This window comes from Neovison vison, chromosome 2 (assembly GCF_020171115.1).
Source record: "Neovison vison isolate M4711 chromosome 2, ASM_NN_V1, whole genome shotgun sequence".
Taxonomy (NCBI): Eukaryota; Metazoa; Chordata; class Mammalia; order Carnivora; family Mustelidae; genus Neogale; species Neogale vison.
Genome location: NC_058092.1, coordinates 21,184,196 through 21,306,091, shown reverse-complemented (window position 1 = coordinate 21,306,091; position 121,896 = coordinate 21,184,196). Strand labels below are relative to the sequence as shown.

Below are 121,896 nucleotides of genomic sequence, written 5' to 3'. Positions count from 1 at the left end.
TTAGAAAGGAAACTCTAGTGGCAATATTGGAGGATAGATTGGAAAGATCAGAGGTTATAAAGTCCCATTATATTACGGTACCTTCGAACTTTGATGGTAAACAAGGCAAGAGGAGATCTAGGAATCGAGAGACATTTCTGAGGTAGCGAGTGCACAGAATTTATTGTCTCACCGAACCTGCAGAGAGAGGAACTTGCAGATAATACCAAAGTTTTAGGCTTATGAGAGTGAACATAGTTGGTCCTCTAACTCCAATGATTGAGAAAGTAGGCTGTGGAGGTAGACAGTAAGGTCACATTGGTGGTGCAGAAAAGTTACCTTGGAAACATCTGGGTGTATAGATGTCCAAAGGGCAACTGGATATAGGGTTGGATTCCAGCAAGGAATCTAAGTCGCAGAGAGATATAGAAATTGTAAGAATAAGAGTGGTAGCTGATGTCACCTTGGGAGGGCAGGGAGAGTGACAAGAGGACATATACATATTGGTCAGGGAAGAAGTCACCAGGGCAGAGAAAGCATGATCAGAGAACTGGGCGACAGGGGGGTCTGAAAAGCCAAGGAAGAAGTTTTGCGGACTAGGACATGGCCCAAAGCATCAAATGCTGCAGAACAGTCAAATACATTAGGAGCTGGAAACAGGTTTGGGAAGTGGCAGTTAACTGAGAAGTCACTGGTGACCTCAGGCAAAGCCATTTCATTTTGGATTTAGTTTAGATTTTGATGAGGTGAGTGACTCTGGCTTTAGAAATGGAAAGTGGTGTGGAGAGACCAGAGGTCCTAAGCCAATGTCAAGTAGCATATTCAGTTTCCATCCGCATCACTTCGTCCTTTGCCACGGGTCACTCATTTAGCTCAACTGCTTGGACTGTGCAGGAATTTAAATTAACATTAGAATAGATTATGTCAAGGGAGGGTAGGAAAAGCTGGAGGTAGGTAATAGGTTTACGAGAAAAAGATCAAGGAAAGATTTTTTCCTGGGGGTGGTGGTTAGGAAGGAGATAAATACTGAATGAATGAATGAACGAATGAATGGTGTGTCTCTTCAGTACCAGATAGAGAAAAAAAATTAATGATGTTTGTCTCTGTCAGATGACCTCTAGGCTTTTTTGGGGCAAGAAATTAATGCTACTCACACGAGACAGACTGACAAAGTGGCCCATGTTGCTGGTGGTTCCTGCTTTATGCTTTATGTCTCCTAGAGCTGGAACTGAATAGAGCCTTGAAGCAGGGGTTTGGGCGGTTTTGGTTTCAGGGCTTGGCTTCTCTTTGTTGTGCATTCTTACCTTTCATAGGTATACTTCCTATCCCATCCCCTCCCATTCAGTATCTGCTGTACTTACCTCTTCTCGGTCGCCAACTATAGTCCTCCCTGGCCTGGGCACACTAATCTAAATCCCTAAGGACCCTACTAAATTCATTCATCGTTTCAGCAAACTCTGAGCAAGGTGCACCTTCTGTGGACAATGCTTAACCTCAAAAGAACAATGGCAATGTGAGATCTCTTTGGAGCTTCGGCCCCTGTGGGGTCTTTGGAGGGCTAGGAGAAGGAAAATCTGGGAACAGATAGAACTCAATGACATGAGTAGTTCTGACTCATGGTTTCTCCTCTCTTGGTAAAGGGTGGTGTACTCATCAAAGCCATTCTCTGAAGTGACAAGAGGAAAGTGAGTCATTCGGTGGGGCCACCTCGATTGACACTGGGCTGCTGGCCCGAGGACTACATGAGGAAGGAACTGTCTGTCCTACTGCGCCATCAGCCTAAAGACTACTTCTGTATGGTTCACACAGGGTAAATCCTTGTAGGACAACTGAATATACACAAAGAGTGATTACAGGCCTTGACCTTCAGGAGGGGACTACCTCCCAGGTTCTTCCCTGGTAACAGTAGTGTACTTCCCCTTACTTCCCAGGTTAGGGGTGGGATCGACAGGATAATGGACCTCGTGCCATAGCTGGTATATACTACAGGGGTGGGTGGTGGTCACAGTTGGCTTTCCTTTCTCTGCAGCCCATTCTTTTTCTACTCGTGTACACAGACAGAAACTTCACTGATCTCACCTCTGGCAGCACTTAATATTCTTTTTTTAGGATTTTATTTATTTATTTGACAGAGACAGCAAGAGAGGGAACACAAGCAGGGGGAGTGGGAGAGGGAGAAGCAGGTTTCTCGCTGAGCAGAGAGCCCGATGTGGGGCTCAATCCCAGGACCCTGGAATCATGACCTGAGCCAAAGGCAGACGCTTAACAACTGAGCCACCCAGGCGTCCCTACACTTAATATTCTTAGTATTATTTTTCCCCCTCATTTACTTCTCATTTAGGGTGACTAGTAGTATTTTAAGTATCATTTATAAGTTAGCTTAAATCTTTTGGAATAAGGTAAATTAAAAAAATAAGCACCTCATACTAGAATAATAGTTTGGCTTTTTTTTAATTCTAAAATACTTTATAATTAATATTGATAAGAAGACTGATATACAACGCAATTATTTACTTTACAAGGAGATTCTGTACATCAGGGAAACATCTTGAAGTACAATACATCATTTATTTCTTCTTTACATTATGATTGTGAATTGTTACTTACACAAAAAGGGAACACAAAATCCATTATATATATATATATATATGTATATGTATATGTATATATATAAAAACACCTGAAAAGACTTGATCCCCAAAGCATCTTGTTTCAAAAGGACATGATGAGATGAAAGACGAACTAGAGTGCTTGGAGGCACAGAGAGCAGACAAGTAGCTCAGGTAATCAAACCCTGTTTCAAACTTGGCACATGAAGGCAAAGCCAGGCAGCGGAGGAAGGGTTTGAAAATGTCACTTCAAGTCACAGATGCTGGCATCAGCCAAACAGTCTCCAAACCGACCCAACAGAACAAGTCATATGTGCGGCCACCTTACATACAGACCTCTGACAACTGTGTAGAACTGTCACTTGTCCCGCAGTCGCACCGAATGTAATGAGCTTCAAGGGGCTGTGGCCCCACCAGTTTCATAGCTGCAAAGCATGTGACAGTAACTGAGAAATCCGCAGACTTCTCTATTCCCCATACAGAGAGAAAACACTCCCTTTCATGGTCACCGCACCTCCTTCGTTTTGACCTGATATTCTGATTTTTTCAGCAAATATCACAGGGACATAAAAGCAGAAAACAAGGAATGTCTACTTAACAGCTGCGACAGAACAGGGACCACAGAAGAAATCTATGAAACAGCCACTGTTTTATGAACATTAAAATAAGGGGAAAAAAGCCACATTCATCAGTTAAAAAAGGAACTATTTTTTTTCCCCACTTAGTATGGACAGGTATTAGACAGTATTAGAAGGAAAGGATGAGGCTGTATGGTTTTCAAAATAAAAACTCAAAGAAAGCCAATGAATTTTGTTTTAGAAAATCATATTACTACATTTTACAAATACAAGGGGTGGGGACTGAGTCCAGGCCGGGGCACTGAGGATACTGGCGACTGCTTGGCAGAGGACGGGTACATGAGGGGGAAGCTGCCAGAGAGGGTAAAGTCAGCAGGAGGGAAGGGGGAGCGTGCAGCAGGAGGGCCAACAGCACTGAGGAGAAGGGAGGAGTGGGTCATGATGGCGCCCCTCCTACTTTTTCCTCCAAAGACACCTTCTGGTCCAGCACCCATGTCCCTAGATCTTACACTGACCTTAGGGGGCGGGAGGGGAGGTCCAAGGAGGACAGCTGCTCCCACAGAGTTGCCACAATTCTGTTTTACAGAGGAGAATACCCCTATTGTTCAGAATGATTTAGAATCTCATTTGGTATGACAAAAGTACAACAGCTTATAACATTTAAGCCATGAGTTTGTTTCCTGCCAAGTTGGCATGAACAATAAAGGCCTTTTTTGGTGTTGGTTTTGTCTGTAGAAAACATACATGCTTTCTCATTTTCCTAACTTGGAATCTAGTTGCAGCTCAGATTGCTTCATAGATAGGAAAAACACAAGTTTCTAGCACGTCTTCAAGATTTTTTTTTTCTCTTAAGCTTTAAAAATAAAAATGAGGATGACTTGTGCTGAAAAGGAAGACCATGTCAGATCCTGAGCTTCTCTGAGGCCTGATTGCCGGAAGAGGCCTGTATTGCTGTGTTACGAGAGGTATAGTACGGTGTTTTCAACAGACGTGCCAGTGTGGTGTGGAGGCATGCCCTGGAGGTGGGGGCCCTTTTGCCAGAAGGCTGGGGGCCTCCAGAAGGTTCTTCCCACCACCAGCTGGATCTGACAGCTGGAATTTGGTGCCTGCACAAGGGGCACTCCCAACCAGGACGGAGCAGGTAAGGCGAACGGTGCAAACTGTGCCCCCGCACAGGCAGTCATCTTGGGGTGAGGGTGCTGGTGGCCCGGAGCGTGGGTGGCTGGTGAGGAGGACCCCACAAGTATGCTGCAGTATCACAGGGTTCAACGGCACTGGAAAGATGCTCAGTTTTGCCCAGAGCAGGACACGACCACCCATTCCAGTGAAATGCTACGTTCACAGAAGTGCTGTTCGCCCGGAGCCACATCCCAGAGGACTCAACCCTGGCTGTGCGGGGAAGTGCAGAAATTCCTTCCACATCACTCTGAAGACTGAAGCAGCCAAGCAGCCCTGCGTTGGGAGGTTTAGTTGTTCTCTCAGACTTCAGCGTCACGGACGATGGTAGCTAAAACAAGATGAGCAGAAAGAGCCGAGTTACCAGATACTGTAGACTCCTTTGCTGCAATTACACTCTCGTTTGTCAAAATTGCCTCTCTGCTACTCTAATTCTACCTGACTTTTCTTCAGTCATCTCCATGGCCAGTGTGGGGCTTGAACTCATGACCTTGAGATAAGATGCTCTACTGACAGAGCCAGCCAGGCGCCCTGTTTTCCTTCTTCTTTAATTGCTTTTCCTCAGAATGCTTTCCTGGTTCATTTTCCTGTCCATCCTTTACATACAAATAATTTTCCCCTTTAAAAGCCACTATCTTGGGTGCCTGGGTGGCTCAGTGGGTTAAGCCTCTGCCTTCGGCTCAGGTCATGATCTCAGGGTCCTCGGATCGAGTCCTGCATCGGGCTCTCTGCTCTGAAGGGAGCCTGCTTCTCCTTTCTCTCTCTCTCCCTGCCTGCCTCTCTCCTTACTTGTGATCTCTCTCTGTGAAATAAATAAATTCTTTAAAAAAACAAACAAACACTATCTTTTCTCATAATCTTTTTTTTTTTTAAAGATTTTACTTATTTATTTGACAGAGAGAGATCACAAGTAGGCAGAGAGGCAGGCAGAGAGAGGAGGAAGCAGGCTCCCTGAGATCATGACCTGAGCCGAAGGCAGCGGCTTAACCCACTGAGCCACCCAGGCGCCCCTCTTTTCTCATAATCTTGAGGCTTTGCTTTCTCCCTGGACTTGCAGCCTGAACACCCAACCTTCCTCTATGAATCTCCGCCTCAATGTGTCACAGGGTCATGGGGCTCAACATACAGTGTGATTTTCCAATTTGCTTATGGGGCATCTTCCCCTTTTAAAATAAAAGCTATGGGGCACCTGGGTGGCTCAGGGGGTTAAGCCTCTGCCTTTGGCTCAGGTCATGATCCCAGGGTCCTGGGACTGAGCCCCACATCAGGCTCCCTACTTAGCAGGGAGCCTGCTTCCCCCCTCTCTCTGCCTGCCTCTCTGCCTACTTGCGATCTCTGTCTGTCAAATAAATAAATCAAATCTTAAAAAAAAAAAGAATAAAATAAAATAAAAGCTGTGGCTCAGTGGGTTAAAGCCTCTGCCTTCGGCTCGGGTCATGATCTCAGGGTCCTGGGATTGAGCCCCGCACCGGGCTCTCGGCTCGGCAGGGAGCCTGCTTACCCCCTACCTCTCTACCCGCCCCTCTGCCTACTTGTGATCTCTGTCAAATAAGGAAATTAAAAAAAAAAAAAAAAAAAAAGGCTTATCAAGGACGGGAACTTCCAAGCACCCAGAACTGCTATCTACCAGGCAGTAAGTACTCAATAAGTATTTGCTAAATAAATGTCCCAAAGTGTTCACCTCAACTCATCAGACTTCACAAACCTCAAAAATCACAAGTTCGAAATCTTTTTTTTTTTTAAGATTTTTTATTTATTTATTTGACAGACAGAGATCACAAGTAGGCAGAGAGGCAGGCAGAGAGAGAGAGAGGAGGAAGCAGGCTCCCCACTGAGCAGAGAGCCTGATGTGGGACTCGATCCCAGGACCCCGAGATCATGACCTGAGCCGAAGGCAGCGGCTTAACCCACTGAGCCACCCAGGCGCCCAAAAGTTCGAAATCTTAAGTCACTTGACTACTTCCTTTAATTCATTCTTGGAATCAAGAGATAGCCCGATCTTGAGTCTATGCTTGAAATACGTTTTATTTTATTTTTAAAGATTTTATTTATTTAATTGACAGACAGAGATCACAAGTAGGAAGAAAGACAGAGAGAAGGGGAAGCAGGCTCCCCTCTGAGCAGAGAGCCTGATGCAGGGCTCAATCCCAGGACCCTGAGATCATGACCTGAGCCGAAGGCAGAGGCTTTAACCCACTGAGCCACCTAGGTGCCCCAAAATATGTTTCTTTTTTTCTTTTTTTAAAGATTTTATTCATTTAATTGACAGAGAGAGAGAGAGATCACAAGAAGTCAGAGAGGCAGGCAGAGGGGGAGGGGGAAGCAGACTCCCTGTTGAGCAGAGAGCCTGATGTGGGGCTCCATCCCAGGACCCTGAGATCATGACCTGAGCCGAAGGCAGAGACTTAACCCACTAAGCCACCCAGGCACCCCCAAAATACGTTTCTTTAAAAGATTTTATGTATTTACCTGAGAGAGAGCACGTACGAGCAGGGGGAGATGCAGAGGAAGAGGGAGAAGCAGACTGCCTGCTGAGCGTGGAGCCTGGACTCGGGGCTCCATCCCAGGACCCTGAGAGCACAACCTGAGCCAAGCCAGACACTTAACCAGCTGAGCTACCCAGACTCGAAACGTTGTTCAAACCTCTCTCGCGCGTTGTCACGATCACGTCCCTGGTTTGAGCTACCAGTGTGCTCACTGTGACTATTTTAGTGACTTCCTAACTGGTTTCCTTGCGGCTAGCTTCTCCAGCCTTCCACGGCATCTGCCAGAGCTCCAGCAGACTCCTAGCCTAATCCTAGCCTGACAGGCAAAGCTCTTCAGCGTCTGACCATAACCCATCGCGCGGATCTTCTCCTCCCCACGCTGCTCCCATAGGTCCCTGCTCCAGCTACATGTTCTGTCACCCGGAGACAAGGCACACTTTCTCGTCTCTTCCAGCCTTGTTGATGCTGGTCCTTCTGCTTACAGTGCTGTTTGGTAATGCTGGTTCTTTCCTTCCTTCCTTCTTGTCCAAATAAATTCCTTCACATGCTTTAAGACTCAGTCTAAGTATACCTTCTCTATGACCCTTTTCCTTGAATGCTGCTCACTATAGTACTTTATTACTATTAGAATAACAATGAGAACGGCTAACACTGACACAGCTAGGAAATGGTTGAGCTGGGACAGGAAACCTGGCAGATTCAAGATTTGGAACAACTGAGGCATTTATCATCCTAATTGCACTATACTGAGTAGCTTCCAGATTAGAGTACAGTCTCCTTGCTGACAAGTATGGCTTGATATTTGAGTTCATGTTACAATGCCCTGAGTAGTGTTATTGCTGTTCAAAAAATCTGCCTTCTATACTCCCATCAGAGTTCAGTACAAAAAAATTCTGTAATTATGGGGCACCCAGGTGGCTCAGTGGGTTAAGCCTCTGCCTTCAGCTCGGGTCATGATCCCAGAGTCCTGGGATCGAGCCCTGCATTGGGCTCTCTGCTCAGCGGGGAGCCTGCTTCCCCCTCTCTCTCTGCCTGCCTCTCTTCCTGCTGGTGATCTCTCTCTGTCAAATAAATGAATAAAATCTTAAAAAAAAAATTCTGTAGTTAAAAAAAACAGGTCACCTGAGTGGCTCAGTCAGTTGAGCGTCCACCTCTTGGTTTCAGCTAAGGTCATGGTCTGAGGGTCATGGGATTGAGGCCCATATCTGGTTCTGTGCTTGGTGTAGAGTCTGCTTGAGATTCTCTCTCTCCCCCCTCTGCCCCTTCCCCTGCTCATGCATGTTCTCCAAAATGAATAAATAAATCTTTAAAAGAAAAAAATAAAAGCAACATTTGCCTGTATTGTGATGGAAAAATGTTTAACAACATTTTATCTTCCAACTTAGCTTATTTGCTTTTTATAGCAAACTATAATCATCATTGTATCATTGTATCTTCCCTCATTAGCCTCTCTCTTTTTTTTTTTTTTTAAAGATTATTTATTTATTTATTTGACAGACAGAGATCACAAGTAGGCAGAGAGGCAGGCAGAGAGAGAGAGGAGGAAGCAGGCTCCCTGCTGAGCAGAGAGCCCGATGCGGGACTCGATCCCAGGACCCTGAGATCATGACCTGAGCCGAAGGCAGCGGCTTAACCCACTGAGCCACCCAGGCGCCCCTCTCTTTTTTTTTTTAAAGTTTATTTTTAGTAATTTCTACACCCAATGTGGGTCTTGAACTCATGACCCCAAGATCAAGAGGTACATGTTCTTCCAACTGAGCCAGCCAGGTGCCTCTGGCTTTTTATAAATGTTCTGAGAGTCACCTACATACTTTCACAGATTCTGTTTGTAGCCAACTAATTCTTTAGGTTTTGGGTGGCTCCTTAATTACAACCGTAGTTCTGCATCAAAATACTTCTTGGTTTGTTTCATGAAGACAGCTAACTAAAACGAAATTTATACACTGACTTGGTAAGATCATTAGTGACAGAAATAACTGAAATCAAAGAGACTGAGGTCTCGTCTAACCGAACAACAATTTCCTCACACATACCCCGGGGCAGTGAGGTGCAGGAGGAGAGCATCCAGGGGCTTCCAGTCAGTCATTCTTTTCTCCAGTTCTGGTTCTGGAACTTAATGAACCCTTCTGGGCCTGTTTCATATCTTTCTTTCTTTTTTTTTTTTTTTTAAGGTAAGCTCTACACCCAGTGTGGGGCTTGAACTCACAAACCCCCACATCAAGAGTCTCATGCTCCACCAACTGAGCCAGCGAGGTGCCCTGGCCTGTTTCTTCATCAACAAAATGGGGATATTAACAAAACCTCCAGGTCTATTGCAAGGATGAAATGCTACACATAAAATATTACACTTAGTCAGGCATTTCCTACAGGCTCTTGGTTTGGTCCTCGTCGCTTTCTCTTATGCAGTCTTGCAGTCAGCATGCTGTGTCCTCCTTTTTATTTATTTATTTATTTTTAAAGATTATTTATTTGACAGAGAGAGATCACAGTAGGCAGAGAGGCAGGCAGAGAGAGAGAGAGAGGGAAGCAGGCTCCCTGCTGAGCAGAGAGCCCGATGCGGGACTCGATCCCAGGACCCCGAGATCATGACCTGAGCCGAAGGCAGCGGCTCAACCCACTGAGCCACCCAGGCGCCCTGCTGTGTACTTCTTTTAATGATGTCCCTAGAGTCCTTCCCATTGGAAACCCCCTTATGTTGGTGTCGCGGGGGAGCTCGACTTAGCTCACAGTATTTGCATCTTCTGGGTCTTACCGTGTAAAATGTTTGCTCTCTTCATGAACCTCCATCTCTGAGCTTTTAAATTCATTTAATTCTTTTCGTATGGCAGCCTGTGGAGTAGAAACAAAGATGTTTCAGCATCTTTCGTCTGCCCTAGTACAGCCGTGTCATCTGCCATCTATTCTCTATCGTGCTTAACTTCGTGAGCCACGGCAGCCCGCAGTGGGCAAGCCAGAGCGAGGAGAGAAGCCAGGTCCGCACATCGAGCCTGATACACATCGCCCTCCCTGACACCATTCAGCTCCCAATGAACTGAGTATCTCCACTCAGATCAAAACACTCACAGAGCTTAAAAGAGATATTGTAGCTTTTATAGTTTCCACAGCACATAAAAATGTCTTTCCTGTGATAAAAGTGAAATCCATAATTACTAAAATAAACCACACAAACTCCCTCCAACCAAACCTAACCACTTTAAAATGTGTCTTAATTTCCTTCCAGATCTCTGGATTCTGTGACAGAGCAAAGACTTTCTTTTCTTTCGGATGTGGCGGCAGTAGAGTCATTAGTATAAGGTTTTGGTTCCTACGTCTGTACCTTGATTAGAAATTTAACATTATAGCAGAAGTAAACATTTTACGGTTTTCCCCTTCTAGTTAGTGTCTTACATTCTTCAAACAGAGAGTGAGAAAGACAAACGAACAGCCACCTACCTTGTCAGCAGGGGTCAGTTTGGTCCAGGGTTTGTCGGCTCGCCGGTCATAATCCTGAGCGTCTGTCACCTCCACGTATTCATTAAACCTCAGGATCTTCCTGGCAAGTAGTTCAGCCACAGTCGGCCTTTGACTGAGCTGAAAGAAATGGAGCCTCTTAATTCACTATGCCAGGAATCAGGCGTCAAACAGGCATTCCAACCGCCTCTGATCCAGAGCTCCAGCATTGGCGGCACAAAGAATTACCTGGGGGCCTTTAGACACCAGATTCCTCGGTCCACTCCCAGAGATTCTGGGTATTGGCAAGTTTTGTTTTGTTTTAAAAGTTCCTGAATGCCCAGCTAAACTGAGAACCACAGCTATAAACCAGCATAACCAGTATAACCGGTGCCTCTCAAACTTTAATATGCATACAGATTGTTTGGGGACCTGGTTAAAATGCAGATTCTGATTTGGCAGGTCTGAGGTGGGACCTGACATTCTGCATCTCTTGCAAGCTGCCAGGTGATGCCAACGCTGCTGGTCCGTGGACCACGTATTGGGTAGTGAAAGGATTAGGGCTATAAATTCATATATAATACATTTGAAAGTGAGGACATTTTTTATTTTTATTTTTATTTACTTATTTTTTTAAAGATTTTATTTATTTATTTGACAGAGAGAGATCACAAGTAGGCAGAGAGGCAGGCAGAGCGAGAGAGGAGGAAGCAGGCTTCCTGCTGAGCAGAGAGCCCGATGCGGGACTCGATCCCAGGACCCTGAGATCATGACCTGAGCCGAAGGCAGCGGTCTAACCCACTGAGCCACCCAGGCACCCCTATTTTTATTTTTTTAAAGATTTTATTGGAGAGAGAGAGTGAGCAAGAGAGCACAAACAAGGGGGAGTGGGGGAAGCTGCCTCCCCACTGAGCAGGGAGTCCGACCTAGGGCTCAACCTTAGGACCCTGAGGTCATGTCCCGAGATGAAGGCAGATGCTTAACTGACTGAGCCACCCAGGGGCCCTGAAAGTAAGTACATTTAAGATGAAAGCAGTAGGGGTGCCTGGGTGGCTCAGTGGGTTAAAGCCTTCGGCTCAGGTCATGATCCCAGGGTCCTGGGATCAAGCCCCACATCAGGCTCTCTGCTCAGCCGGGAGCCTGCTTCCTCTTCTCTCTCTCACTGCCTGCCTCTCTGCCTACTTGTGATCTCTGTCAAATAAATAAATAAAATCTTAAAAAAAAAGAGAAAGCAGTATCTAGTGGTTCACATAAAGGGTAAATTTCCTTTTAATATGAATAATGCCCAGATTCAGTAATGAATTATGATTTAAGGTTGCACAATCAGGTCACCTGAAGGCATCAAGTCCAGCTGTGCCATCTAGCTATCCTTAATTTATCAACAACGATGCTTCTGTTCCTGGGGAAGGGAAAAAGTGGGAGAAAAAAGGAAGAAAATGTCTAGATCCTTTGTTTTTCTGGGCATTTAAAAATTTTTTTTTGTTTATTTACTTTTTTAAAAGCTTTTATTTATTTGAGGAGAGAGTGAGCAAGAGAGAGCACAAGCAGGGTAAAGGGCAGAGGGAGAAGAAGATTCCCTGCTGAGCAGGAAGCCTGATGCGGGCTCTATCCCAGGATCCTGGAATCAGGACCTGAGCAAAAGGCGGCCGCTTAACCAACTGAGCTGCCCAGGTGCCCCTTTTCTGGGCATTCTTGTAAGTTTTAAGAAATATCTAGAGAATTCAGGCCAAACTAGAATCAATCAGGGCAATTATAAACTATGATGGTGGGAAGGAAAGGAAAAAGGGATTAATCCCTAAGCTTAAAAGCTAACATAGGTCTGGTACAGGAAACTTTCTACCCTATTTGATCTGGGACCAACAACAAAATCCCAGTTGGTGTTTTCATACTTTTCAGGTATCACTAAGGGTCAGTTCAATTCCTTCTGAGTAGAAAACCACCAGTTTTCCAGGCAAAACTGAATGCTACACACTCCCCCTGGTACCGTCTCTAAACTTCAACAGGTTTTAGAGTCCACATAAAATCCCAGGTTTACCAAATAAAAGGTCAGAATTTTTGCAAACATTAATGGGGCCCCTTCTTGTGCTAGGTGTTCTTTAAATAGTAAAAATGAAAAAAAAAAAAAAAAAACCAAAACAAGCTCTTGAGAATGCAGTGTTATTTTCGGATCTGCATCATGGATTCTATTTTCACAGCGATCTATGGCAATTCAAGTCAAATTTATTTATTTTTATTTTTTTTTTTAGGTTTTACTTATTCATTTGAGAGAGAGGGGGAACAAATGAAAGAGGGGGGAAGTGGGAGTGGGAGAAGGAGAAGCAGGCTCCCCACTGAGCAGGGAGCCTGACGTTGGGCTTGATCCCAGAACCCTGGGATCATGACCTGAGCCGAAGGCAGATGCTTAACTGACTGAGCCAACCAGGCGCCCCCAATTCATTTCTTTCTAACCAAACAGGTCATCCAAATACAAGGTATGGGATCAGTAGATAGCCTGAAACCGAACACTTGGGCTACATACCTTTCTAGTGAGCCGACGTTTAATTTCTCGTTTCTCGGCCTGCCGATCAGCTTCATTTTTAGCTACAGTCAACAGCCCAAAACAAAAAATATTACTTCAAAACAGCAATTTGCCTATCAAAGTTTTCAGTAATTACAGGGCAGTTATTTCTTATAGACTCCAAGTCAGAATAAAATACTAACTTTGGGGATGGCTACTCAAGACAATTTTCTCAACTGTAGAGTCGAATACTTAAAAGCAAATGTCAGCAGCACTACGGTACCAAATCCAGCCAGTTGCCTGTGTTTTTACCACCTGTGAGCTAAGAATGGTCTTTACGTTTTTCAGTGATCATATAGGAAATGGCCTGGTATGTACCTAGATTTCGTGTGATAGGTCTATAAAGGTTCCTAAGTTTAAAATTCACTTAGTGCCTAAACTGTATGTATCCACACAGTGATGAGAGACAGGGGATGTGCTGGTCAGACCGAGCATGCCCCCAAGTGATGCTATGAAGCCTAATCCTCTTAGCGTGGAGGCTTTAAGGGCAAATTTCACCCGAGAGTCTGGAAAATGGAATCAAATGTGTATTAGATCAGAATGCTATTTTAGGAAGTTAGTTATGAACACAGAAAGAAAATGAAATACATGGTCTTGTTTTGTGACTTCAGATGTATGAAAGTCTTCAGAGATGAAAAAGGCAACTGGGCCTTGCTTTGGGCCCCAGGCCTCAAAGTGCACGAGGAATAGGAAGGTCCCCTCCAAATGCAAAGCCACTACCTTCCCCGAAGGCAGAGAAAAGTTGGGCAGCATCTACCGTGTGCTGTGAAATCCTCCTATATGGCCAAGGCAGTCTCAGGATACATCAGAACAGAATTTTCTGGCACTTCCCAGTACACTAAGCAATAACACGGTATCTTATAAAAGAAGCTTGGGGGCACTCTGTTCCTTCAGGGGAAAAGATATGAGTGGTCCTTGCTGGGCTGGAACACCTTCTCCTTGACCCTTGTAGAAAATGCTTCTCTTCTCCAGCATGTATACTAAAGTCAGAAATATAAAGTCTGAGAAATTCTACCCAATTTTCTTCCTAGAGCTGGACTCACGTTGTAGTATGTTTCGCTGTTCCAGTTCTTCTGGTGTCGGTCTTTGACTCAGCCGTCTAAAAAGGAGATAAATAAGGATACTGTCCATTAAACGTCCCAAGCCTGCTTATAAAGATTTGTTTTGGTCTCAGTTTATATTAGCCTCTACATTAGCAAGAAAGCCAAGAGTTTTTTTTTTTTTTTTTAAAGATTTTATTTATTTATTTGACAGAGAGAGATCACAAGTAGGCAGAGAGGCAGGCAGAGAGAGAGAGAGGAGGAAGCAGGCTCCCCGCGGAGCAGAGAGCCTGATGCGGGACTTGATCCCAGGACCCTGAGATCATGACCTGAGCCGAAGGCAGCGGCTTAACCCACTGAGCCACCCAGGCTCCCAAAAGCAAGAGGTTTTTAAACTGTGTTGGTATTTCTTTAGTTTTTCTGATTGTTTATGAAACAATTCTCATGTTGGAAGTGTTAGTACAAATACCACAACATAAAACAGAATTGTGCATGCAAACAGGAGGCCAAAATTCCAGTTCTAGCTCTGATATTAATAAGCCCTGTCACCACAAAAAGTCTCAGTTAGATCCCGAGTGTAGTCATCTGTAAAATGAAGATTTGGACTGGACGGCTGCCTCCCAAACAGATTTGCTGAAAGAGCACAGAGTTTCAAGGCATACTATAGAAATTCTGATTCAGAAAACCAGGCACGAGGACTGAGATTTTGATGTATGTATTTTTTCAGTCCTTCCCCTCCGACTCTTGTGTCTTCCTTTTGATTTTTAAACCAGTGAGTTAGCAACCACTGGAATTTAAGCCTGTCCCTTTTGAAATGATATTCTATGATTCTATGATTTTAATTCTGGTTCTCTCTGTAAAATACTGATGAAGTTTCTCCTCTAATCCACAGTTTTGAGAGGCTAATCACCAACAATAACTTGTCGTCTCTGGAATCAGTTATTCACTTGTTACGTTTGATTTCTACTTCTCAGTGTTTGAACTGCATGCTAGCAACCCTTTAGATGGCTGCCTAGAGAACTCCCAGCCCCAATTTCTATATAATTTACAACATTCTTTATGTATTTTTTAAAAAAAGATTTTATTTATTTATTTGTGGGAGAGAGAGAGAGAAAGAGAGAGAGCACACACAAGCAGGCAGAGAGGCAGCAGAGGCAGAGAGAAAAGCAGGCTCCCAGCAGAGCAAGGAGCCGGATTCAGGATTTGATCCCAGGACTTTGGGATCATGACCTGAGCCGAAGGCAGCGGCTTGACTGACTGAGCCAGCCAGACGCCCCTTTTCTTTATGTATTTCAAAGTTTTTCTTGGTCACTCTGAATAAGACCTTCCTTTTTAAATGTTCATCCAAAAAAAAAAAAAAAAAGAAACAAACAAAAACCCCCAACAAACAAACCCAAAAACAACAACAACAAAAAACCCCCACACTCCAGTAATGTCTAAGTGACATACAATAAACCGCATGACTTGCTGTTTTTATATGTGTATATACTTGTGAAACCATCACCACAATTACAATGAACATACCCGTCAACCTTGTACTGGTGTCCTAGGGCTGCTGTAACAAATTACCACAAATTTTAAAACCACAAAAATTTATTCTCTCACAGTTCTGGAGGCCAGAAGTCCAAAATCAAGGTGTGGGCAAGGTTGGTTCCTCCTGAGCCTCTGAAGGGGATCTGTACTATGCCCCTCCACTAGCTTCTGGTGGGGCTGTCAGCAGTCTTTGGCATTCTCTGGTGCACAGACGCCTCACTCCAACCTCTGTTTCTATAGTCACCTAGCATTGTCCTTGCATGTGTGTTTAAATCTGTGTCCAAATTTCCATCTTCCTTTTATATTTAAAATAGCCTCTATGCCCAACATGGGCTTGAACTCATGACCCTGAGATCAAGAGTCAAATTCTCCACCAACTGAGTCACCCAGGTGCCCCCTGTCCATTTGCAACCCCCCCCTTTTTTTAAGATTTTATTTATTTATTTGACAGTCAGAGATCACAAATAGGCAGAGAGATAGAGAGAGAGAGAGGAGGAAACAGGCTCCACAGCGAGCAGAGCCCGATGTGGGGCTCGATCCCAGGACCCTGAGATCATGACCTGAGCTGAAGGCAGAGGCCTTAACCCACTGAGCCACACAGGCACCCCTAACTCTCATATTTAAACCTAGGATTTATTCTGAGTTAATTTTTTCCATGGGATGCGAGGCATGAACTGAAGTAATTTTTGTGCCAGCGCCAGTTGTTAAAAGAACCATGAAATTATCTTTGTACCTTTATCAAAAATGAGCTGTACATATATGGGTGGGTTTATTTCTGGACTCTCTTTTCTGTTCTGTTTATCTGTTTATCTTTATGTCAACACCATACCGATTAGGTTACTTTAGCTTTCTAATATGTCTTTAATTAGACTATGTTAGTCCTCCAAACCCTGCTCTTTTCCTTAGCTGCTTTGGTTATTATAGTGTACTTTGTACTTCTGTAAGAATTTTAAAATCAGTTTGCCAATTAAAAAAAAGCTTTCTGGGGATGCCTGGGTGGCTCAGTTGGTTGGGCAGCTGCCTTCGGCTCAGGTCATGATCCCAGCGTCCTGGGATCGAGTCCCACATTGGGCTCCTTGCTCGGCGGGGAGCCTGCTTCTCCCTCTGCCTCTGCCTGCCATTCTGTCTGCCTGTGCTTGCTCTTGCTCCCTCTCTCTCTGACAAATAAATAAAATCTTTCAAAAAAAAAATTAAAAAAGCTTTCTGGAGGGGCAAGTGCACCCAAATGTTTATAGCAGCAATGTCCACAGTAGCCAAACTATGGAAAGAACCTAGATGTCCATCAAAAGATGAATGGATAAAGAAGATGTGGTGTATATATACAATGGAATACTATGCAGCCATCAAAAAGAAAATGAAATCTTGCCATTTGCAAAGATGTGGATAGAACTAGAGGGTATTACGCTGAGCAAAATAAGTCAATCAGAGAAAGACAATTATCATATGATCTCTCTGATATGAGGAATTTGAGAGGCAGGGCTGGGGGTTTTGGGGGTTATAGAAGAAAAAAACTAAACAAGATGGGATTGAGAGGGAGACAAACCATTAAGAGATTCTTAAACTCACAAAACAAACTGAGGGTTGCTGGGGGCAATGTGGGTAGGGATAGGGTGGTTGGGTTATGGACATTGGGGAGGGTATGGGCTATGGTGAGTGCTGTGAATTGTGTAAGCCTGATGATTCACAGACCTGTACCCCTGGGGCAAATAATACATTATATGTTAATAAAAATAATTTTTAAAGAAAGCCTTCTGGGGGAGTAGTTTGGAATCGCATGCACTGGTATATATATATTTTAAATTTATTTATTTATTTTTTTAATTTATTAATTTGACAGACAGAGATCCCAGCCTGAGCTGAAGGCAGAGAGGCAGGCAGAGAGAGAGAGGGGAGGAAGCAAGCTCCTTGCTGAGCAGAGAGCCCAACTCGGGGCTCGATCCCAGGACTCTGGGATCATGACTTGAACCGAAGGCAGAGGCTTTAACCCACTGAGCCACCCAGGTGCCCCACATGTATTGATTGGTATCTTAATAACACTTGAGACTTCTGACCCATGAGTATGGTATTTCTCTTCCTTTATTTAGCTCTTCTTTACTTTCTTCAGCAGTATTTTATACTTCGTAGTGTACAGGTCTTACATAATCTTTTGTCAGATTTATCTGTAAATATGTAAAGATTTTTAATGCTATTGTTAACGGCTATTATAAATGTTAATCTGTTGTATTTTTAGGTTCCAGTTTCAGGTTGTTCATTGCTAGTGTCCAACAAACACTTCTAAGACTAGGACTCATGAAACAACACTCAAGATGAGCAAATAGCTCTGCAGTGAAAGAAAAATCTACTATCAAAGATTCCCATTTTTTTTTTAAAGATTTTAATTTATTTATTTGACAGAGAGAGATCACAAGTAGGCAGAGAGGCAGGCAGAGGGAGAAGAGGGAGGAAGCAGGTTCCCTGCCGAGCAGAGAGCCTGATGTGGGGCTCGATCCCAGGACCCTGAGATCATGACCCGAGCCAAAGGCAGAGGCTTTAATCCACTGAGCTACCCAGGCGCCCCAATTCCCATTTTTAAAAAAAGATTTTATTTATTTATTTATTTGACACAGAGAGAGAGAGAGAGAGAGAGCGAGAGAAAGCGCACAAGCAGGCAGAGTGGCAGGGAGAGGGAGAAGCAGGCCCTTCAAGGAGCAGGAAGTCTGACCCAGGGCTCGAGGACCCTGGGATCATGACCTGAGCTGAAGGCAGATGCTTAACTGACTGAGCCACCCAGGCATCCCCAGATTCTTAACTAATTCCTATTCTTGATGTTCTCTGGCTGACACTCAGAGGGCTACAGTTCTTCATTAAGACTGCTATCCTAGCCAACAGTAAAGCCAGGTGTCTTAGGCATAAAAGGAGAAAATACTTCAATGAATGGACATCCTAAGTTAGTTATTTTGTAAAGAATATGCCAAGAGTTCCATTTCCTTTTCCTCACTCTACCAAAAGAAACATGTGAGTTGTTCAAACACCTATTATACACCCAGACTCTAGGTATATGACATGTGTAGGAAGCTGGCCTGCATTCAGCTTCTTTATGCTTTTGGTTCCAGCTGACTTGAAAAATATACTATCACTTTGAAAGCAGGCAGTTACACAGAAATGTGAAATGGATACAACAAAAATATGGGTGTGATCTTTAATTGGGTTGGCAGCTCGCGGTTGAGCAACTGGATAAATGACAGAGGAGTCTTGCCATCCTGGGAAGCACCTGAATTCTCTACAAACTTAAAAAAAAATTTTTTTTTTTTGAAAAGTAGACGCTATGCCTAATATGGGGCCTGAACTCATGACTCCCAGATCAAGAGTCACATGCTCCACTGACCAAGCTAGCCTCTTTAGAAACTTTTTAAAAGCCATATTTATGGGCCCTTTTGGTGACTCAGTCAGTTAAGCATCTGCCTTCAGCTCAGGTCATGATCTTGGGGTCCTGGGATCAAGCCCTCAGTCAGGCTCTGTGCTCAGTGAGGAGTCCAGTTATCCCTCTCCCTCTGCCCCTCCTTCCCACTCATGCTCTCTCTCAAATAAATAAATGAGTAAAATCTTTAAAAAAATAAAATAAAATAAAAGCTGTATTTGTGTCTAACTTGTGTGTAAAGATGTGAAATATGTCTTTCTCATGGTTTAAAGCTCCAAGAACCATTTGGTTCCTTAATTTCCAAATTCCAAATTGGATACCCAACTGCGTACAATGTGTATTTTAAAAAATTATGTGGTTTCTAAAATTAGAAAAGGAAAAAGATAAAAGTGAATGTTCTACCACAAAGTAAGTCTCTGACACACCTTCTGGCAAAAATCACATCAAATCAGTCTCCTCGAATCCAAGGCTTACCGGATCAGCGTGTTCCCAATCTGGTGCCTTATTTCATTCCACTCCTCTTTGCTTTTCCGAGGCCAGGAATTCACGTTCAACTCTGGTTCACTGGGTTTGTGGTTCAACTTCATTGCCAGTGTGTCCTTCCTTTTCACTTTGTTGGCCAGAGCACCTTTGTATAAGGGAAAGAAGAAAAAGTGCACGCTAAGGCTCAAAGTCACCCAAAACTAGGCAAGAGTCTGAAGAAAGAGTATAGCATCTCCTAGCTAACACAGAGGTGGGGGGAAAGCTGAAGACGTCTGAAAATCTGATTAGTCAGATGGACTCAGCTGGGCCAAAGATACTTCCTCCTTTCTAACTCCTCTACATTTCTTCTAAGTAAGAGTTCCTAGAGGAGAGAGAATCTAAACATGGGAGAGCCCTCTGAATGACAACATAAAGGCATACGCACTAACACATTTCATAAGATTCTAATTTTTTTTTTTTAATAGGCTCTATGCCCCGTGTGGGGCTTGAATTCATGACCCTGAGATCAAGAGTCACATGCTTTATCGACTGAGCCAGCCAGGAGCCCCAAGATTCCTTTTTTTTTAAAAAAGATTTTGTTTATTTATTTGACAGAGATCACAAGTAGGCAAAGAGAGGCAGACAGAGAGGGGGGGAAAGCAGGCTCCTGCTGAGCAAAGAGCCCAATGGGGGGCTCCATCCCAGGATATCCCAGGACCCTGAGGTCATGACCTGAGCTGAAAGCAGAGGCTTCACCCACTGAGCCACCCAGGTGCCCCAAGATTCCTTTTCTTAAAGCTGCCTTCCTGCTTGTAGGAATCAGGATTCCATTACTTGCGGATCTGTGTACATACATATGGTTTTTCTTCTTTTCCCCACAGACACAGTAAGTTCACAAGAGCAAAGGACAACATCACTATGTCTTTTTAACACAGCCCAAACACCAACTTCCTTCTACTCCAAATTCTTTAATACCATCAAGGTAAATAATTCTGCGATCACAAACAGATAAAAACTTGCATGACTCTGGGTGCCTGGGTGGCTCAGCTGGTTGAGCTTCTAACTCGATTTTATTTATTTATTTGACAGACAGAGATCACAAGTAGGCAGAGAGGCAGGCTGAAAGAGAGAGAGGAAGAAGCAGGCTCCCTGCCAAGCAGAGAGCCCGATGTGGGACTCGATCCCAGGACCCTGGGATCATGACCCGAGCCGAAGGCAGAGGCTTAACCCACTGAGCCACCCAGGCGCCCCTGAGCTTCTAACTCTTGATTTCAGTTCAGGTCATGATCTCAGGGTTGCAGGACTGAGCCCTGCATCAGGCTCTGCGCTCTCTCTCCCTTTCCCTGCATGCTCTAAAATAAATCAATCTTCAAAACAAACCAAAGTCTGCATGACTCCGTCTACATAGCTCTCTCGGACAGTGGGAAAAACAGGGACAAGGCTCTATCACCATAGCTTCTGGTATCACTTAGCCAGGTGACTCGGTAGGAGAGGGTGACTATTCCCAGTCATCTGACACCAGCAAGTAGCTCTACCGATAAAATAATTTTCTCCTTTGCTTTTCCCTTTCTTACTATGATGGCTCTCATCTTCATCCTCTTCGTCTCTGTACTGAATGGGACCTTCTGAATCCGAGTCACTCTCCTTCTCTTCCTCCTCCTCCTGCAGACACCGTGGTAGTTTAGGAACAAGAGAGGTAGATGCCACATCTTCAACGCATACAGATGGGTGGTTTTGTTCCTCTTCTTCTTCATCGTCTGGACTAACAAATTAACATAATTATATTTTCCTTTCAGAAACATAACGGGTAAAAAAAAAAAAAAAGAAATATAACGGGTAACTGATTTGCAAGGCATGGTACTGAATAACTATGGAAAATTCCACAAGGGAAATAATTTATTCCTTCCCTTAACTTCAAGAATCTTGCTAAGAAACTTTTTTTTAGCAGTTATTAATCTAAAAGGCTCTAGGCTCAAATCCTAGCTTTATGACTTACTCACTAGCTTACTAGCTTATAAGTTATTTAACTTTTCTATAAATGTGAATGATACCTACCTGCTAGGCTTGTTGTGAGAATAAAACAGATAAATTCTAGAACATACTAGCGTTTGGCACACAGGCCCCTAATGATCTACATGTGAGAAGCAAGTCTGTTTTGGGTGATTAAATGAGAAGATCACACAGCATCTAACACTGTGCCTGGCTCATGGAGGATACGTAATAAAGATATTTAACCCACTTATTTCCCTTAGTTTAACAATGGAGTAGGACAAAATGATAATCGAATCCAAGGAAGCAAAGAGATATAAAGATGAAAACTAACTTTGCCCCCTTTCTACTCTGGAGGCATAAAGCTGTGACTTAGTCCATGTGCGCTCCTAAACTGTCTCCTTCCAGGATGTAAAAAAATCATGCTGGCAAGTACAAAGATTATGGCAAAGGAACTAAGCAGTATGTGGGAACAAGTCTATGACAATTCTCCAATTTGCAAATCCCTGGCAAATCTCCAACTCGCCAGAAAGTGTTAACCTTCAGTCTAATTTGTTAGAATTTTGAAAAGACAAGGTGTTTGGGACAGATGAGGGAGAGAACAAGCTGGTCAGTTCTACTTTGTGAGGCCGGACACTGAACTATCTTTCAGGGCTCCCTTCTCTTCCTCCAGACTGCTCTCTGTTCCTCTCTACTGCATTTAGGCACTGGGCACCAAGCCTTCAGATTTGTCTGATTTCCTCTTCACAAGCCTATGAGATAGGTTATTATTCCTTGTTTATGGATCTGACAACTCAAGTGCAGAAAGGTTAAGTAACAAACACTACTGCAAGCTAGGAAGGAAGAGGAAGAGCTGGGATTTAAACCCAGAGCTTTCCCCAAGGTTAATGCTCTTAAGCACCATGTTACATGGCCTCCCTTGTATCATATACAAAAAATAGAGTGGTTTAATTTTCAAGTACAAAGGTTTATGGCCACTATGGAAACAGTGTTACAGAAATCAGCAGGGCAAATAAAGTCCAAATTCTAGAACATGTCTTTATTTGCTAAGCATTCTAACTTTAATCACAATTTCTTTTTATAAAAAATTTTTCCAAGAAAGGCTACCTAGAATAAAGAAGAGGAAACAAAAGACAAACTTTAGAGGCACTCACACTTTCAGCATCTCAATAGTGATGGGAAGTGACCTGGTCCGACCCAGGGTACTGCTGTCCTCAGAAAAGTTGTCACCGTACTCAAAGAGCAAGGAGTGAGCTCTATGAGAGCCCTCCAAGGGAGGAGTCATGGGAAGCGGGCTGGTCAGGGCCTGCTGGATTCGGATATGCAGTGGGAGTGGAGGCAGCCTATAGGGTACATGGGGCTCCCCAAAGCTGTGGTCCAACATCCTCTTGGGTGCCTCCTTTTTCTGATCTTCCTGCTGGGATACCTCCTGAGGCAGGTTTAAGGAAGATGGAAACTCATTTTCTGGCACAACTTGGAAAGTCTTAGCAAGCAATGGAGGGGATCGTGGGGGTTCGGGAGGTATATGAGTTGGCAGTGGGGGCGATGGAGAGGGAGGTGGGATCATCAACAGTGGTTCAGATCCCACAGAGCATGTGTTCCTTTCTCTCTGATCACTCAGTGCTCTTGTGGCGGCAGACTCCGAGGCGGGTACCAAGGTTGATGGAATGCCTCTCTTAGGTGGTAATGGTGGGGATGGTTTTGATAACAGTGTACCGCTGTTTATTGCTTGGGACAGTTCAGCTGGAAAAGAGAGAACAACACCTTAGTTTAAGATGGCTTCACAGTGCTTTGAAGGGCCAGCCCAGAGCCTAGATTAGAACTGAGCTTACTCTCAGCTTTCAGGTGAATTATACCACTTCGTGGCTTTGTCACAACCTAGGTATCTCCCACTAAATAAAACAAAATTTATATTTAAATATCTAGAAGGCCTAATATATATACAGACATACAGACTACCTTAATACTTCTTTACTCTAATATATATGACTTTTTATGACTTGGTGAGATTAAAAATGTAAGTTGTTTTGTCTAACAGAATTCCATTAAAAAATTTGACCACACTCGCCTGGGAGTCTCAGTGGCTTAAAGCCTCTGCCTTCAGCTCAGGTCATGATCCCAGGGTCCCGGGATCCAGCCCCACATCCAGCCCCACATCGGGCTCTCTGCTCAGCAGGGAGCCTGCTTCCTCCTCTTTCTCTCTGCCTGCCTCTCTGCCTACTTGTGATCTCTGTGTGTCAAATAAATAAAATCTTAAAAAAAAATTTTTTTTTGACCACACAGGTAGCAGTAAAAAAACCCCAAATACTACCAGGCATTGTTACCATAACTTGATAAATAATGACATCTAGATATCCCAGTTCTGCATTATAAAATTATCAACAACGATGTCCTAAATTTTTACAGCAAATGAGGAAATCAAAGTGCTCTGCTATCCTTTTTTTTTTTTTTTTTTAAAGATTTTATTTATTTATTTGACAGACAGAGATCACAAGTAGGCAGAGAGGCAGGCAGAGAGAGCGAGAGAGAGGAGGAAGCAGGCTCCCTGCTGAGCAGAGAGCCCGATGCGGGGCTCGATCCCAGGACCCTGAGATTATGACCTGAGCCGAAGGCAGCGGCTTAACCCACTGAGCCACCCAGGCACCCCGCTCTGCTATCCTTGACTTTGGATTCTCCTTGTAAAGGAGGTTATCTTTTTTTTTTTTTTTTTACATTTTTATTGTGTTACGTTAGTCATCATACATCATTAGTTTTTGATTGTTATTATTTTAAAATTAATATATAATGTATTATTTGCTGTGTACAGGGGCACAGGCCTGTGAATCATCAGTCTTACACAATTCATAGCACTCACCATAGCATATACCCTCTCCAATGTCCACAACCAATCACCCTCTCCCTCCCTCTCCCCCCAGTGACCCTCAGTTTGTTTCCGGAGATTAAGAGTCTCTTATGGTTTGTCTCCCTCCCCGGTCCCATCTTGTTTCATTTTTTCCCTCCCTTCCCCCCATGAACCCCTGACCTTCCTCTCACATTCCTCATATCAGAGAGATCATATGAGAATTGTCTTTTAGAGGAGGTTATCTTTACCAATTTACAGAAGGCAAAACTGAGGCCACAGAAGTCAGATGACCTGCCCAAGATCATATTACATACAGGGGCTGGGCTAGTCCCAGGTCTCATTATTAGACTCCTTCCACTAGATCGCACTGTCTTTGTGATTTTTATGAGTGTCCATACTTCTTATCCTATATACCCAAGCCCTCAGGACCACTCCCCACTACTCTATGGGCTCCTTGATGACAGAGCAACCTGTCTCTATCAGCATATCCAGAGAAGTGGGCACAGTGCTGGGCACATGGCAGATCCCCAACACATGCTTACGAGAGGCCCCCACCCTGCTTCATGACAATATGTATCTCTATGTGATCCTCCCAACCCCAAAATGACTCAGCTTTTGATTCAGCAAAGTCCCTTTGGAGGGCTCCAAATGGACTTTAAGAAGTAGATCATCACATCACCCGTGGGCTAATCTTGCAAAATAATTAAATAGTAAGTCTCTTGATCACCAACCTCTAACCCTCTACTCAAATCCCAAATTTTGGTCACACCACTTGTTTTCAAATGGCTCCCACTGTCTTACCTAGAGAGCAACACCTCAAGGTCCCCTGAAATAAAAATTTACTTGCCCTAAGTCCCATTCCACTGGTAGAATTCAAAGTAAAAAACTAGCTAATGTGATGATGTTCTAATGTCACTAATCATAAGTAAATTTTTTAAGTTTATTTTTATTTTCAGCATAACAATATTCATTATTTTTGCACCACACCCAGTGCTCCATGCAATCCGTGCCCTCTCTAATACCCACCACCTGGTTCCCCCAACCTCCCACCCACCGCCCCTTCAAATCCCTCAGATTATTTTTCAGAGTCCATAGTCTCTCATGGTTCACTTCCCCTTCCAATTTCCCCTAACTCCCTACTCCTCTCTAATTCCCCATGTCCTCCATGTTATTTGTTATGCTCCACAAGTGAAACCATATGATAATTGACTCTCTCAGCTTGACTTATTTCACTCAGCATAATCTCTTCCAGTTCTGTCCATGTGGCTATAAAAGTTGGGTATTCATCCTTCATAAGTAAATTTTTTTTCAGTTTTACCTACATCTACATTTTACTAGGCATAGTTACTTATTCATAGGCCAAATTATGAAAATAATTTAAATATGTAAGATAATAATAATTTATTAACTGTGAATAAATTAACTTTATATTACTTTAATCATTTAGTTTTTTATATTTAATAAATGCCCAAATTCACTTTTAAAAAACTATAATTCCAGTATAATTAACACAAAGTATTATATATCTTAGGTAAATTTTTAAAAGACTTTCTAGAAAAACATTGCATACACATATAAAAAAAGATTTAAAAAATATTAATTTTAGCCTCAATGAGATTTTTTGGGTAGACTGGATTTTTGCTGCTTCTCTAAAAACAGCCGTTAGATACTCCATTTACAACAAATCCTATACCTGACAAGACCAAATTTGAGTATTATATTGTTTGAATTGATAAGTTACATTATCTTTGATAATATAAGGAAAACATATACTTCAAGATATTAAAGAAATGAACTCTGTTACCATCTTCCCTCACAATGGCACTTGGCTGAGTTCTGTGGGCAAGACGCTGGAATGTTCATTGGAAGGGTTACAAATTCCCTTCACTTGTTCAGCCATTTATGGTGGTCCTTCCTTTGTCCTAATACTCCTAATCAGTCCTTAGTCCTAACACTGTTATGCCCATTATCAGACACTGCAATGTCTACAGCAGTGGTTTCTAAATGTTCGGATCTCATGGACAAGTACAATTAAAATGAAATTCTCAACCAACCTCAGGCTGTCAATTTTTAGTATTTCCAAGCAAGTCTTGACATCAAGTAAACCATTTGTGAAGATAATCCTTTCATGAAATAAATGGATTTTTATCAACAAAGAATTAGCAAAGTCATAATTTCAGAATAAAGAATAGTCCTTAAAATCAATTCTAGTTAACCTTAATAAAAACTCTGTGAATGGTCCTATTTTTCTCCTTCTGCTGAGGACCACTCAAGACTGATGTTGTTGGGTGATGGACACTCGGGAGGGTATGTGCTATGGTGAGGGCTGTGAACTGTGTAACACTGACGATTCACAGACCTGTACCCCTGAAGCAAATAATGCACTATATGCTAATAATAATAAAAAAAAGACTGATGTTGATTCCTTAGTCACAAGGACTATTGCCCTGGGCTATTCACCTTAGGCCAATAGTGGCCTCTGTGGTTCAGCCCAGAGAACACAGTACACATATTAGTATTTTTTATATTGCCTTGTCCTGAAAAGGGTAGACTGTTACTGGCTTAGAACAATGGTTCTCAATGTGTGGTCCCCATGTATGCAGCAACAGTATCATCTGGGAAATTTTTAGAAATGCAAATTCTCAGGCCCCCTGCCCCCACAAGACTTAACTGATTCAGAAACTGTCAGGGCAGAGCCCAGCAATCTGTGTTTCAACAAGCCCTCCAGGTGATCGTGATGAGAACCTGTCTAGACATCAGTTTGAGAATACAGGGGTACAGGACAGAGGTCTGGGCTCAAGAGCTGAAAAGCCTAGGTTTGATTTCTCTCTCTCATTAACTGCAACCTTGAGTGAGTCACAACTTCTTCATGTTATAATTGCCCTAACTATATAATAGATAAAATCGCTTTCCTACTTCACAAGGAGGTTCTGAAATTAAGTATATGAAAGCTGCTTGAGTTCCTCAGAGATAAGTCAACACAGCACTGTCCATCCGGTAATAGTAATAACCTCCATCCTTTTTAAAATCAAACTACTGCAGGGCACCTGGATTGCTCAGTGGGTTAAGCCTCTGCCTTTGGCTCAGGTCATGATCTCAGGGTCCTGGGATAGAGCTCCATATTGGGCTCTCTGCTCCTCAGGGAGCCTGTTTCCCCCTTTCTTTCTGCCTGCCTCTCTGCCTGCCTCTCTGCCTATGTGTGATCTCTCTGTGTCAAATGAATAAATAAAATCTTAAAAAAAAAAAAACCCCACAAAACTACTCCAATCTGTCATCCTCACATATATCCTAAGCCTGTTTTTCAGGGTTCTCGTCATCCTACACAAGGTGGGGGTATTAGCTGTTTAATGAGTGTACTTAATTCCTCCCTTTAATCATGAACAAGAACTTCAAGCCATACTAAGCCTAGTATCATTTTTCCTGAAAAACTACCTTCTTTCCTCTCCTTCCTTTCTTGAAAATTCCTCTAAGAAGGTATACATGTATGTAAAGAAAAGCTGACCTAAACAGGACTTCAGGTAAATATAAAAAAATTTACTAAGATGATAAAAATGTACTGTTTATCGTCCTAGTTTTCTTTCTTCTACCACTTATTAAGAGTAGCATTCTTAACTCTCTCAAGATAAAACACGACTGTATCAGGCGTGTATCAGGACACTCTGAATAATGTATTTCACAGTTCACATGAAGGTACTGTGCCAGATGCTGAATCAAAAGTTACACTGGCATCTACCCCATCACCTTTTTATCTGTTGGGCTCATGCTGAAGGCAGGCACTGGTGGTTTAAATAACCCCTTTTCTCCATGCAGGTCAGACCTGCTGTGGTCTTTACATGTCCAGTCCCTCAACTAGACGTAGTATTTCAGAAACACTGTTTTAGAAAAATAGGTATTAATCCCTCCCTCCCAGCAAACTAGAACTTAAATTTATTGGTATCTGGTCCTCATCCATTTTCTTTCTTTCTTTCTTTTTTTTTTTTTTTTAAAAGATTTTATTTATTTATTTGACAGACAGAGTTCACAAGTAGGCAGAGAAGCAGGCAGAGAGAGAGGAGGAAGCAGGCTCCCCGCTGAGCAGAGAGCCCGATGCGGGGCTCGATCCCAGAACCCTGGGATCATGACCTGAGGTGAAGGCAGAGGCTTTAACCCACTGAGCCACCCAGGAGCCCCTCCTCATCCATTTTCATTCAAAGCTATCTGCGTCATTTTTTTTTTTTTTAAAGATTTTATTTATTTATTTGACAGAGGGAGATCACAAGCAGGCAGAGAATCAGGCAGAGAGAGAGAGAGAGGAGGAAGCAGGCTCCCCGCTGAGCAGAGAGCCCAATGCGGGACTCGATCCCAGGACCCTGAGATCATGACCTGAGCCGAAGGCAGCGGCTTAACCCACTGAGCCACCCAGGCGCCCTATCTGCATCATTTTTAAGACTTTTCTCTTTACTGAGTGCATTCAGAGGGACAAGACGTGGAGAACTGTCACAGGCCAAATCAATACTGTAGTAATTATCCAATAAAACCACCAGCCCAAATCAAACCAAACCAAACCAAACCCAAAGCAAGGGAAACCTAAAGACTTACTTACCGATGACAGGGTTGCTATTTCTGTGAGCTGGTTTAGGGGGCGGGAGAGGGGGCTGCTTGGCAGGGACCGTGTGCGTGAAGCTTGGGGCAGTGGTGGCATTAGTGCCTGTGGGAGCAGCAGGCAGAGTCCTGGGTGCTGGGGCTGGGGCGACGGAGGAACTAGCAGTTTTTGCTGGGTTTGAGGCAGAAGGCGCTGTGGTGGGGGCTGCGGTGGGGGTGGAGGTGACAGGCCTGGCCCCGCTGCCAGAGGAAGTGGCATCCTTTGCTTGCCCTTCATTTGCTTCATGAGACGAGGACAGGGGTCTTTTCGGGGGAAGTAAAGGCTGTCTGTGTGTGTTCTCAGGAACGGATTCTGCTTCGGAATTAGGCTGGCTTCCCGTTGAGCCTGCGTAATGACAGATGTGATATAAAAGTGAGGAAAGAGTCACAAGACAGACTGATAAAGCGAACACATCTACGGGCTCATGGTCGACTTTATCCATTATTTAATTTGCAGATAAGTTTACAGGCCAAGTTTCCCAACCTCAACATACTTAAGGTAAACAATACTTTCTCAAGCCCAATCCCAGAGTAAGAGAGGCCTGTGTGGTGGTGATTTTGCACACCAGAGCCAGGCAACTGGAGGAGGCACGGAATCCCCCAGGTGGATGAGTGTGCAGCTTGAAAAAGTCCTACAGGTGTCTGATGCTTAACGTCCTCTTCTGTCCTTGAGAATCACAACTTACGTCTTTTGCGAATATAAGAATGAGCAGGGGGAATATTCCACTTCAAGCTTCAACTAGTTGAGGAATTGCTAGAGAAGAACAGAATTCCCATTTGGATTTTATTTCTCCCCTGGCTCTAGCAAAACTGTGAGTTAAATGAGAATGGCATGATCCGTGGCTCTTACACTCACAAACCCAGGGTTTCTCACCTAGTCGCTTCTTTCGGTCCTCTTCTGGAACAGGCTTCCTAAGACTCGCTATTCTTCCAGACTCATCTTCTTGGTCTGGACTAGAAGATCTGGTACTTCCTATGGGAGTGGTATGGCCATTTTTTAACATGGCATGGCTCAATTTCCCCGGATCCTCACCACCTGTAAGGTCAAATGGAGAGAGCAAATGATGTGGTCAGACAGGGAGGAGAGCTGGAGATTTCTAACTTTCTTACCCCTTTCTCCCTTCTCCTGTTTGAGCTGCGGATTCAGATCTAGATTATTCAGATCTTACAGTAGTAATAGAAATAAGTAATTCCTTTCACCAATAAACAATGGATTGCCTATTATGTGCCAGCTGTCTTGCTACATGAATAAGACGGACTTAATACCCTAAGTAACGAACACTAACTATTTAGAGCTGTAACAAATGGAGTGTTGGGATAGGTATGAAGAAGAAATAATTCTCTTGAGCTGAAAATGAGGTTGGGAAAGCTTCACAAAGATTGGTAGCTAAACTGGGTCTTCAAGGAGTAGGAGCCAATCGTACTGCTGACAAGATGAGGAAAGACAGGAAGAAGGAGCAGCATGGACAAAGGGATGAAATCATCTGGCATGTCTGGGAGCCGGCATCTCGTTTGTCTGGCAGGAAAACAGATACACATAAGAAACAGTTATGGACAGGACTGGAAAGGCCAGCCAGAGCCCGGCTATGAAGAACACTGAATGCCATGTACAAGAGCCTGGGCCAAATCCTGTAGGCAATGGGAAGCCAAAGAATCAAAGGAGGAGAGAGATCTGATCTGATCTGTCTTTTCCAAGGTGAAGTGTGAGAGCTGAGAGGGTGGTGGGTCAGGCAAGGACTGAAACAGGAAAGCTACTGCTGAGCTACTGCTGGAATAAGGGAGAGACGCAGTGGAGGGTGCTGGGCACTAGGAATGTGGAGCAAGGGGCAGAACTGGTGGACCGATCAGAGCTCAACGTGACAGAAAGACACATGCCCACAAACTAAACTGCAGGAATGATCCCTAGGTTGGAGGCTTTGGGAGGACCACTCATCACTACGGACCACGCAGGTAATAAGATTCCTGCACAGAACAGTTAGACAAATGTTCCCAGTTACTGCAGAGCTTCCCTGGACTCCTTTGGAGGAGAGAAATGTGAAAACTGAGGTTAGAGATGTAAACTCCGTCTCACCTCCTAGTGTCACAGGGACTGGAAGCGGCTGCTCTCTAGATGGTTTTTGTGCTGGCTTTCCACACTGCGACCCTCTGAGTAGTATCATCTTAGTGACTCTTGAGTTAGTTCCTCAAGTTGTTAGAGATCAGTCTCCCTCGCCCCAACCTACCACCTCCTACTAGATTAGACTGGATCATTCTCCACGCAGTGACAATGAGGGGTAGAGCATGGGCTGAAAGCAGGAAAGAGTCTATGGCAAATGAGCACTAAACGAAAATACATTTCTCAAGCTAAAGTATTCTGATAACTACTTCAAAACAGGGAGGGTAGCAAGATGGCAACTACAGAAATGTAGTAAGTTATTGCTTTATGTCAAGATAGCTCAGGCTTATTAACAAAAATAGGACCTTCTAGAATATAAACCAAGGAATCATTTCAAAGCCAAAAATGACTACTTACTTTTGAAAAACCATACAGTGAAAGGTCAAGAAACATTATTAACTGGTTTCTACTGCACTAGGTAAATATATGTGAAAGAGATCAGTTATAGGGGTGCATGGATGGCTCAGTTGGTTAATCGTCAGACTCTCGATTTCAGCTAAGCCATGATCTCATGGTTGTGAGACTGAGCCCCTCGTGGGGCTCACACTCAGCCTGGAGTTTTTTTGTCCCTCTCTCTCCCCCTCTGCTTCTTCCCCTGCTCTCCTGCTTGCACACGCCCTCTCCCTCTCTAAAATAAATAAATAAAATCTTAAAAAGATAAAGCGATCAGTTATCTTGGATTGTCTGCTTTCATGTAAAATTTCTTTTTAAAAATTTTTATTTATTTACTTTTAAAAGATTGCATTTATTTATTTATTTATTTATTTGTGAGAGAGAGAGAGAATGCACGCGCATGAGAGGGGAAAGGCCAAAGGGAGCAGCAGACTCCCCATTGATTGGGGAGCCCGATGCGGGACTTGATCCTGGAGCTCTGGGACCATGACCTGAGCTGAAGGGAGGTGCTTAACTGACTGAGCCACCCAGGCACCCCTCTTCTAAAAAATTTTTTTAAAAATCTGTTTTTAAATTCACGTATAATAGGGACGCTTGGGTGGCTCAGTTGGTTGAGCAGCTGCCTTCGGCTCAGGTCATGATCCCAGCGTCCTGGGATCGAGTCCCACATCGGGCTCCTTGCTCGGCGGGGAGCCTGCTTCTCCCTCTGCCTCTGCCTGCCACTCTGTCTGCCTGTGCTTGCTCTCTCCCCTCCCCCCGATAAATAAATAAAATCTTTAAAATAAATAAATAAATTCACGTATAATAAAATACAGTGTTAGTTTCATGTGTACAATATAATGATTCAACAATTCTGTACATTATGCAGTGCTCATCATGGTAAGTGTGCTCTTAATCCCTTCACCTATTTCACTGACCCCTGCCCGCACTTCCCAAGCAGCCACCACCAGTTTGTTCTCCGTTTCAGTCTGTTTTTTGTGTGTGCCTTTTTTCTTTGTTCACTTGTTCTATTTCTTAAATTCCACATATAACTGAAATCATATGGTATGTCTTTCTCTAACTTATTTCACTTAGCATTATGTTCTCTAGATTCATCCCTCTTGTTGCAAATGGTAAGATTTCATTCTTTTTTAATGGCTGAGTAATATTCTGTGTGTGTGTGTGTGTGTGTGTGTGTGTCTGTCTGTCTGTCTGTCTTTATCCGTTCATCTGGATTACTTCTATATCTTGGCTATTGTAAATAACGCTGCAATAAACATGGGGGTACATATTACTTTCTGAAATAGTGTCTTCATTTTCATTAGGTAAATACCCAGTAGAGGAATTACTGAATTATTTGGTAATTCTTCTCTCTCTCTCTTTTTTTAAAGATTTTATTTATTTATTTAACAGAGAGAGAGAGATCACAAGTAGGCAGAGAGGCAAGCGGAAGGGGAAACAAGCTCCCCACTGAGCAGAGACCCCGATGTGGGGCTCAATTCCAGGACCCTGGGATCATGACCTGAGCTGAAGGCAGAGGCTTAACCCATTGAGCCACCCAGGTGCCCTCATTTGGTAATTCTATTTTTAATTTTCTGAGGAATGTACATATTGTTTTCCACAGTGTTGCACAGCCTACATTCCCACCAACAGTGTATGAAGGTTCTTTTTCCTCCACATCCTCACCAACACCTGTTATTTCTTGTGTTTTTTATTTTAGCCATTTTGACAGGTGTGGGGTGATACCTCATTGTGGTTTTTTTTTTTTTAAAGATTTTATTTATTTGACAGAGAGAGATCACAAGTAGACGGAGAGGCAGGCAGAGAGAGAGGAGGTAGCAGGCTCCCTGCTGAGCAGAGAGCCCGATGTGGGACTCGATCCCAGGACCCTGAGATCATGACCTGAGCCGAAGGCAGCGGTTTAACCCACTGAGCCACCCAGGCGCGCCCTCATTGTGGTTTTGATTTGCATTTCCCTGATGACAAGTGATGCTGAGCATCTTTTCACATATCTGTTGGCCATCTGTATGTCTTCTTTGGAAAAATGTCTATTCATGTCTCCTGCCCCCACCCCCCCCTTAAGAGATTTTATTTATTTATTTGAGAGAAACAGAGAAAGAGGAGAGAGAGAATGAGGAGGGTAGGGGGGAGGGATGAGCAAACTCACAGCAATCCCAGGACCCTGAGATCATGACCTGAGTTGAAATCAGATGCTTAAATGACTAAGCCTCCCAGGTGCCCCCTTCTGCCCATTTCTTTAAATAGGTTATTTGTTTTTTTGGTTTGAGTTGTATAAGTTCTTTATATATTTTGGATACCAACTCCTTATCAAGTATATCACTTACAAATATCTTTTCTCACTTGGTAAGTTATCTGTTTTATTGGTGTCCTTTGCTGTGCAAAAGTTCTTTATTTTGATGTAGTCCCAATGGTTTAGTTTAACCTTTGTTTCCCTTGCCAAAGAACTTACTGCCTATGTTCCTTCTAGGAATTTTATGGTTACAGATCTCACATTTAGGTCTTTAATCTATTTTGAGTTTATTTTTGTATCTGCCATAAGGAAGTGTCTCAGTTTCATTATTGTGAATGGAGCTGTCCAGTTTTCCTAGCACCATTTGTTGAAGAAACCATTTTCCCCCCATTGTATATCCTTCCCTCCTTTGACATAGGTTAATTGACTATATAATCGTTGGTTTACTTCTGGGCTCTCTGTTCTGTTCCATTGATCTATATGTCTATTTTTTTAAAAGATTTTATTTATTTATTTGATGGAGATCACAAGTAGTCAGAGAGGCTGGCAGAGAGAGAGGAGGAAGCAGGCCCCCTGTTGTGCAGAAAGCTCGACGCGGGGCTGGATTCCAGGACCCTGAGGTCTTGACCTGAGCAGAAGGCAGAGGCTTTAACCCACTGGGCCATCCAGTTGCCCTGATCTATATATGTCTACTAAAATTTCTTATATTTAATGCAAAGGTTTTCTACAATGCTAACAGAGTGGAGTATAAGCAGTACCCGGGTTTAATATCTATGAATGTCATTGTTCTATCTCAGAAAACATATTAAGTATTTTATAATAAAGTCAAGTTAGTAAAAGGCGAAAGACCTGGTTGGTAGAGTAGTATCTTGCCCAATGGCTACAACTCATTTATCAAATGGGGCTTTGAGCTTATAGGCTAAAAACAACTTGGATCAAAAGCCAATAGGGAAAAAAAAAAAGAGCCAATAGGAAGCATAAGGCAAAAGAAACTGAATGAAGGTGAAAAACAACAAGTAAGTAATGTATGGGGTTTGTGGGTGAGCAAGGAAAGTAAGAGGCAGGAGAGGGCAAGGGGTAAGAAATGGCTATTATCCAAAAAAAAAGGAAAGAAAAAAAGCAAGGGTCAAATGTGCTGCGACACACAGGTGTTACAAGTATAGTTAACCACCTAAAATACCTAGAAGATTTTGTGTCCAAATATAAAATTGAAGGTCTCATTAAAAAACTGGTTATCGGGGCGCCTGGGTGGCTCAGTGGGTTAAAGCCTCTGCCTTTAGCTCAGGTCATGATCCCAGGGTCCTGGGATCGAGCCCCGCATCTGGCTCTCTGCTCGGCAGGGAGCCTGCTTCCACCTCTCTCTCTGTCTGCCTCTCCGCCTACTTGTGATCTCTGCCTCTCAAATAAAAAAAAACAAAAAACAAAAAACAAAAAAACAAAACTGGTTATCCATGCTCATAGCTAAGCATGCAGAAAATTCAGAAAAATGGAAAAAAAAAAAGCCTCCTGTATTCTGATCCTGACAACAAATTCTAATTAGTATTTCAGTAATTTTCCTTCATGTTTGTTTCCTCTGTTTAATTTTTATATAGCTGAGGGGTGCCTGGGTGGCTCAGCCTGTTAAGCATCTGACTCTTGATTTCAGGGCAGGTCATGATCTCAGGGCTGTGAGATTGAGGCCCTGATAGGCTACATAGTGGGCCTAGGGCCTGCTTAAGATTCTCTCCCTCTTCCTTTATCCTCCAGCCCCTTAAAATTTTTAGGTAGTTGAAATTTAAAAATCTTCAATTCAGGGGCGCCTGGGTGGCTCAGTCAGTTGGGTGTCCAACTCCTGATTTCAGCTCAGGTCATGATCTTGGGGTTGTGAGATCGAACCCCACATTGGGCTCTGCACTCAGCAAGGGGTCTGCTTGGGCATTCTCTCTCTTCTTCTCCCTCTATTCCTCCCCACATTGTGCTTGCTCTCTAAAATAAATAAATCTTTTTTATTTTTTTTTAAGATTTATTTATTTATTTGACAAAGAGTGAGCGAGGAAGCAAGCACAAGCAGGGGGAGTGGTGGAGGGAGAAGGAGGCTCTCCACTGAGCAGAGGGTCCAATGTGGGGCTCAATCCCAGGACTCTGGGATCATGACCTGAGCCGAAGACAGCCATTTAACTGACTGAGCTACCCTGGTGCCCCCCAAATAAGTTAGTCTTTAAACAACCCTTAATCTACATAATTTAATTAAATTTTGTGAATAAGCAATATAACAACATGGTTCAAAACCTAAAAACTGTAATATTCCACTGGTTTGGTTCCTTTCTCCCATTGTCCAAAGGATAGGATACAGTTTTAAAACTTGAGTTTCAGATCTGTCTCATGCAAAGGAACTCTAATGAAGAGAAATGAAATACAACCAATGTACTGTATTCTTAATTCTTCCAATAAGCTGCTTCATAAAAGTCACACATTGGAGAAAAGTTCTGACATTATTAAATAAGAAATGAGTGTTGAAATACCAAAACATGATCTTTATGACAAACAGAAGATTAGGGAAGCAATCTGGGCATGCAGACAAATTTGGTCAAAAAAGCTCAAACAAACAGGAACACCTGGGCGGCTTAGTCAGTCGAGCATCTGATTCTTGATTTTGGCTCAAGTCAGGACTTCGGGGTCATGGGACTGAGCCCTGCATCTGGCTCCCTGCTGAGTGCTTGAGGTTCTGTCCCTCCCCCAGTTTCTCTCTCTCTCTAAAACAAATAAAATATTTAAAATATATATATTAAAACAAAAAACAAAGGAAAGCGAGAGAGTACTGCAGCCAGCACAAAGCTGAGATCATAAAGAGCCACAGAGAAGATCAGCTCCAAGGATCCTTCACAAGTCATTCAATTTCAGAGTTAAAGGTCACAGTCTGTTAGGGTAGACATTTGCAAGAAGAGTGAACAGTTTTTTGTTGTTGGCTGTTTGTTTTTTTTTTTTACCCCTCACTAAGAAAATGGCCATTTTTAATATAGAAAATTAATAGGTAATTATTAGAATAAAATCATTTCATATTTATACCCTTAAGTTGAGAGTCCTTAAAAAAAAAGTTTTTCTTACGTTTTAATATTTTTCCTTCAGTAGATATTTTCATTCCCACAAAAAATATCTGCCTTCCTTTTTTTTTTTAATTTTATTTATTTTTTTTTTAAAGATTTTATTTATTTATTTGAGAGAGAGAGACAGTGAGAGAGAGCATGAGCAAGGAGAAGGTCAGAGAGCGAAGCAGACTCCCCATGGAGCTGGGAGCCTGATGTGGGACTCGATCCCGGGACTCTAGGATCACGCCCTAAGCCGAAGGCAGTCGTCCAACCAACTGAGCCACCCAGGTGTCCCAATATCTGCCTTCCTTAAATAAATCAAATATAGATAGCACAGCACTGAAGTCTCTCAAAATATCTTGTATTTAGTTTTTTATTGTCAAGTATAATACTAGTAGAGAAAAATAAACAAAACATAAATGTAAATTTCAATGAGATATTTCAAGGACACTTGTGTGATCAACATGGACATTAAGAAATGTTTCCAAATAGCCAAACTGTAGAAGGAGCCCAGATGTCTATTGACAGATGAATGGATAAAGATGTGTTGTATATATACACACATAAATACACAATGGAATATTACTCAGCCAACAAAAAATTGAAATCTTCCTATTTGCAATGACATGGATGGAACTAGAGGGTATTATGCTAGGCAAAACAAATCAGTCAGAAAAACAATTATCATATGATCTCACTCGTATATGGAATTTAAGAAACAAAACAGAGGATCATAGGGGAAGGGAGGGAAAATAAAACAATGGAAGTAGAGGGAGGCAAACCATAAGACACTCTTAACTAGAGGAAACAAACTGGGGGTTTCTAGAAGGGCGGTGGGTGGGGGAAGGGGTAACTGGGTGATGTAATGAGCGCTGGGTGTTATATGCAACTGATGAATCACTGACCTCTATCTCTGAAACTGATAATACACTATATGTTAATTCATTGAATTTAAATCTAAGGGAAGGAAGGAAGGAAGGAAGGGAGAAAGAAAATGTTTCCAGAGGGTGTGCCTGGGTGGCTCTGCTGGTTAAGTGTCTGACTTTGGTTTAGGTCATGATCTCAAGGCTGTGAGACCAAGCCCTGTGTTGGGCTCTAAGCTCAGAGAGGAGTCTGTTTCTCTCCCTTTTCATCTGCTGCACCCCTCCCCCTGCCCTGCCACTCACATGCTCTCTCTTTCTCTAAAAATGAATAAACCTTAAAAAATATGTGTGTGCGTGTGTGTGTGTGTGTGCGTGTATATAACTTGTGATACATTTATAAAATGAAATATACAGTGGTGAAAACAAACTACACCGGCATGCTAAAATATGATTCTTTTTTTTTTTTTTTAAGATTTTATTTATTTATTTGACAGAGATCACAAGAAGGCAGAGAGGCAGGCAGAGAGAGGGGAGGAAGCAGGCTCCCTGCTGAGCAGAGAGCCAGATGTGGGGCTCGATCCCAGGATGCTGGGACCATGACCCGAGCCGAAGGCAGAGGCTTTAACCCACTGAGCCACCCAGGCACCCCTAAAATATGATTCTTATAAGTAATACTGAGCAACTGCAGTCATTCATGAAAGAATACATATATCACTTCTATAAATATAAAGAAAAAATAGGCAATCTTAAAGTGTTTAGAAGTGCACGCTTAAGTGGTTAAACTATAAAAGAACAAACAGGATTATCACAAGAGAAGAGTAACTGCTCTGTGGGGGAAGGAGAGGTGTGTTAGGAGGAGGCAAGGGAGGCTACAGATATCTAGAAACATTTTTTTAAAAAGATTATTTATTTATTTATTCATTTGAGAGAGAGTGAGAGAGAGCAAGCGCACGGGCACAGATGAATAGGAGGGACGGGCAGATGGAGAAGGAGGAGGAGAGAGAAAATCCCAAGCCGACTCCATGCTCAGAACAGAGTCTGATGTAGGGCTCAATCGCATGACCCTGAGATCATGACCTGAGCTGAAATCAAGAGTCGGACACTTAACTAAGTCACCTAGGGAACCCTATATATTTTATTATCAGTGTGTATTTGGGTTGTTTCCAATTTTTCTCTATTGTTAATAAATATTGCTGCTACAAGCATGTTTGTACATATCTCCTGATATACATGCATTCATTCATATTTTTGTTTATATACCAAATTCTGGACATGCCTGTACATAGGTTTGCATCTCTCTCCAGCTTTCACAATTATGCTAAACTTTTTTTTTCTTAAAGATTTTACTTATTTATTTGGGGGACCTGGGTGGCTCAGTGGGTTAAGCCTCTGCTTCAGCTCAGGTCATGATCCCAGGGTCCTGGGATCAAGCCCTGCACTGGCCTCTCTGCTCCGTGGGGAGCCTGCTTCCTCTACTCTCTCTCTCTCTTTTTCTCTCTCGCCTGCCTCTCTGCCTACTTGTGATCTCTATCAAATAAATAAATAAAATCTTAACAAAAAAGATTTTATTTATTTATTTGACACAGAGAGATAGTAAGAGCAGGAACTTAAGCAGGGGAGTGGGTGAGGGAGAAGCAGGCTTCCTGCCTAGCAGGGAGCCTGATGCAGGGCTCGATCCCAGGACCCTGGGATCATGACCTGAGTTGAAGGCAGAGGCTTGATGAGTGAGCCGCCCAGGTACCCCAGATTATGCTAAATTAAAAAAAAATTTTTTTTAAGTAATCTCTACACCCAACCCGGGGCTCCAATTCATGACCCTGGAATTCGGCTGTCATGCTCCACTGACTGAGTCAGCCAGGGCCCCATTTGTATATATTCTTTTTTTAAAAAATTTATGTATTTATGTATATATTCTTTAGTGAACTATCCAGTGCTTCTGTAGACTCTTTTACTGAGTTGTCTTTTTTCTTTTGTAAAAGTTTGAAAAAAAAGTTCTGGATGCATGAAAAGTTTAAAAAATCTCCCCTCCCTCCCAAAAGCAATAAAAAGAAAATTCAAATGCCTAGTCAGAATCAAACACCGAAGTGTATAGAGACAGACATACGCTATTTTATTTATAAACTCACCCTGCTCAGAGTCTTCCAAGAGAACCCCTCTTTTAACCAGCTCTTCTCTCGGTTTTCGCATAGATATTTTTCGCTCTAAAACTAATATTAAATTGGAAAACAGCATTCAGAAATGTGGCAGTTAAACAACCATTTTAAGCATTCTAACTCAACAGGTAAAAGAACAAAGTGGTTCAATTTTTCATTCTCTGGAAAGAACAGGAAAACTAAATTCAAATTTAAAAGCATAATTTCTTCCATACCATTCACCATTTGATAAACTTTAATTCCATAAATAAACTTTAATTCCATCAAAACGGCAATCTGGGGATGAGACTATAGTACGTAAGTGAGTGACCCCTTGGTTTTATTCCTGAAAGACTGAATTCCCTCTTCAAATAGAGGGTTACAGAAGCTTGGGAAGAGAATGAGAAAGTTGGATACTTCTAAAGTAAGAAACTCTATAACTCAGAACATATATTTAAATCTTAATGTCTCACCTTCTGATGTCTCTTTGAATTTATCACTACTTTTTTTTTTCCGCCATTTCCAGGGCTTGAAGATCTTGCCAAAACCCGAGAACTTGCTCTTCCTTTTGGTGGGAGGCGTCGTGTCTCCCGCTTCCACACTGTCCATGACCATGCCTGAGTCTGGGGTGGGCTGGCTTGCTTCCTCTGTAGTATGGTGAAAGGCACACAGGGAAAAGAACAGCCAATTTATTACGTCAGCATAACTTCTAAAAGGTCCCTTCCCCTCTCTTCCTGTGGTGGTTGGAAAGGATCAGAGCAATGATAAACAATCATGCAGACAGATTCCTTGACATCACATGGACACCAAACATCAAAATCCGTAACAGATAGATTACTAAGAGGGAAAAGGAACCAAACCAAGCTGACATCATTTTAGGACAAAAATTCAATGAGATGATCATAACCAGCTCAAAATCTCTTAAAAGGCGCGAACACACACACACATACACACACACACAAATGTGAATGTCCTTTCAATATGCATGAGATCTTGCCCCCTTGCAGCCTATCGCTGTTCCCATTCTCATCCTTTTGGCACGGGGTGGGTGGGTGGGGAGGCCTTCCCCGCTAACATTACTGCCTCCGGTGTCACTGAAATGGGGAGTTCCGTCTTGAGTGAGTGAGTCATCATTCTCTACTAAACACTGCCCTCCCTCTGCCCTCCTCTTTCAGGACATTAATAGCTCAGGGCGGGTAACACGTGAAGTGTTAACATCTTCCTTGTATCTGTTTTTTTTTTTTTTAGATTATTTTTTTCCTTTCACAAGACCCTAAGTTTGGAGCAGTGGAAGGAGCCTGGGGCTGGGGCATTACAGACAGTGCCTTAAAATGAAATCTTTTTGGAAAGCAGAGGTGGGATTCCAGTTTGCCTATCACAATAGTACTTTAGGGACAGTCATGATCTTAAAGATATGACAAAAACTGTCACTGACATGGAATTATGTGCGGGACTGAAATGTAAGGCCATGAATCTCTCACAATGACCACACATGCAGGGTTTAGTTAGTTAGCTCTAGTGGCAGAGGAAGGAGCAGCCAAGACTGGGCCAAGAATAATAATAATAATAAAAATAAAAGCAGGAAAGCAACAAAAAAAAAAGCAGGAAGGCAACACAATACAGCTTTGCACTCCACCTACTGTCCCAGGGTTCTCTGGAGAAGTCTAGAGGAGAAGAAAAAAAGAGTCATGAGGAATAACCATCCTGGAATCAAAGTGGAACCTTTACTTAATAGAAATACATCAAGAATCACATATTATATTATCCCATGTAATAAGTTCACATGCTTATTGTACACAATTTCAGATCTGAAGCAAATAACGCTCTTTTTTGGAAGGATAAATGGGCATAATATATGCACTAAAAAAAGTTTCTTTTAATACTGTGGATAGTTTTTCATAAAAGAAAATACATTATCAATAAGCATTTATTACTATTATTAAAGATTTTATTTATTTCTTTGACAGAGAGACAGCGAAAGAGGAAACACAAGAAGGGGGAGTGGGAGAGGGAGAAGCAGACTTCCCATGGAGCAGGGAGCCTGACATGGGGGTCGATCCCAGGATACTGGGATCATGCCCTGAGCCAAAGGCAGACACTTAATGACTGAGCCACCCAGGCGCCCTGCATTTATTATTTTTTTTAAGAAACAGTTGCCAAATTCTATCTTCTTTGGTTGATAGATGTGAGTCTAGGGAAACCTGTTGATGCAAGTCAGATTTACAGAATTGTCACGATCACAGTGACTACAGCAGTGACTGCCGGGTGCATTATTTTTCTGTATGTTGGTGACTTAGGCAAAACAGGGTTCTGGCTACTGAAGGAGATGAGAGGACAATGACTCTTTTCTTCCTAGTTACATGATTTACTTGAACACATCCTGAGTCTCAACTACTTTAATTCCCTCCATAAAATGCAAGAGAATCTAGTTACTATAATGCTGGATCATATATCCCTAAGTTTACTTGCAGAGACATCAGAACAGCTCCTGTCCCAACAATTTCCCCTCTGTGGTACCTGGGATGCACCCCCAGGAGTGGGACCTGGGTGAATACAGGTATCGCTTTTAAGAGTCAGTGCTTTAAGACAGTAAACTCCCAATTATGAAATGTCAATGAGACCTCAAGGCATTTTAAATATGTCCTGTAATATAATATTTAGCATATGTTAATGATGATACTTGCAGAAGTGGAGCTAAGCCACCACTAGGTGTTCATAGTCACCTTACTTGCTAGAGTCAAGGAGGAACTGAGATTTGAAATATCCTGCCACCCACCCACTGAATGGACTTCACTCAGTTCCAAATGATACATAAGAAAATGCCTGTTTGATTAAAAGTAATAGGGAAGATAATATAAAAACTCAACAAAAACAAAACAAAAGAAAACAAAACAACAAACTAACAATATGAAAGAGAAGGTGAGTGCTATGTGATACTTTTACAAAGAAAGACAGCCAGAAGGCTTATGGTAAGAATGGATCACAGACAAGTTCCTGTCAAGTCCCTCAATGAGATATGCCATCTCACTTGGCTGCCGCTATCTTGCCGGGTATCTAACCTAACCACTTCCTCAAGCAGAACTTAGTTCATCCCTTGGAATCCTTCATTATATTGAACAATATTATTTATGTGTTCCCTTTCTCTTATACATTCAAGACAGTAAGACTATGATATCCTTTCAAACATATTCATGCCTACTGGCATATGAACTTAAGACAAGTTCAATTTATATTCAAAAGTACAGCATGTATGGAAAATACCAACAGCTATGATAAAAAGGATTGTGTCTGCCATCACATCTACTGATAAAATAGCCCTTCTCTTTCTTTGTGTAAAGATTATAGTTACTGAATACAAAAAGCAGAGAGAACAGCTTTTTTTTTCCTTTTATGTTTTATGCAAATGTTAATTTTTATGTTTATAAAACTTTTTTTTTAAAAATTTTTGAGAGAGCATGCATGGGACTGAGAGTTGGGGGTAGGGGAAGGGTCAGAAGGAAAGGGAGGGAGAGAATCTTGGGTAGGCTCCACAATCAGCACAGAGCCTGGCATGCGGCTTGATCTCATGACCCTGAAATCATGACCTGAGCTGAGATCAAGAGTCAGATGCTTAACTGACTGAGCCACCCAGGAGCCCCCATGTTTATAAAACTTTTAGAAGAGGACATGCCTCTTGTCTCATGCAGTGGGGGGGGATTCAGCCACACCCAACCCTGACCTGGTTATTATCTCAAATTCATTCATTCTTACATATTCTCATATATTCTTATATTCTCATACTCTCCACGTTCCTCCCCTCCATACGACAAACAGAACGTTAGTATGGTAACTCCTAAATCTGTTCAATTACTTGGTATTAGCTCAGTTACCTTTTCAAAACACAAAATCCTCAGGTAGTGGGATCCAAGAATCTGTTTTTAGAAATCTTCCCAGGTGACTCTTATGATCAGTCAGGTTTGTTAAAGCCAATCCCAGATTATTATCTGCAAACCTTATGCAAGTTCAAAGAGACAGAGGCAGATCTTCTCTGTCTGTAACATAATTCTTTGTTGAAAAAAATAAACTAGAAAATCATGGCATCATTCCAGTGTTTCCCACTTATGTATAAGTATTCCTAAAGAAGAACTATAAGTGTCTTTCCTGTGCCTTTTAGTCTCAGATATAGTTTAAATTAAAAAAAAAAAAGAAAAGAAAAGAAAAAAAAAGTTCACAGTTATTCTTCTTCCAGATTTCTATTAGGTTAATGTCCACTTAGAAACATGGTACAATGGGGCGCCTGGGTGGCTCAGTGGGTTAAGCCGCTGCCTTCGGCTCAGGTCATGATCTCGGAGTCCTGGGATCGAGCCCCGCATCGGGTTCTCTGCTCAGCGGGGAGCCTGCTTCCTCCCTCTCTCTGCCTGCCTCTCTGCCTGCTTGTAATCTCTGTCACATAAATAAATAAAATCTTAAAAAAAAAAAATGGTACATTATGCAGTTGAGGGGAGTGTTTCATGTCTGCCAGCGAAGTCATGTCTTTTAATCACACTATACAAATCATTAATATCTTTTCTCATTTGCTGTTAGCTTGTTCTATCAGTTACTGAGAGAGGTATGTTAACAGCTCTACCTATAAAAATGGGTTTGTCTCTTTTGTTTCTTTTCAGTTCTGCTATTTTTTTGCTTTATATACTTAAAAGCTACATGATTAGATATATACAAACTTAGAGTTATTATATCTTTCTGTTAAATTACCCTTTCATCATTATGAAAGTCCCTATGTCAATCTAGTATCACTTTTGCCTTGATTTTGTTTTTCTATCTAGTTTGACAACTGTCCTTTAGAGTGTTTAGTCCATTTATATTTAATGTTTTTTCTGGCACAGTGGGGTTTAAGTCTACTGTTTTCTATTTCTTTTCTTTTCTTCTTTTATTTTTAAGACTTTATTTATTCATTTCACATAGAGAGAGATCACAAGTAGGCAGAGAGGCAGTGTAGGCAGAGTCGGGGGGGGGCGGGAAGCAGGCTCCCCGCTGAGAGCCCAATGTGGGGCTCGATCCCAGGACCCTGAGATCATGACCCAAGCTGAAGGCAGAGGCTTAAATCGACTGAGCCACCCAGGTGCCCCTGCTATTTATTTTCTATTGGTCTGATTTGTTCTATGAATCCTTGGCTTATTACAATCTACACCCTTAGTACTTTACTTACTTAATAAACAATGGAAGAATTTTACAACATTTCAACTCTATTTACTGTGTTGTTATATTTATTTCTACATAAACAGCAATAATTCACAGCAAACATTATTATTGTTGTGGTTTAATAAACAATATTCTTTTTTTTAAAAAGATTTATTTATTTATTTGACAGAGAGAGAGAGAGAGAGAGATATCACAAGTAGGCAGAGAGGCAGGCAGAGAGAGAGGAAGGGAAGCAGGCTCCCTGCTGAGCAGAGAATCCGATGTGGGACTCGATCCCAGGACCCTGAGATCATGACCTGAGCCGAAGGCAGAGGCTTAACCCACTGAGCCACCCAGGCGCCCAATAAACAATATTGTTTTATATTTCCTACATATTTGCTTTCCCAGGTAATCTTTATTTCCTTCTGTAATCCTGTGCTTATAATTAGGATAATTTTTTAAAAAGATATTTATTTATTTATTTGAGAGAGAGAGAGAGAGAGAATGTGCACACATGTGTTTGCATGGGGGTGGGGAAGGAGAGAAAGAGAGAATCTCAAGCAGATTCTGCGGCTGAGTACAGACTGCAAAGTGGGGCTCTATCTCACAACCATGAGATCATGACCTGAGATGAAATCAAGAATCAGATGCTTAACTAACTGAGCCACCCAGGTTCTCCTACAATGAGGATAATTTATATCATCATTTTTGAAGGGTATTTTCACGGGGTATAGTATTTTCAGTTCCGAGTTTAGTTTTTTTTGTTGTTTATTAAATTGCAATATTTTATAAATGTCATTTAATTGGCTTTTTTTCTCCTGATGGACTGCTTTTCTTTGCATATTTCATTCTTTTAATGCATTCTCTTTGCCTATAGTGTGATATAAGTGGGGTTCTTTTTTTTTTTAAGATTTTATTTATTTATTTCACAGACAGAGATCACAAGTAGGCAGAGAGGCAGGCAAAGAGAGGGGAGGAAGCAGGCTCCCTGCTGAGCAGAGAGCCTGATGTGGGGCTCGATCCCAGGACCCCAGGATCATGACCTGAGCCAAAGGCAGAGGCTTTAACCCATTGAGCCACCCAGATGCCCCTATAAGTGAGATTCAAATCCAAGCCTCTGACTTTATTATTATTTTTTAAAGATTTTATTTATTTATTTGAGAGAGAGAAAGAACACGAGCATGGTGAAGGGCAGAGGGAGAAGCAGGCTCCCTGCTGAGAAGGGAGCCCAGTGTGGGACTTGATCCTGGGACTTCGGGATCATGATTGGAGCTGAAGACAGATGCCCAACCAACTGAGTTACCCAGGCACCCCAAGTCTCTGACTTTAAAAGTATATGATCCTTTCAATCATGTTGCCATCAGAATAAAGATTAAGCTGAAATCTTACAAGTCTTTCCAATATTTGGCTTCGTTTGTTAGCAAAAGTTTTTAGAATGTAATTTACTAAGCTGGCACATTATACGACTTAATTCTTACACAACCTGATGATAGGTATTAATCTCTATTTTAAAGATTTTATTTGAGAGAGAGATAGAGAGAACATGAGCAGGGGAGCAGGCAGAGAGGAGAGAGAGAGAGAACCCAGAGCAGATTCCATACTGAGGGCAGAGCCCAAAGCAGGGTTCAATCCCACAACCCAATCATGACCCAACCTGAAACCAAGAGTCAGATGCTCAACCGATCAGGCCACCCAGGCACCCCAATCTCACATTTTATATAATTTAATAAGTTTGGTTTTCATCTCAGATATTGCTCACTACCAAAATTTATGAAGGGTAGAAAGTCTAAAATTTAGTTTCTTACTGAAGCCTCCTTATAAACAAATTTGCCACTCCATTATAATTACTTCAAATTTCAATAGGTACTTTATCAATTCTTTGTTTACTTCTCTTAGAAATGACTGCTTTGTACTTAAATTGGATGTAGCAATCAACTTGTATGATTTGGATCAGCATTGCACATTATTTTTACATCAGACTACTGATTTTTTTTTTTTAATTTATAAATGAGTCTTTTTTCACTGACTACTCTGTACCATAATTCTTTAGATCTCACTTTAAGTTGAGACAGATAAATTCTTCATGCTTTGATAGGGTATGTGGGAGAGTGAGATAGAACTTGAAGTGATACTCTCAAGTATGGGAATAGTCTGGCAGTGCTCTGGAAACTCAACTTTCAGGCATTATTCAAGAGGAACACCTATAACTGATTAAAATAGTGTTGATAAAGTTCTTCACACACACTCATTGCTTAACTGCCTGCTGAAAGAAATAAATGCTGAATCAAGGGAGTGTTCTCATAGATGAAAGATAGCAGAAAAAGGAGAAAGGGAATCCCATTAATCATTCCTAATGAAAAAGGAAAGAAGCAAATCATCTTGTCTTTTCTCCCCACAGACTTATTTTGACATCAGAGGAAAACCACAAAAATTGATTCCATCAAATGTCCTACATATGATGGGTGGGATCTTCAAGTAATTAAATGATAATGGTGAGGCAGCCAGTCAAGCCTTCTCAGCTCAAGTCCAAGAGTATTTTTAAAAAGGGAAGAAGGCAGCAGACTGAAAATAGACTAAGGTAAAATTCATGGGCAAGATCTATACCACAGTCTGCTTAAATCCATATTTGAAGAGTCTAGGAAACAGGTATTGGTCCCCCATTGCCAAATTCCATCTGGGCATATATTCTTTTGTTATCTGAATAGGTATTATTTGTAACTAGACTAATGGCCAGGGTTATGCACATATTTTTTAAATTTTAACTTCAACTTTGTCTAAAATATGTAAGACCATTTTGTCCATTAAAAGCCTAAATATACAGGTACCTGAGTGACTCAGTGGGTTAAAGCCTCTGCCTTTAGCTCAGATCATGATCCCAGGGTTCTGGGATCGAGCCCCGCATTGGGCTCTCTGCTTAGCAGGAAGCCTGCTTCCCTTCCTCTCTCTCTCTGCCTGCCTCTCTGCCTACTTGTGATCTCTGTCAAAACAAAACAAAACAAAACAAAAACTCTAAAAAACCCCACCCTAAATATAAAAAAAAGCCTAAATATCATAACATATTTACACAAAAGTCTAGAAAAATCAGCTTTAGAAGATAGAAACTGCCTGGAGATGTTATTTCTGATAGTGTTATTTAAGGTAGTACATAACTTGCGAAGTCTTAAATATACAATTCATATATGAACAAATAAACTGAAAAACTTACATAAAACAATATATAATCGCTAAAACTAAGTTTCCAGAATAATTAATAACCCTAGGTTAAAAGTAGAAGATGGGGTGCCTGGGTGGCTCAGTTGGTTTTTTTAGAATGGGTTTTTTTTTTTTTTTAAAGATTTTATTTATTTATTTGACAGAGAGAGATCACAAGTAGATGGAGAGGCAGGCAGAGAGAGAGAGATGGAAGCAGGCTCCCCGCTGAGCAGAGAGCCCGATGCGGGACTCGATCCCAGGACCCTGAGATCATGACCTGAGCCGAAGGCAGCGGCTTAACCCACTGAGCCACCCAGGCGCCCTAGAATGGTTTTTTTTAGGCCTGTCTGCCTTCAGCTCAGGTCATGATCTCCAGGTCCTAGGATCAAGACCCATGTCTGGCTCCCTGCAGTGGGGAGTCTGCTTCAGCTTCTCCCTCTCCCTCTGCTCTGTTGCCACCCCCTACCCCGGCTCATGCACTCTCCTTCTCAAATAAATAAATAAAATCTTAAAAAAAAAAAGCAGAACTTAAATCTATATGTAAATCATCCACATCATATTATCTAAACTATGCCAAAATATGTTAAAAAGAAGAATGGAAGGAGCTAAACCAAAAAGTAAATATTTTGCTGGTATAATTATGGAAATTAGTGTTTCTTCTTTCTAGCTTATATATACAGATAGATATCATGACCTGAGCCAAAATCAAGAGTCAGATGCTCAACTGACTGAGCCACCCAAGTGCCCCCCTTTAAAAAATTTTTAATGGCATGATTACACCTCAAATTTATTCTGTACTCACAAATAAAGGGCTGAGAGAAGTGAATTTGAAATTGTTCCTAAGCGAATTTGCACATCAACCACTTCTCAACCACTTTGATTTTATGAACATCTCTCTCCAGTTCCAATTTAAACACAAAAATACAGGCCTGGAGTCACATTTGGATATGCTCTTGTTTCTGCTTAAATTAATGGCCCTATGGAAGGGTGTCTGGGTGGCTCAGTCGGTAAACTGCTGCTACCCCTGGCTTGTGCTCTCTGTCAAATAGATAAATAAAATCTTAAAAAAAATTTTTTATTTTAAAGATTTTTATTTATTTATTTGACAGACAGAGATCACAGGCAGGCAGAGAGGCAGGCAGAGAGAGAAGGAGGGGAAGCAGGCTCCCGCCGAGCAGAGAGCCCAATGCGGGGCTTGATCCCCTGGGATCATGACCTGAGCCGAAGGCAGAGGCTTTAACCCGCTGAGCCACCCAGGCGCCCCTAAATAAAATTAATAAAATATTTTAAAAAAATAAATAAAATGGCCCTACGGCTCCATTCTGTTTTCCATGAGAGCCAAAACAAGGTAGTTTTCCTCCTTGCTTCCCTTTGTTTGTCAGAACACTGGGTCTATCATACTGGCTATAGTTTTATGATTTTGTGTTTTAAAGAAAACACCTTTTTCTTTGAATCATGCAGCTGCAGCCCACAAGGAAAGCACGTTAGAATTGGAGGTCTTGGTGTTTCTTGGAGGTAGTGGATGTTAGGAAAGGAAGATAACTAGCCAAATTACACTTTGGAGTTTCTGATTTGAGTAGTACCTGGACACTATGCCCTTGTATTTAAACTACCTACTCCCTCACTCAAGTTGTAGCACCTCAAATTTCATAGGCTTGTTTCTTACACCATGTATTATACAGAGTTCTAGTACTTTCTTTTTCAGCCCTCGGGTTTTTCCTCGTCAACATTTATTTATTTTTATTTTTTAAAAAAGATATTTATTTATTTGACAGAGTTCACAAGTAGGCAGAGAGGCAGGTAGAGAGAGAGAGAGAGAGAGAGAGAGAGAGGAGGAAGCAGGCTCCCCGCTGAGCAGAGAGTCCGAAGTGGGACTCTATCCCAGAACCCTGGGATCATGACCTGAGCCGAAGGCAGAGGCTTTAACCCACTGAGCCACCCAGGCGCCCTCCTCATCAACATTTAATTCAGGCTTTTTAGTTTCAGTTTAGTTGTTTCAGATGAATTTCTGGGGTGACTTTTAAATAAATGTATAATATTATTAAAAATCATGTAACACCGTCTTCTTCAGATGAAGTAACTATTAGCTGTAGTTACGTGTATCTACATTACTTGCTAGTGATAAGGATAAAACAGGGTTAAACAAAAAGCCCTAGGAGGTTTTAGAATCTGATTTAGAATCAAGTCTTCAGGATTTTCCAAAACAAAATTATTTATTTATTTATTTATTTGAGAGAAACAGAGAGAGAGAGAGAACATGAGCTGGGGGAAGAGCAGAGGGAGAGGCGCAAGCAGACTCAGGCTGACTGTGAGCCCAACGGGGAGCTCAACCTCATGACCCTTAGATCGTGGCCTGAGCCGAAATCAAGAGTCAGACGTCCAACCGACTGAGCCACCCAGGAGCCTCTATAACCAATTTTTTTTTTAAAAGATTTTATTTATTTATTTGACAAAGATCACAAGTAGGCAGAGAAGCAGGCAGAGAGAGACGAAGGGAAGCAGGCTCCCTGCTGAGCAGAGAGCCCGATGCGGGGTTCGATCCCAGGACCCTGGGATCATGACCTGAGCCAAAGGCAGAGGCTTTAATCTACTGAGCCACCCAGGCACCCCCTCTATAACCAATTCTTAATCATCCGTGTTGGATGGTAAGGTAAGGCACAGGCAACTGGAGTCAACAGAAGACTTAGTTTTTAGAACAGCCTTCACTACCCTCCTCCCTTCATTAGGCTTGGCAATAAGCAACAAAATGATCGTGTCTCAGTTCCACCTCTATTTCTTGTACCTTATTAAGTTTTAAAATGTTTAAAGTACATAAAGCTCTCTCCTTTTGCCCACAGAGCTTTTATAATAATCAGTCTTTCAAAATATTTATTTATTTTAAAATATTTATTTATTTATTTATTTGACAGAGATCACACGTTGGCAGAGAGGCAGGCAGAGAGAGGGGGTAAGCAGGCTCCCCGGCTGAGTAGAGAGTACCCTGGGATCATGATCTGAGCCGAAGGCAGAAGCTTAACCCACTGAGCCACCCAGGCGCCCCACCAGTTTTGTTTTTTTTTTTTTAAGATTTTATTTATTTATTTGACAGAGAAAGAGAGATCACAAGTAGGCACAGAGGCAGGGAGACAGAGAAAGGGAAAGAGGCTTCCCGACAGGAAAAGAGCCCAATGCAGGGCTCTATCCCAGGACCCTGAGATCATGACCTGAGCCGAAGGCAGAGGCTTAACCCACTGAGCCACCTGGGCGCCCCAATAACCAGATTTTTTGTCCAAAATTTAAAAATCTATAGTTTTGTGCAACAAGATACATACTTCCTTATCAAGAAGTCATCAATTATTTTTAAAAGAATTTTTAAAAAATTTGCATTGTGCTTGAGCTCACAACCCTGAGATCAAGACCTGAGGTGAGATCAAAGGTTAGAAGCTTAACTGAATGAGCCACCCAGGTGCCCCACAATTATCTTTTTTAAGTTTAAGGTATACAGCTTGACTTGACTGTATACCATAATTGACTGTGATCAATTATTTTTATAATCTAATCTGTGTTTTTCTTTTTTTACACCCACGGAGTTTGAAAAAGATCTTGTGTTTATACAAGCATTTTAACAACATCAAAACTTTGTAAATGGAGAACAGTAATTTGTGGTACTTACACTATTGCATTTATTCATTTTTTGCCTTCTAAAAGAGGATTATTGTTGGATTTAAAGAACTGTTTTAGAAAACTATAACAAAAGTACAGAAAGCAAAAGCTGCTGCTAATGAACAAAGCAGGCTTTGTTTAGAGCACGCCCACAACTTCCCTTGGAAATGCTGTAAAGTTCTGACCTTCGGGAAAGAAATATGGGCAAAGAGCTGAAGAAGATAGTCAGGGAGAAGATCTTGCTCTGTATCTGCAGGGACAGATAGGTCTGGGATTCCAGCTCCAGTAAAGTATCATGATCTGATCATGACTGCAACAAGACGGGATGCCCTTGGCAACCTGATGTGTATGCTTTTTTGATAAAAATTCCAAATTGAGAGTAAGGTTTTATAGTGAGGTGTCAGAAAATAATATATTCTCTCATGGAAAAAAGGCTTAAACTTTCCAAAGTTTCCCTGCAAGTAAAAAAGGAGCTACTGAGAAAATCCACCGGAACAGAGAAGGGGCAATAATTTTTGGTTGGTAGTCTACACTTGATACCAAAAATCCTATAAGGAGTCCATGACAGACCCCTATACTAATTGCTTCCTCCTCATTCCTGATTACATGTGGAAAGTGTGACTATTCCTTTTTTCTCAGAAGAAAGCATTTATTGTTACACCTAGATGAGTATGAAAAATGTTTTTGTTAATTCTCATGACCAAATAATGCCAAGTGTTTTTCTTCAAAGTGTTATTTTTTTTAAAAAGATTATTCATTTATCTATTTGACAGAGACAGACACAAGAGGGAACACAAGCACGGGGAGTGGGAGAGGAAGAGGCAGGCTCCCTACCAAGAAGGGAGCCCGACATGAGGCCTGTTCCCAGGACCCTGGAACCATGACCTGAACCAAAGGCAGATGCCCAATGACTGAACCATCCAGGCACCCCGAAGTAGTTTATTTTTAATTAACCCACCTACTATTTATTCCTCTGTTAATATTGTTACATAGCTACCCTAGATTTTATTCATCCAACAATCTCCTTACTGATTTTTGCCTCCAAATAACCATGTTTCTAAATCACCTTGCCCCAAATGACTCCATCATCACCCATAACTACAAATTTTAGAGCAAAATGAATCAAATGGTGATGGAAAATGAATGTAGAAAAGAGGAAATATTATAATATTGTATCTATTTTTTTAAAAAAGATTTATTTATTTATTTGACAGACAGAGCTCACAAGCAGGAAGAGAGACAGGCAGAGAGAGAGAGAGGAGGAAGCAGGCTCCCTGCTGAGCAGAGAGCCCAATGTGGGGCTCAATCCCAGGACCCTGAGATCATGACCTGAGCCAAAGGCAGAGGCTTTAAATCACTGAGCCACCCAGGCGCCCCTATAATACTGTATTTTTTAAAGCAATACATTCTTATCTAAATGTTTAAAAAAAATGTATAATTAGTGAATGAGAGGCAAACAAAAGGTCAAAAAGAAAAAAAAAAAACCCACAAACACAAAGATGTAAAACAGAAAGGCAGAGAGAAAGAAAATTTCAGACTAGAATTTATTAAAATTCTTTGGTCTTGGGGACCTGGGTGGCTCAGTCCGTTAAGTGACTGACTCTTGATTTTAGCTCAGGTCATGACCTCAGGGTCATGAGATTGACCTCATTCGGGGATCTATGCTGGGCACGGAGCCTGCTTGGGATTCTCCTTCTCCTTTCTTCTGCCCCTTCCTTCTCTAAAAAATAAATAACAATAAAATAAAATAAAATTCTTTGGTCTTGTGCGCAATTTAAGGATGTGTGCTAATTACAATTAGCTGGCTGTTTTAATGTGATACATAGTAAAGGATATTAATGAAGACAGAAACAGATTTTATGTTGATCAAGAAATACAAAGTATTATTACTTGAAGGTTTTTTTTTTCTCCCAAAGGACCTTATTTATTTGACACAGAGAGAGAAAGAGAAAGAGAGAGAGAAGCAGGCAGGACACTGGGATCATGACCTGAGCCGAATGCAGACGCTTAACTGACTGAGGCACTCAGGTGCCTCTACTTGAAAGTTTTATTTGAGAAAATATAAAGGCTTCTGCTATGGACATATTTCACTTGAGGATGATTATTTTTATACAAACCACTGAGGATAACTTAATTTCTTTGAATGGATATTACAGCATAAATTCCTTCTCTGTATTTAAATAATCAATTAGGGGACACCTGGGTGCCCAACCTAGTACCATGAATTTTATTATTAGTTTTTTAAAAAGATTTTATTTACTTGACAGAGAGAGACATAGTGAGTGAGAGAGGGAACACAAGCAGGGGGAGTGGGAGAGGGAGAAGCAGGCTTCCTGCTGAGCAGGGAGCCTGATGCGGGGCTTGATTCCAAGACTCTGGGATCACGACCAGAGCCGAAGGCATGCTTAATGACTGAGCCACCCAGGTGCCCCATTTATTACTTTTTTAAAGTAAATTCTACCCCCAGAATGGGACTTGAACTCACAACCTCAAGACCAAGAGTCTCATGCTCTACCAACTGAGCCAGCCGGGTGCCCCAGTACCATCAGTCTCAAAAGCTCAAAACTACTATATTATAGGCCTAGAACTGTAAAAAATGATTTTTTTTATAAAGATTTTATTTATTTATTTGACAGAGATCACAAGCAGGCAGAGAGGCAGGCAGAGAGAGAGGAGGAAGCAGGCTCCCTGCCGAGCAGAGAGCCCGATGCGGGCCTCGATCCCAGGACCCTGAGATCATGACCTGAGCCGAAGGCAGCGGCTTAACCCACTGAGCCACCCAGGCGCCATGAACTGTAAAAAATGATTTAAATCTTCATTTACTTTGTACATTTATCCTTCCAAAGAATCTGGTAAGACTTTTCACATGCCCATTCACTGAAATGCTTTTTAAATTTCATAAAGAAACAGTTAAGTTTGGTAAAAGCCTTTTCTTATTAAGATTTTTAAAAATTTACTCAACAGAGAAAGAGACAGTGAGAGAGGGAACAGAAGCAGGGGGAGTGGGAGAGGAAGAAGTAGGCTTCCTATGGAGTAGGGAGCCTGCCTGAGCCGAAGGCAGACGCTTAGCACTGAGGCCCCCAGGTGCCCCTGGTAAAAGCCTTTAAACCAGTGATGTAGTCCTCAAAGTTGTCAGTGTTGACCCTTCATGACCTGGCTCTGGTTTGCTCAAATAGAATAAATCCTGAATTATAAGAACTATAATTGGGACATCTGTCTGGCCCAGCCAGTGGAGTGTGAGACTCTTGATCTCGGGGTTGTGTGTTCAAGCCCCAAACTGGGTGGAGAGATTATTTAAAAAGAAAATCTTTAAAAAAAAAAAAGAAAAGAAAAGAAAAGAAAGAAAAGCAGTGCCTAGGTGGCTCAGTGAGTTAAGCCTCTGCCTTCGGCTCAGGTCTTGATCCCAGGGTCCTGGGATCGAGCCCGGCATTGGGCTCTCTGCTCAGCAGGGAGCCTGCTTCCTCCTCTCTCTATGCCTGCCTCTCTGCCTACTTGTGATCTCTCTATCAAATAAATAAATAAAATCTTAAAAAAAAAGAAAGAAAAGAAATATAATAGAATGCAGTCTGTCCACTAAAATAGCTTACAGCCACCTATGAATCATCGAGGAAATAGGAAATAAAACCCAAAAGTTAAATCTAGAGAGAACATAAAAATCTGAAGTACCTGAGTGATTTCTATTTTTTCTTCATGGGTCTCTTCTAAGGACTATTGGTAGAAAAACTGATAAATTTGATGCTCACTTTTTAACAAATAAATATATCAAACTTTACCTACTCAGATGAGTTATTTTATATATCGATATTAGATGGGCATTTTTCCTAAGTTAGTTATAACCTACTAGTAAGTTAAACCTCCTTACCCATTTCTTGCTTTTCAAACATCCTTACCCATTTCTTGGAAATGAATTCATTGCCATCTCATAGATAAATGTCTAGATCCTTATTTATCCTTATTAATCAAGAATGACAGGAGAATTTACTAGCCCCAAAGTGAATTTACCAAATTCAGGAGAGTGGTTACCTCTGAGAGCACAGAAACAAAGTGTCATCACAAGGGAATGCAGGCAGAGAGATAGGGGATGAGGTGGGATCTCTCTTTTTAATTCCATTTCTTAAGCTGGGGAGGGGCTGCAGAGGTTCCTTTATTTATATTTTTCCCTATGCCTTTTTCTTTTTCTATTTATAAAACATTTCATTAAAATTTTTTTAAAAAAATTAAAAATTGGGGCACCTGGGTGGCTCAGTGGGTTAAAGCCTCTGCTTTCGGCTCGGGTCATGATCCCAGGATCCTGGGGAGCCTGGTTTCCCCACCACCACCCCCTGCCACTGTCCCTGCCTGCTTCTCTGCTGTGATCTCTGTCAAGTAAATAAATAAAATCTTTAAAAAAAAATTAAAAATTGCTGGTGATCAAGGTAAAGTGAATCAAGTCCTGACTTTGGTCCTAAAAATCTGTCGCTTAATGATCCACTCTGTGATCCACGTGCTTTAGTTCCTGTAAAACATGAAAAATACTCTGTAGGAATTTCATCTGGCAAGTTCTCACCAGGAAAACACCCTTTTAGAAATTAAATAATATTAAATCACAAGACATTTGAGAATGTTACCTGTGTTCTCACACTTTTAAACTTTTCTTTAAAGTCATCAATGTTTTTCATTTCTGGGGGAAAAAAAAAAAAAAAAAGCAGCCTAGGACTGAACATGTTTTCTGGTGCTTCCTAAATCAAAGAGAAGGTGTAAATCTTTTTTTTTTTTTTTTAAAAGATTTTATTTATTTATTTGACAGAGAGAAATCACAAGTAGTCGGAGAGGCAGGCAGAGAGAGAGAGAGAGAGGGAAGCAGGCTCCCTGCTGAGCAGAGAGCCCGATGCGGGACTCGATCCCAGGACCCTGAGATCATGACCTGAGCTGAAGGCAGCGGCTTAACCCACTGAGCCACCCAGGCGCCCTTTTTTTTTTTTTTTTAAGTGTAATGTCACGAAAGGATTCCCAGGCTTTCCCTCACTTCGTTTATATGTTCAACCCTTTAACAATTCCACTTAGAGCATTTTTCCCACCTTTATGTCTTCGTCTTTCACAAAACCCCACAGCTGGGAAAACGAGTCTACAGCGACCATGGACTTTGACTTCACTTACAAGCCTTGAAACTCTTAAGCTACACTTGGAATTAACCAGCTTGGTCTCTAACTATCTCCGAGACAATAACACTTCAAAAGTAAAGCACTGACTTCAGAAATGTTTATACCAAAGAACTGCCTTATGAAAAATGAAAATTCTAGCACAATGGGAAGAGCTGGAGACTTACTTGGAGAATGTATAGCTGAGTCTAAGAAATTATGACAATTCTTGAAAATGGTCCCATTTATAGAAGTCAACAGTTCTAGTTCTAGGCCATACATATTTCAAGTTCTGCAGGAAGCTAGTAAAACAACACCGAATTCTAAATATGACTTCTTGTAGTACTTATCTTCTCCAAGAACAAGAATTTAATAGATGGTTTCCTAGCAGTATTATTAAAAAACAAAAAACAAAAAACTCCAAAGGGATCAAGTAAGACAAAACTATGAGCAGTAAATTAATATAACTGAGTGAAAAACAACTTACAAAATTTCATTCACTCTTTACGAAGTTGTAAACATCCTAAAGTTATAAACAACAAAATCCTCACAACATTCAACTTCCTATAAAGTATTCAATTTCACCTATTCATCTGCCTTGCCTCTGTCAAGATTTTGTTTCCTTGCCTTCTATTACTCACCAACTGCATCTGGATTTACCGGTCTGGAGACGTCAGCTTGCCCCATGATTAAATTGTCTGATGTGTTTCACGACAACAAACTGTCCCGGAGCAAAGAAAACTTTTCTTAAAAGATAAATCCACATGGAGAAGGGACAGGCACTCCTCTCTCAGTGTCACTGCCAGACATCAGGAAACGGCATGAGGTCAGTTAATCTGCTGGAGTTTCTGCTCCCCGTATCCCGGCCTGGACACTTGGGGTTCGTACAAATATGTCTTCACTCTGGCTCTCCGCACACAGGAATGCCTGTCATTCCAGAGCGCACACTGTGAAGAGCTCAAGTGCAGGAAGGGGAGGGGACCTGCCAACTACAGGAGCGGCACAGCCCTAAAAAGCCACACCTACTTTTCCTGACCCGGAGCTTGGCGGCAGCTCTCCAGACTCCCCGCCACAGAAGAATGGGAGCCTGCTCAGGAGCCTACCGAAGAACTTGCAAACGTGATCATACAGAAAACATCAGGGTTATGCACAGCAGGCTGATGGGCGTAGAATTCAACTTGAAGGTATGTGTTCAATACAGGCTTGCCTCAGAAGTCTCGACTGTTCTCACATTTCACGGCTTGCTCTAAAATCGTAGTATTTCCTCGCTCTAAGTGGCATACCCAAGGCAGGATTTGATCTATACTTGGGGAATTAATAACATCAGGAAGGATATTTTAGGACTGAATATACCTTTTCTAAAAATAAAAAGAAACAGTTCTGAACATTTTCCTTACTAAAATAGTAAACTTGAAATAAACGTTTGGAAGATATTATACAACATTTCTGTTTCTGCTAAAGCTCAGTAACCACCATGTGATCTTGGGGATTACAAAAACTACTGGGAGTAACCCTACATGTTGCTTATAATACAAGGAAATAGCAGCTAACCCCATGCAGTAACTGAAGGTCCAGCTTGCATACTGATTTTTATTTTTTTTTATAACATAACTAATTTACATGTAGCCCAAACACATAAATATTAAAGACACAGCTTGATGAATTTTTATTTTTAAGTGCCAAAGTCCTTCAACAAATGACAGCTGCTAAAAAACAAGAGGTTTTAGTTTAAATCTTCGTTTTCCAAACTGAGATCACAGAATAATTTCTAGCATTTGGACTTTCCTTTTGCCTTTTCTTAACACCTTCTCCTTTGCCTCCCATTATCTTATCCCCATTATCTGCTTTTGATGTAGATAAAAAAAGAACCCCAAAAAACAAAAAAATTAAAAAACCCAAAGGTAACAAATAAGAAACTGATAATGCCAAGACAGTGGTTAAGAAAAGAAGTGCAGAGAAACTTGGGCAATATTTAATTGCTCATACTGGTAGTAGTCAGAAAAACATTATGTAGACCATTAAAAAGGAAAAACATATTGAAAGAATGCTCTAATGTACGAATGCCCAAAGCCTTTAAACTCTGGCACTTACCTATCAGCAGAGCCTGTGTAACTGCAGCTTCTACACTATAAAATGGGGAGGCAAAATGTGTCAAATGCACTGCCCAGAACTCAGTAGGTGCTCAACAAAGTATTGTAATCGTCGTCACCACCACTGTCTGCATCATCGTGGCCATGACACAGCATATGCTTAAGAGGGTGAGCTTTAGGGGTGCCAAGGGGACTCGGCTGGTTAAGTGCCTGCCTTCGGCTTGGGTCATGATCTTGGGGTCCTGAGAGCCTGCTTCTTCCCCTCCTTCTGCCTGCTGCTCCCCCTGCTTGTGCTCTGTCAAATAATAAATAAAAATCTTAAAAAATAAATGACAAAATTAAAAAAAAAAGGGGAGGAGAGCTCTGAAGGCAACTGAAAATTTAATTCCAGATCTATCACTAGGTGTTAAAACTAGGCAAGTACCTTTACCTCTGCGTCTCAGTTTTCTGATTTGTAAAGTGGGGCATAACCACGCTTAGCAGCACAAGGCAGGTGTAAGGACTAAATGACATGAACATAAATAAAGCCCTCTGCAATGTGCCTGGCACATGGAACACTCACAATTAATGCAAGCACCAAGGATCACAGCTGTAAAAAAAAAAACAAGTCAAGAAAGGAAGGGCCAGAAGCAGTGAACAATGGTAGATGGCAAAAACTCAGTCATTACAAAGAGGTTAGTCAGAAACGGAAGAGGATGACATTTTTGTATCATGCATCCAGAGAGCAAACTGGAAGAAGCAGATCAAGGAGGAAGTCCGAACATAATCAGGGCTGTTGTACAAAACATTAAGCAGATGGAACAGTGCGTACTCACACACACGCACAAACCGGAAACGGCACTACAGCATTCAGTTTATGCTGACAGCACCATACAAGACTACAACAATAGATTTATGGATCCTGGTATAGCTCCAGTTTACCACCTGCTAAATTTAATGCCTGGCTCGGCTTGGCTCATTATTTATTCTAGAGCACTGTGAAGGTGGCAATAAAACTTAAAAGAATGAAAGCATTCTGAGTGACCATTAACTGCCTTGCTCAGAGACAGGACTGAAACCCAAGTCTCCCAATGCTAACCCCAGGACTTACTTTGGCGCTTGTGTAAATGGTCAAGGAAATACCTATTTCCTAAAGATATATTCATTTTCCAAGGAAGCCCATTCTCTACAACACAAATTTCTCTGATCATTCTGCTGCCTATGCACCAAGCTGATACACAATCGCTACTCAGCCTGTTTCAGTTTCATTCCAACAATCAATATTTACTTGGTGCTAACTGGTAAGCAGGCAAGCTGAGAGAGAGAGAGAGAGAGGAAGATACTGGTCCACTGATGACTTTAAAATTTAACAACTGGGGTGCTTGGGTGGCTCAGGGGGTGAAGCGGTTAAGCGTCTGCTGTTGGCTGGGGTCATGATTCCAGGGTTATGAGATCAAGCTCCACATCGGGCTCCCTGTTTCTCCCTCTTCCTCTGCCGCTCTGCCTGCTTGTGCTCTCTCTCTCTCTCTCAAATAAATAAAATCTTGAAAAAAAACATAAAATTTAACAATCAAAGCCTTGAGTTCATTCTAGTTTTCCATGTAATACATGTTAGAAACGCAAAGGATGGGGCACTTGGTTCAGCGGCTGGTTCTTGATCTCAGCTCAGGTCTCAATCGCCGGGCTGTGAGTTTGGAGTCAACTTTAAAAAAAAAAAAAAAAAGAAAAAAAGCAGGGGTGCCTGAGTGGCTCAGTGGGTTAAAGCCTCTGCCTTCGGCTCAGGTCATGATCCCAGAGTCTGGGGATGGAGCCCCTCATCCGGCTCTCTGCTCGGCAGGGAGCCTGCTTTCCTCTCTATCTCTCTCTGCCCGCCTCTCTGCCTACTGGTAATCTCTGTCAAGTAAATAAATAAAATCTTTTTTAAAAAATGCAAAGGGCAATCTCATTTTAACTTTATAGGAAGTAGACAACTATTTCTTAATTGTCACCTATAAAAGATACTTTCTTTTTAGAGTACATTTCCTCCACAGCTTACTGCCCCAAGGAGGGTAAGTGATATTAAAATTTGTGAATCTCTTCCTATTATATTTATGGAAAGAGCAAAAGGCCTTATAAAAATAAAGTTTAATATGCAAAGACAGCACTTGAAGCCCTCTAACCAGAGCTTCATTTTTTTTTTTTTTTTTAAAGAATTGCTTCTAGGGCGCCTGGGTGGCTCAGTGGGTTAAGCCTTTGCCTTCGGCTGTGGTTGTGATCCCAGGGTCCTGGGATCGAGTCCTGCATCGGGCTCTCTGCTTGGAGGGGAGCCTGCTTCCTCCTCTCTCTCTCTGCCTACTTGTCATGTCTCTCTGTCAAATAAATAAATAAAATCTTAAAAAAAAATAAGGAATTGCTTCTAAACACTGCAAGTAACCTATAAAGAGCAAGGCATTCAAAATTCTTAGAGACGTTTAGGGGTTCTTGGGTGTCTCAGTGGGTTAAGCCTCTGCCTTCAGCTCAGGTCATGATCTCAGGGTCCTGGGATTGAGCCCTGCATCCAGCTCTCTGCTCAGCAGGGAGCCTGCTTCCCCCTCTCTCTCTGCCTACCTCTCTGCCCACTTGTGATCTCTCTCTCTGTCAAATAAATAAGCAGAATCTAAAAAAACCAAACGAAAACACAGAACTCTTAGAGACATTTATAACTCCAAAGCCTTTGTTGGCAAGCAGGTCATATCACACACTAACATGCCACTATGACTTATATTTCAATAAGCAGTTTATAAGATCAACCCCAGGGGCATAATGCGTTCATTTAAATATACTTCTATGTTGAAGTACCAGTATAAGTAGGATTACTTAGTAGAATAAATTCTTAGTGATTTTAATCACATCTCCCTCAGTTTATCTTGGTGTACTACTTTCTCCCAGCCTGAGATGTCTCAAGGAGGTGAGCTCTTATGAAAGGCTGGGAAGAAAGTCACTTCCCTCTAGGAAAGATGACCAACAGAGAGTACTGATAGGTCACAAAGATACATACTGAAGAAAAGGTCTGATTTTCAACTTCTGGATCTATAACTGGGGGAGGGAGCAGCTTCTTCTTCTTTACCCCATGATGTAACTCTAATCTAGTCTGGCTGGCTCTGGATAGTTACAGGAGATAACATCCGACAATAACCTGTTTCTCAAACTCCATGTGGAAATTAGAAAGCCTTGTCAGGCAGTTGTAAAAACTTTTCAAGGCCTCATCTATTTGCACAAATCCTTCACTTGGCCTGGATTCTATGGAGCTTCTACTCATCCTTTAAGAACTGGCTCAAACGTTGCTTCCACTCTAATGAGCCTTTTGTCATTCAAGCAGAATTCCAATAAAGGTTTGCTGATCATTGATTATGCGCCCAGCAATGTGTTGGTGCTAAAAACAAGTTTTAGCCCTTAAAGTGTTGACAGCTCAAGTAAATAGGATCTATAATAATCAGTACTTAGGAACTATGCAAACAGACTGGTAGGGGTGGGAGTGTCTAGCTTTGCCCTGAGAGATCAAAGAAAATATCTCAAAAGAAGTTGGAGCTAAGATCAAAGAGAATCAGTCACAGAAGAGATGACAGAGGTGAGAAAAAGATACAAGCATTAAGACAAGACTGGAGAGGTAAAGAGCTGATTATGACTGATTGTGCTGGACATATCACCTTAAATTGCAACGATCTTCTGACCTCTCTTACAGGCTAGAAACTTCTCTTGGGCAGGAACAGTGATGTATTTATCTTTAAACCCTCAATGCTTCACACAACCCAGGGCATAGTGGACATGCAACCAATATTTAGTAACCTTGGACAAAGGGAAGAAACAACATTCTTCAATTTTAAGCTTTGCTCAAAATATCTAGTGAGAAAAGGCAATTAAGGGGGAAAATGCTATAGATGGAGGCTGGAAGAAATCGTTCGAAACAACTCAGAGAATTGCTGTGAAATTCTTGCTTTTGCGGGGGCGGGGGGGGAATGGCCTGTTGGGTTTTGAGAATGTGTGATGGTTTTTGAGAATGTATGCTTTGCAAGTAGTAACTTTTTTCAAAGGAGACAAATCTGTCAGGTAAATGTTTATATAAAACCCCACATAATCACTACTATTAGGCTCAAGATCCTCAGCAGAAAGCACGTGGGCTTCATAGGAATGAGCCTGAAGAACAGGCTGAAAGCGACAGAAACTGTTAAGACAGAGCCCCTGGTATCACTGGATACTCATCTTATTTACCCCAGATGACACCAGTTTCTTTCTGTAGCTGCTTCATTGGATGCAAAAGTAAACACACCTGCTTCCTATTCTGCATCCAATAGGGTAATTCTTGCTGCCTGACTACCCTGACTTCCAGAAGGCAACATGGCTTACCAATGAAAGAGAGCAGCCGGGGGCGCCTGGGTGGCTCAGTGAGTTAAGCATCTGCCTTTGGCTCAGGTCATGATCACGGGGTCCTCGGATCGAGCCTCGGATCGAGCCCCGCATCGGGCTCTCTGCTCAGCAGGGAGCCTGCTTCCCCCCTCTCTCTCTGCCTGCTTCTCTGCCTACTTGTGATTTGTCTGTCAAATAAATTAAAAAAAAAAAAATCTTAAAAAGAAAGAAAGCAGCGGGGCACGTGGGGTGGCTCAGTGGGTTAAAGCCTCTGCCTTCAGCTCAGGTCATGATCCCAGGGTCCTCGGATAAAGCGCCTCATTGGGCTCTCTACTCAGTAGGGAACCTGCTTCCCTTCCTCTCACTTCCCTTCCTCTCTCTCTGCCTGCCTTTCTGCCTGCTTGTGATCTCTGTCTTTCAAGTAAATAAATAAAATCTTAAAAAAAAATAAATTCTACAGAAAGAGAGCAGACGCTCTGGAGTCACAAGTAACCGTAAAATTTCAGCTTTCCCATTTACTGATTAGGCAACTCTGAACAAGTTACTTAACTTACATGAGCCTCAGTTACCACATCTGCAAGATGGACAGAATTTCAAAGACGTTGTGAGGATTAAAAAAGAGAATTTCTAAAAAGAGTCGGATGAGTGAAGCTGCCTAAAATATTTGGCTCCCTCTCATCCCACTTAGATTCTTTATGAAATGATTCCCCCCACCCAGTGTTTAAATACAAATACCATAGTTCTTCAGGAAAAACTCAGGAGGTTCTGATAGGCTTTTCTGTCACAGAGTCAATCCAAAGGGCAGGTCTCCAGTAATGCGCATGTCTGAGAGCCTACAATGAGCTGGCCTGTGTTTATGGGAGAAAGAAAGGGAAGTCACGCCACAGGACTGCTTTCTGCTCTGTGCAAGGGGAGACCTCAGGCTAGAACCCTGGTGCTACACAGATTCTGCCTTTTCGCTTTCTCTTCAAGTTTTTGTTTTAAAGACAGTAAGTTCTTTTTTTTTTTTAAGATTTTATTTATTAGCTAGAGAGAGAGTACACGAGAGTACAAGTAGGGGGAGCAGCAGGCAGAGGGAGAAGCAGGCTCCCTGCTGAGCACGAAGACCAATCCCAGAATCAATCCCAGGACCCTGGGATCATGACTTGAGCCAAAGGCAGCCACTCAACCAAGCCACCCAGGCATCCCAAGATGGTAAATTCTTAAGGATGCCCTAGGGGTCAGGAGATGCTTCTAGAACTGGGGAAAGAGTGGAAAGAAATGTATTAAACAGGAAAGTTTCAGTTAATAAAGATGAAAGGGTTTTTTCACAGTTGGGTTAAGGATTTGCAGAGTCAGAATGCAGTAGGGGCAGTGGGAAAGGTAGGCCCGGACAGAAGTGAGAATTAGCTGAATGGAGATGAGAAGATGTGGGGGAAAAGAAACGGACCAAAAGATTCATAGGCTGTGAGGCTGAGGGAGGTGGGAAGAGGCTGTAAGTGACACCGATGGAACTTTCAACCCATCATATGACATCAAATTATTGCCAAGCTCCCCTGTGCTTCTGAAATTTGACGGCAGAGTCAAACCATTGACTTAACCAATTCAATGTTATGTTTCAAGTAATGCCTCGAAGATGTGGTTTAATACGGAAGAGAGCAGTGGCCATGGTGCACTTTATTATAACGAATCTAGCTCAGTGTTTGCCATACAATGCAAAATAGCTATTTAATGAATTGGATTATTATTGGGAAACCACAAGTCTTATTTATTCATTTCACAAATATTTCCAGAGCACCTCTAAAGTATCAGGATATTATTCCAGGTGTTGGGGACACCATAGTGAATACAGTGGCAAAAAACAAAAAAAAAACCCCAAAACCCATGCCTTCTTTCTAAGATGTCAGATGGTAATAAGGATGATAGAGAAAAACTACTCAGGAAAGGGAAACAAGTGGGCTAACTGTTGTGCTACATGACAAACTGTGTGAGAAGGGCCTCACTGGGCAGATGACATGAAAATAAAGACCTGAAGTAAATAAATTCCCCAATTAACTTCCTCTGTCATCTTCCTTGCTTAGGCAGACCTCATTTTATTGTGCTTCACAGATCCTGCATTTTTTACAAACTGACGGTGTGTGACAACCCTGTGTCAAGCCAGTCTATTGGCACTAATTTTCCAACAGAATTTGGTCACTTTGGGTCTCTGTGTCACATTTGGTAATTCTTGAAATATTTCAAACTTTACATTATTATAATATGTTATAGTGATCTATCATCAGTGATCTTTGACGTTAATATTGTGACTGTTTTGGGGCACCACGAGGCCCCCATGAGACTGTGAACTTAATCATACGTGTTGTGTGGATTCTGACCTCTCCACCCACCAGTTGGCTATTCCCCCATCTCTCTCCCTCTCCTCAGGACTCCCTAGCCCCTGAGACAGAACATTATTGAAATTAGGCCCATCAATAACCCTACAATGGCCTTCAAATGTTCAAGGGAAAGGAAGAGTCACAAGTCTCACACTTGAAATCAAAAGCTAGAAATGATTAAGCTTAGTGAAGGAGGCGTGTGGAAGACCAAAATGGCCAGAAGCTACACCTCTTGTACCAGAGTTAGCCAAGTTGTAAATCCAAAGGGAAGTTCTTGGAGGAAATTAAAAGTGCTACTCCAGTGAACACATGAATGATTAGAAAGCAAGATAGCCTTATTGCTGATAAGGAGGAAGTCCAAGTGGTTTAGATAGAAGATCAAACCAGCCACAAATTCACTTAAGCCAAAGCCTAATCCAGAGAAAGTCTCTAGCTCTCTTCAATTCTGTGAGGGCTGAGAAAGGTGAGGAAAGCTGCAGAAGAAAAGTCTGAAGCTAGCAAAGGTTGGTTCATGAGGTTTAAGGAAAGAAGCCATCTCCATGACATAACAATGCAAGGAGAAGCAGCAAATGGTGTTGTGGAAGCTGCAGCAAGTTCTCCAGAAGATCTTGCTAGGACAGCTAACGAAGGTGACTACACTAAACAGATTTTCAATGTCAATGAAAATAGCCTTAAATTGGAAGACGATGCCATCTAGGGCTTTCACAGTTGGAGAGGAAAAATCAATGCCTGACTTCAAAGCTTTAAAGGATAGGCTGACTCTCTTGTCAAGGGCTAATGGAGCTGGTGACTTTAAGTAGAAGCCAGTGCTCACTGACCAGTCTAAGAATCCTAGGGCCTTTAAGAACTATGCTAACTCTACTCTGCCTGTCCTCTACAAAGGGAACAACAGAACTTGGATGACATTACATCTGTTTACCACATGGTTTACGAAATATCTTAAGCCTAACCTTGAGAACTGCTGCCTAGAAAGAAAATTCCTTTGAAAATATTACTGCTCATTGACAATGCACCTGGTCACCCAAGGGCTCAGATGGAGATGTACAGTGAGATTAACTTTTTTCCAAGCCCGCTACACGGCATCCATTGTGAAGCCCATGGATCAAGGAGTAATTTTAACCTTCAAGCCTTATTATTTAAGAAATGTATTTTGTATAGCTGTAGCTGTGATAGACAGTGATTCCTCTGATGGATCTGGGCAAAGTAAAATGAAAGTCTACAGGAAAGGATTCAGCAATCTACATGCCATTAAGAACACTTACTTAAAAAAAAAACCACAACCCACTCGTGATTCATGGGAAGGGTTTGTTCAAATAACAACACTAATGGGACTCTGGAAGAAGTTGATTCCTACCCTCCTGGATAATTTTGAAAGGTTCAAGACTCCAGTGGAGGAAGTAACTGCAGATGTGGTGTTAAAAGAAGGAGAACTAGAGTCAGTAATGGAGCCTGAAGACGGGACTAAATTGCCGCCATCTAATGATCAAACTTGAACAGATGAGGAGGTGCTTCTTAGTGATGAGCAAAGAAAGTGGTGTTTTGTTTTTTTTTCCTAAAGATTTTATTTATTTATTTCACAGACAGAGATTACAAGTAGGCAGAGAGAGAGAGGGAAGCAGGCTCCCCGCCGAGCAGGAAGCCTGTCATGGGGCTTGATCCCAGGACCCTGAGATCATGACCTGAGCCGAAGGCAGAGGCTCAACCTACTGAGCCACCAAGGCACTCCAAGAATGTGGTTTCTTGAGATGGAATCTGTTCCTGGTGAAGACTGCTTAACCAACTAAGCCACCAGGTGCCCCTAAAGTATTTTTTTTTTTTTCCAGTAGCAAAATATTTTTTTAAATATTTATCTGAGAAAGAGAGAGAGAGAGCGAGAGCATGCGAGAGAGTGGGGGGAGAGGGAGAGAATCTTCAATTAGACTCCCCACAGAGTGCAGAGCCCCACACAGGGCTCAATCTCATGACCCAGGAGATCATGACCTGAGCAGAAACCAAGAATCAGATGCTTACTAAACCACCCTGTTGGCCCAGCAACAAAGTGTTTTTAAGATAAGATGTGGTATGCCTGGGTGGATGAGTTAGTGAAGCCTCTGCCTTGGGCTCAGGTCATGATCCCAGTGTCCTGGGATCAAGTCCCACATCAGGCTATCTGCTGGCAGGGAGCTTGCTTCTCCCTCTGCCTGCAGCTGCCCCTGCTTTTGTTCTCTTTCTCTCTTTTCTGAAAAAAAAACCTTTAAAGATAAAAAAAATTTTTAAATGTATACATTAGTTTTTTAGAGGCACCTGGGTGGCTCAGTGGGTTGAGCCTCTGCCTTCGGCTCAGGTCATGATCTCAGGGTCCTGGGATTGAGCCCTGCATCGGGTTCTCTGCTCGGTGGGGAGCCTGCTTCTCCCTCTCTCTCTGCCTGCTTCTCTGCCTACTTGCGATCTGTCTGTCAAATAAATAAATAAAATCTTTTTTAAAAAATAAAATAAAATGTATACATTAGTTTTTTAAACATAAAGCTACTGTGTACTTAATAACAGACTGCAGAATAGTGTGAACGTATGTGCACTAGGAAACAAAAATACTCATTTGGCTCACTTTATTGTGATAGCTGCTTTACTGCAGTGGTGTAGAACTCAACCCACATTATCTCTGAGGTATACCTATACTGTAGTTCCTTCAGTTCTAACAGAAGCAAAATAAAAGATGACACTTCCAAAGGTACATATTTATTACACTACAGAATATTTTATACTTACAATAAAGTATATTACAATAGGGTATATTTTAATGACTGGTCACTGAAGTAATGGTTGTCAAAGGTGCTGTTCAGTTCTCAAATACCTAAAGAGGCACTGCCTCATACTATGGTCACTAGCTCCACATGATAATTTAAATTTATTAATATTTAATGTACTTATATTAGACACAACTTGCAATTCAGTTCCTCGGTTGTACTAGCCAAATTTCAGATGCCCAATAACCACAGATGGCCATTACACTGCAGATCCAGAACACTTCCCTCACTGCAGAACATTCTATTGGACCTGCTGAAACTAAAGGGTTTTTAAAGCCCACTAGGAAGCCTAGTTATCTCAAAAAGTCTTCTGTATCTTTACATGATTTTATAAATCTCGGTCTGACAGAATCTGTCAGTGTATGGTGTCTGTCTTCCATGGCACCAACCACTAAGCACCACCTACTAAACACACTATGTGTGGAGGGAACCCAACAGTTAAAAAAAATGTTTCTTTTTATACAGCACTAACTAGTGAGCTATGAATACTCTTTCCTTAGCAACTGAATTAATACTTTTGGTAGTAATAACTCAGTTAGTCTTTGAATATTAACAAAAGTTCAAAGCCTAAGGAAAAATGGTTTGTTTTTTTTTTAAAGATTTACTAAGAATTACATGTGTTTGTTATCGATTGGAAGTTAATACACCTCCATCTTACTGGCTTTCCATTTACTATTCTTTCTACTCCAAATAGTACTTTTTCATGGGCTGAAAGTAGATTTTAGGAATTACAGTGAAAGTGATGATGAGTTTGAAAGAAAAAGGTACTTTATAAAATATGATATTCATAAAAACAAAGTCCCAGCAGCCTCTATTAAGGAACCAGAAGTTATCAGTGATGTGTGAAACTGAAGAGTCAGAAGTCAAAGAGCTGCCCATCCCAGGGTTTGGAAACAAACCCGGTGTTCCCCAGTGAACTGGCATTCAGTGCTGGTGACTCAGAGATGACTCTTAGCCACTGCCGCTTCTCTCCTTCCGTCTCTCTTTCATAACTCTTTCTAACTCATCTCGCCCTCAATCTCACTTCAAGAGAGAAAGAAATCTAAACATGACCAAGGAATATTCTGAGCCACATACTCAGTAAGAATACCATAAATGTCAGATAACAGCTATCATATTTGTAATAGTTATTCAGGAATGTCTAACAAGGAATCCCCTTAAACATTCTTTTTTTTTTTTTTTAAAGATTTTTATTTATTTATTTGATAGACAGAGAGAGATCACAAGTAGGCAGAGAGGCAGGCCGGGGTGGGGGGGAGCAGGCTCCCCGCTGAGCAGAGAGCCCGATGTGGGGCTTGATCCCAGGACCCTGAAATCATGACCGGAGCTGAAGGCAGAGGCTTAAACCACTGAGTCACCCAGGTGCCCCTTAAACATTTTTTTTTTTTTTTAAAGAATAAAGCAGGAGAATAAAGCCTTCATCGTCTACTAAATAAAAATTCTGAGTAATCAGCACCTGGCTACACTATGAGTCAACAGCAATTCCTCCAATAGGAACCAAGGATGACCGTGTCGGTGGGGTTTCTATCAAACTCACACCAGCCAGTAATTCAAACCCACTTTATTCTTTGATTTCCATGTATGAGGTATCCACCACTTTTGTACCACTCTCTTCCCTCAAAACCCTCAATCTTTCACAACCACAGATTCTGGGAGAGGAAGCACAGAGGAGAATATTTTAGATTATACCAAAACTACTTCTAAATCTCGTTTTAAATTAAAGTACAGTAAAAATCTTAAAGAACAAAAGTAACAGGGAAACCCATCAACACTTTAGGAAAACTATCCAGTGAGGTCAGAGAAAATATGGTCAACATGCACTTTTGCTCACCTGTCTATGCTAAAGCAATTAGCCGCATCCTACTCTAACCTTTAGGAAAAGCTAATAATCTTTATCAGCACTACTGATGCCATCAAAAGGTAGTCACCAAATAAAGTCTTTCAAGATGCAAATGTGATTATTGTTTTTCAGCTTAAAAATAATTTATTTTCTTGGGGCGCCTGGGTGGCTCAGTGGGTTAGGCCTCAGCCTTTGGCTCAGGTTGTGGTCTCACAGTCCTGGGATTGAGCCCTGTGTCGAGCTCTCTGCTCGGAGGGGAGCCTGCTTCCCCCTCTCTCTCTGCCTGCCTCTCTGCCTACCTGTGATCTCTTTCTCTGGGTCAAATTAAAAAAAAAAAAAAAAAGCAATTTATTTTCTTGAAAAAGCCCTAATGTAACAGGATCCAATTAGCTACTGAACACTCCCCTGGTTACCAGGCCTACGCACCAAGGGCCTTCAGAATACCCTCTGTCCTAAAATCCAAGGAAAGGAAAAGCTTATAACCAGTCTGTTGTATGGATTTGTAGTGAAGGGTAGGAAAAAAGATACAGGGCTGAAATAATTCTGGGATTCATTCACTTGGGGCAAAAAGTCTTCTGTATCTTTACACGATTTTATAAATCTTCCCAGTCTGACAGAATCTGTTGGTGGAGCACAGCTTTCAGTCTGAACGTCGTCCTCTGGGCGCTTGTTGGGCAGTGACAGCTTACTTCTCGCTGCCTCCAGCTTTACTCCTTTCTTATCTGTCCTCAGAAGTGCTGTTTGTAACAGCACAAATTTAACAATGTTCTTTACAGCTCACCAAAAAATCCTTCAAACCCTGACCCCAGTCTCCTAGCAAGCCTCTTCTCTCTCTCATTCCTCTCCCAGACCGGCTCATCTTCAGTCCTAGGAGGAGTCTTCAGCCCCACTGCACCACTCGGAATTCCTAAGCTGTGACATGTTCTCCAGGGCCTACCTACCTATGCATCTGCTGTTCTAGCTGCCCGGAAAGTCCTCTCCCTCCCCACAATCCCTCATCTGGCTAACTCCTCTTCCTTCAAATTCCAGTTTATGTATCATTTCCTCTTTGAAGCCTTCTTTGGACATCTACCTTTTGGTACTTAAGACTGAGTTAGTTATCCCTCTTCTGTGCTCCAAAGTCACCTTGAATATACCTCTACATTTGGGGTACACATTACTTTTGTTTTAATTACTTATTTATGTACCTGTCCTTCCTACAGTCTTTGAAAGCAGAAATTGTATTTATAGTCTCAAAAAGTAACATACTGCTCAGCATATAGTAGGCATTCAATAAATATTTGAAAACAATGGAGAGAGGCAAAGGGAAAAATTAGATCTTTCACCATTTCAGCCTATAGGTACCCTTTCAGGTTACGGAGTATTTAGTTGGGGAAATTGCTAGGTTTGTAGGTAATAAACTTACTACAATAAATCGCTTAACAATTTTCATGACAAAAAAGAAAAAGATAGGCATAATTGAAATTATCTTGCAAGATCTGGGTTAAATGTTAGCACAAATTCACTGCCATATGCTTACAGCAACACAATATTTTGATTATAGTTGTTTTAAGATTTATAAAAAACTGATTAACACCCTTCCCCCAACCCCTCCTCTGCTCTTCTAGTTTCTAAGAGAAACAGTTAAGTTACAAGGACTAAAATAGCACTAGGAGTTTTTAATCACTCAAAGCTGATTTCTTATCTCTGCTTTTTCTCCCCTTCATCAGTGTTTCCTAATCATTTCATTACATGGTAAAAGTTTCCATTAGAAAAATCAGAACATGAAGAAATAAAATAATACTAAATTATCTATTTTGTTACATATGAACATCTCTAACAAAAGATCTGATGAAGAAGAAAGCTAAACCTTAGAAAGAGTAAGTTCAATTTCCCATGCATTCTTTCCTCTCATTGTCTATGAATAGTAATAGCTAACATTAAGAGCATGTATTATAATGGCTGGGACTGTATTATTATTTTTTTTAAGATTTATTTATTTCAGAGAGGGGGAGAGAGAGAGAGCACACACCAGCAGGAGCAGAGAGAGGGGCACAAGGAGAGAGAGAATCTCAAGTTGACTCCACACTCAGCATGGAGCCAGACCAGGGCTCTATCCCATGACCCTGAGATCATGACCTGAGCCGAAATCAAGAGGCTGACGCTTAACCAGCTTAAGCCACACAGGCGCTCCTGTTCTAAGTGTTTTACATGTATTAATTAATCTAATTCTCACAACAAGCACATAAAAAGGATTCCATTTATTATTCCACTTAACAGATGAGGGAACTGAGCCACACAGGGGTTAAACTTGTCCAGTGAGTTCAGCACTTGTAAATGGCAAAGCTGGAGTCTGTATCTAAGTAATCTGGAGGTGAATCTCTACTCCTACTAATACATTGTAGAAATAAACATACATTGAATTCACACTATTTATTTATTTAATTTTTTAAAAAAAGATTTATTTATTTATTTGACAGAGAGAGAGAGAGAGAGAGAGAGATCACAAGTAGGCAGAGAGGCAGGCAGAGAGAGAGGAGGAAACAGGCTCCCCGCTGAGCAGAGAGCCCGATGTGGGACTTGATCCCAGGACCCTGAGATCATGACCTGAGCCGAAGGCAGCGGCTTAACCCACTGACCCACCCAGGCACCCTATTTATTTAATTTTTTAATTTAAGATTTTCTTTATTTATTTGACAGACAGAGAGAGAGAGGAAGAGAGGGAACACAGCAGGGGGAGTGGAAGAGGGAGAAGCAGGCTTCCCGCCAAGCAGTGAGCCTGATGCGGGGCTTGAACCCAGGACCCCAGGATCATGACCTGAGCTGAAGGCAGATGCTTAACGACTGAGCCATCCAGGCGCCCTTACACAATTTATTTTTAACCTTAGAGAAAAACCCTAGGAGTCATTACTTTAACAGAAATAAAATTCGGGAGCAGAGCAGTTATTTAAACTGTCCAAAATGGCACTGTTAAAATAAACAAATATTTGTTCTCTTGGCTCATCCCTGACATTTCCAGTACGGCCACCAATAAGAATAATGCTTCTTATCATAAAACCAATTTTTAGAGGAATTTCTATTAGCAATAATCGCGCCTCGGATAAACCTCATTGGCTACGATACTGCCACTGCGCAAAGCTTAGAGGAATTTCTTAGAAAATAAATGAAAGGTCTAAAATCAAGAAAAATTGGCTATTTTGGACAGAGACATTTCTACCACTCCTCAAATTAAACCTACAACAAAAGTACTCAAGCTCCAGTGTTTCATGAGAGACACAATTACTGATGCACCTTTAACCCACTCTGGGGGCATTATTAGCAATATAAAACTATGTTTCATCACCAGGTACTGTCTCTCTATATCTTTTTTTTTTGGTAATATTATTTATTTATTTATTTGAGAGAGAGAGTGAGAGAGAGAGAGCATGAGAGGGGAGAAGGTCAGAGGGACAAGCAGACTCCCCATGGAGCCGGGAGCCCGATGCGGGACTCGATCCCGGCACTCCGGGACCATGACCTGAGCCGAAGGCAGTCGCCCAACCAACTGAGCCACCCAGGCGCCCCTCTACATCTTTTTTTAAAGACTTATTTGAGAGAGAGAGAGAGAGATAGAAGAAAGAATGTGGGTGGGAGGGGAAGGGGGAGAGAGGACCTCAAACTGACTCCCTGCTTAGCATGGAAACCGACTTGGGGCTGGACCTCAGGACCCTGAGATCATCCCCCGAGCTGAAATCAAGAGTCAGAGGCTTAACTGACTATACTACACAGAAGCCTCTATTTGTATCTTTAAGGTAATTAGGAAGTCCCTAGTTTTTCCTATTTCCCCATGTTCTCCAAATTCTCTTAACACAAGACAAATACAACAAAAATTCTCCTTAAAGAAATCACCATGGTGGGGGAGGGGCAAGAAAAAAAGAGGAATCACCACCAAACTATTCAAAGAACACATATATAGAAAAGGAAATATATAGCTATACAAGCAAGTTTTGTTTTAATAACTTCCTTATACAAGTCATGCTGAATAAGATGACATAAAATTCCAGTAACACAACTCTCTGTGTATGTATAAAAACATTTCTTCATTCTGCCTCACACTGACAGTTCTTAACCTCCTCTTTGAGAGTTCAAACAGTATCTTACTCATTTTTTTTCTCCTCCATGGGAGCTAGGGCAGTGTGCCAACAAAAATTTATTGAATGAATTAATGAATTGGTCTGCCAGCCAGTCATCCAACCATCCAACCTTTTCATCTTTTGGTGAAGTGAGGGTATACAGTGAGTATGAAAATAAATGATCAAGCAAATCTAATTGAACTTCACTGTAACTGATGTTAAGACACTGGCCTTGGATACATTAGGAGATTAAAACCAGAACTAAACAAGCACATCCCTTTAGTACTGGCCAAGCTCCACCTAGCAAGAATGTATTTTCTTGGGTGCCACTTCTTTCTTTTATTATTTCAGATATAACAAGGGCTCTTGCTATTCAAACCTTTTGATTATTGAGCTCTAAACTGAAAAAGGAAGAGACTGACCTCTGGGGCCTGGAGGTGGGAAATGGACAAAAGAAAGCAGCCAAACCCACCTGTTTTATAGCAATTAAATTATTTGGGTAGATTATTGAGGTAAAACAAGATATAGAATCATCAAAGGGAATTTAAATATGAAATTTTAAATATTTAAATAGTCAAGTCAAATGTAGTATTTAATCTTATAAAGTGGAAAAAATGGAAAGCAGTAGCTACAGACTACAATCTGATCTGATGTTGTTCTGGCTACTAACAGAAAAACACTGGTTTGATAAGGGAAAAAAACCAAATCTTCAGTAAGGAACTGAAAGCCGCTGGCACCATTCCACAAACAATCCATTATACTGCTATCCTTCTTGTAACGGAAGCCTCCATTACGGGGGTGTGGGGGGTGTGTGTGCGCGCGTGTGTATGTGTGGCGGGGGGTATGTGGTGTGTGTGCATGTGCACACGCATGTGCACATGCATGTGTTCTGGACTCCTCTGATGTTCAAACGCAGTCTTGTACATACTATGCTGTTTTTCAGTCAAGTCAAAGGCCTACCATGAAAGGTCATTTATTTTATTTTTTAAAAAATTTTTTAAACCTTATTTACTTATTAGAGAGAGAAACGAGAGAAAGAACACAAGCAGGCGGAGTGGGAGAAGGAGAAGCAGATTTGCTGCTGAGCAGGGAAGTCCGATGCGGGACTCGATCCCAGAATACTGGGATCCTGACCTGAACCAAAGGCAGACACTTAACTGACTGAACCACCCAGGTGCCCCAAGAGAGGTCATTTTTAATATGACAGAACTCTGATCAAGCCCACGATGACAACCACTGAAGCTATTTTGAAATGGGAAATGTTTATACTAGTTTTATTATCAACTTTTAAATCCTTAAACTTAAGGATTTTTAAATTTAAAACTTTAAAACTTTTAAATTTAATTTTAAATAAATTAAATCATACTTTAATCTGAAATTGAAAGAAAGTTGAGGAAATACATTTTTTAAAATTAAGGATATTTATTTATCACATAATATTAATACATAAAAGTTTCAAAAAACTTAAAGGCTTTTTTCATTTAATAAAAATAATATACTTTTATGGCGATTCACAGACCTATACCCCTGGGGCTAATAATACATTATATGTTAATTAAAAAATAATAATACACTTTTAAATGGGAATATGCCATAATCACTGTGCTGTGCACACTGCTCTTTATCAAGGTTATTTCTTTAAATAAATAGCAAACAAAAGCTTAAAAAAGAGAATAATAAAGGGCTATTATGTTAGATCTTAAAATATGACTATTACAATAATAAACAAAGGCGTCTGGTTAGCTCAGCCGGTTGAATGTCCAGCTCTTGGTTTCAGCTCAGGTCATAATCTCAAGGTTGTGGGAGGAAGCCCTGCTTCAGGATGCCTGCTCAGCCAGGAGTCTGCTTGCCCTCTCCCTCTGCTCCTTGCCCTACTCATGCAGTCTCTCTGAAAAAAATAAATCTTAAAATAATAATAATAATAATAAAGTAGAACTGGTGTAAAAACTGACAGGTGGTTCAATAGAACAGGACAGACGGTTTATATTAGCCTCTACATTAGCAAGAAAGCCAAGAGTTTTGGTTTTTTTTTTTTAATATTTTATTTATTTATTTGACAGAGAGAGATCACAAGTAGGCAGAGAGAGAGAGAGGGAAGCAGCTCCCTGCTGAGCAGAGAGCCCGATGCAGGACTCGATCCCAGGACCCTGAGATCATGACCTGAGCCGAAGGCAGTGGGTTAACCCACTGAGTCACCCAGGCGCCCCTCTACTAAATGTTTCTTAATGCTACCAACTTTTAAATCAATTTAGTAGCAATGTAGGTAGGTGCTTTTTGTTTTTTAAAAAAAATCATTCCATTCTTAGTATAAAAAACTTTTTTTGCTGAAACAGTTGAATTTTATCAAAAATTCTTGTCACCTCCAGAAATGAGCATATAATTTTCTTCCTGTTATTTGATTTACTGATATATTAATGCGTTATTTATAGATTTATATATCTATATATTATAGATATATATATAGATATATATCTATATATTACAGATTTATAGATTCCTTAATATCCTTGGGTCCTAAATTTGGTCATATTCCTTTAATATTCTGAGATATTTGACATATCAAATGGGGAAAAAAGTTCTGAATAGGTATGTTAGAAATGTATAACTATACACGTGTGGCAGTTGGGTGGCACAGTCAACTGTTACGCATCCAACTCTTGATTTTGGCTCAGGTGGTGATCTCAGGGTCGTGAGATCAAGCCTGGTGCCAAGCCCTGCACTGGACTCCACACTCAGTGCTAAGTCTGTTTAATAGTCTCCCTTCCTCTGTCCCTTCCGCTTGTGCTTTCTCTCTCTCTCAAATAAATAAATAAATCTTTAAAAAATGTATGACTATACAGGTAATTGTTCTGGAAAAGATCATGGAAGCAGATATATGAGAATGGTATCAATGGTAATCAGTAGTTATCACTGGGCATTAGTTTCTTCTTCATACCACTTTATATTTTCTAATTTTCCTGGAAGAAATATGTGTTATTATTGTAATCAGAAAAAAACACAACAATGTTTATTAGATTTAATCTACAAGTACTTTATATAGCTTTTCCAGAATTGTATTCCTTAAGATAAAACAAATGTCACTTCTATTTTTATTTTTTTCAAGATTTTATTTATTTATTTATTTGAGAGAGAGAAAGAGAGAAAGCACACAGGTGGGTGGAGGGGAAGAGAGATAGAAGTGGGAGAAGCAGATTCCCCGCTGAGCAGGGAGCCTGATGTGGCACTCCATCCCAGGCGTCTGAGATCATGACCTGAGCTGAAGGCAGACACTTAACTGACTGAGCCCCCAGGTGCTCCTGTCACTTTTATTTTTGTGCTATCTTTGTCAGTTTATAGTTATCTAGATCTTGTGAAATTTATAAAATAAATGGGCATATTTTCTTATTTTTCTCTCCTACGGTTGATAAAGCATTCTTTTTTTGTTTTTTTGATATAGCATTCTAATTATTTGCTTCTTCACACTATCAATGAAATTATCATTAAACCCACTGAGCTTAGATACATTTTAACATTTCTTTCATGATGATTAGTCCCTACGGGATCTTTACTTCTTAAGTCACTTTGGTAAATTATATTTTCCCAGAAAATTGCCCATTTCTTTTTTCTTTTTTTTTTCTTCTTCTTTTTTTAATCAGAGAGAGAGGGAGTGAGCACAAGCAGGGGAAGTGGCAGACAGGGGAGAAGCAGGCTCCCCGCTTACCAAGGACAGAGCCCAATGCAGCTCTAGATCGTAGGACCTTATGATCATGACCTGAGCCAAAGGCAGACACTTAATTGACTGAGCCACCCAGGCATCCTGAAGATTGCCCATTTCATCAGGAATTCAACAAAAGTGCCAAAGTAACTTAGCAGAGGACAGAGAGTATTTTCAACACTGTACCATATCCAAGAATTAACTCAAAGAAGATCATTGACCTAAATGAAAAACCTATAAGACATTTTAAAGAAAAAATAGAGAAATATCTCTGTGATACTGGGTTAAGCAAAGACTTCTTAGAAGACAAAGAGCCCATGGGACACCTGGGTGGCTCAATCTGCTATGCATCGGCTTTTGGCTCAGATCATGATCCTAAGGTCCTGGGATCGAGTCCTGCATCAGGCTCCTTGCTCAAGCAGGGAGCGTGCTTCTCCCTCTGTCTGCTGCCCTCTCTCTATCTCTCTGATAAATAAATAAAATCTTAAAAACAAACAAAAAAAAAGACAAAGAACACTAACCATAAAATAAAAAACTAGAAGGGGTGCCTGGGTGGCTCAGTGGGTTAAGCCTCTGCCTTCAGCTTGGGTCATGATCCCAGGGTCCTGCACTGGACTCTCTGCTCAGCAGGGAGCCTGCGTCCCCCCTCTTTGCCTGCCTCTCTGCCTACTTGTGATCGCTGTCTGTCAAATAAATAAATGAAATCTTAAAAAAAAAAAAACAAAAACAAAACCAAAAAAACCCTGGATTTTATCAAATTAAAAACTTTTGCTAATCAGACTAGCTACAGGCTAGGAAAAAACACATGCATAACACATTTCTCATAAAGAACTTGCATAGGGACTACATAAAGAACTTTCACAACTCATTAATATACCCATTTGTAAAAAGAGTTAAAGATCTGAACAGATATTTCATCAAAGATATGGATGGCACCTAAACACACAAGTCAGTCAGCATCATTAGTCATGGGGGAACTGCATATTAAAGTCACAATTAGATACAACTACATACCAATTAGAATGACCAAAATCCAAAACACTGATAATACCAAATGATGGTGAGGATGTGGAGCAATAGGAAGGCTCATTCACTGCTAGTGGGAATTCAAAACGGGAAAGCCTCTTTGGAATACAATCTAGAAGTTTCTTACAAAACTAAACATACTCATACCAGTATGTTCCAACAACTGCACTCCTTGGTATTCACCCAAATAACTGGAAACTTTTAAGGGCACCTGGGTGGCTCAGTTAACTGTCTGCCTTTAGTTCAGGTCATGATCCCAGTCTTGGGAATGAGCCCCATGTTGAGCTCCCCGTTCAGTGGGGAGCTTGTTTCTCCCTGTCCCACTGTCCCCTCCCCTACTTGTGTTCTCTCTCACTTGCTCTGCTCGCTCTTTCTCAAATAAAAAGATAAATTGAAAATTATGTGCTCACAGAAACCTGCATACACATTTACAGTGGCTTTATTCATAACTGCCATAACTTGGAAGCAACCAAGATGCCCCTCAGTAGGTGAATGAACGAACTGTGGTACATCCAAATAATGGAATAGTATTCAGTGACAAAAAGAAAGGTCGTATCAGGCTCTGAAAAGACATGGAAGAACCTTAAATACCTATCACTAAATGAAAGATGTCATTTTCAAAGGCTATGTAGGATTCCAACTATATGACATTTTAGAAAAAGTATGAAAGCAATGAATTACTAATACATGCAGCTGCATGTATGAATCTCAACAGCATCATGCTAAGCGGAAAAAACCAGAAAAGCCTATGTGTTGTACAATTTTGTCTATATTACATTATAGAAAAAGGGGCAGAATTCAGGTGCAAGTTGTTGCCAGGGGCTGAGGGTGGAGGGAAGAGAGTGAGATTATTTAAAAAGTAAGGAGGGTAGTTATTGGGTGAAGGAAATACCCTATTATCCTGATTGTAGTATGGGTTATACAATCTTACGTGTTTGTAAAAAAAACAGGAATATATACCCATAAAGGGTAACTTTTATTGTATATAAATTATCTCAATGAACAACAAATAGGTTTAAAAAAAAATCCTATGGAGTATCTTGTAACTGGTTAACCAGATTGAAAGCTCCCTAGGAACCGGGATCAGGGATATCTGGCTGGCTCAGTCAGTAGAGCATGTGACTCTGGATCTCAAGGTCTTGAGTTTGAGCCCCCAATTGAGCAGAGTGATTAGAGATTACTTAAAAGGGGGGTGTGTCACCTGGATGGCTCAGTTGATTAAGCATCGGACTGTGGCTCAGGTCATGATCTCAGAGTCAGGTTCCACACTCAGCAGGGTATCTGCTTGTCCCTCTGCTACTGCCCCTGCTCAGTGCTCTCCTGCTCTGCACCCCCCCCCAAATAAATAAGAAAATCATTAAAAAAAAAATTAGCACTAAAGACATTACAGCTATTACATATTTACTATGTATTTGGCACCATGTTACAAATATTACAAGCATTAATTCATTTAAAGATTTATTTATTTATTTATTTATGTGACAGAGATCACAAGGAGGCAGAGAGGCAGGCGGGGGTGAGGGGAAGCAGTGTCCCTGCTGAGCAGGGAGCCTGGTGTGGGGCTTGATCCCAGGACCCTGAGATCATGACCTGAACCGAAGGCAGAGGCTTAACCCACTGAGCCACCCAGGCGCACCACATTCATTCATTTAATTCTTATAGCAACCTTGTGGGAAAGGCAAAATCCATATCCTTACTTTTCAGATAAATTGAAGCTTGACAACTAACTGTATTGCCTAAAAGGACATAGCCAAGAAATGGCAGAACTGGGATCTGAAATCAGGTTTGTCTGACTCTGGAGCCTGAGGGCTTAACTGTTAGGACATTGCTGCCTTGCTTTTGCTTGGGGTTTACTGACCTGTGCTGTTTACTGAACACCGGATGAGTGTGCAGTGAGTGGATGAGGAACAAGTCAATTGTGTCTCAGTTTGATAGGGTAGGTTGAATCTAGTTCCTAAGAAGAATAAAATGGGGACACCTCGGTGGCTCAGTCAGTCAAAACACTGCCTTTGGTTCAGGTCATGATCCCAGGTTCCTGGGATCGAGTCCCGCATGGGGCTCCTTGCTCGGCAGGGAGCCTGCTTCTCTCTCTGCCTCTGCCTGCTACTCTGCTTGTGCGTGCTCTCTCTCTCTCTCTCTCTGACAAATAAATAAAATCTTAAAAAAAAAAAAAAAAAAAAGAAATAAAATGTCTTATATTTTAAAAGGCCACATTTATTAACCAGAGAGGTAACATGGTTATTTGAGGTACGGCCATTAAGCTGTGTATATAAAATGACCAGTATTTAATTCCCTTTAACAAAACCTTTTATTGTCTTTTACCTCCTTTAATAAATTAGTTTTACACATTTAATTTTAATTTTTTAAAAGATTTTATTTATTTGACAGAGGGAGACACAGCGAGAGAGGGAACACAAGCACAGGGAAGGGGAGAGGGAGAAGCAGGTTTTCCCCTGAGCAGGGAGCCCCATGTGGGGCTCAATCCCAGCACCCTGGGATCATGACCCAAGCCAAAGGCAGCTGCTTAACGACTGAGCCACCCAAGTGCCCCTATACATTTTATTTTTAACACTGAGAAATATGAAGAAGAAACAATAATTTCCTTAACACTACAACCCGGATAAAATCCCTGTTTATGTTTTGAAAAATAAAGGTAACACACATATATAGTTAGAGGATGCAAACCATACAGGCAGATACAAAATGCTAAGTGAAGCCATCCATTTCTCCTATTACTTCCTTTTAATTTTAATTTTAATAATCACTGCCTATGCAGTGTCCATGACACATTGATAAGAGCTTAGTATGCAAACGTAAATGCAGACGGAAACCAGTCTACACATTTAGCCAACTTACTATACTTGCTATGATGTTCTAGGTGCAAAGAAGCAGTCAGAAAGGATGAAAAGTAGTAAGAGGATATGGAGATGGTCCAGGATGTCAGTATTATTACTTTTCAGGCTTGTATTACCACTACAGTTCATCTTTTTCTACTGACAGAAAAAAAAAATTACATGGTATCTTGTGCTATTAAAGTTGATGGAAGCTAGGGTTCTGCATATTCTATTTCCCTTAAGACTGGTGATTCTACTTTTTTAAAATTTAATTTTTTAAAAAAGATTTTATTTATTTATTTGACTGAGACAGAGCATGAGCACAAGCAGGGGGAGCAGCAGGCAAAGGGAGAGAAGCAGGCTCCCCGCTGAGCACGGAACCTGATGCAGGACTCGATCCCAGGACCCTGGAATCATGACCTGAGCTGAAGGTAGATGCTTAATCTGAGCCATGCAGGAACCCTCTGCCTTTTTTTTTTTTTTTAAATAAAAATTTTATTTGTTTATTTGAGAGGGAGAGGAAGTAGAGAAGTAGAGAAGCAGACTTCACACTGAGCACAGAGCCTGACTTGGGGCTTGATCTCAAAACCATGAGATCATGACCCTAGCTAAAACCAAGAGACAGTTGTTTGACCAACTGAGCCACCCCCATACCCTTGGTAATTCTACTTTATGAAGAATATTTAAAACCACGGTAAGAAATACATACAAATATGTATTGTGTGCTTATTCTTGGGCAGTGGGATATAACAGTAGGAAGATCTTGCCCTCCATAAGTTTATAGTCCTAACAGGAAAGGAAGATAATATAAGTTTATAATAATGCTTTTAAAAAAAATTTCTATTTAAAACCACAGGAAAAAAACAGAACTAATATAATTTTTGGCACAGTTTAATTCCAGAGGAATTTATCTCTTACTCCCTAAGGATCTCAAAACTAATTAAGTTCATATTTTGGTCTTCATTCTTAAAGCAGAGGGAGTGAAGGACTGTGTTATTAAAACATTTAGAACTTCAAGTGGTAACAACATTTTGTGATGATAGCATCACAAAATGTTTTCCCATGAACTTTTTTTTTTTTAAGATTCTTTTTTTTAAAGAAATCTCTACACCCAATGTGGGGCTCAAACTCACAAGCCCAAAATCAAGAGTCACATGCTCTACTGACCCAGCCAGCCAGGCATCCTGTTTTCCCACGAACTTTGAAGTTAAGTGTATTAGCTTTGAGCATGGCTCCTGAACAACTGTCCTTGAAAAGCTAGGAAAAACCCCACTATAACACAATAATGATTTATAAATTCAGATACAGAACAGGAAGAAAATAATTTTTATTTGTTTAGATATAGCTTCTGTTTACCACTTCAACACAACTCTTCTCATATTCCTACGTGATACGAATTTTAATCCGAAAGAGATATTACCTTATAAATCTGTTCCTAAAATACCATGCATATGAATAAAAGCCTTTGCAACTAGCTTCAAATTCAGACTTCCTATTAATAATCTATCTCATTAAATACTTATTTCATCAAGGGACACCTAGGTGGCTCAGCAGGTTAAGCATCAGCCTTTGGCTCAAGTCACGATCCCAGTGTCCTGGGATCAAGTCCCACATTGGGCTCCTTGCTCAGCGGAAAGCCTGCTTTTCCCTCTGGCTGCCACTCCCCCTGCTTGTGCACTCTCTCTGACAAGTAAGTAAGTAAGTAAGTAAATATATATATGACTATAATAATTATTTCACCAAGCACATTAAAAAAATATTTTCCAACAAATTGTGTTCACTTATATGGAAGGGAGGGGTGTATAGAAACTTAATAAAGTTGTCAGAAGATTTTGGGAAGGCAATTTAGTATATAGATTCTCTCCTACTCCAAAAAAACCTTTTGGAGCTTCATATGACAGGGTTCCAGTCCCTTTTCTTCTGGCATGCTTTGGGGAAAGTGGCTGTTCACCCATAAACAGATGATAAGGGAGGAAGAAAGCAAGCAGAAGTAGTAACAAGCCATTTTTAAAAGCCGTGAGGTATGAAACATCACAGTAGCATGAACTAAACACACATCTTCCATCTTCTCTTGCTTCCTTCTAGCACTTAACATACAGTGCGTCATTACTCCCCCCCACGACCCCCGCTATAAATTATTAATACAGATTAATAATACTTTCATTGAATTCTGCCAGGTACCTATGGAACTGGCTGAAAGGGAGGGAAATAAAATAAAGAGAATCAGGGTAAAAACTGTTTCATTCCTTCATCAACCTTCTCCACTCCATGACTTAGAATGTCTGTCCTGCACTAATAGTGGCGGAATTCAAGAGGTCTGTTTCTTGGAAGGAATAAAACAATTGGTTTCTGGACTGGTGACACAGAAGACAGTCGAGGGTGGGAATACAGCACTGAAAACTGAGGGGAATTAGGCAACCACGTGCAAAATGGAGTTGATTGGAGCATCTTCCCCCTCCCCCCGCCAAGTCCTCTTCTCTCCTTACCATCTAGACATCTAGTCAGTGATGGGAAAATCTGCTCCTACTGACTTGGGGCTTTTTCTTCAACAAGATGGACAAGAAGCTCACCCTACAGAAAGGCCCAGAGGTAATCAGTCTATGTGTTTAAAGCTTCTAATTTAAAGCTTCCCACTCTTAATCATGAGCAGACAGCTAATTATTATGAGACATCAGAGGAAAACCCCAACATAAAACAGATCAAAACAAACATAGAAAAGCAACTTTAGGGGAAAAGTGACTGTGCAAGGCAAAGACAGGTTGCTGAAACAATAAAAGGATACTATGAAAGAAACATTCCCCGAATAAAACCTCCCAGAAATTCAGAATTTAAGAGTAGAAAAGAAAATTTCAAGTGAGGATAAAGGCGAAGAATTCCTCCAGGAGGCAGAGCTAAAGGAAAAAGAGGTGAGAACCAGGAAATTTCTTGGAGGCCCAGCACTGAGAAGCACCTGGCCATCACTAAGAAGATAACACAGGACTGAACCATGTCCCCAGATTAGTAGTGCTATCCAGGATGACATCTGTGCACCACACCCAGAGAGACATCTGTCCAGATTGGAACAGTGACCCAAGAGACACACTGAAGGCTGCCATCACTACGATCTTTGCTACCATTTATCCTCTTTTTGAATATAAGAGTGTAGTGCCCAGAAGCATGGTCCTTGGCTTTTTTTGACTGAAGTGTTGATAAATTTCTTCCCAAAACACTCAGCAATTTAACAAGCTCCTGAAAGCTATAGGTGGATCATGGTCAATCTGGGAGAAATCACAGAACTCAGAACTGCTCACTGACCATACTCCTGCTACCTGTCCAAGACTGGGTGCACACTGGAGCCCTGCCCAGTACAATTTCCAGGACAAGTCTTGACTCTGCCCAGAGTTGCTTTTCTTCCATGGAACAGACTCCTTAAACTTCAGGAAACTGAAGCAAGGATGGTCACCTGATGCCTGGGGATCCCTGAGACCATTCCAGGAGTCAAAGAGGTACAGCTATATACTTACTTAATAATACTAAACGACTATTAGCCTTTTCAGTGTTGACACTGTACCAACGGTGCCAAAGCAATAGTGAGCAAAACTGCTGGTACCTTAATGCAAGTCAAGGCAGCAGCACAAACTGTAATAGGACTCATGGTCCTCATCATGACATTACTGCAGTTAAAGACAATGCCAGTTTTGATTTAAGAATGTCCTGGACAAAGCTGTAAAAATTACCAGTTTTAATAAATCTCTATGCCTCAGTACATGTCCTTTTATTTTTCTGTGTAAGGAAGTGGTAAGTATGCACGTAACTTATACTGAAGTCTAACAGTTACCTTCAATGAAAGTACTTGGGTGGTTGAGTTGCAAGCTCAAGTAGCCAGCTTTTTTCATGAAATACGATTTTTACTTGAATAACAAACTATGTTATTCCAGCTTAGATATTTGACAGATATTTTCTCAAAACTGAACAAAAGTGCATCTATCACTATGAAGAAAATGGACAGTAATTGCTGCCAGTGACATAAAAGTCAGGCTTCCAAAAGAAAATCGTAATTTTGGAAGACATATTCACCAGAGTGAATCTGACAGCTTCTCAATATTTAAGACTTCCAATGGGACCAGTGGCAGTATTAACAAAGGTGATACTAAAATATTAGATAATGAAATGTGTAAGTATCTGTACACATAGGAAAGGTCCCAGAGGTCTTAGGTCTGTTCCTCTGGAACTTGATGGGTCAAAATCTCTCACTTTTATTTTCAGAATACAACAAATCATCCTTTTTCAAACCATCCACATAACTGTCAGCTAATCTAATTATAACAAAATTCTCACCCTATCTTAAAGGGACTCCATCTTCTTAGAAACAAACTTATTTTACATTCAGAATTCTACTCTTTGTCAAATGGTATCAAATGGACCATAAACTAGCAAATATCTTTTTTTTTTTAAAGATTTTTATTTATTTGTTTGACAGAGAGATAGAGAGAGAGCACAAATAGGCAGAGCAGGAGGCAGAGGGAGACGGAGAAGCAGGCTGTTGATCTAGCCCGGAGCCTGATACGGAGCTCAATTCTAGGACCCTGGGATCATGACCTCAGCCAAAGGCAGCCACTTAACCAACTGAGTCACCCAGTGCCCCGCAAATATTATTATGTTTTATAAGCAACTTAGAAAATTCCATTTATCTCTAGAATCCACATTATGAGTATAAATGTTAATCAAGTTACAGATTCCAAGATTTAAAGTGTAAGAGGAAAAGTCTCACTAGCACAGAACACAACCTTTTTCTCATACTGGTGATCAAAAGCACATTTCCAGTTATGTTTCTTTCTTTTTTTTAAATATTTTATTTATTTATTTGACAGAGACCACAAGTAGGCAGAGAGGCAGGCAGAGAGAGAGAGAGGAGGAGGAGGAAGCAGGCTCCCCGCTGAGCAGAGAGCCCTTGCAGGGCTGAATCCCAGGACCCTGGGATCATGACCTGAGCTGAAGGCAGAGCCTTTAACCCACTGAGCCACCCAAGTGCCCCTCCATTTACGTTTCAATTGACTACCGATGAACCATAACTTCTATAGCAACTCTCCCTTTGGTATTCGCTAGTAAATTTAAGTAATTTAATGATAAATTTAATTAATTAGATTTAATTAAATTTAGGTTATGCCTAAGGTAAGGTAAGGAGGTCAGAGAGAAAAAACAAGTTTCCAGTAAACACCTTTGGAGTAGTCAAATGTTACTCTGGTTTGTCAAATGTACATGTTCTTTAGGATTTGTCACCAGGCAACCAAAATCAACTCAGTTTACTAAACTGTTCAGAAGTAATCCCCTCCAGAATTAATGTGGGAATAGAACTTATGACAAAAGTAGTGACTGCCCTCTAGTGTTCACACTGAGGATTATGCTGATGAACTTGTAAACTGACAGGGTTGGGGGACGTGGCAGAAACCCACGATGGCAATTTAGGCTCATTAAAAGCAGAAGATAAATTTGGACCTTGCCAAGTTTTCGGCCACGTTCCCAAAGCGAGATAGCAGATATTAACTTGAGTATCTAATTACTTGTTCCAGTAGCCAGTGTGTCGAACTTCAGTCCTCTAGGGTAACTGGGCATGAGCAGAATGTAACATTGGTAACATTTTTACTGTACTTCAAGTTATACTACCATAAAAAGAGATCCAGACTTCTTTACATTTGGCAAAGAATCACAAAATGCTTGAATCAAAATCTTACTCCAGCATGCTGAGTCCCTTTCATGGCTGATATATATTTTAAATGTCTATTTTAAATTTTAAGTACTTCCTAACTAGTCTTTCTAGTCTGCAATATGATTTTTTTGGAAAACACCCCACAAATATCATCTAGTAGGAAAAATGCAGGTAATACTCACCAAATGGATCTTCCATGCCACTATTAACTAGTTTTGGGAGGTGGGGTATAGTTTCTATAAAGAGAAAAAGGTAAATTATATACTTAAAACACAAAATCCATCACTTTTTTTTAAATCAGTAACACTGATTATAATTTAAAACTGGAACATTACAGAAATGTATAACTTATTAAGTGAGAACATTACCAACTAGGATACAGATACATAGTACAAATATATCATAAAACATTTAAGGCTAATTTTCATTTTAAAATATATTATTCTTGGTTTACTCAAATAAGTTCCTTTTCCAATCCCCATCTTGAATTTGCCAGCGTGCAAAGAAAAAGGAAAATTTTTATGTAAAAACAAATAACATGCCCCCCAACAAAACTCACATAAACACCTGAGAAAGGATATCAGTGATACCTTAGAAGGAACTGGCTTTGCCTAAAGAACGTAGAAGTTATCTTAGATATAGTAAGTTCTCAGTCTAGAATGCAAGTAGGAAAATAAAATAAAAAAATGTTTCTGGGCTCTTTAATCAGACAGGATCAGTCTGCCCAATCTTGCTTCATAATTCTCTTGGGTCTGGATCCCAAGGGCATTCCCTAATTGCTAAACTCTAATTCAGAGTCCCTTTTCAGAGAACAAAACCTACCAATAGCTGGTGCGAGGAGTGATCTGAAAAAAATCGGGAGTATAAAGGGGTTCTGGAGTTGAACTGCTCACAGACTAGATGGCAATGAGGATCCCTCATCACCGGTGAGAGCCGTAACACAGATAATCCTGGTACAAGGTGTCTGCCCAACTCTTCAACTTTCACCAGTGGTAAACAGTGGTGGTCTACATGTGGACGGGAACGCTCTAGCTGTATCAGGCACTTGAAGAGTACTGCGCATGTGAGCCCTCCTGCTGGTCGTTTCTTCAGTTCCTGAATGTATCATTGAAACAGATATACTTGGAATTAGGGCAATCCCTATTTTGAGTTGTTGGGCTGTGGTGTAAGAGTTATCATGCTGGGAAAGGCTAGGTAGAAGAAACTAAGCCTGCCCTAGCCCACCTGCCAAGATAATAAATAACAAAACAAGAAAATGTTGTACCCCACAGTCAAGGGAGGGGGCTGGCAGAAATTAGTGCAATACCCCTGGTGGGTGCAGAATTCACATTGTGGTCCCTGAAGAAATCAAGCAAATCCTGGAGGCAGGCAGCAGATGGCCGCAAACTGAATCTAGTTTTAGCTTCAACTAGAGCTGCCACGCCAGAGGTGTATGTTCGCTAGAGCAGGTTAACAGGCCCAGGAGCACCGTTTGCAGTCAACGACTGCAGGAATAAACTTGTGTTTTTTTTAAATTTCTTTAAGTAAAAGGATCAGAAACAATTCACATTCACATAGATTACAGCACACACTTATATACAGGATTATGTTAATTCTGCAACCTTCTTACATAATATAGTCCAAAGAGGCATGGGTCATCTGGACTTTCTGCAGGATATCACAGTGACTCAAGATATATATATATATATATATATATATATATATATATATATATATATATATAAAATTTTTTAAAGATTCATTATTTATTTGTAAGGTGGGAGGGGCAAAGGGAGACTGAGAGACTCCCTCCTGAGTGTGGAGCCTGACACAGGGCTCAGTCCAACCACCCTGAGATCATGACCTGAGCCAAAACCAAGTGTTGGAAACTTAACCAACAGTGACCTACTATATTAGTAACATCTTGCTAATTGGGCCAGAGGACCAAGGGGTGGAAAGCACACTGAAGGCCTTGTCAGAAGACATTTACTCCACAGAGTGAGAGACAAATGTCTCAAAGATTCAGGAACCCATTACATCAGTAAAATTTTTAAGGTCCCAGTAGTGAGGGCTTGATAAGACATGCCAATTTTTAAGGTCCCAGTAGTGAGGGCTTGATAAGACATGCCATTCAAGTAAAGGCAACCAAGTAAATACCTGCACCTTGCATCTCCCACAATTAAGAGGAAGCCATTCCACCTGAGAATCTGAGAATACTGCTATGGCTTCTAAACCAGGAGACATAAAAAGGTGCATTTCAAGAGTAGGTCAAAACAGGAAAGGAATCTGCAGGCCTGGATGGTGATAAACAACCTGACAGATCCTATGGTACTGTGGCAAGCCCCAGTGGGAGAATCACTATATGACCCCCTGGGGTTCTGGAGCAAGGCCATGCCTTTTGTAGTGGAAAATCAAATGTCTTCTGCACAATGACTCCTGGCATGATACTGCATCCTAAGAGATATGGAGCATGTGACCACCAAGACACCAAGTGCCCATTTATCTAGAATCACCCATTTTGACCCAAGTTCTGTGAAACACACCAAGTTATGATGTTGGGTGGACCCAGGAACAATCCAACATAAGATCAAAGCGATACAACCAAGATCAAGCACAAATAGGACCAGAAGTCACAAGCTTGAGCAGAGAGCCTAAACCATCGTATCACCCACCACTGTCATACAAGCGCCCCTCCCTCAGCGTATACCTTTTTGGCCATATGGGGGGCTCTATCATCAGCTGACAGAGACAAAACCCTTATAGTTCTCACAGACAGCTGTATGTGGTACAAGCAAAAACCGGACAGGTGCTACATAAAGCTTCCCTCAGGGGGTGGCTCCGAAAACAGTGGTAAAGGAAAACCTTCCCAATGGGCAGAGCTTTAGGCAGTACACTTGACTGTCTTCTATGTATAGACAAAGACATGGTAGGCAAATGTTGCAACATGCTGGTCAGGGGGCTTAAAAATAGAAAGACTGGAATAGTGCGACAAGGAAGTCTTAGGGTAGAGGCATGCAGGAGGGCTATGGAGTGGATACAACCAAGTTAAGATCTAGTCCTGACATTCATCAGAGAACACCTACCATGAAAGAGGCACTAAACAACCAAGTAGACAATGACTCAACCAGTTTCTGTCAGCCATCTTTTTTCATGGCCTCCCCAGTGCTGACTAAATGGGCACATGAAAAAAGGTGGTCATGGTAGCAGAGATATATACCATGCATGGACAACTGCATGAATTCCCACTTACAGGGATGCTCCAGTTACTGATGCAGCCAAAAGTCCAAATGGCCAGCAACAGAGGCAAACACTAAGCTCCAATATGGCACCATCTTTAAGGAAACCACTTGATGGCAAGCTGACTTGACTATACCGGCCCCTCCCACCTTGAAATGGCAAACAATTTATTCTGAAAGGAATAAGGACATAGTCTGGGGGTAGGTTTGTCCTTCCTGCCCTCTGGAACATCACCACACGAGAGTTCACGAAAGGTTTAATCTACCAGTAAGCATCATCCCACACAATATCACTTCCTCACAGTAAGTGCAAGATAGGTTCCAGGAGCACGGGATCTACTGGTGGTATCATATATAGCACCATCTAGGAGCTCCTAACCTAAAAGAGCATTGAAATGGCCTAATGAAGGCACAGCTGGACAGAATGCCAACCTCCTGGATGCAATACATACCCCAAATCAAAGACTTTCATATGCTAAGAAAATTACAAGAATATAGAAAAATTACAAGAATATAGGAAAATGGGGGGATACAAACACAATATACCCTGTTTATCATCAAATCCCAAAGACCCACCTGGGGAATTTGTGTGTATTATCCCTGCAATTCTGGGTTCTGCAAAGATTTATGTCACCAAAAGAGAACACTTCCATAGGAGACAAAAGAATCCCGAAGGGGTGGGGAAAGAATCCCTATAGTCTATAAGCTATGGCTGTCACCTGGGCATTTTCGAGTTCTTGTATCTAGGGATCAAAAGGCAAAGGAGGAATTACCATCTTGGCAGGGGTAACTGATCCTTATTATCAGAAAGAAGTAGGGCTGCTGTTCCACAATGGGACAGTGACAATATATCTGGAACCCAGATGATCCACTTGGGTGCCCATTAGTATTCCCTTTCCCACCTCTCAGAGTACAGTAAGCAGACTAATTGGATACTATGGCCTGAGAAAAGCATGGTAACTAGTGGTTCAGATCCCTCAGGAATGAGGGTTTGGGTCATACCACTAAGTAAGCCGTCAAGACTGGCAGAGATGGGGGAGTGCCTGGTTGGGTCAGTTGGTTAAGTGACTGATTTTTGTTTTAAAAGGTAATTATTTAAAATATTTATTTATTTATTTATTTATTTGAGAGAGGGAGAGAGAGAGAGTGAGTACAAGCATGCACAGGGGAGGTGTAGAGGGAGGGGGAGAGAGAATTCTTAAACACACTCCCCAAAGAGTGCAAAGCACAACACAGGGCTCGATCCCAGACCCTGAGATCATGACCGGAGCCAAAATCAAGAGTTGGCCATCCAACCCACTGAGCCATCCAGGCACTGCAAGCATCTGACTCTTTTTTTTTTTTTTTTAAAGATTTTATTTATTTATTTGAGAGAGAGAGACAGTGAGAGAGAGCATGAGCGAGGAGAAGGTCAGAGAGCGAAGCAGACTCCCCATGGAGCTGGGAGCCCGATGTGGGACTCGATCCCGGGACTCCAGGATCACGCCCTGAGCCGAAGGCAGTCGTCCAACCAACTGAGCCACCCAGGCGTCCCAAGCATCTGACTCTTGATCTCAGCTCACATCTTGATCTCAGGGTTGTGGGTTCAAGCCCCACACTGGGCTCCATGCTGGGTCCCATACTTTAAAAAAAATTGAAATTAAAAACAGAATTATCACATGACCCAGCAATTCCACTTTTGGATATATACCCCAAAGAACTGAAAGTAGGAACTCAAATACATATTTGTACAGTCATGTTCATAGTAGCATTACTGACAATAAAAAACAACCCAAGGGGCGCCTGGGTGGCGCAGTTGGTTAAATGACTGCCTCCGGCTCAGGGCGTGATCCTGGAGTCCCGGGATCGAGTCCCACATCAGGCTCCCAGCTCCATGGGGAGTCTGCTTCGCTCTCTGACCTTCTCCTCGCTCATTCTCTCTCTCACTGTCTCTCTCTCTCAAATAAATAAAATAAAATCTTTAAAAAAAAAAATAAAATAAAAAACAACCCAAATATCCATCAACAGGTGAATGGATAGATAAAATGTGGAATATATTATTCAGCCTTATTAAGGAATGAAATTCTGACATATGTTACAATACAGATGAATTCTGAGACATTATGCTAAATGAAATAAGCTAAACACAAAAGGAAAACATTATGGGATTCTACTTCACCTAGAAGAGTCAAATTCAGAGACAGAAAGTCAGATGGTGGGGCACCTGGGTGGCTCAGTGGGTTAGGCCTCTGCCTTTGGCTCAGGTTGTGGTCTCACGGTCCTGGGATCAAGCCCTGCATTGGGCTCTCTGCTCGGCGGGGAGCCTGCTTCCCCCTCTCTCTGCCTACTTGTGATCTCTCTGTCAAATAAATAAAAAAATGAAATCTTAAAAAAAAAAAAAAAAAAAAAAAAAAGTCCGATGTGTTTCCAGGAGCAGAGGGAGGGGAGAATGAAGAATTATCATCACTAATGGGTACAGAGTTTCAGTTTAGGAAAATGAAAAAGTCTAAAGATAAATAGTGGTGATGGTTGTAGAACAATGTGAATATACTTAATGTCACCAACTATATCCTTTAGAAATGTTAAAATGGTAAACTTCAGGGGCACCTGGTGGCTCAGTTGGTTGTGTCTGCCTTTGGCCCAGGTCGGGATCTCAGGTGCCTGGGATCGAGCCCTGCATGGGGTTCCCTGCTCAGTGGGAAGCCTGCTTCTTCCTTTCCCTCTGCCCCTCCCCCTGCTTGTATGCTCTCTGTCACATAAATGAATAATCTTTTTAAAAAATTGTAAACTTGATATTGTGCATATTTTATTGCAACTAAAAAAAAAAAAAGGAAAGAAAGAAAACCAGCTCAATCTTGGTAAGACCAGAGAGTATTATGGAATTTTAACTACCTTGACTCCCACTTCCCTCTCCCCAGCTTTCGGTTAGCCTTGAAAACCAAGACCCTCACAACCACAGTAGTTATAAAAACCAGCAGCCTAGCAGCTACTGGAAAGGAGAGAACAAATGTGGAGATCCCTAAAAGCCCCATCCCCAGAGAGCTGTTAGTATGTGATCTGACTGATAGCACCAAGAAACCCCATTCTCCTTATCTTTATTGGACCTGATTCAGAGCTTGTTCTGTGTGAAGAGCCCTATCCTTTGGAGATTTTTCAAAAAACAGTCAGTTGTAGTTGTTTAACATTCCCACAGCCTAAGGCAGTGATACCAGCTGGAGGCTAACAGGACACTGAACAAAAAGCCATAAATGTCCAGGATTGAGAGGTCTATATGGGCTTCAGGAAAGCTCTGACATATTCTTTTTTTTTTTTTTTAAGATATTATTTATTTATTTGACAGACAGAGATCACAAGTAGGCAGAGAGGCAGGCAGAGAGAGAATGGAGGAAGCAGGCTCCCTGTTTTTTTTTTTTTTTTTAAGATTTTATTTATTTATTTGACAGAGAGAAATTACAAGTAGATGGAGAGGCAGGCAGAGAGAGAGAGAGAGGGAAGCAGGCTCCCTGCTGAGCAGAGAGCCCGATGCAGGACTCGATCCCAGGACCCTGAGATCATGACCTGAGCCGAAGGCAGCGGCTTAACCCACTGAGCCACCCAGGCGCCCCAGGAAGCAGGCTCCCTGTTAAGAGAGCCCAATGTGGGGCTCAATCCCAGGACCCTGGGATCATGACTGAAGGCAGAGGCTTTAACCCACTGAGCCACCCAGGTGCCAAGCTCTGACATATTCTTAGGGATCTAGAAGGGCACATGTATTTGCAGGCTTTGGACATACCCAGGAAAGGCCTGAGAGGGCCCTGATCTCTTACCCCCTGGCTGACCTTGAAATTCTGTGCAAGCAGGAAGTAATGGCTACGGCAAAGTTGTAAACTGCCTGCTGGGAACATTGAAAGTATATGCCAATGTACAGACAGAACCCCCTTGGCAAGGGCTGGATAATTTACTGGTCCGAGACATTTAAGAAAATCTCTGTTTAATCATTAGCTAACCACTAAACCAACCAAGCAGAGACTTCATTGGTCATACAACAAAGAATACTGGCTCTACAGATATTTCATCCAGGAAAGTCACTAAATAAAAAAGAAACGTGCAGGAGGGAAGGGAGAATCTGATTTGCAGATTGCCACATTATTTTAAACACTTAGTATTCAGAAAAAGTTATGAGATACAAAAATAAAGAGGAAAGTATGGTCTATATACAGGGGAAAAAAGCAGTCAACAAAACCATACCTGAGGAGGTCTAGATGTTGGGCTTACTGGACAAAGACTTTAAAGATTTTATTTATTTATTTGACAGAGAGATAGAGAGAGCATAAGCAGGCAGAGGTAGGGGGAGAAGGAGAAGGAGGCTCTCTGCTGAGCAGGGAGCCTGATGTAGGGCTCCATCTCAGGACGCTGGTATGATGACCTGAGCCACAGGCAGCCACTTATCCGACTGAGCCACCCAGGTGCCCCTAGACAAAGACTTTAAATAAACTCTTCTAAATACTTCAAAGAACTAAAGAAAACCATGTCTGAAGCATTAAGATAAAGCATTAAGATTAAGAAAAATGCCTCGTCAAATACAGAGTAGCAATAGCAATAGCAACAGAAATTGTATGAAAAAAAAGAAAGACTGGGGCACGTGGGTGACTCAGTCAGTTAAGTGTCTGCCTTTGGCTCAGGTCACGCCAGAATCAAGCCAGGCATCAGGCTCCTTGCTCAGCAGGGATTCTGCTTCTCCCTCTGGCCCTCACCCAACTTGTATGCTCTCTCTCAAATAAATAAAGTCCTTCAGAAAAGAAAAAGAAAGATTTTCTGGAGTTGAAAAGTATGATAACTGAAAAGAAAAATTCACTAGGTAGGCTCAACAGCAGATTTGAGCTGGCAGAAGAATCAGCAAAAACAAAGACAAGTTCACGGAGATTACCCTGTCTGAGGAACAGAATAAAAAAGAATGAAGGAAAATGAAGAGAGCCTCAGAGAACAAACCTTCAAGCATACAAACCATCAAGTATACAGACATACGCATAATGGGAAATTAATACTGCCCCCAGGGGCGCCTGGGTGGCTCAGTGGGTTAAGCCGCTGCCTTCGGCTCAGGTCACATGATCTCAGGGTCCTGGGATCGAGTCCCGCATCGGGCTCTCTGCTCAGCAGGGAGCCTGCAAAAAAAAAAAAAAAAAATACTGCCCCCAAATGATAAAAAATACATCCAAGAAACTAAAAAACAGTGTAAGATAAACACAAAATGATCCACACTTAGGATTCAAAATGATGAAGGAAAAAGACTTAAACCAAAATCCTACATCCAGCAAAACTATCCTTTTAAAACAAAGGAGAGATGAAGACATCCCCAGATATACAAAAACTGAGAGCATTCATCCCTAGCCGACCTGTTCTATGAGAAACACTGCAGACTTTCATGCTGACGTGAGAGAAACTACACAGTAACCAGAATCCATAGGAAAAAATAAAGAGCGATAAGAAAAGTAACTACACAGGTAAATATAAAAGACAGTATAAAAGTATATAATTTTATTTTCCTATCTAATTAAAAAGACAATGTATAAAGCAATAATTACAAAAGCTTAGCAACTGGCTTATGATATATAAATACATAATTTGGATGAGAATAACAGCACCACGGGGAAAAGGAACAAGCTATACTGAAATCAAATTGATATATACCTGAACAAGATTACTAGGTTGTTTTAAGGTAAAATATGAATTGTAATTCCCAGAGCAACCACTAAAAAAAAAAGATTAGCTGAGTAGTCAAATCAGTTGAGTATAAAACAAGTATAAAAGGAATTAGAGAGAATAGGGGTATTAATACAGGGTACAGCCATTAGAAGCCTGAACACAGTGTAATCATTAGTGTAAACAAAGCTCTATTTGAACCCTCATGCTAACAGATCTGAGGTCAGTATTTTGTTTCCGATGTATGTGGCACTGAATAAATGTCTCATACATAAGTGAGAACATCTGGAAATGGTTAGTAAACAGAACAGGATTTGCTGGCAGATACGGAAGACGGAATTAACAGTATCTCAACTGTTAACCACATTATCCACTAGATGATCAGGGTGATGATCCAGGGTTAGCTAACAGAAAGTTTCAATTAACACACTCTGTCCTTAGAGAATCACAAACAGGAGGGTATCTTGCTGAAAGAATTCTGAGTCGTCTTTGTAGAAGAGGACGCTACTTCGTGTCTCCACCTAAATGAACGCCTGTGCTAGAAGTATTCCCATGGTTTCTAGAGCCACCCATGTGCAGATGATGCCCAAACCTGTATGTATGTTCAGTCCAGATCTCTCTCAAAAGCTCAGGGTAGGGGCGCCTGGGTGGCTCAGTGGGTTAAAGCCTCTGCCTTCGGTTCAGGTCATGATCCCAGGGTCCTGGGATCGAGCCCCGCATCGGGTTCTCTGCTCCGCAGGGAGTCTGCTTCCTCCTCTCTCTCTCTTTTTCTGCCTGTCTCTCTGCCTACTTGTGATCTCTATCAAATAAATAAATAAAATCTTTAAAAAAAAAAAAAGCTCAGGGTAAAAGGCAAAAAAACTTAACAGTTACAAGGCCCTGTGATCATGTTCAATGACCCCATGATGTTCAACTACTCTCTCCCTCGCTAAGCTTCTTGAACCTGCCAGGCATGCTTGGGGCTTTTGCACTTGCTTTTTGCTCTCCCTGGAATGCTCCTCCCCAAGATTTTCATTCCTCAATTCTTTTAGGTCTTTGCTAAAACGCTGCCTTCTCAGTGAAGCCTTCCTCCTTTACCCAAGTTTAAATTGAAATCATCAGCATTGAAATCATCAGCATCACGACATCCCACCCCTGCTTTACCTCTTTTCCCAGCTTTGCATTTCCTTTTTTTTTTTTTTTTAAGATTGTATTTATTTATTTGACAGAAAGAGAGAGAGTGTGTGTGTACAAGAAGGGGAGGAGCAGAGGGAAAGGCAGAAGCAGGCTCTCCGATGAACAGGGAGCCTGATGTCGGGCTCAATCTCAGGACCCTGTGATCATGACCTGAGCCACTCAGGCACCCCTCCAGCTTTGTATTTCTCAGAGCACTTATCTTCTACATTATGTTATAAATTTATTTATTGTTTATTATCTCCTCGCACTAAAATATGAATTCTTTCAGAACATATGTGTTGTCTATTTTTTTTTTTCACTGCTGTATCTTTAACATCTAGAATAGTGTCTGGAGGGGTGCAGTTGGTTTATCACCAGACTCTTGATTTTGGCTCAGGTCGTGATCTCAGGATCCTGAGACTGAACCCTGAGTTGGGATCTGTGCTCAGCATGGAGTCTGAGTGAGATTCTCTCTCTCCCTTTCCCCCTGCCCATCCTTCCTGCGCACAGGCATGTGTACTCTTTCTCTAAAATAAATAAATGTATCTTAAAAAAAAAATTATATATATATATATGTATATGTATTTAGAATAGTGTGCCTGGAAGATAGTAAGTACACAATAACTATTTTTTATTTAACTATATTTTTTTAAAGATTTTATTTATTTATTTGTTAGACACACCGAGTGCACAAGCAGGGAGAGTGGCAGGCAGAAGGAGAAGCAGGCTCCCCACTGAGCAAGGAGCGCAATGTGGAACTTGATCCCAGGACTCTGGGATCATGACCTGAGCTAAAGGCAGATGCTTAAGTGACTGAGCTTCCCAGGCATTCCACATTAACAACTATTTTTTAAATGAATGAGCTCCAAATCCACACGTCCAATTCACTAAACACCTCCACCTAGATATCCACAATCCTCCATTCAACATACACAAAACAATTCATCATCTGCCTCACTCATCCTTATTCCCCCCTCTTCCCATAGCTTTCTAGCTCGCCACTCTCCTCCGAGTTGTTCAAAGCAAAAATCTCATCCTCCACATCATATGAGTCATTTCCAAAACATACCTCACAGCCAACCCTTTCTTTGTCTTCAATGCCTGAAGACAGGATAGAATCCAAAATATTTTACTGTCTCTCACAGCCCAGCAATTGTGAAGTGTTCCTAAACTGGGGCCTACGAACTCAGTCTTTGTTCTCCCTTCTTAAGTGAGGTAACCCCTGCAGGAAACTTCCCTGACTGCACCTCCAGATGTGATGTGATGTGATGCTTGCTGTGATGCTCTCTTTTGTGTCCACTGTGATGATGATGGGTCCCTGGTCAGCCACGTAGCACTGTGCCGCAGTTCTACAGCTTTAAATACAATATATACACTGATGACTTCCAAATTCATATTGCCAGACTGAATCTCTCCTCTGAACTTCAAACTGGTATATCCACAGATTACACATCTTTATTTGGAAATCTACTAAGTTTTTCAGACATAGTATATTTAACATATACTGTTATTAATATATATTAATATTCTTCACTCCCTCACTCCCTTTTTTTTTTTTTTTAAGATTTTATTATTTGACAGAGAGAGACACAGGGAGAGAGAACACAAGCATGCCGGGCAGGGAGCCCAATGCAGGGCTCGATCCCAGGACACTGCCACACAGGCGCCCCCCCCAACTTGTTCTTTTTCCAGTCTCTCCTATTCAATAGTTAGGGCAATAGATAAGAAAGGAAGGCAGGGGGTCCCGGCTCTTGTTTTGGCACCGAAGGCGCTGGGCTGGCGGCTTTGTCGCTCTTGCCGTTGGGTGGGCGGCATCTTGGGGCCCAGATGAGCCAGTGGCATCATGCCTGCGGCGGCTGGGGCCAGGGACGCGCGTTCTCTGGACGTAGCTCAACCAAGAAGAAGCGCGGAAACCACGTCCCGGAAAGGTGGAAAGACTACCTCCCGATTGGACAACGGATGCCTGGGACTCGTTTCATTGCTTTCAAAGTTCCTTTAAAAAAGAGTTTTGAAAAGCACCTTGCTCCAGAAGAACGTTTTTCACCCTTGGATCTTTTTAACAAAATCCAAAAACAGAATGAAGAACTTGGACTAATTATTGATTTAACTTATACTCACCGCTATTATAAACCAGAGGACTTCCCAGAAACTATTCCTTACTTAAAAATTTATACAATTGGGCATCAGGTGCCTGATGATAACACTATTTTTAAATTCAAATGTGCTGTTAATGAGTTTTTAAAAGAAAATAGAGATAACGACAAACTTATTGGTGTTCATTGTACCCACGGTTTAAACAGGACTGGCTATCTCATCTGCAGATATTTGATTGATGTACAAGGCATGAGGCCAGATGATGCAATTGAATTATTCAATAGGTGCCGCGGACATTGCTTGGAAAGACAAAACTATATTGAAGACCTTCAGAAAGGTCCCATCAGAAGGAATTGGGATTCCAGTGTATCCAGATCAAGTGGTTTTGAAGATGTAACACATATGATGGAACCAGTCCACACCACTATTAACCAGTCCACACCACTGTATAAGCCTGTTAACCAAGGACATTGGTATAACCTACATCAGACCCAAGGTTACCCAGTTCCTTCTCGGCATTTCCACAGCCAAACCCAGGATTTGCAGCAGTCAGTAAGAAAATTTTCACAGAATCAGAACATTTACCAGAGAGGCCATATCCCTCCCTCCTGGTCCCACTGGAGAGGACTATTCACAAAGGAGGTACTCTTGGAATGTAAAGCCAAACACCAGTCAAGCAGCCCAGAATACAGTGTGGTATCCGGGCAGTTACTACAGACTCTCCTATCCAACCTATTGTGGATGGACCGAATGACACAAACCTGTCCTAAAAATCTCTCTGCAGATAGAGCAGGACTGAAGACAGTTGAAGTGACTTTTTATAAGATCAGGTCAAATGTGAGGTTTATAATCTATTTTATTGCTCCTTCATGTGTTCAAGCTTAAGAAAAATTACATTGATACCTCTTTGTCGATAAATGTGCAGTATTTGCAACAGTAAAGGAAATAATCTGTCATTCAGTCTTACTTTTTTTTTTTTTAAGGAAGATGGTATTTTAGGACTGAGAAAGTAATAAAGAATTTCCCTTGTAAATTATTTAAAAAAAAAAAAAAAAAAAAAAAGAAAGGAAGGCAGGAAGGTAGGGAAATACCGAGGGAGAGAGGGAGAAAGAAAAGAAGGAAGGAGGAAGGAAAGAAGGAAGAAAAAGAAAAATGCTGGCAGTGTGTTAGCTGCTATTTCAGATCATTATTTCAGGAAAGAGGCAACTTAAGTTTTCCAGTTGCTCAGGACAAAAAACTTTGGTGTTATGATTGACTCTTTTCTTTCTTTCACAACCACATCTAAATCATCACCACATTTTACCACCTCTGTCTCTATAATATATCCATAATCTAAACACTTCTCACCACCCACCTCCAAGCTATGGCCACATCTTGCCTTGACTAGTGTGTCAACTCCCTAATCCACCCTCTTCCCACTCGGACTCTTACAATGTGTTGTCCTCAGAGTGGTCTGGGCAATCCTTTGAAGAAGTAAAGCAGATCTGGTCTCCCTATTATATCTGAAATTAACTCCAAATTTCTTACCATGGCCCTTGAGAGTCTACATAACCTAACCCACTTACTCACCCGGGACTTCACTTCTATCGTCCTGCTCACTCAGTTCCTGCCGCACTACCCTATTTGCTGTTTCTGTAATTCAACAAGCACATTCTTACCTCAGGGCTTTGCAAGTGCTGTTCAGACAGCCTGGAATGCTCCACTCTCAGAAACTGCATGATTTGCCCCTTTATTTCATGTGGCAAATTAAATATGACTTGCTCAGAGGGGCCTTGCCGGGACTACCTTGTCTAATATGGCAAACCCCTTCACCCTGGCTTATTTCTATTTTTAACTTATTGCTAAGGTAATGTATACAAGACTTGAGACAAGACAGATATTTTCCTATATTTTCTTCTTAACCTTTTAAAGTTTTACCCTTTACATTTTGGCCATCAATGCAACTAGAATTGATTTTTGTGTATGGGATTAGATAGAGATCCATTTTTTTATGACTAACAAATGATCTCAGTCTATTACTGAATAATTTATCTTTTCTCCACTGATCTGTAATGCCACCTTTGTCTCATATCATTTTCCCTATTCACAGGTTCCTCTACCAGCACTCTATACTATCCTATGTGTCTATTTTTTGATCCCAGGTCCAAAACCACATTTCTAATAATCAGTCTTACAGTAAGTCGTCTTTTTTTTTTTTTTTAAAGATTTTATTTGTTCATTTGACTTAGAGCAAGCACAAGCAGGGGAACAGCAGGCAAAGAGAGAAGGAGATGCAGGCTCCCCAATGAGCAGACAGCCTGACATGGGGTTTGATCCCAGGACCCTGGAATCATGACCTGAGCTGAAGACAGATGTTTAACCAACTGAGGCACCTAGGTGCCCCCAGGTTTATAATAAGTCTTGTAATCAGATAGGACGAGTTTCCCCATCTTATCTTCAGAAGTGTGTTGGCTGCTCCACATACATTTTATTTTATTTATTTAAGATTTTATTTTTATTTATATGTCAGAGAGAGAGCACGCGTACGCACAGGCAGGCAGAGCAGCAAACAGAGGCAGAGGGAGAAGCAAGCTTCCCGAGGAGCAAGGAGCCCTATGTGGGACTCGATCCCAGGACACTGGGATCACCACCCGAGCCAAAGGCAGCTGCTTAACTGACTGAGCCACCCAGGCACCCCTCCACATACATTTTAGAATCAACTTGTCAAATTCCATGAAAACAAAAACAAAAACAACTTATTGGAATTTTGATTAGAATTACATTTAATCTAAAAATCAAACTCGGGAGAACTTTATAATACTAAGTTTTCCGATCCATGAGTATTTTATCTCTACCATTTATTTAGTGTCCTCTCTATTTGGAGCGTCTTTGTCTTTTAAACAGAGTTCTGGGAACACATTCTAATTTATTTCTTTTCTTTTTTTTTTTTTTTTTAAAGATTTTATTTATTTATTTGACACAGAGAAATCACAAGTAGATGGAGAGGCAGGCAGAGAGAGAGAGAGGGAAGCAGGCTCCCTGCTGAGCAGAGAGCCCGATGGGGGACTCGATCCCAGGACCCTGAGATCATGACCTGAGCCGAAGGCAGCGGCTTAACCCACTGAGCCACCCGGGCGCCCACCATTCTAATTTATTTCTATTGTGATTAAGAAATACTTTGTATTCCTTCTTACCACCTTATTTCCTATATTTCATTTGTCCCACTTTGCTGATCTTTTCTCCTTTTTTGCCTTCTGCTGTATCAATTTTTTTCTCATTCCTTTTCCTCATTTCTACTTATTTTTATTCTATTACTATTTTTTTATTATTAGCTCTGAAATGAATATTTTACATTAAGTCTAAATAAGAACGCTTGGAATGCTTTCATTTCAAACCCCTTCCCTATTTATATTTATTTGAGTACTTTCCATTTTTATATCCACAAATAAGATGTTACTCTTTTATCAAGTCAGTCCTTAAGAAGGTTTCCTTTACTATACATGTTCTTTGATCATCATTCCTCTTTGCATCTCAGACCCTTGTTTCCAAGAAGCATTTTTCCTTCCTCCTAAAGTATATCCTTCAGAAGTTCCTTTGGTGAGGTTCTACGGGAATATGTTCTCTCAGTTCCTTTGTTTGAAATTTTTTCTTTTAAAATTATTTTTGACATACATTTTTACTGAGTACACAATTCTTGGTTGACAGATTCTTTTTTTCTTTTAGCATTTTGAAAATATTGTTCCACGGTCTTCTTATTTCTAGTATTGGCTCAACTGGTACACCCAACAATATCTCAGAAAGTACATATTCTGCTAGGAAAAATTATATATTCTTGGTATACCTGTTTATATCTGTATTTACAATCAGAGTCTATCCTGGACCCTCAAAATGAAACAAAGAATGAAACAAAGAATGAAAGCTATTAATGATGTGACAGGAAAAAAATTTTGTCTTTTGAAGTCTGTTAAAAAAAAGTTACAGTTGGGAAATGCTTATTTTAAAGCACAATCAACATCTAACATATTACTTATGGGTAAAGACTTAAAAATGGGGCTAGGGGCGCCGGGATGGCTCACTTAACACTCTGTTAAGTGTCCAGTTCTTGACGTCAGCTCGGGTCTTAATCTCAGGGTTGTGAGTCCAAGCCATGTTGGGCGTGGAACCTACTTAAAAAAAGAATGAGCTTAATATCCCCTTTCAAGAAAAAAAACCTCCTCCTAGTTAAACAAGGTCTTTTTTTGTTACCACTAAGAGGCATGAATCAGCTCTTTAAAATAGAGGTGTGGCTCACTGATAAGCAAAAACACTCTCAAGGAAATATCTTAGTGAATTACAAAGGACATTATTTTCAGGAAAAATAAGATCTCAGGATGATGCATCCTGAGATCTTATTTTTCCTGAAAATAATGTCCTTTGTAATTCACTAAGATGTTCAGATCAAAATTAATCCTATTATTTCTTCTCCTGAAATAATTGGGACTAGATTTGGGCTTCAGGAAATTAAAGTTTCTTTCTTTCTTTCTTTCTTTTTTTTAAGGTTTTATTTATTTGACAGAGAGAGCAAGCACAAGCTGGGGGAGCGACAGGCAGAGCGAGAGGGAAAAGCAGGCTCCCCGCTGAGCAAGAAGCCAATGCTGGACTCGATCCCAGGACACCAGGATCATGACCTAAGCCAAAGGCAGATGCTTAACCAACTGAGCCACCCAGGCACCCCTCCTCCAGTATTTCCTTAAAAATAAAAATCCTGAAGCCTTCTGCTAATAATATCTGTTGTCAGTACTTGAAAGTGACACTGAGATTATTCGTTGGGAATTAAATTTTACAACCCCCATCAAGTGGCTCAGGATAGGGATCTGCAAAGTCTCTTTAAAGAGAGTAATGGAGTGCCTGGCTGGCTCAGTTGGTGGAGCGTGCGACTCTCCATCTCGGGGTTGTGAGTTCAAGCCCCACATTGGGTGTAGAGATTACATTAAAAAAAAAAAAAAAAAATCCTGTGGGCACCTGGATGGTGCAGTCGGTTGAGCGACTGACTCTTGGTTCCGGCTCATGTCATGATCTTGAGGTTGTGGGACTGAGCCCTGAGTTGGGCTCTGCACTTAACAAGGCTTCATCTCAGGACCCTGAGATCATGACCCGAGCTGACGCTTAACCAACAGTGCCACGCAGACACCCTTAAAGTTTGTATTTAATAGGTGAAGTCTGGTTACATATATCTATACAGTTTTAGAAATCTAGCAAAAATGATCTGTCAAAAGATGGACTCAAATCAACTTAAAAAAAATAGTTTCATGTGTGTCTGGATCATAGTGATACCAAGTATAACTATCTCATGAAAGAATACTTAGGGTCATTACTTGCAAGAATTTAATGTGGCATAATTGATGTTTAGGAGGTTAACCCTTTTAATCTCTTCTAGTTAAAAGGAAGAAGTTGCTCAACAACTGCTCTTTGATATTTTTGTTTCTACTCTGCCCTCTAAAAGCACTAGCACATACCAAAATATTTCATTTACCAAATCCCCTAAAACTTTTATTATTCATTCCTTAACACCAATGCCCTAAAGATGGTTAAATACTTGCTTTTCAACTTCATTCCAATGGTGCCTTTCCTGCAGAGAGTTAAGAGGCTAGAGGGAAGCTTCTGATTGCTACAAAATAAACTTTCATCTTTCTATAAGGACAAAGAGGGGATAATTTAAAAAAAAAAAAAAACCGGGGTGCCTGGGTGGCTCAGTGGGATAAGCCGCTGCCTTCGGCTCAGGTCATGATCTCAGGGTCCTGGGATCGAGCCCCGCATCGGGCTCTCTGCTCAGCGGGGAGCCTGCTTCCCTCTCTCTCTCTCTTTGCCTGTCTCTCTGCCTACTTGTGATCTCTGTCTGTCAAATAAATAAATAAAATCTTTAAAAAAAAAAAAAAAAAAAAAAAAACCTACAAAGAAATAAGCCAGACATAAAAAAACAAGTATTTTATGATTCCACTTGTATGAGACACCTAGAATAAGCAAATTTACAGACACAAAGTAGAATAAAGTTTACCAGGGGCTGAAAGGGGAAAGCAATGGGAGTTATTATTTACTGGGTAGAGTTTCAGTTTGGGATGACAGAAAAGTTTTGGAAATGGATAGTAGTGATTGCTGCACAATGTTGTGAATGTTCTTAATGTTACTGAATTGTACACTTAAAAAAGGTTAACATGGTGAATTTTACCACAAATTTAAAAAGTGTGCAATGATTACTGTGGTTGCAAACAAACAGACTTATTTATCTTCTGCCACAGATTGCAAAGATATTTAACAGAATGGTCCTGATTGGCCTGTGGCTATAGTGAAAGGATGAAGCCCTCTCCCAATCACAAAGAGATGATGTTCCAGAAGCCACTTACCTCTTATCTAATTTTATATAAGCATTAGGGTATGCAAGAAGGTTAGAAAAATTCCCAATCTTATTGGTATCGCCAGTAGATAAGAAATACTGTGTCATCTCTTAATACTTAAAGCAAAACCACACCCATATCCTGAATCCTAATGCTTTCCCTCAGATTTAAACTCAGAGGAAGGAACAGGAGGCAAAGTTGGGTGTGTGCAAGTAAGAGAATGGAAAGAATTCTTCACACCCTGTGACCTGTCCTATACAGTTACTCTCAGTATCTACTGAAAGTGTTATTTAGTTATTTATTTTTTTGAAGATTTTATTTATTTATTAGAGAGACAGACTGAGCAATCACACAAGCAGGAGGGAGGGGCAGAGAGAGAGGGAGAAGCAGACTCCCTGCTGACGAGGGAGCCTGATGCAGGACTTGATCCCAGGACTCTGGGATCATGATGTGAGCTGAAGGCAGATGCTTAACCAACTGAGCCACCCAGGCACCCCCAGGTTTATAATAAGTCTTGTAATCAGGTAGGACAGGTTTCCCCATCTCATCTTCAGAAGTGTATTGGCTGCCCCACTTTTAGAATCTTAAAAACAAAAACAAACAAAAAAACAACAACTTTTCAGGACACTGGGGTGGCTCAGGGTTAAAGAGCTGCCCTCGGTTCAGGACATGGTCCCCAGGTTCTGGGATCGAGCCCCACATTGGACTCCTTGTTCAGTCAGGAGCCTACTTCTCCCCTGCCTGCCTGCAGCTCTCCTGTTTGTGTTTGTTCTCTCTCCTGATCTCTCTCTGTGTGTCAAATAAATAAATAAAATCTTTAAAAAAACAAAACAAAACTTTTCATCTTAAAAAAAAAAAAAAAGAAATTACTGGATCAGCAAATTATGAACATTTAGTTCTTGACTGGTATTACCAAACTGTTTGCTAACATCAGTATCCTAATTTGCAGTGCCACTAACAGCTTACAGTGCTTGTTTATTCACGACCTGCCTTCTTAATAATGGATCTTACTATTTTAAGATAAATGTATTTCCAGCTTAAGAGTTCTAAATGCTACATAATTATTGTTTCAACATTCAATTTTTTTGAGTACAGTTGACACATAACCATTTTAACATTTTAACTGTTAGGAAAGTCAAACATATTCCCATGACTGTAAATTTTGTTGTTTTGTTCATATTTATTAAACACTCTACAGTTTACAAAGACCTCTCACATACTACCTCATCTCATGCCCCTAAAGAAATGGTCATTATTCCTATTTTATAGATGAGGAAACTAAAGTTTAAGGAGGTTAGCTGACTTGGATATTCACAGTGACAGTATGATATGGAGCTGGAACTAGAACCCAGGTCTTCAGACTCCAAAGATAGGAAATACATGATATTGAGTAAACAGGTCAGAGCTTTCAGATGGTCAAAATCAACACCTGGTGTTTTAAATATAATAGAGAAGTTAAACTAAAAACCAAGGCTGAATCTGAAAGCTGTAGAGTTTCAACCACCTCTTCCCTAAAAAAAATCAGACAGGCACTAAACACACTTCCTCTCCTAAAATCCCCTGGAACGTTTTTGGTTGCAAATCATAAAATCTTAGAATTTGAGAGACCAATTAATCCAAGGCACTCTATTCAGAAATGAGAAAATTGAAGCACAAGGCTTGTGACCTGCTCAGAGATGGCGGCACCAAAGCCTTTTATGACAACACAGTGTGTTTTCTTCTAAGGCCCATACGACAGTATTCGAGAGATTCTGCCTTGCGGAGAATGTAGGAGACAGAAAGCGTGGACTAGCAGACAATTCGTGCCTGACCTCAGCTAGCCCTAACTGCTGTTGGGTAGCCCTCTCCCTCATCTTTGTTTGGCTCCCTTACCTTTTCCACCACTGCTGTCCCAAAACTTTTAACACTTTCCCAAGTCCGCTAGCCCACTCTCACCTTTTATCGTTCCACAGATAACTTAACCCCTTCCTTCTTAAAGGTAGATAAATAAGAGGTCACTTGACCTTAAGAGACCTTATAAGGCAGAAATTGTGATCCTGAGCTTTGCAGTCAAAATGTATCTGGATTCCATATCTCTTCCATTACTTATATGGTGCCTTTGGGAAATGAAGTTAATCTCTCAAAGCCATAATTTCTTCAACTGACAAACGGGAATGCCCACCCACTCTATGGAATTTTTGTAAAATTAAATAATACATATAAAAGTGTCTAGGGTGCCTGGCTGGCTCAGTCTGTGAAGAATGTGATTCTTGCTTGATCTTGGGGTTGTGAGTTTGAGCCCTACATTGGGTGTAGAGCTTACTTTAAAAAAAAAAAAAAAAAAAGGACCTAGAGCAGTGTACAGACTAAACGACTGAGGACTACTCCAATTTCAGTTCCCATTTCCATCACTTTCAAACATATCTTCCTCCATCCTTTCTTCATGTTTCCCTTTCAAGGCTCACCTCTCCATGTGGTTTCAATTTTATCTCCTTCCAGGGCTTCTTTATCTCCCTTTTCTCTTGTGCTGATCTTCAGTGTCTGCCTCTCTGCTGGCTCCTTTTCCTTCTTCACCTTCCAACAGGTTAAATCTCTCCCATCTTTTAAAATCAAATCAAGGGCGCCTGGATGACTCAGTGGGTTAAGTCTCTGCTTTCAGCTCAGGTCATGATCTCAAGAGTCCTGGGATTGAGCCCCACTTTCTGGGCTCTCTGCCCAGCAGGGTACCTGCTTCCCCCTACTTCTCTGCCTACTTGTGATCTGTCAAATATATTAATAAAATCTCTTTTTAAAAAATTTTTAAAAATCAAATCAAATCAAACAGAAAGGTCCTCAAAATCCAACTCTTCTAGCACTTACTCTTAAGTATCTCTCCTAAATGCTCTAACCTACCGGAAAGACAGCAAGCAATTATCTTTCAAAACAGATGAGATTATGTCAATTACCTGCTTTAAAAACCTTTGATGGTTTAAAAATTCCTTAATCATGAAGACTGAACTCCTTAGCAAAACATCTGAATCCTTCTCAACACCTGGCCATCAACCTTTGCTCTCAGCAGCCACTGTATTCAACTACTCAACCCCAGGGGTCCAGAGACCCCCTATGCATTCTATAACCTTCTAAAATTATATGCATGTTTGCGTGTGTGCAGTTGTCTGGGTGAAAACCCGTTCCTCTTTTCAAATTTCTGAGAGGGGGCACCTGAACTGGAAAATATTAAAAACCAACTGCAAAATCCTCTTAAGCTATACCACACTCCTCACTTTTTTTTTTTTAAAGATTTTATATATTTGACAGAGATACATCAAGAGAGGGAATACAAGCAGGGGGAGTGGGAGAGGCAGACTCCCTGCTGCAAGGAGCCCAGTGAGAGGCTGAGGGGCTGGATCCCAGGACCCTGGATCATGACAGGAGCGGAAGGACTGAGCCACCCAGCCCCTCCCACACTCCTCACTCTTTCCCAGACACACACCTTACACTTTTGCACATCCATTCCTGTGCCAAACTGCTTTCTCTGGCTGATTGAGGTGGTGGTGCCTGAGGGAGTCAGGCTGGAATTACCTTAATAGTAACAGGTCTACTGGACGAATTCTTTTTCATCCCTCAAGAACAAGCGCCAAAATCACTTTTCAGTCCCTTTCCTTTATTGTAACACAGCTCTACTGAACACTTACCACGGTCAGGTGTGGTAATGTTGTAAGCTCTTCAAGGCAGAGGCTCAATACCTTAACATCTTTTTTTTTTTAACAGTTGTTTTTTGTTAAGATTATTTATTTATTTATTTATTTATTAGAGAGAGAGAGAGAGAGAGATCACAAGTAGGCAGAGAGGCAGGCAGAGAGAGGAGGAAGCAGGCTCCCCGCTGAGCAGAGAGCCTGATTGATGCAGGGCTCCATCCCAGGATCCTGGGAACATGACTTGAGCTGAAGGCAGAGGCTTTAACCCACTGAGCCACCTAGATGCCCCCCTTAGCATCTTTTTTGTACCTACAGAATGTAATCCAGATCCCAGCACCCAACAGGCAAAACAAAAATCTGCTAAATAAAAGAACCGTTTATGGTGCTGCATTTGTATTCTGGTATTCTCCACAACTACCCCTGCTCACTTTTGTTATTCATTCACTCATTCAATATACATTTATAAAATTCCAAAAAAAACACCTGGACCTATGTGCTAAGCAGTAAGGATACAGACTAGGACACAGTCCTTGCCATTAAGACCTTTAACTGTGACAATACAGAACAAATATTAAGGGGCTTATTTGATGAGTGCATAAAGGGTTATGGTGGCCCACGTGAAAACATGACTAACTGTCACAGAATATTTTACAAGGAGACATCACACTTAGGCAAGAGAATCTACTCATTCTTTATCTCTTTCTTTACAAACAACCTTCTTCCAATGCTCCTTTCCCTTTTCTAAAGGGTATAATGTGACCAAATACCCTACTCCTGAAATAATTCCACAGAGAGAGCAGGAATGATCATCCCTGTATTAAAGATGAGAAAACTAACCTTCAAAGAGGTCACTACTCAAGGTTGCACATAAGAGAGGATTTTATTTAGTACTTACTTACTGTCTGATTCCCTCAACCACCATCACCCCTAATCAGTCTGTAAGCCCCAAGAAGGAAGACCTTTTTTTCACTCCTTTGTCCTCAGGGTCGGATTCCTGCATTTCCAGGAATCTAATTCCAGTGTCTAGACCACAGCAGGCTTTCAATATATATACGTTGACTGAATGATAGATGAATTGATTCCAAAATAAAGTTGACCAAGAGCAAAATAGACAAGGGCAAAAATTTCCTTCCCATCATGATGGCTTAATAAGAGATTTAAAACAGGCTTCTACTAGTTAGAAAGGCTAGACCAATTGTATTGACTCAAGTCCATTGGCATGTTATGTATTTTACCTAAGAAGAATTTAAGTAAAGGGGTGAAGTAAGTTTCTATTTCTGATGTCACATTCATGGCATGTACTGACATAAAGCCAAGATTTAACTGCAGGTTTCAAACTGATTAAAAGTTTTCACAAAAAGCAAACACTAAAGAAAGCATTTTCTTGAGTCTTGACACTGGCTAGAAAAGTATCTCAATTTCAGTTATTTCTTTGATGTCAGTCAGCAGCCAAAATTGCTGTATAGATGTTCTGCAATGTATTTGTTTAAAAACCTTTAAGCAAAGATTAGCAAAAACTTTTTAGTAATGATTAGACAAAACCACAGTCCAGTACCTCACCACTATTTCACTCCCAGGGCTCCATAAAACTGCCTTGGTCTGAAGCACAAGGCAATCAAAATGTACCATCAAACAAGGTGATGGGACCAAAATTAAATATGATTTATGGTTTAGTATGACATTATGTTCTAGAAACTCTAGTTCCTTAGAAATTATTTTGCTCTGATTAGAAAGTACTGCCATTATTTTTCTCCAATATTTAAATTTCAATAATCATAAGCTGTGTGTGGTGGTGTGATGAGTAACTTCAACAGGTATGAAGTAATGTAATGAAAAGAGCACTGGACTGGAGTATAGTTTAGGCTACTATTTCCTATCTAGGTTAATTGTGTGACCTTTGGCAAGTCATTTAACATTTTAGAGGCTGTGAATTTAACATTTATCAGCTGTAAAATTAGAAACACCACCTCACAGAACTGTAGTGAGAAATTACATAATCTATATGATGAGCTGTTTTCAAAAAATAACACTAATAGCAATGTCATTTTTTAAAAAAGATTTTATTTATTTATTTGTCAGAGAGAGAAAGTGCAAGTGAACACAAGCAGGGGGAGAGGCAGGCAGAGGGAGAAGCAGGCCTTCCGCTGAGCAGGGAGCCCACTACAGGGCTGGAACTCATGACCCTGGAATCCTGACTTGCGCCAAAGGCAGAAGCCTAACCCCCTGAGCCAACCAGGCGTCCCAGCAATGTGGTGTCTGAACAAATAAGAACCAGTCATTAGCAACTACTGTTCTTAGATTATTTTTAAAACTTCTAGAGCAATTCTCTGTGGATGCTTCTTCAAAACACAGGTGGAAAAACAACCAATCCCTAGTCATTGCTGGATTAAAAACTGAAGAACAACTGCATTAAAGACCTCCATCCCTGTACAATATTACCAACACAATATGGGATTCCCAGAGTAAATCACTTCCATTATGAGATATCAACATAATAAAGTACAATAGCTTTATCTGCCAACTTGACTAGGAGGGAATTTAACCTATATAATAACCTTGATAATATTCCCTGCTTCATGTAAAGGGGTCCTGGTTGTCCTCATTTCAGAGACTTGAAATACTAATTACTTTCCAAAAAGGTGTGTCCACACTGGCTTTAAGAAAGCTTTGGCTTGTGCTGAATCTAGCACAACTAGTCTTCCAACGGAGCGTACATTAAATTACCACTATCTAACAAAATTTGGTTAAATCCACACACTTTGCCAGTTTCAGTACGGACTACCTCTCCTCTCTCAAACTGGCTTCATTCCTATTACTTGGTGAACTAGTCTCTTTGTTGCTTTCGAGAAGCAACTAGGTTTCTGGTTTCCCTATAACGAGGATCCTTCCATTAATGGACGTTTTCTTCCAACTTTTTGTTTAGAGCAGAAGAAATCAAAGGATTGGCGGGTACGAGGGGCGAGGAACTGGGTGGCTGGACCAAGTCCTGCAACTTCCTTCTGCATGCAATGAATGAAAAGACTGTTTCGTGCCCTATAAATCACTTTCTCTCCTCCGAGATTCAAGAAGTGTGCGAACCGCGAACCGCACTGGTTCTTTGCTTCCCCGACCACAGCCGCAATCTATACGGACAGAGCAGCAAATTCGGTCCCTTCCCAGTTTCCCGGAGAGGGAGCTCACTTCTTTTCCACAGGCCCATCCCCCTACCGAGAAAAACGCCTGCAGACTCGTGCCCCGAAGCCGCGCGGGGCTGACGTTTCAGAGTTAGACAATAACCTCGAGGGTTTTCAACAGAAACTCCGTCTGCCGCTGCCTGGCTCCGAACCTCCGCTCTGCCCGGCCGAGATGCAGAGGTCCGACCGAGGACGGGTTTGAAAATTGGACTTTGACCTGATCCGGTTACCGCAACCGGATCCCCAGGGACCGGTCCCCATTAGGGGCGGCCCGACGGGCTCCACGGAGGAGGCGACTTCACGCACGGGCACAAAGGGGCTGCCCAGACAAAAGAGCCCCGCAAAATCGCGGGGGGCGGAGTGGGCCAGCCGGCGCAGGACGCACTACAGGCGGAGAAACCACGGCGGGACCGTTGTGGGAGGGCGGAGGAGGAGGCGGCGGCCCCGGCCCAACCCGCCCCGCCCCGGCCCGGCCCGACCCCACCGCTGCTCCGGCCGTTACCCCCGCCCGGACCACCACCTCCTCGCGTAGCCAAAAACACTGCCGGAGCCTAGGAGACACCCACAGCCAGACCCCGCGTACTTCTCGCTCACTTTCCCTTGTTCCTCGAACTCACCTGGGTGGCCGCCGCCGCCTTCTCAGCCTCCACAGTAGTTTCCCCCGGAAATCCTACCTGGCCCGCCGACCGCCTGGCCGTAGCCAGAGCCTCCGCCCCGGGAGGGGGAGCGGGAGCAGGCCGGACAGTGAGTGGGTAGGAAGTGCCTCCGCGGGGACTCACGGGACTTGTAGTCTTCAGCAAGGGCCAGCTGGGTCGCGGGCGGGACAAGATGGCGGGACCCTCTAGCCCTCCGCTCACCGGGCCGTCAGTACTCCACGGCGTCTTTGGGCATGCGCCACCCGCTGCCTGCGCCCTGCGGGTGGAAGAACTTGTGCACCTTCCCTGATACCGAGAGGGCAAGGGTCTTTGGACTTGGGACGATAAAACTGAGTACTCGGCTGCAGGCAGTGCCTAGGGAAGGAGCTGATGCTGCAAGTGTGCTGTTTTAGATTAACTGTTCAGTCCCTGCCCGGTCAAATTTCATTTATAATTTCTGCAAAAGGAAAAAAACTATTGAGGGCCAGTTTGAAGTACAAAAACTTATAAGTTATTCTCAATTTGTGCATAAGGAAGAAACCCAGGAATCATTCCTGACACCTCCTTCAGTTATTCTACCTTCCATATATCTCGGTTACATTCCATTTTCTCCACTACCGTTAGAGGAAGCCACCGTCAGTCAGTCGTCTCTACAAGTCTCACTAGTTTCAGGCCTCCCGGCTATCTTCCTCCAAACACCTTCCTTGCTGCTGCCAGATCTTGCTAAATGCCAACCTCATTGTGTCACAGCCCAAATTAGACCTAAGTGTATAACCTAAAGCTGCAAAACTTATAGAGAAAAACAGGAAAAAAAATCTATGTGAGCTGCAAACACATAATCCATAAAAGAAAAAAAAAAGATATATTGTAAGTCATGAAAATTTAAAAATTTTGCTCTTAAAACACCCTTATGAAAATGAAAAGCTCCCTATCAGGCTCCTTGCTCAGTGGGGAGACTGCTCCTTCTGCCTGCCAGAGGCTCCCCCTGCTTGTGCTAACAAAATCTTTAAAAAAAAAAAAAAAAAGATGAAAAGGCAAGTCACACACTGGGACGAAATCCCAACAAAACCTGCATGCAACAAAGGACTAATACCTAGAATTATTTCAGTCCATTAAGACAAAGAACCCGCTTATATATATTTTTTTTTTAAAGAGATTTTATTTGTTTGACAGAGATCACAAGTAGGCAGAGAGAAGGAGAGAGAGGGAAGCAGGCTCCCTGCTAAGCAGAGAGCCCTATGAGGGGCCAGGACCCTGAGATGTGACATTTGCTGAAGGCAGAGGCTTAACCCACTGAGCCATTTAGGACCCCCCCCCCACCCAAAGAACCCAGTTTAAAAAATGATTTCAACAGACACTTTACCAAAGAAAATAAACCTATAGCAAACACATGAAAGGTGTTAGGGAAATGCAAATTAAAACCACAATGAGATAATCTACACACCATGACTTGTACTACCAAGTCAAGTGTTAACAAGGGTGTAGAACAAGAATTCTCATTCACTGTTGGTGGCATTGTAAAATGATACAACCACTTTGGAAAACCATATTGCAGTTTCTTTAAAAATTAAATATACACCTACCATATGGGCCAACCATTACACTGTAGGTATTTACATAAAAAAAATGGAAAACATACATCTAAATAAAGACTTGAACATGAATGTTCATAGCAACTTTATTTGTAATCGCTAAATACTGGAAACAAATGTCCTTCAAAAGGTGAATGGATATACAATGGAATATTCTTCAGTTGTTAAAAGGAATGGACTATTGATATGCACAACAACATGATAAATCTTTTTTTTTTTAAGATTTTATTTTTTATTTGACAGACAGAGATCACAAGTAGGCAGAGAAGCAGGCAGATAGAGAGGAAGGGAAGCAGGACCCCTGCTGAGCAGAGAGCCCGATGCGGGACTCGATTCCAGGACCCTGAGATCATGACCTGAGCCGAAGGCAGTGGCTTAACCCACTGAGCCACCCAGGCGCCCCTTAAATTTTTTTTTTTAAGATTTTATTTATTTACTTGACAAAGATCACAAGTAGGCAGAGAGGCAGAGAAAGCGAGAGATAGAGAGAGAGAGGGAAGCAGGCTCACTGCTGAGCAGAGAGCCCGATCCCAGGACCCTGAGATCATGACCTGAGCCGAAGGCAGAGGCTTAACCCACTGAGCCACCCAGGCGCCCCCAACATGATGAATCTTAAAATAATTATGCTGAGTGAAAGAAGCCAGACATAAAGGAGTATGTTCTGTATGACTCCGTTTGTATAACATCCTAGGAAAAGCAAAGTAGTGACAGAACGCAGATCTGCAGTTGCCTAGGGACCCAAGAAAGCAGAGGTATGGCAGGTAGACATCATAAAGGGGATAAGGAAACTTTTGGGGGGTGATGGGTATATTAATTATCTTGATCATGGTTATAGTTTCAAGACTGATAAGTTTTAAATGTACCAAAACTCATCAAACTGCACACTTTAAATACATAAAATTCATTGCTCATCAATTATACTTCACAAAAACTTAAAAATCGTATAGTCAAAAAACTCTTTTAAAGAAGGAAATCAGTGGCTTCCCAGTACCCTTAGGAAGAAAAAACAAAAATTATTGCCATCGAAGTTCTAATTGTGGAATTTCAATACCATCCATGGGGAAGGGGATGGATACAGTCGGCAGTTATGAAATGCCAGGTAACTAATGATGGTGATAACAGTAGTAGTAATAGCAGTAATAATAAAACTCCTTTTTTTGAGCATCTAAGAATTTTACATATGCCTTAATTGGGATTCTGCCCAGAAAGCAGAACTAGAGACAAGTAGTAGTTGCAGGTAATTTATTTGGAATGTGGTCCCAGGGATTTAATGTAAGATCCTAGAGTAAAACAGAAAAGATGGAGCCATCCCAAGGGTGCATTACCAACTAAGAGCACTGCTATTAGCACCTTGGGGTAGAACCTACCAAAACCATCTGAGGATTGTCTAGAATGCCTCTCAACATGGTCCACCCAAGGACTGCTCTGAGAAGGATTTATCCATTGGCTTCTATGCCCCATTAATTAGGATTAGCCCGGGGGCATCAGCTCCTCTTGCATTCAGAACAGGTCTCCACCAGTGTCCTATAACCTGGTTTTGGAAAAGCTTCAGGACAGAATGCAGAAAAAAATGCGAGAAGAATTGAAGCCCTCACTAAGCTGTTTTCTGCAGCTTCAGCTAGACTCTAAGGGAAGTCTGAGAGGATGTGGTAAGGCAATAGTGATACCAGAACATCCCTTGCATTGCTCAGATCTGTCCATGTTCTAATTAGATCCCATTTATCATGCTGTCTTCAAGGTGATGGCTGGCAACAATCTTGACGAAAGACTCAATGGCACTCATAATTCTTTGCAGGATGTTATGTTGCTCATATGCCTTTTGTGTCCTATAATATGCCATACTCAGCCATATGGATGATTTTCATTAATACTAAATGAAAGAAGCCAGACCATAGGAGCATATACTGTATGATTTCACATATATAAAATAAAACACAGGCAAAAATATTCTGCTGAGGGGCACCTGGGTGGCTCGTTTGTTAATCGGCTGCCTTGGAGTTGGGTCATTATCCCAGGGACCTGGGATCAATCCCTGCATCCAGCTCCCTGCTCAGCAGGAAGTCTGCTTCTCCCTCTCCCACTCCCCCTGTTTGTGTTCCCTCTCTCACTGTGTCCCTCTCTGTCAAATGAATGAATAAAATTTTTTAAAAATTCTGTTGAAAGTCAGGATAGCAGCTCCGCTTCATGGAGGAAGAGCAGTGTCTGGAAGAAGGTAAGAGGAGGTTTCTGGATGCTGGTAAGATTTTTTTTTTTTAAGATTTTATTTACTTATTTGACAGAGATCACAAGTAGGCAGAGAGGCAGACAGAGGAGGTGGGGGAAGAAGGCTCCCCACTGAGCAGACAGCCCAATGCGGGGCTCCATCCCACGACCCTGGGATCATGACCTGAGCCGAAGGCAGAGGCTTTAACCCACTGAGCCACCCAGGCACCCCTGGTAAGATAGTTTTTTGATCTGGATCTGGGTGCTTGGTCCATTGGTATCTTCAATTTGTAAAAATTCATTAAGTGGGATACCTATACTTTCCTGCATGTGTATTATACTCCCAACATAATTTTTTAAATGGGAAGTAGCCTGAGCCAAATCTCTTTGTCTTCTGAGAAACTAACTAACAGTAAACATTAGATGTGTCTGGACGGTTCAGTCACTTAAGTGTCTGGGTCTTGATCTCTGGGTGGTGACTTTGGCCCTGTGTTGGGGTCCGTGTTGGGTAAAGAACCTATTAAAAAAAAAAAAGGAAAGGAAACACTATTGCTAACCTTTAATATTTCTGGATTTGCAGCTCACGTTCATTAAGAACATGGGCTCTGGCAATAAAAAAATTGTTCTGCCACACTCTGTGTGCCATTGCCCAAGTTATTTAAACTGGTTAAGATTCAGTTCCATTGTATAATGGAAAACACAATAGAACCTATTATATAGGTTGGTGTGATAATTAAAGTAACATACATAAAGTGGCCAGCACTGTACCTGATATACATTAACTACTCAGTAAACAATAACTGTTATAGGTAATACTAGTTTTTGTCTTTCTATTTTTATTAAGTTTTCAAGTTTTCAGCAGTGAACATGGACATGGTCTGCAGGTGCAAGGATGTTCCTTGTAGTATTGTTTGAAATCTCAAAGAAAAAAACTGGAGACAAGCTAAATATGCATCTACTGGACAATGGGCAAATCAACTGTGATATAGTCATAATACAGAATAGCACAAAGCAGTCACAGTGAATCAGTTAAAGCTACAGAGATAGATGTGGATAAAAGAAAATTTTGCAGGCACCTGGGTGGCTCACTTGGTTAAGCAACCGCCTTCAGCTCAGGTCATCCTGGAGTCTTGGGATCGAGTCCCACATCGGGCTCCCTGCTCGGCAGGGAGTCTGGCTCCACTGAACTCTCTCTTCTCATGCTCTCTCTCTCTCTCATTCTCTCTCTCTCAAATAAATAAAATCTTTAAAAAGGGGGGGGGGAGAAAGTGTTAAGAGAGGCACCTGGATGGCTCAGTTAATCATCTGCTTTTGGCTCAGGTCATGATCCTGGGGTCTTGGGATCAAGTCCCACATTGAGCCTCACATTGGGCTCTCTGCTCAGCAGGGAGACTGCTTCTCCCTTTCTGTCTGCTGCTCCCCCTGCTTGTGCTCTTTCTCTCTGTTAAATAAATAAATAAATCTTAAAAAGAAAAGTTAATAGTTTTAGGTTATTTAATTTAAAGGATATGTGTAAATACATACTTTTATATCCATAGTCTATACCTCGAAGAATACGTAAGCTTTCCTCTGTGGTGCGAAAATAGTGCAGTTGAATAGTGTGTGATAGAGAAACTGATGTCACACCGCATACTCTTTCAGGCTATTGGATTTTCCCTTCAATATAGACTCTACTGTAAAAACACCACTATCAAAAAAGAGAATTTTTTTTTAAAGCCAAGATCTTGGGGAACCTGGCTGGCTCAGTCTGTTTGGCATCGGCTCTTGATTTCAGCTCTTGTCCTGATCTCAGGGTTGTGGCATCTAATCCTGTGCTGAGCTCCATATTCTGTGGAGTCTGCTTGAGATTCTCTTTCCCTCTTCCTCTGCCCCTTCCCCCATTCTCACTCTCAAATAAATAAATCAATATTTTTAAAAGCCCTAAGATTGGGATACCTGGGTGGCTCAGTCAGTTAGCATTTCCCTTGGGCTGATACCATGATCCTAGTGTCCTGGGATTGAGCCCTGTGTCTGGCTCCCCCCGCTCAGGGGGTAGTCCGTTTCTCCCTCTCTCGCTGCCCCTCAACTCCTGCTCTCTCCCTCCCTCTCTCTCTCTCTCTCTCAAATAAATAAATTTAAAAAACCCCCAAACCCTAAGATCTCAAAAAGTTTTGGTGAATCACTGAAACCCGGTTCTACCTAACGCAGTTTAAAATCACAGGTGATGGTGGTTGGACTGGATGATATCACCACAGTTTCAAATTCCACAGTTTCAAATTCTGAGAGCGCTCTCTTCTTTCACAGGTGGGAATGGCTCTACAAACCTGGCCATTTTGATTGGGCTGAGAACCAAGTCTGATTAACTAGCAAAAATGAATCGGACCAATCAGAGAACAATATGCAAGTAAGCGACTGACTGTCCAGAGCTTGATCACTGGAGCTTTGAACTTCGCAGTTTAGAGTGCTGCCACCTGCAGGCCACATTTCTCAACAGCCTGTCCCTGGAAATAAACTAGAGGGATTCTTCTCTCAGTTGAGTTTTCTCTGTAGAGCTCTGGATTGGAGAAAGAGTGATATAAATTTCCCCCTTTCTCCTTTCCTTTGAAGCTCACTACTCTGTCACAAACCCAAACTTGTGATAGTAGTTCCCAAGAACGGGGACTGTGGCATCAGATTGTCTGCCTTTACGTTGGGTCAATCAAATACCTCTTCTTCTTCTTCTTCTTTTTTTTTTTTTAAGATTTTATTTATTTATTTGACAGAGAGAAATCACAAGTAGACTGAGAGGCAGGCAGAGAGAGAGAGGGAAGCAGGCTCCCTGCCGAGCAGAGAGCCCGATGCGGGACTCGATCCCAGGCCCTGAGATCATGACCTGAGCCGAAGGCAGCGGCTTAACCCACTGAGCCACCCAGGCGCCCTCAAATACCTCTTCTATACCTCAGTTCTCTCATCTATAAAATGGTGATGATAACAGCTCTTCTGTATAGTTGTGAAGATTGAATCAGATCATGTAAACCACTTAGCACATTGGCTGGCACAGAGTGAGCAGAAAAAAATATCAATAGTTGCTAGGCAGAGCTTCAGAAGTTTCTCCTATTCTAAACTGACAAATAGTACCTTGACACAAAACAGTGCAGTGGGAAGAACTTTGGCACATGGCTCTACTGCTTCTGGCCTGTGACCTTGGGCAAGTGTTCTCACCTCTCTGAACCTTACTTGACCTTACAGGTGGTTTTGGATATTACATGAAATCATCTATATAAAGCATCAATCACAGTACTTGGCATAGAGTGGACAGTTAAATGGAGTGACAATGGAGTGATGATTAACACAGGATTAATTACCAAGTATAGGCCAAGGTTGAACAGCTCAGACCGCAAACAGGCAGGCCACAAGCAGTCACTAACCGACAGATATTTTTGTCTGGCCCTCAGTGTTTTATAATTTTTAAATTAGTTTCTAGAATTAAAAGCTGAAATTCCACATTTAAGGCCAGATTCTTAACTTCTTTTAAAATGAGAAGGTTTGACAATGTATTATACCAGATCTACAAGGAAGAGGGCATATAATAGGGAGACCTAATTTCTTCCCAAGGAGCCAAATAATGCTCCCTGAAGAAGTGGTGTTAAAAGCTGAGACATTAAGATTAAATAGAGGCTAGCCAGATAAAGAGAGAGGGGACAATGCTCCAAGCGGAGGGACTGCCATGTCCAAAGGCGTTGAATCGGGGAGATTAGTGCCTCCAGGAAACATCAGGAAAGCTCACTGGCTGGAGAACAGTGAGCAAGGGGAAGGTGGGAAGACAATAAGGCTCTAGCAGGCACCTTAGGATTTTGGACTTCATTGAGAGGACCAATGTAGCTGGAAGCTGGGAGGTAGCCAGTTTGAGGCTAGATGGTCAGAATGGAGAAGTCAGAGGTCAACAGTTAGCAGCTGAAAAAACAGAAAAGTACTAGGGTAGTATATGATCTATATCTAGAAAGACTGGGCATACACAGGACAGCCTGTCAGGTGTGGTCTGACAAAGGGCAGACTTTATAAGAATCAAGTTGAGGTGGATACCAGGGGGAATATCTTATGTTCATTTCAATTGTGGAAAAATGGGAAGAATAAAGATTTGGCAAAAGGACATATTAAAAACAAGACACAGAGCTAGATTCACAATACCTATCTCTAATTTGTTGCTTTTCTTACTACACTGGCTTTCTCAAGGTGAATAAACTCAGCACCAAAACTATGTTGCTAATAATAATATATCCTATTTATTGAGAGCTTGTTAAATGTTAGGCTCTATGTATATGTGCATTATTAGCTTGTTAGTTCGCTCAGTCAACAAATACAGTCCACCCAAAACATTATATACCAAGGCACTGGGCACACGAGAATAAATGAGACAGATACCATCCTTATCCTATGGGAGTTCACAATCCAGAAAGGAAATGAGTAGTTGAGGAAGTAATTATAGAAGGTAATTGGCAGGTACTTTAGGGAGAGTATAATAGTGAACCCAACCTACCATGGGTGGCAGGAAAGGCTTTTTGGAAGAAGGGACAGTCAAGCTGAAAAAGTAGAAGTAAAACAAGGAAAGAAAAAGAGAAGGCATTACCTGGAAAATACTATTCTCCCCATAACCTGATGAGATAGAAGATATGGTTATTCTCTTTTCACAGATGAGAAAACTGATGTTCTTAGAGATTAAGTAACTGATCCACTAGATAGTGCTAGGGTGATGGCCTAAGTCTGGATTTACCTAGACCAAAGCTCATTCTCGTGGCTGTTAAGCTACATATTTCTATTAGCTTGTC

The 121,896-nt window shown here is 41.4% G+C and overlaps 2 protein-coding genes and 1 non-coding gene across 6 annotated transcripts; 1 reads left to right on the top strand and 2 right to left on the bottom strand.

Moving 5' to 3' along the window:
- Positions 1–2,413: 2,413 nt before the first annotated feature.
- Positions 2,414–113,399, bottom strand: PHACTR4 (phosphatase and actin regulator 4). Of its 4 annotated transcripts, XM_044237578.1 has the most exons (15): positions 113,301–113,399; positions 87,565–87,618; positions 41,176–41,199; positions 40,009–40,182; positions 39,530–39,610; positions 29,572–29,733; positions 28,660–29,043; positions 22,390–22,978; positions 20,821–21,008; positions 19,259–19,412; positions 13,858–13,913; positions 12,776–12,837; positions 10,261–10,398; positions 9,581–9,657; positions 2,414–4,673 (listed from the first exon to the last, which is right to left on the bottom strand). In XM_044237578.1, the coding sequence occupies exons 2-15, from the start codon at positions 87,578–87,580 to the stop codon at positions 4,658–4,660; spliced, it is 2,121 nt and encodes a 706-aa protein (XP_044093513.1). In that variant the 5' UTR covers positions 87,581–87,618; positions 113,301–113,399; the 3' UTR covers positions 2,414–4,657. The 4 variants fall into 4 exon arrangements, with proteins under 4 accessions (XP_044093513.1, XP_044093514.1, XP_044093515.1 ...); XM_044237579.1 differs by lacking the exon at positions 41,176–41,199; XM_044237580.1 differs by lacking the exon at positions 113,301–113,399 and having other exon boundaries at positions 41,172–41,199; positions 87,565–87,620.
- On the bottom strand, positions 73,032–73,170 carry LOC122901422. The gene has a single exon (XR_006383481.1). It is a non-coding gene; the product is annotated as a U4 spliceosomal RNA (small nuclear RNA).
- LOC122899653 (RNA/RNP complex-1-interacting phosphatase-like) lies at positions 99,158–100,540 on the top strand. The gene is given in 2 exon segments (XM_044237581.1): positions 99,158–100,107; positions 100,109–100,540. Coding segments are annotated over 2 exon segments (1,020 nt in total). The 5' UTR covers positions 99,158–99,237; the 3' UTR covers positions 100,259–100,540.
- Positions 113,400–121,896: the final 8,497 nt, after the last annotated feature.

What these genes read in the sequence shown, in the direction of transcription:
- PHACTR4 (XM_044237577.1), bottom strand. Translation starts at nt 57,330, where the DNA reads ATGGGGCAAGCTGACGTCTCCAGACCGGTAAATCCAGATGCAGTTG. An exon ending in GGTAAATCCAGATGCAGTTG is followed by an intron (nt 40,183 to 57,284) that starts GTGAGTAATAGA and finishes ACCATACTACAG; the next exon opens with AGGAAGCAAGCCAGCCCACC. An exon ending in CTTGGAAGACTCTGAGCAGG is followed by an intron (nt 29,734 to 39,529) that starts GTGAGTTTATAA and finishes TTGACCTTACAG; the next exon opens with GTGGTGAGGATCCGGGGAAA.